Source organism: Phragmites australis, chromosome 20 (genome assembly GCF_958298935.1).
Source record: "Phragmites australis chromosome 20, lpPhrAust1.1, whole genome shotgun sequence".
Classification (NCBI taxonomy): domain Eukaryota; kingdom Viridiplantae; phylum Streptophyta; class Magnoliopsida; order Poales; family Poaceae; genus Phragmites; species Phragmites australis.
The window spans coordinates 1,806,211-1,920,565 of NC_084940.1; the positions used below are offsets into that span (position 1 = coordinate 1,806,211).

Below are 114,355 nucleotides of genomic sequence, written 5' to 3' on the forward strand. Positions count from 1 at the left end.
CTGTAGCTAATTGGCCATGTTCTCAAATTTTCCTTTGGAAGACTATTTTCTTCTGCAGCTTTTAATGCATTATTGTGTGAATTAGAGAATCTACATTAAGTTTTATCATAATTTAGCTTTGTCTGAAGTACTATATGATACTTCTATTCGCTCGGTTTGGAGTGCCCAACAGGAGATGGGTGGGGAGAAGAGGGCGGCTTGGTTAGGATGGCTTGGGCTATTTAATGAGTTTGTGCTTAATTTTACATAATTTGACCTAATTACAAGTATATATTTGCTTAACAAATACAAGTATATATATATGTGTTATACCAGCTAATTATGATTTTTTTTGCAAAAAATATTGGGTGCCATCCGGGTCCATCCCGTTTTCCAGTCACCGACGGCGCGAACAGACGCGGCGGTTGGTTGGGTGCTCCTTGGTATCCTGCCGGATATAACCGCTTCCCCTGTATGTTTAAACTGCGCGCCCTTTCGGTTTCAGTTTATCCCGCACCCAAGAATCTAATTCATCAGATTTCCACAAAGCGATTAGCAGAAGGCACAAGTTGATCGTCGCAGGTAATGTCATTTTATCGCGCGATGCAACTATTTCGTTTTATTTTCTTTCAGCAGTTCTGCACGGCAATTGCTTGCCCAAACAGATTAATGAAGTTTTTAGCACCTTCTTGAAGTAGTTGTTCGCACCAAACAACTTCATTTGATCATTTTCTTTCCCCCCTCGTCATCAACCTGTATTGTTCATAGGTATGTCCCATTGCTGATCAATCATTGCCTTGTTTACATACGCTATTCTTCAATATCTGATAAATCTCTGAACAGTCTATTTCAGATTTTTTGTGCTTCCAGTTACTGAAGATGGTGGTGTCGTTCATCACTAGACTTCTAACGTAAGCAGTCTTGCAAATCATTCCTTTCTTGAATTTCGTGTTAGACCCGAGAGCCCAATCCAATATGGCAGGCAATTTCCAAATTCTTGCGTCTCGATTGCAGACTGGCTCTAGGGTACGCCTACCCGGCTTACGACTGCTACAAGACGCTGGAACTGAACAAGCCGCAGATGGAACAGTTGCGTTTCTGGTGCAAGTATTGGTAAGCAACCGATCGAGCATGCAGATTAGTTTGCAAACTCACGTAGCACTCCATTTTAATCTTGTCAAGGATTTTTTAAACAGTTGTCGAACTATCGTTTGCGTAGGATTCTGCTCGCGTTCCTGACGGCTCTCGAGAGGGTCACGGACTGCACGGTCTCATGGCTGCCGATGTACGGCGAGGTGAAGCTCGCGCTCGTCGTCTACCTCTGGCACCCCAGGACAACGGCAAGCCACCTTGACCTGATCACATGCACAAGAAACGATGCCAGCGTTACAGCTGCAGTCTTTGGCACAAGTCTGAACTCCGGATCGTTTTTCAGGGAGCGAGACACGTCTACGACGGCTACCTGCGGCCGTTCCTGGCGACGCACGAGGCGGACATCGACCGCGGCCTGCTGGAGCTGAGGGCCAGGGCCACGGACGCGACGGCGTCGCACCTCCAGACGGCCGTGGCCCTCGGGCGGACGTGGTTCGTCGAGGTCGTCCGCCGAGCTTCGTCGCAGCTGCAGACCTCGAGAGGCCGGGCCGAGCAGGAACGCCGATCTTCCTCTCCAGATACCAGTCCAGAACGCTGAATTTGGCAAATCGTAGTTGGAGCACTGCTGCTGATTGGAGCTTTGCATTGACTGAGTACAAGTTCTTGGCTTCTTGCCCCGGTCTTCACGTCGGCACTTAGAGATCTATCGATCCTGAGTAAATGTAATTCGATCATCTCAGTTGACGTTTACTTGGATAAAACCTGACAAAAGGAACAGTTCTGACTCCAATGATTTATCCTTAAGAGCATGAAAACAATCTGATTGATTTGTAGCTAGCTGATCGACACTGATGCACCACGGGCCGTGCATTCTGGAGGATCAACTCCTTCGTCAACGAAAGCGATCCGAAACTGAATGAACAAAACTGTATTGACTGGTTGACAGATGGCAGAAGAAATATTGTTAGAATCCATAATTCCACGTAGATCAGCTAATTAGTATGCACGGGCCAGTGAAAATGAAAATGCTTTGCTAGGGTTAACTGTTTGCCTACCATCCTAATCGTCAATTCAATCAGTAAGATGTAGAACTATCTCTCTTTCAGAAAACAAATGTAGATTAATTTGTCTGGTCAAGAGTGTCCTCTCCTGTCACGTTGGAATTTTTATATTTTAACCCTTTTTAAAAACATGTTCTACAAATAGATCTCTATTAAAATAATTTCTAAAAATAGGTCCTTCTGTGCGGCACTATGATATTTAGTGTCATGGTTGAATATATATCACCATGATAATTGACGTATAAGTAGCTGCCACATATAATTTTTTATGTTGAAATTACAAAATTATAGGTGGCAGCTATCCCAACATCAATTACTACAGTATTACACTATTTAACAATGGCGTCAATAGCCACCACATCAGAAAAAATATCTATTTTTTAACATTGTTTATCTATAGGTCTATGACTAGAAAAAGTTTTTGAAAAAAATCCGAAATCTAAAAATTTCACATCCTGTCACATCTGCGCGAAGCATTAAGGACAATAACTAGCCATGAGGGACAAGAACTAGTCATGAGACCGTGTCTTCTGCAACAATGCGGTCATACTAGGAGTAGCTTTTCTTTTGGTTTCTTTCAAAGAATTAAGGACGTATTTGGTTGTTGTTTAAAGATTATCATATTTTTTTATAAATATGATATGCTATAATTCTTATGACAAACAAATCGTCCATCATAATTATAGTAAAAGTTGGCAAAAATTGAGTCAATAACAGTCGCCAAATATTTAGCAGCAAACAACACACTAGTCATAATCAATCTACCCTACCCATCTAAGATGTGACAATATATGATAACAAGTCAAACAAATCCTAAGGGGTTATTTGAATTAGTTAGAGCTTATAGAAAACTGCTTTTAAAAGATTAAGCTGATCCAAACAACCTAATTTTTTGTTCAATTTATAATAATTCAACCACCTAACTTTCTATAATCTTATAAGTTAGTAAGAGCTAGCTTATTTCAGCTAGTGCATGTTAAAAAGATCTTTTTACCTTTCACCTTCACCCGTTTGCATGTCGACAATAAATATAAAAGTACTATAAACAATTAACAGTTAAAACTAACAATAAGACATATTATTATTCAGGGATCCAAATGTGTCCTCAACTTTTTATTAATCAGTTTTTTATAAGCTTAAGTGGGTCCAAACAGGCAGAAGTAGTTTGAGTTAAATCGAGTCAACGTCCTCAGCGTCACCTGTCGGCCGATTCGATCTGTTGATGCGTCTCTCCAAGGTCCAACGTATTCAGTGTGTTCAGATGTGTTCGCACGATAGTACATATGAAAACTCACACGTCTACGCTTGCAGCGTACTACCAGTACAGTACGTAGCAGTGGCATCGGTTGATCTCGGGCAGATCACGGTGTACAGGACATAAATTAAATTTATGGTTTCTAATGATTATATATAACAGTTTATGTGAATATTTAATGTAATAAGTAGAATAATTATATTCTAATGTATCAGTTTAGAATATCCAATTATTTTTATTCTAAAGTCTGTCACTGCTCCTACATCCTTCCAACTTATCTCTTACCCTTGATCTGAACGGCACGGCTGCAGGAACAACCGGAGCACCGCAACGGAGGCCAGGACGCGAATCGCCGATCGTATTGAGAACGGCGACGAGGCCGAATCAGCCGGGACCGTACGTCAACATCGTCACACTGATGACATCGTGTAAAATTCGATCAATGTAACCATTTCGCAATGCCTGCCGTGCTTTCTATTGTAGTAGAATTAGAAAAACAGAGATAGAAAGTAGGGTAGAGAGAATGATTGTTTCTATTTATCGATGAATAGTGTTTGTATTATATAGTATAAACGGTCATATTTGTGACGGTTGGATTAGTAACCGTTAATCAATTATTTCTTTAATTGATCACATGACTAACACCTAAAAGGTGTTTATTTGTAACACTCACCTTGATCAATTATTGTAGTTGTAAATTTTTTATTGAAAACTTCTTATTGAAAACTCCCCTAAACCATATGGAAAAAATATAAGGAGAAAATAATATAGTAATATGCTGATTTGCTGATATGCCATAAAATTTCTTTAAAAACTAATAGAAAAATATAAGGATAAAATGATATGTCATATTAATTATTGTCTTATTGTAAGCTCATACGAGACAAATAGATAGAAAAAACTTATTGGTGAGCTTAGAGAATAATAATTATGTCTACAGATCATATTAAAACTAAAAAAAAAATCACTTGAGAAAATAGGAGGAATAAGGTAGATATTGCTTCATTAAAAACTTATATGAGAAACTATATAGGAAAAAACTCATAAAGAAAAAGAGTAAATATAATATGAACAAGTTATTAATCAGGGATCAACTCCTCTTAATCTTGCAAAACTAGAGGTCATCGTATACCAATTCCATAAATATATTTTTGGAATACGGAAGTTGGTAAGGATTCAATGAATAAATCAGCAAAATTATCACATGATTTAGTTTGCAAGATTTATATCTCCTATGATTATATAATTCATGAGAATAGAATAATTTAGGTAATATATTTGGTTATATTGTTCTTTATGTAATATTTTTGTATTTAAACAATATATGTAGAATTATCTTTATAGATAATTATTGGTGATTCAATAGAACCAATACCGTATGATTGTTATATGTGGTTTATAATTTTGCGAAGCCACATGCATTCATGTAATATTTCATATACTGTAATTATTTCAGAATAATTTGTGGATATAGCCACTAGAATCTATTTTGAGGACTCCTATGAGAAAGCTATATTATCATGAAATCAATATGTGATTTATCATTATGGGGAACAGTTATATAGCCAGTATCTGAATATCCCACTATGGTTATATCTGGATTTATCTGATAGAATAAATTTAGATCTTTAGTGCCATAAAGATGTTTATCGATATCCTCTTTGACTCACACCTAATAGCGTTGTTGGAGCTACGCTATTTTGAGCTAGCAAGTTATTTAAAAATGTAATATTAGGTCTGTTGCGATTTACAAGATACACGAGCGCTTTGATAGCGCTGAGATATAGACCTTTAGATTCAATTTTTTTTTTATCATCAACCCAAGATATGAATGAATCTTGATTTATATTTAGCGATTGAATGACTATAAGGGTTTTGATGAATATGATTGCACGATATTATTTGGATATTGGTTCACTGATGGATAAATATTTCTAAATGAATATGTTCAGGTTGTAGACTTAAGCGAAATTTAGTTTTACCCAAATTATTCATACCAAATTCCGTCTTTAAGATTATTACATACTTTGTTGTGTGTGGTCTGGAGATGATACATAATCCAATTGAGATTTCATTATAAAGACACACATATGCAATCGTTGTCACTACATCCATCAACTGTATATATAGATAATTTTGAACTACCAATAAAATTAGATATCGAAACATGATTTCATTCATTACTGAAGATTAAGTCTAATTGAAATCAATGTCGGGCCTCTATGTGAACCCTTGTGCTGCAAGTCTTGCTTTATATCTCACCACCTTGCTGTTTTCATTCCGTTTGCAGATGAAAACCCACATGTATCCCACAAGGAAGATGTTACGAGGAGTAAGTATTACTGATATGAATACCTTTCTTTTGGAGAGCGAGCACAATTATGCTTGGATCACATCCTTCCATTGTGTCCAACCCGAGCGCTTACGGTACTCTGCCATGGTCTTAGGATCTGGATCATTGTGATGGTCAATATCGACAATTGTAGTGTTTCGGCCAAATCATTGTCCAGAATCAATATAATTGATGTAAATTTTATCTACACTTTTTGAGTCATCGTGATTTTCCATGACGATAGAGTCAGGATGTTCCGATATCATAACATCAATATATGTGTGCATGGTTGAGCTGGGATGTGGATGTTGATCATCCGCTGGATGTATAGTATCCATAAGCTTTGGGTTTTATTTAACTTGACTTTGATTTACATTTACTATTTTAGATGAGAGATTCATCTGTTTTTGTGGTAGCTTACAAGAAGCTTTATCATTTTTTACCGTACTTCTCCCCCTCTTATTTTGATTTGGAAATTGAGTGGTTTTGTTTGATACCTTCACTCTTTTGGGCACATTTGTAGCAAGAATGTAGGATTTAGTGACACCTTTTTATCAGTAAACGCATTTGGTAGGTTATTTATAATATGTTACAAATTTATGATACTCTAAACTTAGAGTTCATATTCTTGAGTACCTGGATCTGAGGTAGAAATGTATATGACATTCCAATTGATTTCTTGATATTCTTTCTGATACTTGAAATCTCCCTCTAATACTGGAAAATGCTCGTCATCAAATATAAAGTTAGCATACCAGGCTGTTAATAGACCCTCTGTAAGAGGCTCGATGTATTTTATGATTGACAGAGAGTTATATACCACGTAGAGTCCTAATTTCCTGTGTGGACCCATTAATGTACGCTGCGATAGTGAGATCGGTACGCATACAACACAACCAAACTTTTGCAGATGAGAAATGCTAGGAGGGTTTTCATGTACTAATTATAGCAGAGAAGCTGTGTGATATGCAGTTGGTCGTAATTGAATTAAGTCAGCAACGTATAATACTGCATGACCCTAACATGAAGTTGATAAGTTGCAATTATGTAATAATGGCTGCATGACAAGCTTGACTCTTTTGATGAGAGATTCGGCCAAACCAATTTGAGTATGAACGTATGGTACTGAATGCTGGACTTGAATTCCTAGAGGCATATAATAATCAGCCGCATTGTCTATTCGAATTGAGTGTATCCTATATTCAGGATAATGTGCTCATAATTTAATAATCTGAGCAATTATTTTAGCAAATGCATGGTTTCATGTTGACAAAAGACACACATGTGACCATCTTGTAGATGCATCAATGAGAACCATAAAATACCTGAACAGTCCAAATAATGGTTGGGTTAGACCACATATATCGCCTTGAATGCGTTCAAGAAATTTGAGTGGTTCAGCTTAGATTTTAAGGTAAAATGGTCTAAAAATCAATTTCCCGGTGACATATGCAGTGCACACAAAATCTAAGAATTGTGGAAATTTGACAGTATTCATACCATGACCAATTGACTTGCTGATAATTTTTCGCATCTTTCTGACACTGAATGACCAAGGTGATCATGCCATATTTGAAATGTGTCATTATTCTAAAAAATTACCTTGTATGCAACATAGGGTACAGGTTTGATGTATGTATAGTACAATCATGAAGATAAGAGAGAATCTTCTCTAGTATTTGTTTAGCATATTCGTTATTTTTTGTAATGAGGATATATTCCTCTTTGTTTTCATTATGAGTTTCGATATTAAAACTATTTTAATGGATATCTCTATAACTTAGTAGGGTCTAAGTTGAATCAGGATACAATAGTATATCATTAATTATGATTTAAGTACACATAAGGAGTGTGATTATGGCGCGACCAGAGGCAACAATCATAGCATCACGTTCAACTATTGTCTTAATATTTCCTTTACTCTTTTTAAGAGTTTGAAAATATTTAGTTTCTCTAAGTATAGGGTTAGTGGTACAACTATCCAATAAGCATATTTGCTCTTTCATCGGATTGTCCCTCGTAGACATCTTTATATAGATATGAAGAATTTAAAGTGAAATTCTTTATAGATCTATAGAATACACACAACTTTATTGAGTATCAATATGCTGATACATTACTGGAATATACAATATAGTGTAAGATGATAGCAACCTATTACAACACTATGTATGACTTAGATATAATAATATATAATTAATTAGGAGACTAATTGAGGTCTTCAAACAAGTCATTGGAAGAAAATTCTACGGTCATATTTCAATGCTCTTAAAGTTCTCTTGCTGCTGCAGAGTGATGTTGTTGTCTGTTTCTAGAGGAACGCTTTGGCAACAGCTAGCCTTCCTGGTGGTGTTAGGTTGAAGATTGAAATGCGCTTCATATCTTTCGCCTTGAATTAGTCGACTTCGTCCAACGGAGTTGAGATAGAGATCAATCAAATATCTAGGGGTGCGATATTTCTTAGTTGTGTGGTTATAGCAACCACATTTATAACAAATTTCAAATTTATCTTTGTTGTTTTTAGAAATACCCTTCCCCTTCTTGTGTCCATAGAATTTATTATTCTTGTTGCGCTTCTTGTTGACTTTGAAGTTCTTTGGACGGAATTTGTTGTTGTCGAACTTCTTGGTATTCTGATTATTAGAATTAACTTTATGTAAAGTAGCAGTGACTGTTGGGCGCTGGTGATGATTCTTTAAAAGAAGTTCATCATACTTTTCATCCTAAAGTAAAGTGTAAATTAATTCAGAATAGTACTAGTAATTCCTAGCACGGTATTATTGTTGTAATACACTATGAGCATGAAGCATTATAGACAAAGTTTTTAAAATTTTCTCCTCATCTGTGGGAGCTTTGTCACAAAATAGCAATTTAGAGCAGATCTTGTAAACATCATGGTTGTATTTTCCAATAGACTTAAAGTCCTAGAGGTGATTGTTGGACCACTTGCATTGAGCTTCATGCATGATGCCTGTCTTTTACTGTTTATAACGATCTTTGAGCGAGTTCCATAGATCATATGGATTCTCATCCATCAAGTATTTAGATTTTAAATCTGGATGAAGATGATGTCTTATGAAGTATAAAGCCTCATACTTGATTTGATCTAGAAGTGGTGGATCTCCTTCTTGAGAAGGATTAATTATTGTTATTAGTCCGCGGGATGATAGACTTATCGTCATATCCATTGTCCAAGTTAGATAGTTTCAGTCACCTAACTCAAGTCTATCGAACTTGACGTTGAACATTTTGTCTTACAAAAATGACCAATGATTGAATGAATTTACACTTTGGGTAAATTGAAGAATCATGGTAATGTTGTAAATAATAAAAATTTGTGAAGTCAAGTTGAGACTTGAATTACATAGTGTAGACCTTAGATTGTGTAACTAACACGTTGGAGATAGTCACGAAATGTGGTGTAGATCTCATAGTAATATAAGGTATAATATGACAAGTGGACGGCGCAGAAGGAAAGTGGATGGGAAGGCGCAGAGGCAAGTGGACGGAGACGACGCGGAGAGGCAAGCAGATGAGGACGGTGCAGAAGGGCACCGTTCCATCCCGTCGCATTAAATGCAGCAAGATAAGGCTCTACGGGCTAAGCAAAGACGACGCGCAGCAACACGATATACAAATGTTGTCAGAGAAGTTGCATGCCTGGTACTCCGTAATGATGATTTGAGTTAAATATTAGAATAAGCAGAGACCATCTGTGTAGACTCCGCATGTAAGTTCGCCCTCTCCCTACTATATAAGGAGATGAGGACCCCGTTGTAACCAAGATAGATCAATTCTGGTAAACTTCTAGAACACCGTTGTAACCAAGTGAGATTTAATATAACACAAAACACAGGACGTAGGATTGTTATCCTCCGGGAGACCTGAACCTGTATAACCACTGGTGTCCCGAATCCTTCATCTACACACAGACACACTCAGTCTCTGAAACGTCGTTCACGCACCCACCGTCCTACATACCCTGGAATCACTGTCAGGGATTTACCCTCGATAGGGCCCATGACCATGGGTGAAGACCTGGGTGGCGATTGTCCGCCTCTGTCGATGTGCAACGGAAGTAATGGTACGATGCTATAGTAGAGGAAGAAGGGGTCAACGATGTCGGTGTCGCTGTTGCTATTGGAGTGTTGATGTCGGGGAGAGTTGATGGAGGAGAGTTGGGGAAGGTCATCATTGGGACGTATTCCTCTGGCTCTAGGTCCTTCTCCGATGAGTTGCGTCCAAAGCCTTCTGAAAGAGGCATTTGTGCCTATGTTGATTCCTACCTTGTATTCCATAGATTGATGATGACATTTTGCTCACCTTGATTGGATATTGAGGTCAATTGGCCTCTGTTCTTCCTTGTGGCTTCTACCTAGTGAAGAACGAAGCGTATTGATAACGTATTGCATTACAATTAGAGAGATAGAGATAAAAAAATAGATTAGAGAGAATAATTGCTTGTATTAATTGATGAATAGCGTTTATATTATATAGTATATAAACAATCATATTTATGACTGTTAGATTAGTAACTACTAATTAGTTACTTCTTTAATTGATCACATAAAGGTTAACTAATCCGTCCACAAAAACGATTTGCACCTGAATTAACAGCACTGTTTTGACTGATAGATACCAATAGAAACAATGCGACCATCCATTATTCCGCATAGATTAGCCGCCACTCGATGAAAACGAAATGTGTCTAGTAGGGTAGGTTTTTGCCTCGTCTATTCAACCAAGATGTAAATTTCTCTGTTAACTAGGATTCGGGATGATTATCTTGTCACATATAAGAGAAGCACAGCATTACGACGCACACCGATGAAGATTAAACTTCACCAATCTCGCCTTGTCGAGATCAAAAGGCATCGGAAGAAATAGTTTGAGAGGAACATGCCTGGCATGTATGGTTTGAGCGTAACTTTGTCATAGCATAGATTTGTAGGTAGTTATTTTTTTAACTACAATAACTGTAGCAAATTATATTTTATTAATTCTCTGATTCATATGTTATACACTTAATTTATTTTAACTAATTTTGTAACACCTGTAGCTAAGAATTTATTCGTCACACTTTTTTAACAAATCATATTTAGCCAAGATTAGTCACGACGCCATTAGTCATAAACCAAACATGCCTGCAGTTACTACTCATTCCGGTCAAAATTATATGACATTTTTTATTTTTTTTCTTCGACGTACATCTTTAATCACTATTTTCTATTAAGATATAGTTATAATATCTAATGAAAATATTTTTAAGATAAATCTACACGTATGATTTTTATATTTTAAAATTAAATATTTTAAAAATTATTGATGGTTAAAATTTTAAAATGTAATCGGATCTTGATGACAAAGTAAGTATTTATGATGTGGTGAGTAGTTTGTAAAGGGACAAAATCCAAAATTAGACAATATACGCGACCGTATTTACCGAAATAGACAACATGTTAGCGTATTTACAATTTTAGCATCCGTATTCGGCACACCATGTGTCGAATATGGCACTGTAGCTCATATTCGGCACACGGTGTGCCGAAAATGACACTGTAGCATAATTTTCGGCACACCGTGTGCCGAAAATGGACTGTAGCACAGTATTTCGGCACACGGTGTGCCGAAAATGGACTGTAGCACCGTATTTCGGCACACCGTGTGTCGAAATACGGTGCTACAGTCCATTTTCGACACACCACACTCCGAAAATGAACAGTACCGCGCGTGAACAGTAACATCAGTGCGTTTGAATTTCGCTTTTCCTCTTTTCCAAAACGGTGGTCTTCTGTTACTCCAAAAATGTTAAAACTTTTTTTACATATTTCATAATCCATGTGCAACCCATTTTAGTTGGATTCACCGAAAAATCCTTTGTATATTTAAAACTAAAATTCTTCAAAAAACACTACTTTTATAACTTGTAATAATTTTTAGTGTCTCAAATAAATTCCCAAAAATTTAGAAAAATTCACTAATATTCTTATTATGTGATGGACTAATTTCTAAAATTATTTTTAGCCCTATTTTATATGATGAAAAAGTGAGTTCTTTTGTAATGCTTCATTTATATGTATTTTTATCATTTCATGTAAATGAAGCATTACAAAGTAACTCATTTTTTCATCATATAAACTAGAGCTGAAAATAATTTTAGAAATTAGTTCATCACATAATAAGAATATTAGTGAATTTTTCTAGATTTTTGGGAGTTTATTTGAGACACTAAAAATTATTACAATTTATAAAAGTAGTCTTTTTTGAATAATTTTAGTTTTAAATATACAAAGGATTTTTCGGTGAATCCAACTAAAATGGGTTGCACATGGATTATGAAATATGTAAAAAAAGTTTTAACATTTTTGGAGTAACAGAAGACCACCGTTTTGGAAAAGAGGAAAAGCGAAATTCAAACGCACTGCTGTTACTGTTCACGCGCGGTACTGTTCATTTTCGGAGTGTGGTGTGCCGAAAATGACTGTAGCACCGTATTTCGGCACACGGTCATTTTCGGCACACCGTGTGCCGAAATACTGTGCTACAGTCCATTTTCGGCACACGGTGTGCCGAAAATTATGCTACAGTGTCATTTTCGGCACACCGTGTGCCGAATATGAGCTACAGTGCCATATTCGACACACGGTGTGCCGAATACGGATGCTAAAATTATAAATATGCTAACATGTTGTCTATTTCGGTAAATACGGTCACGTATATTGTCTAATTTTGGATTTTTGCCGTTTGTAAAGTGAGCGTCCTTCGCGAGACCTGTCGCAGACTCGCAGCACGTCGATCGTCCTTCCCATAGGCCCCTCTCCCATAGCCCATAGGCCCCTCTCCGTTCATATTCAACGCATTCAGACGGGAAAAAAATAAAAAATAGACAACATACGCTGAAAATAGATAATGTATCGGCGTATTTGTAAATCTAGCACCTGTATTCGGTACTTTAAAATTTGAAAACTCAAACTCCGAAAATACGTTGGACCCACTGATTTCGACAACTAAAATATCGAATACAGCACTGTTTACCGTATTCTGCAACTCAAGCCGCTCTGTCGTGCACGCGCCAGAGAAGCTAGCAAGCTACAGTAGAAGGAAGAAAGTAGTTAAAAATTTATGTTTTTTATTTAACTCACGATTTTATTTGAGAGTATAAAAATAGTCTAAAAATTCTAAACGTTTTCATGAGCAAAATAGAGGTCACTAGCAATCCGTTTTAATTGGTTTGATCTAAAAAGTATGAGCCAATATTTAATTAAAATTCTCTAAATAAGCTAAATTTTATAAATTCTAGCAATTTTTAATGCCTCAAATAAAATCTCAAAAATCTAGAAAAAATCACTAATATTCTTCTAATGTGATGTACTAATTTATAAAAATATTTCCAACCCTGTGTTATTTGGTGAAAAAATGAGTTCCTTTATAATAATCTATTTATATGAATTCTTATCATTTCATATGATATTCTCTTTTTAATTCAATTTGAATAAAAATAAACACATACATTCTCTTTTAATTCATTTCATGTGATATTCTCTTTTGTGGAGGATGACCGCCCTTGTTGTCATGGCTGGAGTGGTGTGAAGATACACGGCTGAGGAGATGAAAAGCATGACAAGGCAAGAGTATGTTACGCACTTGCGAAGTTGTTTCGATCTACCGAGGAATGACAAGGTTTGGTTGGGCATATTTTGCTTCCTTGGTGCAGACAACAAAGGTGCGTGAAAAAACAATCTCAATATGTTCATGTTGACTGCATCACATGAGAAGAATATTAGCATATCTCATCGTCAAATATGCTGGGTGAGCTTGAAATGATAAAAGAGAATATCACATGAAATGAATTAAAAGAGAATGTATGTGTTTATTTTTATTCAAATTAAATTAAAAAGAGAATATCACATGAAATGATAAGAATGCATATAAATGAGGATGTCAAACAGAGAGGATATTAGCACATCTCATTGTCAAATGTGCTGGGTGAGCTTGAAATAATAAAATATTAGTATATGAAATGAAATGAATTAAAAAGAGAATGTTACATGAAATGAATTAAAAGAGAATGTATGTGTTTATTTTTATTCAAATTGAATTAAAAAGAGAATATGACATGAAATGATAAAAATGCATATAAATAGATCATTATAAAAGAACTTATTTTTTCACCAAATAACATAGGATTGGAAATATTTTTATAAATTAGTACATCACATTAGACGAATATTAGTGATTTTTTCTAGATTTTTGAGAATTTATTTGAGGCATTAAAAATTGCTAGAATTTATAAAAGTTGACTTATTTAGAGAATTTTAATTAAATATTAGCTCATGCTTTTTGGATCAAACCAATTAAAACGGATTGCTAGTGAACTCTATTTTGCTCATGAAAATGGTTAGAATTTTTAGACTATTTTTATACTTCCAAATAAAATCGTGAGTTAAATAAAAAACATGAATTTTAGGACACTTTCAAACTTCTACTGTAGCTTGCTAGCTTATCTGTAGTGCGTACGGCAGAGCCGTTTTCTGCAAGTGAGGTGCCGAATACGGCTTTTGGCACCTTAGTTATTGAATACATAGTATTTTTGGTATTTGAGGGGTTGAATATGTTAAACAGTGTCGTATTCGGCACTTTAGGTGTCGAAATCAGTAGGCCTGACGTATTTTCGGAGTTTGAGTTACCGAAATTGAGATTTCGGATTTTAAGGTACCGAATACAAGTGCTATATTTACAAATACGCTGATATATTGTCTATTTTCATAAATACGCTGATATATGTTGTCTATTTTTGTATTTTCCCCCATTCAGACGTGTTCAAACGGTAGTACGTAGATCCCAACAGCCTTACGTGTGCTATACTGCTATGCCATCACCCTTGCATTCTGTTCCGACTTGCTTACATGACATCACCCTTGATCTGCACAGCACGGCTGCAGCAACCGGAGCACCGGGACGGGACGACGACGAAGTGGAGGAGGAAGACGACGACTCGACTCGCAAGTCGAGGTGAGAACGGCGGCGAGGCCAATTCAGCTGCAGGGACGCCAGGCGTCGCCGTGCTGGTGACATCGTGTGAACCTGTAAGGTTTGTTCAGACCATGGCTCGTTTCGTTTCGTGTAAAGGGGTTCGTCGATCTGATCAGTGGTGAGAAACTGCGGGATCTACGCGCCGAAACTCGTCGGTACGCGCGTACGGCAACAGTCCAGGCTTGCCATGCGGTTCGCGTGGCCGATAATCATCTCTTTTTCGACGGAATGATTTTCTGTTTTGAAACATGACCGCAATTATTGAGCGAGGCATGGGATTATTGCGAGATAATGAGGTCATACTTACGTAAGCTACCGATGTGCGGCCGGTAATGTCATGCGAGCGACGTATAGCGCGACTAAGGTCTGATTTTGACAATACTTTGCTCTCGAACTCTAAACCAGATTTTGAGTTTATAGTTTAAGTCTTTATTTTTTAAAATTAAAATAGAAATAAAATTACTGATCTAAATATTCTCAGTGTAGCTATAACTCTAATTATATAAATTTTTAGAGCTAGAAATATCTAACTAAAAATCCTACCGTTAGGACTCTATCAAATAGACCTAAACAGCTATTGGTGTTGTCCTCTGTTGAAATTCATCACCTTGCTATGAATATGTTGAAATTCTCCTATTCTAAATAGCATGCTGCGTCGAGAATAGTTTTCTACCCACAACTGTCACGGACGAGTCCATAACAATTCTGCATCCAGGATTTCTACGTTCGCACCGACCTGGTCACTTAGCTCGACCTGGTCAAATAATATGAGGTTTTGTTTGACAAAAAATAAAGCGCAGAGCTCAGAAAGGAATGGAGAGAGTCGCCAAACTACACGTCGGTAGGCCTAAGGCCAGTCGTGTCGCGGTCAAGAAATGAGTTTTGAAATGAATTCTCATTTCCGGAGAATTCTTTTGACATATTTTATCAGGGATCTCATGGACCCTAAAAATCATGTGAAAGTCAAAGATATGTCATCAGCTCATGTCAGCCATGGATTCAGATCCTCTATTATGAAGTTAAATAAATAGTAATATATACGGTAAAATTACTATAGCGATTTTACTGTTTACTTAAATATTATAGTATCAAATCAAATCTATCTATTTAAAATGGAACAGGTTATAATATTTTAGAGTCAACATGTAACTTTAATTTCTCTGAAGTTACAGGATCCTTGCCACCGTAGCCAAACAAAAAAACCCTTCAGCCTTTTATCCTTTTCTGTTTTTTTAAGCGTGCAACCGTCCTGGAAGCCAAGTCTCCTTTTTTTATCATTCTCCACATGATGTCTGATCAGTCGTCACTATCCACTTGCAAAACCGATTCTAGGATGGATTATTTTATTGCTTTCGCTTAGCAAACCTCTTCCAAAATCCAAACACTCAAGCGTAAGAGACACCGATGAGCAGTGAACTCACCGACTCTTCCCCCTCCCCCCTTTCAAATATGGAGCATTGTTTTTTTATCCTAGAGCATGGAACTCTAGAACTCCTGAACGAGTAAGGCATCTGAATGCTGAATGTGAACTATGGATTAGGCTGCTGATCGTGTAGTGGTGCATGTATATGCAGGTCTACGAAAGTAAGTTAAGGAGAGTTATATTTATTGAAAAAAAGAGTGTTTGATTAGTTATATCTGTCTGGATAGTTTTATCTGAGTTTGTGTTTGTTTGACCGAATCTAAAATTATATGAGCATATGCAAGAGTTAAGATTATAATTAGTTATTCGTATGAAGATAATTTTTTGATAATGATAAGTGAGTCCGTTTGCATGAACCTTCATCCGTCAAAAACAGGTTGCAAAGTTCACTCCTGAGTCAAGATAAGACTATTTACATTCATTGTGTCAAACTGCAACAATGAATATAAATAATCAAACAAATATTTTTTAAAAAATTATACGTATCCTCGAACCAGATTAAGACAAATTTAGACAATCAAACACACCCAACTAATTTGCATTGATTCCATTAGCTAAACTGAGAGAAAACTCAGTGCAAACCACATCGAAGGGCCCGTTTAGGACGGAGGAATCAGGAATGTATCCAGTTCGTACGACTATATAACTGTTTTCTGGACATTTGGACGAAATTCATCCGAAAACTCTGGCGTCAGCGTCACGAACCGGCTGGCCCCCTATCGCAGGTGCAGCACTGCAGCCTTTGAGATAGCACAAGCAAAACCGGTTAGCGGGACGAGATGTTTCCCCGTGCCACAGCCAGCCAGCTTCGGCCCCGCAGAGATTCAAATCGTCGCGTCCGACCCACCCCAGAGCCGTCCCCATCCCCACCCCAGAGCCGTCCCCGTCCCCTCCACCACAGGCCACACCGCGTGCTCTGCCTCTGCCCCACTCCGCAACCGGACGAGACCAATCGCCAGAAAAACCCACCCCCCGCTCCCGCACTCCGGCACGGTCGCGCTGCACAAAAGGGGGCCGAGGACGCGCGTTCTCCTGCACGGCACCACTGCCAGCTCCAGCTCGCACGTACACGCCGCGCCCCGTTGCCTTGCCGAGCTTACTGATCTCTTTCCACGCTGTCAACTCCCCTGCCCTGCTCTCCCTTCCGCCGTTCACACTGCCTGCACCACGCCTCAGCCTCCTTCCTCCGATCCCCTGTGGCGGCACGGCTAGGCGTGCGGTGCGCTCTTCTGCTGGAGCGCTTGCAGCGGCCGCGCGAGAGGCTGCTTGTGCCGGCGACTTGAGCACAGCGAGGAGGAGCTTGCTGTTACAGTTTGTGCTGGGTGCGAGGAAATGAGCTGCTTGGGCTTGTTCAAGAGGAGGTCGAGGAGCGGGGGGTCGTCCCGGAAGCGGGGTGCGCCGGCGTCGGGCTCCGCGACCACGACGGCGTCGGTGTCGGCGGTGAGCACGAGCCGGTCGGACGACTCGGGCGCGGTGCGGCCGGTGAGCAAGTCGGCGGGGTCGGCCGGCTCGTCGTCGCAGTCGCAGCGGAGCATCTCGTCGCTGTACGAGGAGCGGGGCCACGGCCAGCTGCGGGTGTTCGACTACGAAGAGCTCCAGGGCGCCACGGGCGACTTCGCCCGCGCGCAGAAGCTCGGGGAGGGCGGGTTCGGCAGCGTCTACAAGGGCTTCGTGCGCCCGCTCGACGGCAAGGGAGGCCGCGTCTCCGTCGCCGTCAAGAGGCTCAACCAGCACGGCCTGCAGGTCCGTACGTGCTCTGCTTTGCTTGCTTAATTAATCTCTCCTCTTGTTGCCATCTCTCCGAGAGCGTGCACATGCCATCTGTGACTGAATTCTCCATCCCATTCTGTTCTATTCCCGTGATATTCTGCGTTGATAGAGAACAAAATTTAGGAACTGATCTTACTTTTTTGTGTAGAGAAAAAAAAATACTTTGACAAATCTGGATGCTGAATATAAACCATGGATGTCATTTTAGATGCCTGAGAGGAGAAATATGATGTCCAGAAAACGATGTTAACCAACCTTTTAGTCTTGTTCAAAATTGCACTATTGAATTTGCCCAATCAAAGGGGACCAACGGATAGAATGGTGCTCTTTTGTGGGCAACCTATACGGTTGTTGCTAATCTTAGTTGGCTTTACAGGGAGACCACATATTGGTACACCAACCTGCAGAAGAAAAGTCAGCTAGAAGCCGACAGCTCTAATTGTTTACAGTGCCTATTTATCCATTGTTAACCTATGCAAATGACGAGTTTTTGATTTTATGAAGTTTGACTCATCAATAGTTTAAGGGTGCAGAGCTATTGGTTTGGGGAAAAAACAATACATTTGTTTTGGTTCTTTCTTTGTCTGGATATTGGGATTTTTTTCAATAATACAAAGTGGATATTGGGATAAATGTAGCATAGTGAGGAAAGGCAGCATCTGTTCCCTTCAAATTAAGTGCTAATGCCTTTCCAGGTGATAAAGATTTATATCGTTTTCAAAGAAAGCTGATTCCACCTGCCATAGTTGCAATTGATGCTGCTGTCTGAATTGGAATCAATCAAAAAGTGCCATAGGCAGAAGCTTCATTTACGTTTAGTGATTTCTGCTAAGAATGCAGGACTATTCGTGCCCTATTGTTTAAGTTTATCTTCCTGAACTAATTGACCACATGTATCAGAATGTATGTTAACTATAGTTTTCTGATCAGATTTTTTTCTGATACACCATTCCATTAGAATTGCTCAGTATCCTGCAGTCTACTTTATGTTCTAAGTCAGCTAGAAAATGTTTGTACCCTACCGTTTCCTTAATCACCATGAATTGAGTACTTGATTACCGATATCTCTGTACATCAGTCTGAAGTCTTTAATATTGTGCATTTTCTTTGAATTTTGTTTTAACAGGGACATAAGCAGTGGCTGGCAGAAGTACTGTTTCTTGGTGTTCTAGAGCACCCAAATCTTGTAAAGCTACTTGGATATTGTGCTGTTGACACTGAAAAAGGGGCACAAAGATTGCTGGTCTACGAGTATATGCCCAACAAGAGCTTGGAAGATCACTTGTTCCGCCGAGCTAATCCTCCGCTATCGTGGAATAGAAGGCTTCAGATTATCCTGGGTGCCGCCGAAGGATTGGCTTACCTGCATGAAGGGGTAGAAGTTCAGGTATCCTTCAAACCTGCACCATTGCTTACGTGCTTTCAAGTTCCTTCTAAATAATAGTCTATCTTCCATGGTTTTTCAAACGGAAAAGCGTCCTAGCTAGCAAAAGTCATCCTGCCTACTTGCCTCAGATTCCAGGCAGCCAACTTCCTTCACATTTTCTTGAAACACAGTTCAATGTAAAAGGCTCCTACGTGCAGCCAACGTATCCAACTTCTCTTCTAGGTGTGTTGTTGAACCAAACAGTGTAGCGTAGTCAAGCATCAAATACTTAGGAAAGAGAGTTCTATTGCTGCTGAGTGGTGAGGCATATGATCCGTCATGCAAGGCCGAAATCATCACATTTTGTTAGGCTTTCAGTAGTGTTAAGACTTAAGAGTGTCCTGTTTCGTAACGTGCACTACAGTCCTTCTGTTATTGTTTAGTGACATGTCTTCGATTTCGAAAGGAAAATCCTTATATGAACATCTAAATGTTGCTAGGTAATCTACCGGGACTTCAAAACGTCGAACATTCTACTGGACAAGGACTTCAGAGCAAAGTTATCAGACTTCGGGCTAGCCAGGGAGGGACCAACTGGAGCAAACACTCACGTCTCAACTGCGGTATGTCTCCCTCAATCTTACCTAGAGCTTCGTCGTTTTTTGCAACTGCATTGTCTCATCCATCGATTGCATCAGGCGCTGCGGCAAAATACTTTTTTTTTAGATGCTGAAAGCAACATACTAGCAGTACTAGGTTAGTTGGCAGGCGGCCATTATCTGTTGCTGACCCTAGTACGTAGGCAACGCAATGCACCTACTCGATCGATATGTACCTCAGTACCTGACGAGCTCATGCTTCCATTGTCAATGGCATCCTTGCTTTCTTTCGATATGTTCCATGCACGGCATTGGTGTTTGACTCTGAAAACAAATGCACTAGAGGAGGTCGTTAGCATGACGCAGAACGTGAAGATAGCATCATGAAGCTGCCAATATGGCGCATGCGTTGTGCCCCTAAAAGTTACATTGAGGTTGTTTGGTTTTGATGGCTCTAGCGCGTGATGTGGTGGTGTCACAGGTCGTCGGGACGCACGGGTACGCGGCGCCGGAGTACATGGAGACGGGGCACCTGTCGGCGAAAAGCGACGTGTGGAGCTTCGGCGTGGTGCTGTACGAGATCCTGACGGGGAGGCGGTCGCTGGACCGGAACCGGCCCGTGGCGGAGCAGAAGCTGCTGGAGTGGGTGGTCCAGTTCCCGCCGGACAGCCGCAACTTCCGGGCGATCATGGACCCCAAGCTCCGTGGCGAGTACTCGGCGAAGGCCGCCAGGGAGATCGCCAAGCTGGCCGACACCTGCTTGCTCAGGAACGCCAAGGAGCGGCCCACCATGAGCGAGGTCGTCGAGGTGCTCAGGCGGGCCATGCAGGCGCAGGCTGAGCCGGCAGGCGGCGACAGCAGGAGCGGTAAGGGGAAGAGGGCCGACGCGGCCGCGACTTCCAGGAGGTGATTGCTACATTGTCGTCGCCGGGCAATGCCTGAGTCAATTGGTCAGGGGGTAGTGGGGGGGGGGGTTACTTGTATCTTTTTCGCACATCAACTTAGACGACTTGTGTGTATAGATATGAGTTGGCGGATTATTATTATTTTTCGAAAGTGAGCTCTTAGAAATGTTATCTTGCACTGAAGTTGTTTCTTTCTGTTGCAACACACTTCCACCCACACCTTAATCTAGCGAGTTAGCTTTTTAGGTCTAATGCATCTGATTTAAGTCCAACAGCCAGATCTCTTGTGTAAGATGATGATGATGATACAAGTTGGGAGGATCGATCAGGTAAGAAACATGTAACAAAAGGATACTAGTATTGATGATTGTATCGGCAACTCAGACTACCCAACAGTTCGCCATGGCCTCCTTGGACCTGTATAGTCGAGACCTGTGCTTCATCATCCGGAGCGTCTCGCCGAACCTGCTGGGCTCCAGCCGTCCAGCGTCAAACCGGTGAGGCACGGCGAACTTCTTGGTTTGCCTCAAGATTTCGCCCTCCGTGTTCGGTACTTTGTAGTCCGTCCAGAAGAACTTGGCGACGCAGAATTTACCGGAACCCAGGCGCACCAGCTGCGACTTCATGGGTATCCAGTCTCCCGGCGCGTGGAGATCCTCCCAGACGTTTTGCATCCCCGGCTCGACCAGCGGGGACGAGGCGGCGAGATCCGACGAGCAGAGCAGGTTGCCATGCGACGAGAAGCCCAGCCACAGGCCGTACTCCGGGAAGTAATCGGCGCGGCAACGGAACGGCAGCTCCCAGTCGGCCGCCTTGATCCACAAGCCGCTCGCCGTGTCGAAGGAGTAGATATCCAGATGCTAGAACTGGCGACCTCCGCGTATGCGCCGATCTTGGTTCGGTGGTAGCCACGAGCAAGCACGTAAGGCGGCGGCGGGAGGGTGTGCCAGTGCCAGCCCTCCGTGCCGAACGCCTCCGTCTCCGTGGGGTGGTCGTGGGTGAGGGCCTCGAAGCCGCTGCTTTGACTCGTTGAGGCGGGCTGCGCCGCGGAAGGGAAGGGCGCACTCGTCGTCGTCGAGGTCGTACAGGAAGACGTGGCCCGTACAGTGCACGCCGGCGAAGAGGCTCTTCTTCTCCCCGCGGCCGAACAGCGTGGAGAAGTCCCGGCCCCACCCTGAGCTTGCAGGGGTGATGATGAAGTGGTAGGGCCAGGCGGATCCAGCACAAATTTTTAGGGGAGCGGAGGGAAGAAATTTTGATCGGTTCCTCAAAGATCTTATATCTTAATATTATACATGCCCTTTGTATTCTCTTTTTTACATATAAGTTGTTATATTGGAGGAAAGATAATATAGATTAGAGTCTCGTAAAGATGTTTATGTAAAGTGTCAATTTTCTTGTGGCTAAAACTCAAATGCACAAATTTGATCCGAAAGGTTTGTTAAATTCACAATTTTAATGACAGAACAAAGATTTGGCTCCAATCATTCAAGCCCAAATTGGCAACTCAGAATAAGATCCTGAATTAGGACTTCAGGATCATCTTACGCCATCATGAGTTCATGACACTACTCCTTTACAAATCCGTTTTTGTCGGGCATAATAGACATATCTGCTTAGTCACTACATAAGGAACTATGTTTCACCGATACTTGGCGGTAGCCGATGTACCTGTATCCGATATGGCGAGATACGCTAATACGGTGTGATACACGTATCGGAAAGTATAAAAAATTACGATATAAAAACAAAAAATAATAATTCATGATATGTTTGTTGATACTTACCGATACCTTATTCAGATACTTTAGGCCTAGCTCAACACCAATGTTGGAGATCCCGCGGCACCACTTGACATTGAGACAAGCTGGCTGCCGTGCTGTGCGCCTGTTGGTGACATGGGAACCAGGGGTCCCTGAGTCCCGATGTCAGAACAGCAGAGTGTCACGTGGCGCCCGGGAGAGGGTACTCGGGGCCATGAACAGTGGTCCCCGAGCACCCGAGTTTCCCGAGGACCCGAGCAGACACAATTCCGGGAGAGGGCGCTCGGGGCCGTGAACAGTGGTCTCCGAGCACTCGTAGTTCCCTGAGGATCAAGGAAGAGCATATCCGGGAGAGAGTACGCGGGGCTGTGAACAGTAGTCCTCGAGCACTCACAGTTCCCCGAGGACCTGAGAAGTCCTTCGTCGGTGATCCCCACAGGGGCTCAGAGGTGAGGTGTCAATTGGTGAGAGTCCTGATGCTGCATTTAAGAGGGCGCGTGGCCTATCATTTCCAACCACTCCCCCACGCCTGCTGTCAGTCCCTGCCACGGTCTGACAAGGAGGCGTGGGGACATTTAATGCGGCGGGTTCCATCGCATGTCATCCGGCGCGCCTTGGGATATCGTCGCAAGGCTCGAGGCATATCGCCTGCCGCTCTGCTGTGTCATGTTCGCTCTGACCGGGCGGGCACGCGGGGTGCTCGGTGGCTGCACGGTGGGCCCTCCCCGCGGCACCCGCTGAAAAACGGGATGATGACGACAGGACCAGACGGGGGCGCGTTTTCAACCCCCCGTCACATCAGATTGCAGCCCATGATGGTTACTTTCCATTTATGACGCCTCGGAGGTCACGCCATCCTTTCTGGGCACGCTACCGTCCCCGACGGGGTATAAAAGAGGGGCGGACTCCCCGAAGAGAGGGGACAGAGATAGACAAAACAAGAACTCTGGAACTCGGAGAAGATCAAGACACACAGAAGACAAGCCAATAAAGAACAAGAAGCACGAAGCTCTAGACTTAGACAAACATCCTTGTAACACGAAAGATCCTCAGAGAGGCATTCCCTGAGCATTTATAGCATACACACAGGAGTAGGGTGTTACGCTCCGTGCGGCCCGAACCTGTCTAAAATCCTGAGAGCATTTATTTTCTCCTGCATCCGATCATCCAACCCACCTGCATCTCATTTACTCCTATTTATTTCACGTACGAGGTAGATTCAGAATCATCCCCCGATCGAATCTCAAATGGGTCTTTCCGGATCCCCGTTTGTGGAGTTCATCATTCGACAGCGCCCCCTTGCCGAAGGTACTGCTACTCACGGCTCAGACGAGAGCGGTTGGCCGGAGATGCTACTGTCGCCCACTGAACAGAGGAGAGGAACCGACGGGGCCCTGCTAGATGTCATCGTCGCCTCCATGCCACGTCCCCTGTTGGCTGGTGTCTTCCTGCGCTCCTGTTGGCCGTGCCCCGTTGCCGCGCCAAGTCCCCTGCTGGCCACAGTCTTCCTATGGCCGCCCACGCTGAAGTCCTGTGAGCCGACTGCCCCTGGCTCCCTGCTGCTGCACCTGCCACCGCCCAGGTTAGAGACCCAAGCTGCACGTCGGCCCTGCTGCCGCCTCTGTCGTGCGTCGCTGACGAATAGGTCATCATGCTGCATGCCCTGTTGCCATGAAGACCAGTTAAAGGCCACGATGGCCGCCGCCCTTATGCCGGCTAGCCGAAGCCCCTTGTTGCTGCATCGAGCCGTGTTGCACTCCATCGAGTTTCTGGTGCGGCCGCCGCAAAGCTTGTGGCCGACGGCCGTGACCCGCTGACGCCTTCCTGCTAGCCGCCAAGGCCCTGCTATGCCGAAGCCCGGCTGCTAGTCATCCATGGTGTAAGGTGTGGACACCTGCATTTTTATATCAATCTCATTCTTTAGCATATTCAATTATTTATATTTTAGTAAAAATTAAATATATATTTATATATACTTACCGGTGCATCCTTATTTTTAGAAGATCAATGTATCACCGTACCCGTATCCATATCGACGTACTCGGTGAAACTTAGATAAGGAACCCTGATCTTCCTCAAACTCGAAACCTATCCGGCCTGACAGGCTGACAGCTTTAGTTGAATGATCTGATCGACTAATCCGAAGCTAGCTTTCTACTAAAATTGTTATTACTGGCCAACTAATGATCAGACTACCTATCTTGATGCTTTGAATCTGTATTCAGAGTTTTTTTCCAACTACTGAGACTACTAGTTTCAAGTACAAAGCTCTCCTATGAATATACTACTCAGCAACTTCTCTTACTTCCACCTGAATCCGAGCATTGAAGATTTGAAGCAAGCAAGCTCGGGAAGAAAAATACCTGAATGGCTGAATGCATGAATCCGAAGTGCAGACTGTAGAGTGTCGACTGCCTGCGGGCTGCGGCTGCGACCTGCGCGGTTGTGCAAGCTCCCTGCGCCAGCCGCCGGTTGCCGAGCATCGCGCTGACGTGCTCCCCACCCGGCCACTCGCACCACCGCGCCGGCCGCCTCCCGCTTGCTGGCTCTCTCGTCGAGTAATGAACAGAGGAGAGAAAAATTTTAGTCCTTCAATGATTTTTCTTTATTTTTCTCGTCATAAAGAGATTCTTAAAATTATTCTCTTTAGAATAAAATTATCTCTTTTTCTTTTACAAATCCCTCCAAAGAAAAGTTATTAGAGATAATAGAAAATAAAAAAAATAAGAATACGAAGGAAAATTAAGAAGAAAACAAAATAAAGAAAATATTGTTGGGCCATCTTATGGCCCATTCCAACACGGCCACACCCTTACGAACCCTAGCCCACTCCGCGTCTCCGCTAGAGTTCCGGACCACCCTTATGAACCCTAGGTGACGGTGGCTCATGTACGGCGCGGCCGCGTGGCGATGCCCCCCCCCCCCTCTCCTGCTCGGCTACTACTCCTCGGCCCCTCGAGTGCGCCCTGTTCAGCCACCCCCAACACCCTCGCTGTAAATCTCACAGGCGACATGCCATCGACCGAGCCTTCTCTATTTGGAGTATTAGTAAAGAAACAAATCAAGGCTTGCATAACATGGCGCCACAATGAGGGGAAGAACAAACTTAATCTTTTGCTTTCATTCTGGTTGCCTAGAGCCTTGATCCAAATGTTGTCTCATTGTTGGCTTGCAGAGTGCTAATAGGACTAGAAGTACTAGGCATCTTCACATGAATTTTCTCCTTTTGGTCTTGCTGGATGTGCTGAGATATTTGTTAATAATTGATTAATAACCTGGTTGTTGATCGGTGTTGTCTGAAAGTCTTAAAAAAAGTCTGAAATACTGTAAGTTCGGGTTTCGAGTCCTCGTCAAGTCTTGAATCTCCACCGGAATCGGATCTCAGGTCTCCACCAGGACCAGAGCTAGGTGGTTTTACATCTGATTTGATTTTTGGGTCTGGGTTGGATCTTAAGTTTCGGGTTTCGTATCAGGTGCGTTTTTCTCCACCCAGTCTCGATATGACCTATTGTCACCTCTAGTCTTCTTCCACTATTCTCAAGGGTAGGGCACCCGTCGGTCGTGCCCAGCTCTTCACCACTAACCAATAAAATCAAGGGGTAGGGGCTTGAGCACCCTCCGCCCCCCCCCCCCCCCCCTGAAGATCCGCCCCTGGTAGGGGATGAGGCATCTGACTTTCTCTATTATTGTCATTCTAGCAGAAGCACTCGTCCTCTTGAAAAACAAGAGACTCGACATGGTGATGCGACATTCTACAGTAGAAAATTGCTCATCGACACACAGGTACACGTACTCCCGCCATGTTCTCATCCTCGATCAATGGCAATCCAAAAACCCGCTGCTATTCCTTGGTGATTCTCGGTGCCGCATCGGAGAGAAAGTGTCGCACTGCAAGGCAAATTTCAGATTAAGTGGCAGCTTCGGCTAAACAGCTGTATGTTTTGTTGGAGAATAAAGCTAGATGAGATATAAGTACCTATATTTTATTAGATGAAGCGATTTAATTTCTTATTTGCAATGGTACAATTCTTGAGTGCAATGGTATAAATCGATCATAAATTAGATAAACGGTTTAAGAGATAATATCATTTAAAATTTGCTAATAAAAAAGTACATTTACTCTCTATAATAGGCCATATCAGTAGAAATAAAATTCATCTAGAACATGTATAGCTATGTTTGGCACTTTTTCACGGATAAGCTCATCCAATATCTAACAAAAATATTTTATCTAAATAACCGTCCCATATAGTTTACCTTCCAACTAAACATTTTTAAAAAATGGATGATCATCTATACCAACCAAACACATCCAAACTTGCGCTTTGAGTTTTGGGCCTTTAAAGTCCGTACGTACATGGCAAGTCATGGGCCTGTAAGCCCGTCGATCTCAGAGAGCCCGCAGAGCCTACCGCGCTTGGAATTGGGCTGTTGCGACAACAGGGAAGAGAAAAGGGAAATAATTTTTGATAAATTTGCTCTTTATTATTTTCTCTAAAAATTAATTTTTATTATTTATTAAAATTACAAAAAATATACAGCTACATCAAAGTTGTACGAAACAATACGCCTATAAGCCTTTGAAAGGCTAGGCTGCTACAAGTAATCTCTACGGTGCCAAAATTGGGTGTGGGATCCACTTATAGCCCATCCATTGGGCAGTGGCCGGTGGTGGCTTACTCGTGCAAAACTTTATAATGGTCATATATATATGTAAAAAAATACGCGAAAAAAGGTTGAGAAAGACGGCATTGAGCGCGAGGTTGTGGAGGCGGCGAGATGATCTTACCGGAGGTGGTCGGTACAGGGAGCTGTGGGGTTCGCCGGCGTCTTCCTCGCCCTTTGGCCGCACATGTCTTCCCTCATTCTAACTTAGGATACCAGGTCCATTCCATCCATCATCGCTTCCCGTGAATCTATAATCATACCAATATTGTTAGAAAATAGCGCGAATCATCCAGTCTCGCTCAAACTTTTTGAAAGACAAGGAGGGGCATGCACCTGAGTCTCACTCAAACTTGTGTGCAACTTAGAGCTCACTGTAAGTATTAGAAACTGAATTCAGCTAGTTTTGCTGAATGGATTCACCAGAGAATACTTTCCCTGTATAAAAGGGTATCTGCTTGAGGACAATTTGGTCAGATGTTCTGCCTTGAGGAGGAAATGCTTAACTACCATGAAAGACGAGTGTTACTTGAGACCATTGGTCTGGGAAGAGAGACTGATATGCTGTCGTAGTACACAGAAAGAGTGTTCTTTTGAGCAAATGAATATTTTTCCGCACATAAACTTAGATGGCTTCCGGAAAGTAAGCGCCTAAAACAGGTATTTTGCATTAAAGTTGCTCGGTGATGTTGCAACACACTTGCACCCACACCTTATTATTCGAAGCCAATCACACACTAGTTAGCTCCTCTTCTTCTTTCCGTCCTCGTCGTAGTAATTATTATTATTATTACTATTTCTATTTACAAGTTCCTGGGCCGCTGAAGTAATAAATAAATTGAGTTATAACTAAGGGCATGTACAATACAACAACGTTTATATAGATGCTTAAAGAGAAAGAATGACAAAGACTTTGCATAAGAGTCAACCTACAATAAAAACAACAAAATCTCCTTACTAATCTTTAATTACCATGCTGAAATTGTTAATTTTCACTCTGAAATTGCTCCAAACGTCGGCCGCTTCTGTGAGCAACGACACCGCGGCAAGCGTCTATCCGAACATCCACGTTGACATAAAAAAACGACAACCACCCACAAACGTCTAGCTAAATATTCTCGTTGTACATGGCCTAAGAGCATAGAAATACTATCAGCATATGCCTACAATAGTCTTAACCTGAAAGAAAAGAGCATACAATAAGTAGTAGTATTTGCTTAGAGGATCAATCGCTTGACTTGATTGATTGAATTCAAAATACCCAATCTTGTCCCATCCCTTCGAACTTGTAACGTCGAGACCTGTGCTTGATCATCCGGAGCCCCTTGCAGAACCCGGTGGGCTCTAGCGTCAAGCCGTCAACCCGGTGAGCACGGCGAGCGTCTCGTTTTGCGGGACGTCATTTCGAAGAATTTGCCGACGCAGAACCTGCCGAACCCTAGGTGCACCAGGTGCGACGTCAACGGGTCCCAGCCCCCTGATGCGTGAAGATCCTCCCACTTGTTCTGCGTCGTTGGCTCTACCAGCGCGGAGGAGGCGGCAAGGTCCGACGAGCAGAGCAGGTTGCAATGCGACGAGGTTCGACGGTGATATTTTGATATAAAATTCTATTCTTCTTTAATAAACGGTAGAGCTCCTGCCATTTTCTTTATTCTTCTTTTCCTTTCCTGCGGCCTTCCGATCTCCCTGAGGTCCCTCTTCCTCCGATCTGCTTTGAAATCACGACACGGGAGTTCGATGTGAATCGGAAACGAGGACTCTCCTTCGATTGCCACCTCCCGATCCGTTCCTCAAATCACGGCCGTTTGGAGATCCAAACAGATTCGGTGGGCTCGATCCCTATCATTCCTCAAATCACGGCAGGGACTGGCAACTGGGGCTGCCAAACTGCCAGACAAATCATGTTGTGTTAGGGAGGAAAATCTGATGTATATTTTTACTCTAACAATTAAATTTAGAGATTTTATCTTAAAAACTCTATCCAACGGATGCCATATATAATTCCAAATATTTAGGTGTCCCCAAAATCACTCTCCATACTAGCTAAATATTAAGAATCAGCCAAACTCCCTATCCTACCCAGGTCCACCTACCTCCTCTCACCTGTCGCCTCGAGCCGTCGTGTCCATGGCGAGCCGGCGTCGGCATGGTTCATCGTTGAGAAGAACAACGTCAAGGTGTTGTCTCCGAGCTCGCTACGTGGCCACACGCTAACCGTATCATGTTGTACCTGACGTGAAGCTGGCCATTGGTTGCAAGCCGTTCGGCGCCACGAGGTTTAAGGCCCTGTCGGGGCGCCTCGTGGTCTTCCTCGTCAACCGCGGGGGCTGCTACTTCGCCCGCAAGAAGTGGCACACACAGCTGGCCAGCATGGCAGCCGTGCTCATGGTCGACAACGCTGACGAGCCGCTGCTGACGATGGATAGCCCCGAGGAGGAGACCCTGATATGGCATTCCTCGCCAACATCATGGTCCCCTCGGTGCTCGTCTCCAAGCAATTCGGTGATGCACTCCACCGCACCGTGACCTCCAACGCCACTGAGTCGATGCCGCACACGAACGAGCGGGTGGAGTACAAGTTCTGGAGAAGCTCTGCCTCTAAAGGGAGAGAGAAAAGGGAAGGGAGGAAGGAGAGAGATGAAAGATGGGGTCCACACGTCAGCTACATATGAAAGGGAAGAGGGAGGGGTCTGTTGAAATATAGGGATTGGGTACATGAGTGTGAGGAATCGTCTAAACAGTATTCTAATGAATCATTAAGTCGATCATTTTCTTAATCATGACTTCAACGATTAATTAGCATATCGCTCCGGTAGTCCTAACACGTGTTTTGTGCCCAAGATCGAAACACATGTCTTTTCAATATGGAACATCATAACAAAGCTTAACAAAGAGCGAGTAATTAACATTATATTACAAGTTCTCATTGGAACCCTCGGGACGATTTCCGAGATTTTGATGGGTCCTCATCCTATTATAGCGATAAGGTAAAAGAGAGGCAAAAGGGTCAAATTCCGACATGGATCAATGCTATTTTTGCTATGTCGGATTCAAATAAGTGATGCACACTAAGGCACCATATATAAAAGAAAATACATGTTTAAAGGTATGGTGCGAAATGAATAATGCAACATGAAAGTAAGCTCGATCCTTATCTTCATGTTCCTTTCCTGAATGTATCTCTCCCAAACAATCATCACAAACACATATATCACTTTTCGTACAAAGAGAATAAGTATTCGCTCGAATGGTGCTTATGCAACTCGCCACACAAGCGACGTTTCATACGTAGTTATCCACGTATTCACTTTTCGTACCTTCTCTTGACGGAACACCTCATATAAACGTCACATGAGTAGACAACCATATCTACCATCGTATAGTGAATGTGCATATGTTATTGCTAACGTATTCACTTTCCGTACCATCATTGTACGGAACACACTGGGATCCTACCTCGCACTGGTTGAGCCCCTGATATTTGCTGCTATCAGGATGCATCAATACAACATAATCAACAAACGCATCGCAATGATAAAATCACACAATGCATAAACAAATAATTCAAGTGCATCACTCAAGCATACGTTACACTTAGGGGCATAATATAACAAGTTTATACATATTAATCATGAGGAGACATAAAGAAAACTTTAGTGAGTTATTTAGTGGGTTTGACACACTTACTAAATAACAGTCTAACTATTTTTAGGCTACTTCTGTCGGCGTATCAGGAACCGGAGGTCCCTGAGTCCCGAGGCCGGGCCAGCCGTCCGCCACGTGTCATCATCCCGCGAGGTCCCTCCTGCGAGGTGAGAAAAGTCTAAGTTCCGGGAGAAGGTGCTCGAGGCTACAGTCCCCGGTCCCCGAGCACCCCAGTTCCCCGATGATCCGCAGAGTCTAAGTACCGGGAAGAAAGTGCTCGGGGAGATACCTGATCACCCCCGAGCACCCTAGTCCCCCGACGACCAGAAGAGCTAAGTGCTCGGGAGAGAGTGCTCGGGGCTGCACGTGGTATCCCCCGAGCTCTCTGTTCCCCGAAGGACCTGTGCAAAAGTACTCGGGAGGGAGTGCTCGAGGCTGCACGTGGCAGCCCCCGAGCACTCGGTTCTCCGAAGGTTTGTGCAAGAGTGCTCGGGAGAGAGTGCTCTGAGAGGTGAACAGTACCCCCGAGCACTCGGCGCCCCGACGACCCAGAAAGGCCCCCGAGGGGCCCGCCGATGAGGTGTCAATCAGTCAGAGGCCTGAGGCCGCATTTAAGGAGCGTGCGCGGCCTGACATTCCCAACTGCTCCCGCTGCAGTGTCAGTTCCTGTCACGTTTTGGCAGAGAGGCGTGGGGCTATTAATTGCACGGGTCCCGTCCCGTGTCATCCGGTGTGTCTCGGGATAACATCGCCAAGATCAAGGCATTCCGCCTACCGCCCTGTCGTGGCAGAAGAACAAGACAGGGCGGGCACGCCGGGTAGCTCTGTGGCTGCCCGGTGGGCCCTCTCAACGGCGCCCGTTGCCAGGGCGTTTATGGTGATAAGTGACCGGGCGTGCGCCGCGTTTTCCACCTCCCCGGTCACTTCGCCCAGAGAAAATGATGACGCCTTTCCCAGTCATGGCGTCTTGGAACTTGTGCCCCCTCCTTCCCATTCGGGGCACGTCGCAGCCGGCGAATGCATAAAAGAGTCGGCACCCAGAAGAGAAGGGGAGAGAAGGAGCCACCCGCCAACCAACGAAGAATAGACCAAAAGAGAGTCCGACCAAGAATCAAACCGTAGTCCTTGCCCAAAAACAAGGAGTCTCAAACTCTTAGTTAGACACAATATTCTTGTAACCAGCAACATCCTTGAGGGACTTCCTCAGGACAGTTATTACATCCACACAGGAGTAGGGTATTACGCCTCTGCGCGGCCCGAACCTATCTAAATTTCTGGTGCATTTACTTTTCTTTGCACTGGATCATCATCCTCCAACCACCGGCCGTTGCATTTACTTTCACTCCCATTTATTTCTCCGACGAACTTATTCAGGATCATCCCCCCGATCGAATCTCTAAAAAAGGTCTTTCGGGATCCCTGCGACAGGAGTAAATCCTCCGATAACTTCATTAAACCAGGTTCTGATATCACGCTGTGAGGAACCATCCAAACAATATTCTAATTAATCATTAAGTGGATCATTTTCTTAATCACGACTTCAACGATTAATCAGAATACCGCTCTGGTAGTCTCGACACGTGTTTTGTGCTAAAGATCTAAACACATGTATTTTTAACATGGAACATCCTAACAAAACTTAAGAAAGAACGAGTAATTAACATTATATTACAAGTTCTTAAGTATGCACCAAGTTAATACAATGTACAACAAAAGAGAGCTAGGAGGAGACTAAAACCAACTCAACTCCTAACAAAAAAAGAAGCTACACAGCGGAAACAAAAGCTAAAGATAACAAAAGATAGGTGAAACCATATACCCTTAGGCTTCACCCCAAACGCCCTACCTCCAAGAGTAGGATGCACTACTCATTCTCGTCACTCACATTGGCGGACATGAAGTAGCCAAAAACTACTCATCCTCACCTGCAAAATCTATAGAGCAGCTAAGTATGAAAATACTCGACATACTTAATCTATAATGGATACTTATAAATAGCCCGACTCCAAAGATAAAACATTGAGATGTTAGCAAAAATATGACCACAGGGCACGGACCCTAAGAATTTGGAAGATATCTCGAGAAAACGGTTAAGTAAATTCATATGCGAAAGCAAATTTGACATAAATATGTGTGAGTAACTATACTTGACCAAAATAACAAACTAGCCCATAAACATCAACTAAACATAATATAAAAGGAACCATAGCAGTAACATCTATAACGAACCATCTCAACATCTCAATCTTATCAAACCACATTCGTAACTCTACGACTGCTATAAATTGACAAAAGCATGATCATAACCGAGAGCGCAATATTTCAAAATATTTTTACACCCTGCAGGGGTACTCATTTACCTACACGACTTGAGGATCATACGGCTTGCATGACCACACAGTTCATACAAGGGGTACTCATGTCAACCTTTTCCAATAAGATCCGACCATTTGATCATACGTCGATAGGTGCTGGGACATCCAGAACTACTTTCAGAGCAAACTGGATACCCCAACCGACCTCATGCCCGACACCATCGACCTACACGCAAAAAAGCTATAACTACAAAGGTAATTAACTTATCGTTTCCATATACAACATATAGTAAGCACGGAAAGTGCTAAAGCCAATTGCACGATCAATGCTTAAACGATGCAAGCGGTCTACAATGTATGTGTCCTTCTCCCGACCTACCCAGGAGAACTCCACATCCGGGCAGGATAAACACCCCTAACACTGTCCACATCTCGCCTCATCCACCCCACTCATTCAACTGAGACTGTCAACCCATCATTATGATCATTGTACAAGTAGTTAAAGCCTATGCTTGCGCACGATGCAATATTTCACTGCTCGACTTCTATCGAGGACCTAAGCACTTGCTAAGCATCACAAATAATATTTTAAGTTAAACAACATCATGTTAAACCTAGGCTACAAGGATACAAAACAATAATTATTCAAAATAGAAGAATTAGTGCAACAACATAGGTCCTACCTATCATAACTCGACATCGACTTGAACTCATGCATAACATACATAAAGCATAATTTATCACATATGACGCATATGATCCAAATTAATAGGAGAAGTATGCTTAGATGCTTGCATTGCTGCTCAGGTGTTTGCCTTATACTACCCGCGTAACACTCGTAAAACTTGTGTAGATTGGCGACGTCTTCAACCACGGTCGCGACACGCTTCGGTTCTTCGTTCACTAAAGAAGAACGTATGCAATTATGAACATGAATGAAGTGCATAATATATGCTACAATATGCATAACAATAAGCTAAATGTGTAAGACATATGGAGGAATAACGAAACCTGTGATCTAAACAACGCCAGAAAAGTAACAGGAGGTCGGAGACTCTGGGTTGAACTCGGTGTATCCGGGTTCCAGAACCTCCAGGTGATGGCTCTCGGTTAGCCATTTTTAAAATGACTCAGAACCTTCGGGTGAGTCTGGATACTCTGGATTGAGTCGGACACTCCGGACGAGACTCCAAGTGGGGCTCTTGTCTATTTACCCAGACCCTTCGGGTCGAGTCCGGATACTCCGGATTGGACCGGACACTCCGGGTTGATTCAGACTATATAGGTTCTGACTGAGTTGAGTTCTAAAGTATTTTCCCCAGTCGATTCAACTCGTATGCTAAATTCCACCAAAATATGGATATGCGCTATACAAAGGGTTCTAGACTTGAATTGTACCATAAATCATCATAGTTCCTGAGGATAATTCAATGGGGTTTCTCTAGATTTACCTGGAGTATCTGGATCAATCCGGATTGTACAGGTTGTCCAGAGAGACTGCTTTAAGGGGAAAATCTTGGCTGATTTGATTTGTGAGCTTCTCGAAATCAAAGAAAAATATATTTGAGAGAGTTTACAGAGTCTAGAACTCACTCACCAACCTAGCAGCACGATTCTTAACTCAAAACGGCGCACGGCGCTACCCCGTGGACCTGGCGGCAGGAGTTTCGGCCACCTGCTGGGGGTTGGATGGTGCACCAGCGACGGCGGCGGTGGCCCTGCTGGGCCCAGCGCCATGGTCCCCCTGAGAGGGGAATGCCATGCGTGCAGATCGCTGCTGCTGTTGGGAAGCAGCAGCGATTGGGGCCTCCTGGGCGAGGGGCTCCATTTCCTCACTGGAGCTGGAGCTGGAGCGCCGGAGACGATGGCCACCAGCCATTTTTTCTGCAAGAGAAAACAAACAAACAAATTCAGGGATGCTTTCCCCCTACCTGGCGCGCCAGCTGTCGGAGAGTTAACTCCTGTCGCAGGGATCCTGGGGGACCCCTTTCTAGAGATTCGGCCGGGGGGATGATCCTGAATAAGTTTGCTGGAGAAATAAATGGATGTAAATGCGATGACTGGTGGGGTGAAATGATCTAATGCAGAAAAGAGTAAATACACTAGGAGTTTAGACAGGTTCAGGCCGCACGGAGGCGTAACACCCTACTCCTGTGTGGATGCTATCAATGCCCTGAGAATGTCTCCCAGGAATGTGCTAGTTACAAGAATGTCTGTCTATCCTAGAGCCTGGGGCTCCTTGCTCTTCGGCTTCTATGCTCGTACGAAGGTGTTTTTCGATCTGTGTGTATATGTTGGCTTTGGGTGCCCTTGGACTTCTCGATCTTCTCTACCTCCTTAACTTCTTCAACCGTGTAGAGCTTGCCGAGCTTTCAAGACTTGTCGAGCTTTTTCCGCTTGTCTTTGTCCGTGCTGCCGGCCGCTTTAAATACCCGCCGGCAGTAGCGTGCCCCGAAAGGGAGGGCACGAGGTCCAAGGCACCATAAATGGAAAGAGAGTCATCATAGCCTCTGTGTGAAGTGACAGGGGTTGAAAACGCGCCCCGCGCCCGGTCATCAGTCGTCATGATGGCGCTGGCAACGGACGCCGTGGAGAGGGCCCACCGGGCAGCCGCAGAGCGACCCGGCGTGCCCGCCCCATCTTGTTCTCCTGCCACGGCAGCGCAGCAGACGGAACGCCTCGGACCTTGTGACGTTATCCCGAGGCGCGTCGGATGGCACGGGATGGGACCCGTGCATTTAATGTCCCCACGCCCTTCTGCCAGAATATGGCAGGAACTGACACTGAGCGTGGCGGGAGCAGTTGAGGTGACAGGCCACACACTCTCTTAAATGCGGCCTCGGGCCTTTCACTGGCTGACACCTCATCGATGGACCCCTGTGGGGGGCACTGACGGAGGGGCTTCCTGGGTCGTCGGGGAACCGAGTGCTCGGGGGTCACTGTTCACCTCCCCGAGCACTCTCTCCCGGTTTTGACTGTACGGATCCTCGGGGAACCGAGTGCTCAGGGGCCGCTGCTCGCAGCCCCGAGCACTCTCTCCCGGAACTTCCTTCGTTGAATCCTCGGGGCACTTGGGTGCCCGGGGGGCTACGGCTCGCAGCCCCGGGCACACCTCTCCCGGCACTCGGTTCTCCTGATCGTCGGGGGACTTGGGTGCTCGGGGGTCACTGTTCCCCTCCCCGAGCACTTTCTTCCTGGTCACTTAGTCTTCGCAGATCATCGGGGAACCCAGGTACTCGGGGACCACTGACTGTAGCCCCGAGCGCCCTCTCCTGGGACTCAGTCTTCTTTACCTCGCGGAGATGGCCCCGCGGGATAGCGCCACGTGACGGATTGCTAGTCTGACCTCGAAATTCGGAGACCCTGATTCCTGATTCACCGACACCCACGAACATACGCCATTGCCCCGTAGATAAACGAGTATAACTGTAGTACAGATATATCCGTAGGTGACCTTTCACCTACAGTGGTGGATATAGGTGTAAACGCGCACTACCAATATTCACCGAATTCGATTACCATCCTTAAGCAGATGCATACATCTACCATGCTTTAAAAAGACGTGTTTTGCTGCCGTCATCAAATAATCGTGGCTCTAGCATCGCTTTACATGACCTCTTGTTGAACTTCGCTTTCGTACTTGTCAAGTGGCGGAAACCGTTACATCACTGATAAGGCCACGCACTGCACTACTGTTCCCAAATGTGGATAATCAGCCACTAGATGCATCATTTCTCATATCCATCACCATTTTTGTTTATTTGTTTGTTTGTTGGTTGTGGTTGTTGTGGCCATGCATTCAGACTCGATCAAATTGTTGCGTTTTTCCCTCCTGAAACCGGGTGGAATTTCCCACCGCGAAGATGGCAACATTCGCGAACTGAAGTCTTGATTCTGCTACCTGTCATCATTTGGATTCGAATGGCTGCATCCCAAACTTACCTTGCAACGTGAAGTCTTCGTCCTGGATAAGCAGGAATGATTGGGCTGCTACTGGATGCTACGTTCTCCATCAGCTAGCCGTGGACTTGCTCAAGTCTTCGCGCGGCCATGGAGCTCGCGCAGTATATTTTAGAACGGCCGGTCAGGTAAAGTCTCCGGCGATGTGCATCCCAAGCTGCTACTGATGTGTAGCCATCGAGAGATCATGCATTTTTAATGCAACACAGGTCTGAACAAATGCCAAATCTTTCTCGCCGGTTGCTTAACTGGGCGTGCAATCTGGTGCAGGCTGACACACCCTAGTTGCGAGCTTTTGTCCTCTGCTAAGTAGCCAGCTTGTTCCACGTATGGTTATACCCTTTTGCATGTGTGAATGCTGAATACGTGGGGACTAAGGGATCAACGACTCTGGTTGGGTTTAGCTTTAGTGTCAGTCAGCAAAAGTGTTTTGTACGTTAAAAGATTTGCTATTCTGGTATGGTTGCTGTTAAATTTAGTCCCATGTTGGAAATTAATGATAAAGGAGCACGATTTAAAAAATAGAGTGTCCTTGGGTTTTTTTTTATTGATCCAAGACATTGGTCGTCGCTTTAGTTAGATATATTGGTTTAATAAATCTAATAAGAGTTTGTTTGGTTCAGTTTTTACTAGCTTTTACTATTAAGAAGTAGAAAATCGAACTAAATACTTTGTTTATAGAAACGGCTTTTGAGAAGTAAATATATTATTATTAATAGAAGCCAGAAACTAATCTGAATAAGCTTTTGATCCCTTTTGGATAGGTTTTTTTTTTCTGAAAAAAGCTAGAAACTATCTAAAGAGTCGACTTTTGGCTCTGGTTTTTTTTTTTTTTTTTTTTACTTTTAGCTTGTTAAGGAAGTAGTTATGGCTAAAATGAATTAGAAGATAAGAAACAGACTGAGAAAAGCTTTTCTATTTTTTGTGTAGCGATAAGCTAAAAGTTTATTGTAAAAGGTAATAAACAAAATTTAACATCCACAACCGCTTTCTTAGCTAGACATAAGCTCTAAAATCACATCCTATCCAAACAAGATCTTTATAGCTTCTAAGAGATGATGTTCTAAGAAGTATTATTTATATTGTATATTTTATTTGTATCAAAAGTTAATTCAAAAGTAGCTTTCTATAAATAGTTTTTTAACAATAGTTTTTAAAACAACTTTTAGAAAAAGCTTAATCCAATCAAATAGACTCTAAGACTTAGGGTCTGTTTGTATTGGGTTTCTACTTCTGGCTTTTCTACTGCTAAAAGTCAAAAGTTAGAAGTTTAAACAAACGAGATAGCTGAAAAGTGATTTCTGGGAAGATATAAGGTTGCTTCTAAGAAAATAAACTAAAAGTTAAGAAATTAGCTGTGACTAATTTTTTAAGAAGTGGTGTGCTAAAAAGTTAAAAACTTATTATAAAAAATAACAGCTAAAATCTAAAACAGTTTTCAGAAAAACTAAAAATACAAATTTTTAAAAAAACCAAAAACAAAAGTTCAAATAAACATATCTTTAACCTAGGTAGACTGGCTCTTGGGTATAATGAGCTCCGCCAGTTGTAGATTGTCAGTATAAAAAGCGACGTCTTCAGCGGTTCTATTGGTCGTTACTAGAAATGTTTGCCTAGTTTTAAAATCCTGTGTTGCGAAAAGGCTCTTATATACTCCTACACAGGTCCTGTTTGAAACTGGGATTCTTTTTCAATTTCTGTGGAAATTAATATGTTTCCTAAGAAATTCCTGCAGCATTTCTTCGAAATCCTCGCTTTCCAATAGGGGCCATAAATAACTCTGCGAGGGTTAACGGGAAATTCTCGAGGTCTCAAACGAGGCAAGAATGCATCTAGCCGCTGGTACGATTACTACGATGAGTCCATGGCAGGATGGGTGAAATTTTTAGTGTAAACGACCAACTGCGTGCAACCGTGCAAATAGCAACCGGATGCCATCCGATCCACATTCAATGGCAGAAAGTGATTCTACCATACTAGCACGCTGATTTCTCAGGAACCCCCATACGTGAATTTAATTTGTAGTGAGATGGTGCTTCGTCTTGCTCACCCACAGCCGCACCAAAATTTCCCCCTTTCGCGCAGGTGTCGATCTCCCGAGGCGGCGCGACGGTGAGAGCAGCACGGCGGCAACGGCGTTGAATGCGCGATCCACTATCACCACGCTTTTCATGCTCCTGTCAAAGAATCCGGCGGTGGTAGCCGCCATGCACGCGGAGACCGGAGGCGAGACGCCGCTGCAAACCTATGAGCACTTCAGGGGTCTGTACTACACCTAAGAATGCTAGGTTGCTAGAGATGGCCGCGAGTAGCTTGCAGCTCTGTCGTTCGGAATGTTTAGTCCATCTCCAATCATAGTTTCTTCGATTGATTCTCTTTTCAATTGTTTTTATTATTTTTTATCTACAACAGTTTATTTTTGAACAGAATTACGAAAAGAGAGAAGAGAATCCCGTTCTGAAGTGGGTGATCTGAGAATAACAACGTGAAGTAAACTGTGAAGGAAAACCGTTGAAACGCTGAAAAAACAAAAATTCTTTCACGACAGAATTTTCGTCCCGAAAGTCTTACTACTTAAGCAGGCTCTTATCTGCAGTAAAGCTCGGCATCTAGCGTCAGTAAACAAGCTACAGTAAACTAGAGTAGTGCATGGTTAGCAAGCTTGGCAAACCACAACCCGATACAAACCCATCCCCCCCCCCCCTCCACGTCACCATCCCGGTGGAACAATCCACTTTGAACCAATCGAAAGTCCGTTAGGATCCAACTTGTCCGCTCGGGTTGGAATGGTAGATTTTGCAAAAAAAATTATATTTTATTATGATTTAATTTCAAAATAAATAATACATATAGGTATAAGTGTATTAAATCATCGAATCACTGGCGTGCTATATAAGTTTATGTCTTTAGTCTGGTTTAAACGTGTGATATGACAGAGGTATATAGATATAGAGGATGTAAGGGTCTGTTTGTTTCAGCTAGAGATTCTGAAAAGCAGCTTATAAAAGTTGGATTGTGAAAAGCTGGATTGTGAAAAGCTTTTAGACTGTAGATTCTAAAAAAATTTAATGGACAGTTTAGTAAAATAGAGTTTCACAATCTATCAAAAGCTGAGGAAAACCAGCTTCTCAGATTCTCACAATCCAACCAACAGATTTTAAAAAGCTATAATCAAAAGCTGCCTGTTTGTTTCAGCTTCGGATTATAAAAGCTGAAAGCCAGAATCCGAAGCTGAAACAAACAGAGCCTAAGTGTGCTGTGCGGATTGGTACTTAAAAATTCCAAAAGCGATGACGTGTCAGTCCCGCTCACCTCCTCTCCGCGGCGCCACCCCGTTATCTCCACCAGCGCGCCACGTCCACACGCGAACCCCGCCTGTCACCGACACCGGGGCCCTACCACCACCAGCCCCGCCTCACCTAAACTACTCCCACCCGGAGAGTTCCTTACCCGCCGGGAGGGCCCACAAGCAAGTGCGCGCCTCGGGGGCCCATTAAATATCTTCGTCGTCTCCAACCTATCGCCCTCTTCCAATTTCTATTCCGTATTTTATTCTGCTCTGCCGTACGCCGGTGCGCCTCCCCTCCCCCTCGACCTCGACGTGATTCGCGTGGCCGACATGGCGGACTCGCCGGTGGAGCTGCCGGGCCGGCTCGCCATACTGCCGTTCCGCAACAAGGTGCTCCTCCCCGGCGCCATCGTGCGGATCCGCTGCACCAACCCCAGCAGGTGAGCGAGCGCGCACAGCCCGCACCGGCACAAACTGTCCAGAGATTGTTAGACCCGCCGATCAGCCGCGTGGGTTTCGAGTTTGGCTTTAGGGTGTAATTCGGTGTGCTCTGGGCGTATTGGGCGCGGGGATTTCAGTTCAGTGGGTTTGTTTTCGTTAGGTTTTCGACCCGTTGGAATTGCTTACTAGGCGCGTGGTTTTGTGTTAGGTGTTGCCTCCGCTTGCTCTGAATTTGCGACGCGTTTTGCGCAATTTTGAGTTGTGCGTGAATTAAGTAGAATTTGGTTCATGTGCTGCCACTGTAGCGGTAATCCTTTTTTCTATGTGGTTATCTCGTTCCGGATTGGAAAATTTGAAATTTCTTGTTGCAATTTGATGCTCTCGTTGAATTCAAGGTGGGTTTTTGAGTGGGTCGATGCTTTTAAGGCTGACCGATTCTGCTTCCAATCACGAACCTTTCGTTTAGTGCTCGACTTTTCTAGGTGCGGTTAGGTCACTTGTGGTTTAACTTAGCTTGGAGGTAGCGGAAAGGGCGGCTTATCTGTTCTGTATTGACTCGATGGGAGGGGAAAATTGCGGCTTTGTTTTGGATTTTGACTTGGTTTGCGACTTCATGGGTGTGATTGTTTCGGTCTGCAGTGTGAAGCTTGTGGAGCAGGAGCTCTGGCAGAGGGAGGAGAAGGGTCTGATCGGGGTGCTTCCCGTGCGGGATTCAGAGGCTGCAGCTGTTGGTTCATTGCTGTCTCCTGGTGAGATAAAGATTGCAGCTTTGAATTTCGCTATATGAGCAAATTGGTGGGCATTTGGACATACATTTACTTGCTGAAGTTGTTACTTCTCTTGTAGGTGTGGGCAGTGATTCAGGTGAGGGAGGCAGCAAGGCTGGTGGTTCTGGGGGTGAGTCAGCAAAGCAGGACGCAAAGAACGGGAAGGAGCCCATTCACTGGCACAGCCGGTGCGTGGCATCACTATCTTTGCTTGTCTAATGCCTTTCCATTATACCTGTATTTTTATCCATGAACAAGGTGATAGAGATAAACACTTCAAATATCAAAGTAGGTGAAAGATGGTGCTTGACTACAAAAGGATGTTAAACTAGTGTTGTTTTGTGGTGTAACGTGGAGTTGACTGTTGGTAGATAACTATGTGGTGTCATGTGGAAAATAGATGGAAGCAAATGGTTGCATCTTTATTTATTTAGCTCTGCCGATACCACGTGTACACACGAATGCGACAATTCAGTAGTCCGCAGTGGACTTGGATAAAGGTAAGTGCGTTGTGATAGATTGATAGTAAGCAATTTTTGTTCACACAGCAATCTGTCCTAGCAACTTTCTCATAGTTTCTTTTGATAAAGCTTAGGAGGGTGCATTGTACATATGCACAATTGCTCACAGGTTAACATTGTGTTTGTTCGTATTCAACCTACTTCCTCCTACAAAAGATTAGCTGCACCATGAACTTTTATCATTTCCGGCTATAACTTAGAGCTATACTCGACCTATGACTACATAAATTGATGAAATATGATTGATAATAGATATTTACCTTATACATTTTTTATCCATTCTGCTATCGCAGGCTTAGTCTTTCCCTAACTTATGCATTATTTATTCAACTTTGCCTTCACTTTTGTTTTGCCTCCATGTGTAGGGGAGTTGCTGCTAGAGCATTACACCTTTCCAGAGGGGTGGAGAAGCCAAGTGGAAGGGTTACATACACTGTTGTTCTTGAAGGTCTATGTAGGTTCAGTGTCCAGGAACACAGTGCAAGAGGGTCATACCATGTTGCCCGTGTTTCACGCCTTGACATGACAAAGACTGGTAAAGCCTTTCTTTTCATATAAAGAATGTCTTCTAGTCTCGCTGTTTTTCTTTGACAATCATCATCATAACTCATAAGTTTGTGGCTGCTATCACTTAGCACAACCATATCATAAGTCAGTTTCTTCTCGTGCTATCCTTTTTTTTAGCTGCTAATGTATCTCAAAAATATTCTTTCCCTAAGAACTACGTGATTATTTGTCTGTTTTGTTTTGCCTTTTAAAATTCACTCCGTATAAAACTCTGACTTTTAAATTACTAATATTTCTGCAATTTGTAGAATTGGAGCAGGCAGAGCAAGACCCAGATCTCATTGCTCTTTCTAGGCAATTTAAAGCTACTGCCATGGAACTAATTTCTGTTCTAGAACAGGTAAATAATTTGATCAGAACTTTACATATTTTTTTTACTATAAGATTTCAATTTTCGGTTGGTCCTCTGATTATACTGGGCAATTGAAAATTCAATGAATAATTGAAGACATAAACGTTTGTACATCTGGCATCCATATGAGATGGTGAAAGATTAATTCATAAAGAAGTATTTCTCTAGTTCCTATCAATGCTACAAATTGTGTCTTTATGTGATCCATGGCACTTGCCTTCTATGCTAGTGAAATACTTGAAAATATCAGTGAGCTTTGACTTACAATGATGCTGTTTGTTTCTAACTGCAGAAGCAGAAAACAGTTGGTAGGACAAAGGTGCTTCTTGAGACGGTTCCTGTTTATAGGCTAGCTGATATTTTTGTTGCTAGCTTTGAAATAAGCTTTGAGGAGCAGCTTTCCATGCTGGATTCAGTTGACTTGAAAGTTAGACTTTCAAAGGCAACTGAACTTGTAGATAGACACCTGCAGGTGAAGATACCTTGTAATTTGTTGTTTTTGATTAATGTGTTAATGTTACTTTTTTAAAAAAGTTCATTTTCAATTGATTTTTTTCTTGTGATGGCAGTCCATTCTTGTAGCTGAGAAAATAACGCAAAAGGTTGAGGGGCAGCTGTCAAAGTCTCAAAAAGAATATCTACTGCGCCAGCAGGTTTGTTTGCTAATTTCCATGCTTGAAGTTCTATAATTTTTGGGCTTCCTATATGTTTCCGCACACTTGTACCTTCTGGACAATTTATAAATATATAAGATGGAAATATCCTTTTTTCTTGTGGAGGATGTTGAGTAACTTTGGTTTTCATGACCTTTTATTTGCAGCATATACTTCTATTTCTGATATGATGATGACCCTGCCAATTTGCAGATGAGGGCTATTAAAGAGGAACTTGGTGATAATGATGATGATGAAGATGATGTGGCTGCATTGGAGAGGAAGATGCAGAATGCAGGAATGCCGGCCAATATTTGGAAGCATGCTCAAAGGGAGTTGAGGTAACCTATCCTGCATTCCTGCCATATACTTCTCTGTTTGCGCATACATGTCGTACTGGAGCTTTGTAAATCTAGCTAGTCTTCCTTTACAGGCGCCTAAGAAAGATGCAACCTCAGCAACCTGGGTATAGTAGCTCTCGAGCCTACTTGGAACTTCTTGCAGACCTTCCTTGGCAAAAGGTCAGTGAAGAAAGGGAGCTTGACCTTAGAGCTGCAAAAGAGAGTCTTGACCAGGATCATTATGGGCTAACAAAAGTTAAGCAACGGATTATTGAGTATCTGGCCGTTCGTAAGGTTGGTAATTTGACTTGTGCATCTTATTCTTATGTGCAGATGTGCCTATCCTGGTTAATGTAGTTTATATCTTATGGAGACCTATTAATTTGCTCGCAGCTTAAACCTGATGCCAGAGGTCCAGTGCTGTGTTTTGTGGGACCACCTGGTGTTGGAAAAACATCTTTGGCTTCATCCATAGCAAAGGCCCTAAACAGGAAGTTCATAAGAATCTCTCTTGGTGGTGTAAAGGATGAAGCTGATATTAGGGGCCACCGAAGGACGTACATTGGAAGCATGCCAGGGCGACTCATTGATGGATTGAAGGTTCAATCCTGTTGTTTCCCCCATTTCTAGAGTAGTTTATTTTTTCTGGCAATACCAGTGTGCTGTAATTATGCTTATTAATACCTGTTCACTCTAAACTATCTGTTCTACTAACCTACACTTTTTGAGAGATGTTCTTCTAACTGAATTAGTATTGGATTAATAGTTGAATTGCCATTACAAAAAGTTCTTACTGTTAGGTCCAGCTTGCTTTCTATTAAATGGTGTTAGGTATCATGATTTGTAAAGTAGAAACTAGAAGCTCTAAGTATGACGCTGTATGTCTCAAGAAACTATTTGAGTAAAACATTTTCAAGACTATAGGTATGACCCTTAATGTCTCAAGAAACTATTTGAGTAAAACATTTTCTAGACTATGCCATGCTCACATCTATTGATAAAAAACGCAGAGAGTATCTGTCAGCAACCCAGTGATGCTTCTGGACGAAATTGACAAGACTGGTTCTGATGTACGTGGGGATCCAGCATCAGCACTGCTAGAAGTTCTTGACCCTGAGCAGAACAAAACATTCAATGATCAGTATCCTTTCATTTAATTCATTTATCTTCATAATAAGTGCAGCTATGATTTTTTTTGTTGGTTTCTGAATGAAGTAGGTGCAGGTGATCTTCTCTAAATGATGTTTCTTTCAATTAGGCACATGAGTTATTCAAGGTTATCACTTCGTTGCATAGTGTAACCAAACTATTTTTCTTCTTAATGCAATGACACGCGGTTCTCCTGTGCATTCGCAAAAAAAAAAACTTCGTCACATAGTGTGAGGGTTGCAGATTTAGTCAAATAGTTTCAGTTTGCAGTCTCCTATTATCAGTGAGAGACTAAGATGCTAAGTTCTGAGCTTGACTTTGATAGTATAAAATTCTTCGAGAAAAAGATTGTGATGCTTGATGTGTGATCTATACAGCAAGAATTCCTTAACAAGTGTTCACCAGCTATTTGAATGTTCCATTTGACCTGTCAAAGGTCATATTTGTTACAACTGCCAACAGGATGCAGCCTATCCCCCCTCCTCTGTTAGATAGGATGGAAGTCATTGAGCTACCAGGCTACACGCCTGAGGAGAAGCTAAAAATAGCCATGAAACATCTCATACCAAGGGTATTGGAGCAGCATGGCTTGAGTTCGGCATATCTTCAGATTCCTGAGGTAGATACAACTGCAGTTTCTGCTGCACCTTTCGTAGTCTGTACTCTCTAAACTGTGTAGATTTGATTAATGTTTGTTCACAAAAGTAACGAATGCCAAAATCATAATTATTCACTATGCTCCTTTTTGACAATGGAACGCTCCTACACCTTCCATTTATGTATATCACATCTGCTTCTGAGTGCTTAAGCTTAATAGAAATTCTTGATTATTCATCCCTGGTTACCTAATTCCTGTCATTTGTGCAGGCTATGGTCGAACTGATCATCGAGAGATACACACGAGAAGCTGGTGTACGTAATCTTGAGCAGAACCTAGCTGCATTGGCCCGTGCAGCTGCTGTCAAGGTTGCAGAGCAAGTTAACACTCTTAGACTAGGCAAGGAAATACAACCAATTACTACAACTCTACTGGATTCGAGGCTTGCTGATGGTGGTGAAGTTGAAATGGAAGTTATTCCTATGGGCCATGATATATCAAATACTTATGAAAATCCATCTCCTATGATTGTTGATGAGGCTACGCTAGAGAAAGTGCTCGGGGTATGTTATTATCTCTAAACATCAAAGTTTAGTCAAACTTCGTGGACAACTACAAAGTCCTTTCGTTCTTTTTGTTGTATCTGAATTGTACTTGATATTTGTGCTACAGCCTCCTAGATTTGGTGATAGAGAAGCTGCAGATCGTGTAGCAAGCCCAGGAGTTTCAGTTGGGCTTGTTTGGACTTCCTTTGGTGGGGAAGTTCAATTTGTGGAGGCTACAGCCATGGTGGGTAAGGGTGACTTGCACTTGACAGGACAGCTTGGTGATGTTATTAAGGAGTCAGCGCAAATATCTTTGACATGGGTACAGACCTTCTTGTCTTATCACTTATCTGCCTTGATGAAATCATACTGATCTGTGTTCAAATTCTGTTGGTGAACCTGACATTGTCATTTGAAGTTCTAAATTACCAGTGTAATTTTGACAGTACGGTCCTTTGTGAAATACTGTTTATATTTACATGATAGCCTTCATCATTTTGTGGTTAGTTTTGTGTATTGGAGCATCTCAAATCAAATAATTCCGTTGTTGTTTTGTAACTAAGAAAATGACCTTGATTTTTACAGGTGAGAGCAAGAGCTGCTGACCTCAATTTGTCACCTACTTCTGATATTAACTTACTGGAGAACCGTGATATTCACATACACTTTCCTGCTGGTGCTGTGCCAAAAGATGGCCCTTCTGCAGGAGTGACATTGGTAACATCATTGGTGTCACTTTTTAGTAACAGAAAAGTCAGAGCAGATACTGCTATGACTGGAGAGATGACTCTAAGGGGCCTTGTATTGCCAGTTGGTGGTGTTAAGGACAAGGTACATGACCATTACCCTACACTTTGTTTCTTGTTCACTTTGGAAATGTTGAAGGTTTGATCATTTTTGTGTGGTAACCTTTACCCTTCTGCTCTATTTAACTTCAATTTTTCTGTGGAACTCAGGTACTTGCGGCTTATCGTTATGGAATAAAGAGAGTAATTTTACCTGAAAGGAACATGAAGGACTTGGCTGAGGTTCCATCACCCATTCTCTCTGGCATGGAGGTATGTGGTTGCCTTGTTGTTTGCTTGATATTGCTCGGGGCTGCTATTCGCCTATTCGGTGTAGTTTGACCCTTGATAATATGCTCTGAGGCTTGGAGCTACTAGCACTATCTTGAATTAAAGTGCAATTTCTATCATTAACTCATGCGTATGATGTATGAAACTCATGAATAAGGTAGTTGTGGACTTATTCTGGGTGGAATCTGGCCTTTTCAAACCTTTGTTGCTGACTTATGTTTATTTTGCTGCTGGCAGATTCTGCTTGTGAAGCGCATCGAGGAAGTACTCGACCATGCTTTCGAAGGTGGATGTCCACTGAGATCACGCTCCAAGCTATAGCATTAACTCGCGTTTGATATGGGTATTTTCTTGGGAGAATCATCTTTCACAGCACAGATATCTACGGATGAGCAATGCTGTGACTCTGTGAGACAGTGAGAGCTTAGCTCTGTCGCCAGCGCAGGTCCTGGCACGCCCGTTTCGGTTAAGCTTCACATCTGGAATGTGTATACTGATCAGAATTCAGGGAGCAGTAGGGAGATCTGCTCGTACCTCTTCTGGGATTCCCTGCATATTTATACAGTTATACGAGCTATCGATCTGTATGCATAGTTCAGTATACAAGCTGCGAGGTCCACTTGTTTTCTCTGTTGTTAATTTTGGTGTACATGTAATCTACTCCGGGGGAAATATAGCTAATACGAGGTTGTGAAAAGTACTCCGTCAAAATATGTTTCGACGCAATTTTCCTTCTGCACATATACCAATGCATGGACAGTTAAAAATGAATGAATAGCGCCCCACTTTTGTTATTTCATGACAGTTTTGTCGTGGCCTCTTTAACAAGCAGGAATGGAAAAGCATAATAATAGGAAAACTCGTGAATCTAGGAGGAATGTAAGCGCAAGAGAGAAATTTCCCACACGACAAATTTGAAGTGAGAAGATCGTCGAAGATTAATTTTTGATAATGTGTCTATAAATAGATTGAGTAATTTTGAGTGTAGGGATTAATCACGAAACGGGATAATTGATGTATACAATTTTGGGTCTTCGATTGAAATAATACCTTATGTTATATGGGGTGTTGCTGTTGTATATTGATGATCTCGAGTACAGGTAATGGAGCTAAATCTATTACAGAGAGTATATCAGATTTGGTCCAACCTAAAGCTATGATCGCCGAGTATCTTCTTTGTTAGTATCTTGATACTTACCTCAAATTATCTCTTTCTGTGATTTCCTTGTGTGTTGTTCTCATGTCCTCTATTCTCGTCCTTGGCATTTTCGTCTTATATAGAGGTGAGATATCGATTTCTATCCAGCCGTGGTCGATAGTGAGTTGTCTTTCTTGATGTCTAAGTAGATAGATATGTACTTCTGTGATTCCGGGTGTATCAAATACCGTTGATTCGGTTCCGTGATATCTAAAGCTTTTTAATACGTGTTGTATACCTATTCGTATATAATATATTCCTTATGCGCATATAACCATAGTTAGATATTCAATAAAGATGACACAACCGAATTTTTACCTTATGTTTCAATCTCCAATTTTTCTACATAATGAATTATTCTATATGAATAATGTAGGATTCTTGTAAAGGCTCAGTTGTCCAAGGGCTTCACGGGAAACCAACAAATATTGAGACCGGTATTTTACTGTTTAAACTTTGACTAATGACATTGTTAAAAATATTTAATTACGTAAAATAGTAACAATCAAAAGTGATCCCTCCTTCTCAAATAGCTATAGGTTAAGAATGTGTGCTCTCAAACCTTTAAAATTTTAACCAATAAAAACAGTCATAAGAATCGTCAATACAATTGAGGAGCATCAAGATTTCATGAAAAATATTTTCAAATACATTTCTTATAATTTTTAATAATATATTGTTAGGATATATGTAAAAAATCAGTTACATATAAACTTGTTGGGATATTTGAATATGTGTACATATATGTGTAGAAAAGTAATGATCCAAGATGCATGTTGGAGTCCATGTCAATACTATTAAAAACGAAAAAAAAAACATATGGAGTACCTTAAGAACATTGTATACTTCTAATCATTTGCGTATGCATTTGTTGAAAAATAGCGGTCAAAAAACGCTGCCCGTTCCGTTCTGTCTGCTTGTTTCCTGACACCTGATTGGCCGAACTATCCCTTCCGCGGATCGCCCCTCAGAAACCCCATCCCAGCCGTCAGTATCCTTTCCGATCCGACCGTCCATTGCCATTACCCGCGGATCGACGGGCCCACCACCTCTCCCCGCCCGCGGATCGACGGGCCCACCATCCCCCGCCCGCGCCTTTTAAACGCCCACCCCGCCTCGCATTCTGGCATCGCACCACGCAACACCCAGCGCCCACAAGTCTCTCCAAGCTTTCTCGAAGCGCAGAAGCAGCAGCCATGGACGTCGCCGGCGCCGGAGCGGGTGGTAAGGTGAAGAAGGGGGCGGCCGGGCGCAAGGCGGGCGGGCCCAGGAAGAAGTCGGTGCCTCGGTCTGTGAAGGCCGGGCTCCAGTTCCCCGTCGGACGCATCGGGCGCTACCTCAAGAAGGGCCGCTACGCCCAGCGCGTCGGCTCCGGCGCCCCCGTCTACCTCGCCGCTGTCCTGGAGTACCTCGCTGCCGAGGTGCTGGAGCTGGCCGGGAACGCGGCGAGGGATAACAAGAAGACGCGGATCGTCCCGCGCCACGTGCTCCTGGCGATCCGCAACGACGAGGAGCTCGGGAAGCTGCTGGCCGGCGTTACCATCGCGCACGGCGGCGTCCTGCCCAACATCAACCCGGTGCTGCTGCCCAAGAAGCTGGCGGAGAAGGCGGCCAGCGGCGCCAAGGAGGCCAAGTCGCCCAAGAAGGGCGCCAAGTCCCCCAAGAAGGCCTAGATACACCATTAGCGCTGTGCTGTGTTTAGATCTGTGTAATGGATGTGTGCTGATCTAGTGTCGTCGTTGTAGCTTGTGATCTGTTCATTTTCATTGGAAGAATATTGGAGTTGCTTACAAAGTGTCCTCGATGGTTCGTTTCTTGTCCATATTTGTAATTTGGGTGCAGAAATTTGTTCTTGATGTTTCGATCTGGATCCGCCATTGAAACGGAAGAAGCTTCAAGTTCGAGGAATTGCTTTTCGGCTAAGTTCGATATTGCTCTCTGCTTGGATGCCGCATTGATGTGGACAATATGCTCAATTGCGCGGTTCTACAGTCAGTTCACCTTAAATTGACGAGGAAGAGTTTGGGCGTCAGAGGGGCGCGGCACAGCACCACGAGGAAGAGGTGACAGATGATCCGTATGTATTGGGATAGCTTATCAAGGTTATTAAAAATATGATTCTCATCTTCTATTTAAGTTCTATGTGGATGTATTGTTTTTTCTATAATATGTAAGAGAGTTGCATATCTTTGAATTAAGATAGGATAGTGAATCAAATACAAATACACGACGAGCTTAGGAAGGTCTCAAGAAAAGAGCAAAATTGTTTCTTAGGAGATTACAGAAAAGAAGCAACAACAAACAAGTCAGTGTACAAGTGCTGATCAGCTAGGAGAGCTGAAGACCTGCAACCGATCCATTAGAGCAGCGAGTTTTGTCGCTCGGGCATTGCACCATTGCCTAATGTCTTCCCGAATTAGCACCTCGAAGAGTTGATAGTGGTAAGATTATTCCTGAAGATGATCTCATTCCGTGACAGCCAAATTTGACGAAAGATTAGCAGGACGAGTGAGTCAATTCCTTTTCTTTTTTTTAAGCACCGGATCCCCTTTCGCCAAAATCTTCTTTGAAGACATCTTAATAAAGATGCAAACCCGGGGTTTGAACCTCAAACCAGTGAAAACGTGCCTTTACATTTTACCGGTGAGCCACATGCTCGTTTGCGTCAATTCCTTTTCTGTATTTGCTGGCCACTCTCCCTCAGATATGCATCCACCAATTGAGGATATTGGTTTCCATTGGTGGTGTCTGAACGCGGTGCAGCTGCCGCCAGACTTGCCGTACAAAGTTGCAGTGCGGTAGAAGGTGATGGGTAGTTTTCGGTAGCTATGAGATGTGGATGTATTATTGAGATAATAACTGTATTGAATACAATGTTTCTTTTAGATCCGTAGCAATGTATGGCCATCTCGGATTACGTATGAACAAAAAGAAAAACTGCTACAGTCAAAATATCTTTTCCCGCACAGTGCTCCAAAAAGTTCCACACGGATGAAGGGCAACAAGATGTGAGAAAATGATAAAATGATTTTTTTTCACTACCGTAATAAGTGAAATAGGCTCATGCGTTAATTCAATCTAATCAACCAGAATAGGTGTTTTCACGATGGAATACATCCCAATTGGAAAATGCTCTGTATCTATGTGACGTATCAAAGATGTATTCTTCATACTTTTGAAAAGTGGAACACTACATTCAAGTTTCACGAATCATGAGTATGTTACATAATTCCATGAATCATGGTTAGCAGCAAGATAAAGTCAAGAACAAGTGAACGACTGCCTAGCAGGATATTTATCGTTGCAGCTGCTAAGGCTATTAATCGGTTCAGATTGCCAAATAAATCCGCATAATCAGAAAGTGCACTGGAAATAACAGAGATGGTGTACCAGGTCCAACTAAGATATCTAAGTTGGTAGTTGCAGGATAATTTCATATATATTGGTTAAGTTAGTTGCTCACACATATGTCTAGGTTGCTTATCGTTTTAATTAACTTAACCGTATGTTTATATCTTGCTAATAACTCAATGTATAATCCTTGGAGTCGGGATATTATATATATCCATATTGTATAAGTCTTACGAGTACCTTCGTACTCAGGGTGCTGCACTTAAGTTGATGTAGATACCCCGGCTGCTGAGGAAAGAGCGATATTCGACTACTTTGTGCCTGCCGATAGGGTGATAGGCAGAAGTAGTGCATCATACTCCAAAGCTTGAGTTTTTGGAGTGGAACCTAAGGGCATATGACTCTACTATCTTTTGTTGTCTAGTTTATTCTTTTCGCTGCGCAGATCTTTGGATAGTTAGAAGTTGAAGGGTTTTTGTCTCCTCCTAACTCATTTTTGTTATAAATGGTTGGAATCAGTTGCATGTTTAATTTTTGTAATATAAATATTTATTACATGCTCTTTATTAAGCTATGCCGTGATGTACTATGTTGGAGGTATGTGTTCCAATCCTTAGGCACAAAACATGTGCCGGGGACTACCGAAACATGATTCTGGTTAATCGTCGAGGTTGAATTATAAATAATGATCCTCCAGATGATTAATTAGAATACTATTTGGACGGTTTCTCACATTGTAGTCATGATACTGCTCCATAATATACAGTTCACTTCGTGCATCTGATACACCGAATTTAGCATTCAGTGTATCCCACAGCTCCTTCGCGCTTTGTATGTGCATATACATATCACAAAGACGGTCACCAAGAACACTAAGAATGCATCCTACAACGAGTGTATTGGCATCTGTGAACGTCTTTTTCTGCTCAGTAGTAAGGGTTCCTTCCGGCTTGCCCTTAGCCACCCAGTAGACATTCATAGTCGTCAGCCACAGAGTGACCTTGACTTACCATCTCTTAAAGTGCACACCAGAAAACTTATCTGGCCTCAGTGCATCGACAAAACCAGTCATTGATAAACCTAAGTGCTCGCAATAAGGTTTTTGGATTGTTGGAATATAAGACACTTTTTATGTTTAATTTAACCCGTAAATAAATCATGAGCAGAAACTGATATGATCATATTATCAGAGTATAATCTAGACATATGTACGAAAGTACAACAAATGACTAGATCTACTATACTCGAAATTAAAAATCGCAGGAAATAAAATACGAGTAACATGATTTTTACGTACCCGTCCTGCGCTGTGGAGGTTACTGAAGATGCTGGTTGTACCGTGTTGATGGCACGATCGATCCTGTTGATGATGCGCCAAAATTGTTGACGATGACAGCGTGCAGCGCCCAAGCGACCAAGAAGACGAGCCGTGGTGAAGAACTTGAGCAATCACGTGGAGCGCTTCTCAAAAATCTTATTCGCCTTCTCCAAGTGTAAGTCTCAAGAACGAGGGTTTCGGAGACCTGCTCTCCCGGTTGCCGGTGCACGCCGACGCCGGGATGAAGTAGACTACAGCGGCAGCACAACAGAAAGAGAAAGAGACAAAAACCCAAACTCTTATATAGACTTACATAATGAGAGTGTTCACAATTTTAAAGCTACTCTCAAATAGTTGTCTATGTTTTCATGTACCAAAGAGGTGAGGGTCCTTACATATATATAGAGGGAAAACTCTCCACCTTCACCTCTATTAACAATATGTTACTAATAGAAGATGAACCTTAATATGGGACACCTCTCCATAATATAAGCCTTTGAGATTTATTAAGAATTCTTACATAAGCCGATCTCAATAATTCTAACATAACTTTGTGCAACCTTTGCCAGAACTGAGAGATCCCTTTGGTTCTTGATTTTCTCAGTAGTTTGGATTCTCTTGTTTCGATTATGGTTGAAATACTGGCACAGTAACAATACACGAGAGAGATGGGACTGCAATGGCGTTGCATTCTCATTTTCCTTTGACCATTGCACTATATTTAAGCCCTTGCAATGGTTGACCGTTGTACTGAATTACAATTACTCTGTAGTTCGTTATTTTCTAAACAGGGAAAAATATAAGTGCAAAACTTGTGTATACATGCCGTATATGATCTTCTTTCCCTCCATCTACACTTATGTATTTTGCAACTCTACGGTAAATTGTCCATCCAACAATACACACTGATGCACAGAGATCCCATACGGCGCACCATTTGCCGTCCGCATCATGAGTTAACTACCATCAGGATTCTTCCTGCGCCTCCCTGTCAATTGGCAATTCCTAGATTAGTAGTGGTGTTGAAAAAATAGGTTCCTGCCATCGGGAAATAAATCATATATCAAACATCATATTACTTATCCTAGTCATCCTTTTTTTTAATGAGAATCATTCATCAAAGTCACCCATAGTCTCATACTGTACTACAGTTACTAAGGTATGCTCGAATTAGCATCATGCTCAGGCGTAGTTGTCTTACCATTAGAGCCTCTGTTCCAGAGGACCTCAGAGTCAATTGTGCTGAGATGGGGATCATCAAGCCTCTTCCATGTCTTGATGGACTTCACTCCTCCCCACTCACCGCTATCTGTCTTCTCAAGTTGCACAGACACCACCCTCGCTCTTCTTGACCACCCGGCCTTCCCGTAGGCATGGTAACCAAATCCACCAGCATAGCACAGCTGAATACCACTGAGCGTCCCGCAAAAGTCATTAATGTGATCATGTCCTACAAAGGCAGCCCTCACATCTCCAGACTCCACCATGGTGGCAAAGAAACCAGAGTTGATTGATGGTGAGCTGATACCCTCCTGCTTCACTCCTGTGAAATTGGTTGCTGTAAAGCTGCTAAACTCCGGCAGTGGAATGTGGAAGAACACAAGGCCAGGTGCTGGCTCCTTCTGCTTTGGGTTTTCATCCATATACTTTCTCTGCGTTTACAAAGAACATTTCTTTGTGATGGATAGCATAAAAAATAATGATCTTTCTGTAAAAAGATAATGATCTTTCTGTATAGAAAGAAGTGTAAATGCATAAACTCTTGGCAGTTTATCTGGTCACATTTAATCTGAATCCATCTGACATTTAGAAACGAACACTTATGGAAACTATAACATCATCATGCATAAATATCATTTGTTTGAATAAGCAATCGTTTCTTGATTTAAGGCTTCAAAATAATTAAAGATACCCTTTTGCAGAGTTAATCTTTGCTCAAGAGATAAATTAGTATAAATTTACTAATTCCATTTATCCATCAATTTTAGGAACCTTCTAATATAATGTATGCCACCCGAACTTTGAATCCATCATTTCACTCAGTTGAGTGTTTCACTATGATATTGTTTCTATAATGATAATAGATGGCCCGAAAGTGAAAAGAATGATAAATTTCTGAGCAATAACCCTGATTTGTTTGAGTTTGTTGTACCAGACAGAAGAAAGAGCATAGATCAATGAACAAAGAAATAATTTTCTAAAAGAATATCGCCAACTTATTAACCTGTAGTCTTGAAGATGTTTGCTGGAACCAGACTTGCTGCGAAGCCTTGATCCAACCATAACCCTTGATTGAGCGCACAGTAGAATAGTCACCGCTGTCAAGAAAATACAGGTTGAGCACTGATTTTTCATCCAGTGATGTTCTTTCAACCCCAGAAACTTCCAAATTATAATTGCCGTAACCATCAATTTCAATTCCTCCCGGATTGAAGCTTGAGAGGCTGTTCTTCATGCCCACAAGGTGACGCATCACACCCTCACGCGACAGGGTACCCTCTTGGTCATGGTTTCCAATCACAGCAGCCCAAGGAAGTTTCATGTCAATGGCTGGGGCAATCGCCGCATCCATAGACTTGGCAGCATCAGTTGAATCCGAGCCATAGATGTTATCACCTGCTCAACAAAACTTTCATAAATTAATACTCTAAACATGGTCTAGTTGTAGGTCTAGAGAAACTGAAGTAGCAATAATCGGCGTGAAGTATATGAACTACGACCATAGCTGTTCTGCATAGTTCAGCAAACTATTTTTACTACAATGTAAAAGCTAGTACCTCGTTTGCAATTTTGTTTTCCCACCAGAAACAACATTGTCTGCACCCATGTTCGCAAAAGTTGCAGCCTTGGAAACATCAACCACAATTGCCCGTGAAACAACACGACAAAATATGACACCACCTAACGGCTGTACACGGTGGCCGTGGACAAACATTGCGAAGAGGGAGTAATGCTTCCAGCTCCAGTGTGCTCACCACCATCATGGACGCAGCCATCATCAGACCAGTTGCCGACCGTCGTCATACCGGGCCAACAATTGGGAACTCACTGATTAGTCATGGCATGCCACCTGGGACCCCCTTAGCCTTAGATTCGGAACTCCCGAACCCAATCCGAAGCAAACGAGCTCCACCTCCACTTGCCCTGCCAGCCAGGCGCCAGCCCCCACATGCCGGAAACCCGTGACATGCTTCTTGTATTTATTAAAGCGACTGACTCAAGCTACACTTCTTTGAAGATTTTATTCAGAACGGGATCTTGACCGCAATAACTTCAGTACGTTAAAGATATCATCACGAGCGCATACACTGATTGATTAGTTGTTCTACTGATTCTATCCAACCACAGTGGCAACCTCATCACCAAACATTTGACATATGGGTCCGGATGAAAAGTGAGATAAAGAGGTCGAATCGATTGGTTGGTTAATTGACTAACAAGGGATGGGGGGCGAGGAGAGAGGCGGCGACCGACCTGTGAAGACGACGAGGTCGGGGTCCTCGGCGCGGAACACCCGGTAGAGGAAGGCGGTAGTGTTGAGGTCGGAGCAGCCGGCCTCCTGGGACGGGAGCACGTTCTCGCAGCCCGTCCGGCGGCCGTCCGCGTAGTGCATGTCGGCCACCTGCACCACCTTGAACGTCCCGCTCTCGCGCCGGAACCGCAGCTTGTGGGGCCCCTTCTCGTTCCCCGCGGCGGCACCGGCCGCGGCGACGAGCAGGAGCAGCGGCAGCAGGCGGGCGCCGCGCCGCCGGAGGCCGAGGCCCATGTTGATGTTGGCGCGGCGAAGCGTGGAGTGGGATCGCGAGAAGGAATCGAATCTGGGGACGAGCTGGGGACGGTCGTTGAGGGGCTTTTCTTTATAGGAGGGGGGTTTGGACGGTTCGGATTTCCCGATGCGAGATTCGGTACGTTCCTGGCGGGCTCGACCGCAGCTTGCTGAATCCGTCGAGCGGCGCCGGCACGGAAGGGGTGGACGGAATTGAAAATTTCCCTTGAACTTTTGGACGTAAGTGCTATTAAAACCGTTCATTTATATTGAGTTTGGTGTTAAGCATGTTTATCTCTATATTCTAGATTGTAGAAGTTCATTTTAAGTGAATTATGAATTATATCATAATTTGCAGAATCTACTTTTAAAATTTAGCAGTTCGTTTGCAAAATTCATATTTTACAATTCAGATAAAAAAAGCCTTAAAAATATAGATAAAAAATTATAAAATAAATAAAAGAATTAATGAATAGAGTATATCAAATAGAAAAGATAACCTGTGATCACACCTCTTTAGAATTGCCTTTCCTGGGTGGACGTGTGATTCGTTCCTTTCGAAGGAGACGACGTGCGGACGGGCTTTAGCCCGGTTGGCACACGCTCCAGTTGTGAGCTATGCCGACGGGGGCTCGATCCCCCGTCCCCGCACACCCCTGTAGTGGCGTCCAGAGAACCCCGGGTAATGGGGGCCTTCATCTTAAAAAAAAAAAAAAAAAAAAACCGCTGCTCGCCGTGTACGCGACGCCGCCCGCCCACCCGCCCGCCCGCCAACGCGGACCTCGAACGTGTGTGTGTCAGCGGATCAGTAGGGCCTGCAATGAGGAATTCCCGTGGCATATTCGGCTATTCGCGTCCCGTGACCGCCAAACCGGCTGCGTCCTCGGGTCCACGGGGCGCCGGATCGGTCGCAGTGGGGAAAACTGGGCGTGTCTCATGTAAAACGCCAAAACCAGCTGCCGAAACAATGATGTTGGTACTGCCACTGCAGGTACTGGGCTGAAGTTTGGACTCAAGCAGTAATCCTTTTTTTAGTTGGGCCTTGTTGATAATGTAACGGCCCAACTCAATGGTTACGGCACTACGCATAATGCATTAGTATCTAGCTGTTGTGTGAGTGTGTCCGTATAATAATAATGTGACTTTGTGCACGTCTACTAGTACTGGTGTTAAAGAAAAAACATGCTGATGGAGCAGCTCACGATGCATTGCGTTCGCGGCGCTGCGTTTGCTGTATCCTGTAACGCGCGACGACGTGCCTTGACCCTCGTCTCGTGGATGATACATAACGCTGGATCATTTCAGAATCCAAACCAGCAAAATTGCGACGGGCATGGTAGCAGTGGACATCTTATTCAAAGGAGAAAAGGAGAGGTAAATCGGCCGTACAAGAGTGTTCGTTTGAAAAGCCAACGGCTATGTGTGTCAACGGCTACCCAGCCAGAGCCAGTCGATCAAACCATTGAGTAAGGCAGCCTCAACGTCGCCCCATCTCCCATAGCTATAAGTAAAGCCGAATACTGCTGCTATTCTTAGCAAAGCAAAATATATTTAGCAGATCCAACTCAGCACAGCCAAAGCGTGACATTCCATTCCTTCCCTTCGCCAAATGGCCACGAGAACAGAGTCGTGTCTGCTGGGCCACGTCCTTCTCGCCGTCTCGGCGCTCGTCGTGGCGGCGGCGGCGGCCGGTGACGACCCGGGCAAGATCGGCATCTGCCACGGCCGCGTCGGCAGCAACCTCCCGCCACCGGCGGCCGCGGCGGCGCTGCTGAGGCGGAACGGGGTCACCAAGGCGCGGCTCTTCCTCCCGGACCCGGCCGTGCTCCCGGCCTTCGCCGCGGCCGGCATCGACCTCATAGTGGGCGTGCCCAACGAGAACCTGACCTTCCTCTCCGCGTCGGGGCCCGAGGGCGCTGCCCAGTGGCTGCGGTCCGCCGTCCTCGCGCACGCCCCCGCCGAGCGCGTCCGCTACCTCGCCGTCGGCAACGAGGTGCTGTACAACAACCAGTTCTACGCGCCGCACCTCGTGCCCGCCATGCAGAACCTGCACGCCGCGCTCGTCGCGCTCGGCCTCGACGGCAAGGTGAAGGTCTCCTCCGCGCACGCCTCCTCGGTGCTCGCCGCGTCATACCCGCCCTCCGCCGGCGCGTTCGACGCAGCCTCCCTCCCGGTCCTCCGCCCCATGCTGCGGTTCCTGGCCGACACCGGCGCACCATTCATGGTGAACACCTACCCATTCATCAGCTACGTGAACGACCCCGCCAACGTGCAGCTCGGGTACGCGCTGTTCGGCGCGGGAGCAGCGCCGGTGCAGGACGGCGCGCTGGTGTACACGAACCTGTTCGACGCCACGGTGGACGCGCTGGTGGCCGCGCTGGAGAAGGAGGGGTTCGGGAACGTGCCGGTCGCGGTGACGGAGACCGGTTGGCCTACCGCGGGGCACCCGGCCGCGACACCGCAGAACGCCGCGGCGTACAACGCCAAGATGGTGGAGAGGGCGGCGCGCGGCGTCGGCACGCCAAGGCGGCCCGGCATGCCCGTGGAGACGTTCCTGTTCGACCTGTACGACGAGGACGGCAAGCCCGGGGCCGAGTTCGAGCGGCACTTTGGGATCTTCAAAGCGGACGGGAGCAAGGCGTACGATATCAACTTCGCGTAGAGTTGAATGCATTTAGTTGCCTGCTTCGGCTTGCTGCTCACCAACTGGTTGAGTTGTGATTATTGCTCCTGCCAGCTCTTAACCTCTACTCTGTTCTGATTATTCGAACTAGTGAGTAAAGCACAATGGACGAATGGTGACATAATATTCTCAGAATAGACAAGTGCATAATCTCGGTAGGCACCAAAGCACATCACATTTTATTGGATTGAGTTGAGAGCATGTTTCAGGGAGGAAATGCAATTTCAAACTCACTTATGAGTTCTGACTTTCGGGTCCTTGGAAACTAGCTGGCTTCTCAATCGTTCTGAATGACCTTAGGAATTGCTACCACAAACAACAGCTAAATCTTTTTTTACTGTTCAGCATTTAAGGAGTATCAACTGGTGTATTGAAAAGGATCATTCCGGGGTCGTCTAACAGGTTGCAAACGAACTAGTCGCTTCTGCAAGTAGCTGCAAGATGTTCAAACTAAAAACCGGTGAGATACATTGCCCGGCCAGAAGAACAGATACCACTTAGCTGATACCAAATTTTTGAATGCCGCATGTGATAAATGAAGTAGTGGGCATTAACAGTTATTTGCTGTGCAAGTGTATACCAAATCCTCTGCATCCACTCCCGTATTGCTAGGAAACTGGTTCGAATTTACAGATGCAGTCGTCTAACAGGTTGCAAACGAACTAGTCGCTTCTGCAAGTAGCTGCAAGATGTTCAAACTAAAAACCGGTGAGATACATTGCCCGGCCAGAAGAACAGATACCACTTAGCTGATACCAAATTTTTGAATGCCGCATGTGATAAATGAAGTAGTGGGCATTAACAGTTATTTGCTGTGCAAGTGTATACCAAATCCTCTGCATCCACTCCCGTATTGCTAGGAAACTGGTTCGAATTTACAGATGCAGTCGTATATATTTCCATTGAAAAGCTTTTCTGCCAACCTCTGATTCTTCACCATAGCAAGCTGCACACACAACTCGATTTTGTAAGCTTTTAAAGCACATGCATGATTAGGTGCAAAATACCACTGATCAAAGATTTAGCAAAATGCATGTTAGCTCTAAGAAAATTCCAGCTAAGCCGAAGCCACTGATGAAAAAACCCCACTGATCAAATCTTTTTTTTAATGTTTGTTCAATTCAATATTTGCAGTGGCATTAATATGTATGGCTAGATATAAACATAAACTCGTAATCGCTAATTCGCTGTACGACTACAATTACATTTGCCATCTAATGCCTATGATTGAAAATATAGTTGCATTTGTTATGAAATGTAATATGATTAATGAACACCACCTTAATCTGATCCCACCAACAAATGTGATGTAGGCCCTTCTCTTTTTCTCTTGAATAAGAATCTCTACGATTTCTCTTTTTACAGATTGATGAGAAAATTTCTAGCCCACAGAACGAACAAGGAACAAGGTTGTAATTGTGCAGCAACAAATGAGTTAGCTTTGCAGAAACGAAGTACCTTAAGAGCATCACACTTAAAATGGGCATTGAGGTTCGTATGTAGTGCTCGCCCCATGCCCTCTAAAATTACCTGCATGACATTGAGAACCAAAAACAATATCAGAAATCACAGAACATTCCAAACGAATCCACCAGCATCAGAAATCACAGAGCATTCAGTTAACAGCCTTCTTACCAAATCTGCATCCTTCGCAGCAGCAGCAAGCTCTGAGCTAACCTGCCGGAAATCAATACATGGACTGCCACATCCATTCTCAACAACCATTAGTGGCACTGACACTGGTTCATCCTTGAAATCATCTTGGATGCCAGCCATTGCATCAACTATCAGTCCGCCAGCTTCTGCAGCTTTGCGAAGGATACCACAGTGCTGTCATACATAATGAGTTACATGAACTTAGAGATAACGATAGATGTATTAGTAGATAATACAGCTAACATGGCCAAAGAACACAAATTTGCATTCAATTTGTACCTTTGAGGCTTCAGCTATAATTTCTGGAAGTTCATTAGCGGTAACATCATTCAGAGCCGGCAATGAATTTGCAACCAGAACTACCTGTAAAATCAGTATTTCATTACCAGCTCATGTTAAGTATCTAAACATCAGTACAAGATTATGAAAATTGATTATCCAGTAAGTAATCATTAACTGGTATAAAATTAAAGGTCTGCTTCAGTTGCATGGTTATTTCACAAGGTTGGTCAGGCTGATAAAGTCATCTTTTTTATCAGTTCTAGGTTATGGTTATCACAAATAAGATGCTTGAAAAAATATCACAACAGTCACGAGGAAGGATGATTTCCAATTTGTCATGCAGTCTATACCTTCAACGAAGGAAAACATAAATGTGATTTATACAATAGCATGCAATATATCGTATGCTGCCTTGATCGAATCTCTTGAAAGAGTATCCTGTATTCCTGTCTGGTCTTTTTAATTTAAATTATAATGCGGAGCAAACCTAAAAAAGGCCACCTGTTTTAGCTTTTCAGCCTTTCAATTTATACCTCTGTTCCATGGCGTAAAAGTTCCCGTGCTAAAGGAAGCATTCCAAGGACCACATCAGCACCCGAGTTATCAACAAAAAGCAGTGCTCTTTTGTATGGTTGGTCCTTCTTATCAGTAAGCATTCTCTTTTTGAACACATCAAAGTCATCGATCTGCAAGACAAGTACATACATTAACTTATCATCTATTCTTGTGCTCGCAGAACTCATAAAAACAATTTGGACAACTCTCGCAAGACACAATGCTACTGTAACATTTAGAGTTCAGACTTGGAATACTTGCCCGCCAAGGACGTTGCATCTTCTTGCGACTCATGCGATAGATTTCTATTATAGTTCCCTTGTGATAAAGGTCCACACAAGCTCGGGATCCCCAATCAAATATGTTTGCAGCAAGGACACCTTCAATTAGTACAAGCAGCCTAGCTTCCTGGACATCAAGCATGATATGTGAACTCATATGAATTCTGATTTCTCGAGGGATACATTGAGGAAAGAAAGAGAAAAACAACAATGACCAAATACCCTTTACTGTGCCAGTGGCAGGTGAGGCCACACATTTGCAAGTAACACAATAAGCGGTATTTTGTTAAACATGAACTTATGGCTGTGGTATGAACCAAACTTCTCATATTCTCTATTTGCATGCTTCACCAATAGAAAAAAGGTATTGTTGCAAGTATGATAACCCACACAATCACATATAACCAAATGTTCAGATGAGTTCTGTTAAATGCAGACTTAAACAGGACAAAGACCTGCTGTCACGTACCTCGTTCATACTATCAAGTTCCATGAGAAGATCAGGTAAAACAGCCAGCGAAGCTTCATTTTCCCTTCATGCAGAAAATATCAAAATATTAGATAAATAGGTGCACATCCATGCGTGTGCGCACACATAGAGGGGGAGGCCAACCTTTGCTTGATGCTAATATACGCATCAACAAACTGAAATTCTCTCAGACATTCTTCTCTCAACTCCAATAGGTTGGCTAAACCAAACTTCCCATAAGCAGCAGGCTCCTCCATCAACCTAAATTTAGACACAAGTTAGGCAACAAAGAGATAGTGTGCAATGCAGGCTACAACTGTACAATATTGAAAGATTTAGATACTAGCATCATAGTCATGCCAGTACCAGTAGACAAGGAAACAAAAACCTATGAACTAATAATGCCATAGAATAGCAGTTTTCATTTGTACCTTGCTAGATGAGCAGAAAAAGCATGTGCAAATGCATCTCCCCGCCTTTTGGCATCATCAGTCCCACCTTCACTAGCAACTGCCTACAAATGATACTATGCACAAATTAGTTAAAAATATACTATTCAATTTTCCATTTACTCCCAACCGGACCAGAAATGGATATTTTGGAAAAATAAATTATTTTAAAATCATATGTTGTTACTAAAAAAATACAAAGCCATTTGTACATGTATTGTTTTAGCCCACCAAAGTGCTTCCAGATTTTTGTAAGGACATGGGATGGTTTGAATTTAGAAAATTTGCCATCTCAAGGCACATTTGCTGGTGAATGCTAGTGAATATACCTACAGGTACAAGTGGAACTATTGCCTGAATTACAGTCAAGGACCTAAGCTACTTAAGCCAAGGAAACAACTACTAGTTACTTAAGGAAACTTCTAGTTAATTAAAAAGAAAGGGAGACTCTTTTCTTTTTGGCAAACATTTGTGAGGGCGGAATTCCTGCTTAATGGAAACCAATAAAAGTCTTAGGTTTCAAATTCTGCAAACTAGTTACATGTAGTTGCAGCCTGACATAGTTGTAAGGACCCAACGATAAAATGGATTTTTTTTTTGAGAAATGAATTTAGATAATATAGGATCAACGATGACAGCAATTTCCGATCCACATGAGGTATGGTTCTAGCCTTCTAGGGGTACAGACTGCCCTATGTTGACTGTACTGGATAGGTCATTCCATAGGGTGATTCGAAAATTGAGGGAGATTGGTCTGATCAAGTTGGCGTGTACCGGAAACAGAGTTTCTGATGCTTTGACAATTGCAGCGAGCAAGAGAGAACACCAACATATAGATATTCAGAATCTTTTTTAACACCATGTCATGATGTGAAAGGAACTAGGAAGATGTCTTTGCAAGAAGTAGATCATACCTTGTCTACAAGGTCCGGCAAATGGTCTGACAAAATAGTGAACCAGTACCTAGCACGGTAATCTCAGATATCATCAAAGGACTCAACTCCTATTATATATCTATAAATAGGAGAAATAGAAGAATACTTGAACTCATCCTGGTCGAGGTCAATTGTGTTTGGTTCATACCTGCAATACAGATCATACATCACAATTTAGAAGGTTCGGAAATATGTTGACTTCCTGATTACTTTTGTCCTTGTAGCTACAAGGAAATGCTTAACGAAGTGGTTATTTTGATGTTGAAAAACCATCTACCCCTAACTTCTGGAGCTTTTCACGGAATGGAAGTAGAGCTCCAACTTCTATACTGACTTTAGATTTTCTAGGTTGACAAATTGGATTCAACTATCTAGGAAGAGTTCCCATTTGATAATATGAAATTTCATCAACTTTAGTACACATGATAGAGACAAGAGCTAAATAGTTGTCTTACGTCTTTGGATCTTCTAACAACGGAAACACATCCAATGTGGGTACAAGATGGAGAACACCAACATTTAGAGCTGCACTGGCATCTGACCGCAAAATGTTGCCCTTAGAAGTAGGCCTTTCAAAGCCTCCCATACCTGTTGTAGCAGGAACTCCCATAGGTACAGGAGCAGTAATCTGAGTACCCTTCTGGACAAATTTCTCCATCCATGATATCTGTAGCATTTTAAACTGAAAACATCTTAAAACAAAGTGAACAAGATTTAATAAACGAATGTTGCATAGGTTAAGAAGAACATGTCAACTCGTTCCAGCAGAGAATGGTGGCAAAAAAAATGCAACTCATTCCAACAGCCTTTTCAAAAAATTGTGGGTGATCCTTTTGGTGCTTGTGCATGCCTTTCTTTAGTTGGATTGGAGTGACATCCATCTCAAGTTTTTAAAGGTCTAATATTATCGAGCAACAAATTTGTCTCGATAGAGGATGCAATACTCAGCAAAATAACCAAAGCAACTACTGAATTACCAACATAACAGCAAAGTTAACCATGATCAAGAGAAGAGGACCTTGCCTTTTCATTAAGATCTCCGAGAGGGGGGCCGTGAATCTTTCCACCAACATATGGAGCACCCATTGGGAAGCGTTCGACCAAATGATGCACCCTCAAGTCATCAAGACCATGCTTCTCATAACTCATAAATGCACCAAGTGCTCCTAGAAAGCCCTCATGGCGCAGAAACATGGCTTTTGCCTCTCCTTTTGACCTTTACAAACACAATGCACATGCTGATTTCAAGAACATGAGGAGAAAAATATTTTCAAAATTAACATAAATAATGTGGCACAACATAAAAAATGAAAAATGCTTTTGGATCTTTTACCAGAAATGTACTGCAAAAGAAATTGTGTCCATGGTGTAGGCATGGCCACGAATGAAGAATCCACCAAAGAATATCCTCTTGAGTCCATAACGAAGTGCATTAAGATAAGAAATCTACAAAAAAGAAGAAACAGAATCCATAGCTTCAATGGAAGAAGAGAGAAAATTGAAAACGGATTGAGCAACGTGTATGTACTAGTATGAATTGTTACAGGTATATCCTTAGACTGAGTGCTAACTGATAAAAACTCAATTGCATTTTGGAGCTTTTAATCAAATGCACCTCTTCCAATAAAAAAATATTGAATCATAAATTCAAAATCCAGAACATGGAAGATGAACCAACGCTACCATTTGTCTGTTAGACTATAACAGCTAGCACGACAAAATATCGGAGTTTACTTTATGTGAATAAGCACCATAAAAAGTGATAGCAGACCTTCGCCCACAGAAGAACCTATTCGAATACACTATTTAGCACTGACATCTAGTATCATCTTTGGCAGTGCTAGCTACTTAGCTCTTGGTCTCATTATTTTCAAATCCTCTAACACCTATAGTTTATGAGAAAAGCCACTGGATACCATAAAAGTTGAAAATTTGGTCATTCCATTGTCTCTTTTTCAGAAAAAAGAATGTGATAATTCAATGTTGGGCACGTTTCCTGGATAAATCACTTAGGTAAGCTTTACTGTTTGGCTCACTTGTTCAAACTTTCAAAATCTTTTAATAAAAAATTTTCAAGTGCGCATATCTATACAAAAATTCTGATGAAGAGTACTAATCCATTTGTTTTGAACACTATCTCATTAGTTACTCACTATTTATTTCAACCATAGCACACATTGACAAGATTGTCATACCTGGCCAATGTTATACGAAATCATTCGTAATAGAGAGAGTGAAATATCCTCAGGTCTATAATCTGACAGCTCCTTGTTTTCTGAAATTGTCTTCCCAAAACTAGAGGCGATAGTTGATGCTGAAAGGCCAATCTGCCATAGAGAAGAAGCAGAAAAAAATAATTTGACAGGAGATGAGAAGTAGGCCCTTTAAAACCATTGGTCTAAACTCTAAAATGCTATACACACTGAAAGTTATCCAAATAACATGCCAGATTAGCAGCTTTAAGCAGTGCATACAGAAGTCGAATTCAACAATAATTTACAGGAAACATCAAAATGATAATAAAGACCATTTCCACATTCTATGCTAATAGTAACCTTGGAGTAGTCCAGACCGCCATATATGTCTCCTACAAGCATGTCAATGGTGCTGTTGTCTCCACGCTGGCTCAACTCTAGCAACTCATCAAAACTGCAACAAAATTATAATCTTAGGGGAAATCAAACTTGTATACAGAAATACGTGATATCCATGAGCAAAAAACAGCACCTCTTGCACTTCGTCATCAACCTCCCCAATCCCCAGTATGTACCACCACCAACATTTGTCCCACTTACTCGCTGAAACTTCCCATACCCATCAACCTTTGAAAAAGTACAATCGACAAGATCTAGTGAAACTCAGAAGACAATTTTTTTAAAAAGGAAAACTAACCTCAAAGTTACCTTGATTATGCTGACACCAGATCCAACATTAACAAGAAGGAAGGGAAACAAATCATTCTGATCAATCTGCACGTATTCCTTTTGGCCATCCATGTGTGTAAAAGCTTCATGACGTATAGCCTGCCACATGCGGAAACAAAGTGTTACCAACATGCCTGTAACATGTAATTTAGATTTATAGACGATGCCACTCTTTAATGATCTTAATGGCATTTAGTTCCTTAATACATCTCCAAAGATCCATTACAAAACATCACATACAAGATAGAACTGTACAGTATAGCCTAAATAGTGATAATGTAACTCTGAACTGGAACCTTAAGCAAAAAGTTTGCTCCAGCTACAAGACAGTCCATTTCATCTTCCTTTTCAAGGCTGACTCCCAATCTCTCCTTGAAGAGATCCGCATACTTGTATGCTCCACCACCTGTTGCCTTTCCACAAAGTATTATAATCAGTAAAAAAGTAATCTTAATGCCACAAATCAAAATAAGGACAACTAATTTGTGCGCACAAAACATCAAGTGTACAGTGTGACCCAGATAAGTAAGAATTATTCATGCAACAATAAACAAATAGCTGTCACAAAAATTCTAAAAAGTACAACTGCTTGGTTGTATTGCTACTTGGGGACTAATATTGGGACCAGAAGCAAATTCTCATCATTGTTTACTACAAGCCATTCTGTATCACTAAGCACTTGATGAACAAATACGAGTGTTCACCAAAACCCTACTAGCAGCCATCTCCATTAACAAGGTAAAATTAGGAAGAATGGATTGCAGGCCAAAATATTTGAGCCTTCTGATAATTAATACTAGCAAACTTTTCCAGGCATGTTTAACAAACTAGCCAAATCGCCTGCACAGTTAGATTTGAAAAATACGTTTGCATTAGCTATACAACTCTAATGTCCAACTGAATATATATAATTGTACATGCTATACAATTGTAACAGCTCTAGTTTCGACAACACTATAATTTGGCCCCACCAAAATAAGGGGTGCAGGTCTTTCTCAATTTCTTTCGATCAATGAGAAGTTGTCGATTTGTCCCCTTTTTTGTCTGCTTTTTTTATTTATTTAAGGGTTATTGAGGCGCCTTGAATCCCACCATTTGTTCATATTATAAAAATTTTCCAGACATATCAATGAGGCTCTCTCTTTAGTTGTTACCTTGATTACAATGTCATCAGGCTGAGCTCCTGAGCGCCACGAAGGTGAATCAACTCCTGCAGCAAAAAACAGCTACTCAATGCTAAGAAATGCAGATCAATCTTGATTCATGAGTGAATAAAAGCAATTGAAGATAAATAGAAAACCAGGTGATCGAAACAACTAAGACGATGATACAAGATTGCAATTTATTACAATCCAAAGTAGTGTTTGCATACCACCACGATGTAGTTGTTTGGAAGAAATGAAATCCAAACATTCATTTAGCTTCCCAGTCTCAAACTTGACAAAGTGGAGCCTCCCTCCAAGAATCGGGTAACTTCTCCTGCAACCATTAAACATTCCAAGCCTTCTCTTTGTGGATATCTTACGTTTATCCTCAGTGGAGAGCTCAGCATGCCGTGAGAAGTATACCAGCTTTATAAGAGAACCTGGAGGAAAACATATGGTTCAATGTATAAGATGTCAGTAGATTTGACAATGAAGAGAATATTGCAGGTCCAGTTTCAGAATGATGACCAGAAACAAAACATCTGAACAAAAAATGGCAAACCAAGATAACTTAATTCATCAAGCGGCAACCCACATTCACAGTCCCACCTACGACAGCTTACTGTTAACAGATAGCAGGCTTTCACCATGATCAATTCGCAGGAACACTCATAAGATGGTTCACATTTCACAACGTACTCAGCACTTAGTGACACAGTCATCCCGTGATGCAGTAGCAACCTAGAAAGGCTCAGTGTGGAACTAGCAAGCGTCAGTGTTGGCTTCTCAACATTCATCCACTAGTTGGGTTTCCTCTTCCATGTACTAACTGTCTCGCATCTCAATCTACTTCACTGCTACCACACTACAAACACTCTTTGGGCGACAAGACGCACGCAAGTACGTACCGCCGATGTCGAGGGCGAGGTGTGATATGTCGTCGGACTGGTTGGGCAGCAGTATGGTGGGGTTGCGGTCCTCCAGCGTCCCGTGGATCGCCGCGCCGCTGAGGTCCAGCTGCGGCCGCGAGCTCGACCGGGGCAGCATCGTGGTCGCGGCTGCCTGCGCCGCGGAGGAAGACGCCCCCTCCCCCTCTTCCTCCGCCTCGTGCTTCACGCCTGCTCCTCCTCCCTCCCCCAGCTCCTCCTGGTGCTGGATCGGGTCGCTGCTATTATTGGCCGCCATTTAGATTTGACCAGACCAGGGCAGTGGAGGGAGTGAAGCCGCCACCAACTATCCACCAACCAACCTCCCGCGGCGCGCTCGGCGCTGCCGGCTGCCGCCTTGGGGAGATCAAAGCACCAGAAACGAGGGACGGAAACGGAATCCTCCCCGCCCCCGCGGAACGGCGAATCGGCGATGGGGGCTGTGGGCGTGGGTCCTTGGCCTCCTCGCTCGCGCACCGGGTGGAGAGGGAGGCGGATGGGTGGATTTGTTGCTTGTGGCTTTGTGAGTTTGGTAAATTTCTGACTGGGCCCGCAGATGCTGCGGAAATCTGTCTGATGTTTGGACTTTGGATTCCACAGGCCCACACTGCAGTCTCTCGTGTGGTACCCATCTGAATGTTACTCTGAAACAATCAAACTGATAATGAATCTGGTTGCGAATTGAGAACAATACATTGTGGTGCTTTTAGTCACGTTTGTTAGAGTTTTGGAGTTGAAGCTACGGATACATCAAGGGTGTATGTGTAAGTCATTTTATTTATATTGTAGTTTAAAAATAAAAACTTAAAATAATTTTATCTTAGTCTACATGTGTAAGATCTGATGCATAACTGTTAGATGGAATTCTGCTAAACCAGGTCTTAAGTAGCTAGCAACTTCTTTTCGTTTGCAATTTGTTTTTTTAATAAAATGATTTCTTATTAGAAGAGACGAAGCTACTTTGTGTCACCCGAGTGCATCGGTATTAGAAAAACTTTTATGTATCACCACTCAGTGATTAGATCTTTTGGGTTTCTTATTAGCCTGCTTATTAGGCCTCTATTATGATGGGTTAGACAAACCGGAGGAAAAACAGATTCTTGTATAGCAGAGCATACAACCAAGCAGTCCTCCATAGCTCAAACTTTAGACCAAGTTGTGAGTAAGAACTTTAGACCTAGTTGTTCGAAACTAAAAATCTGGTTACCTCCCTTTAAATTTACGAAACGAAGTATTTTGCGTGCAGAGATGAGTTGCACAGCTGGCTATTGATAATCAAATCGTCCCTAATTATGGTCACAAAAATTCTTTTGCTAATCGAAGATAAAAGGTTTGCTATTCTTCGTGAAAGGCCAAAGCTCCAACTTTTCTTTGAAATATGCTATCTTTCATGCATGATCTATTGTTCAATGATTTTCGAATTGCATTGTCGATTTGGATGCTGCATCCATATGGCGTTATTTACTAGGATGTCTCGTCAATCAAAAAACATGGTTGCTTATAGAAGGAATATTTTGCAGGGTTTCATCAGTTCAAGGATACCAAAATGCCCCGTTCTGAATTCCGGGGTTGAATTTCATACCTGAGCAAATTTTGATGTGTAAATTAGACAATGTAACGGTTTTTTAAGTGAAAAGTAAAGCTAAAACTCAACAAGGTAAACAGTTTTTGCTTTAATTGTTTTATGCCAAACACACCATGTAGACCGTTGATTTTTGTTGATCAGACGGTCAAAAAATGCTGCAGGCCTGCAGCCTATCCTAGGGGCTACCGCTATCGGCCGCGAGCCCACGACGACGAGTACCCGCGCCCGCACTGGGCACAACCTCGGCGCCGCCGATCTCGCCGCACGCCGTCCGCTCATCCGCGCCGCTTCCGCGACCAGTATTGTTCCCCGGCTCACCGTTTCAACCAGCCCTTTCGCCTCACCGCGGTGTTGCCGCCCGTGCTCACCTCTCCGCCGGATCCAACGCACCACCGCGCCGCCTAACTAGCCTCGCCACGCGCATCGTTCGTGCCTGCGCGGCGCCGAGCCGAGCAAGCGACGACGGCGAGGGAAGAACCGAGCGGCGCTGTTTCCCTCCTCCTGATTCCCGCCGCGCTCCAAGCTCAGTGTCAACTGCGGCGAAACAGGCGAGGATTCCAGGACACAACGCGCCAGTGGCAGGTACCAGCGGAACCCTTTCCCCCACTTGCGCTGCTGCCTTCTCCTTTGCAATCCTCAAGCTGAAAGGATGGTGCACTTCGTTTGGCGATTCCCATTGGAAACAGAAGGGGACCAAGCCCCAAACCAATGCAGTTTGCACAGCATTGTCCCCAATCCGCGGCTGCGAGGTCTTCTTCGTGGCCACCTCGCCTGGCCCTCCTGACCCAGATATGGCATCTCTCAGTTCTGCTCCTCAACGCTAATCATCCGCCCCTGTGGCTCTCTCATCTTATATCAGCGTCTTGCGCGTCATCTACTCCAACCTTCCTCGGACAAGTTATGAGTTTCTTAGTTTTCATGAAACCCTCGTGTAGATATACACGATATATTGTCCGACATACTGTGTCCGCATACTGAATTTCGCACAGTTGATAACATGAGGAAATGTTACGAGTTTCTTAGTATGTCCAGTCGTACAAGATCAACTGAATAGATTCTGTTATCAACTGAATCCTCGGACGTAAATCTTTAATTTGTGGTAAGTTCTGAATTTCTTACCTCAACTTCAAGGATCAACTGAATAGGGAAGTGTTATGCTGTAATCCTCGGACAAGATTGATGCCTGTAACATTTAGTTCTACGTCTAATATATTTCCAGCAGTTCTCCCGCTGCAGTTTTAGAAGAAGAAAAAATGTATGTCATATCTTGTTTGTACTAGGGGGAGGATACAGTTCAAGCTTGCTTGCCAGCCATACTGATAATTCCTCCATATAGAACTTAGCTTGCTTAGTGTTGAGACTGAGAGCAATAGTGTGATCCTTCCGCCATTCTCTGTGACCTATGTTGTGCCACTAATGTCAACTTCCAGAACAAAGCCAATGAAGGCGTGAAAGGAACACAGCACCACGAGTTTTGCTTTTGGTGTTGTTGTTATTAGTATAGATTCGTCATGAACAATTTTGCTGAGCCAACTAGATTGAATCATTGAACTGTTCTGTCTGTCAAATATATTGAATAATCAACATTTTCTATCAGTCTAGTCAACTATTGTGATTAAGTTTGCGGGGGATGTCTTACTAAGGAAGATGCAAATAAGCTAAGGGAGTCAAGACTAAATACTTTTTATTTTTGCTGTGTAGTCAAATATGCTCTCATCATCAAATCCACATTGGGCTACACGGTTTCTACCTGGAAGGTTGGTAATCCAGGCAGTTCTTTGAATTTAGCTGATCAAATTTGATGCTGGAAATACTGAACAGTTATTTTCGTCCAAAATTTCTAATCTGGCGGTGTTTTCAGAAAGCAGTCATCTCCACAACATGGGCTGGAACCATTAGGTCTGATGTTAACTTGAAACTTTAGAAAAAATTGCTGCATAGTTGTAAGACATCTCACTGTAATCTTGTTGCACTTGTCAGTAAGTGCAGAAACAATAGATAGTACTTGGTGTTATGAGATGTTTTCGATATCGTTGTCTGGCTCAACCACTTACAAATCAAGTCCCTGGAACTTGCTAGCAGGTAGCTAATATGACTTGAAGCTCAGGTAATATCGTGCAGCATTGGTTACATGATGACACATGCTATGCAGTACAGTTCTTCTTGTCAAGTGACCAATGAAATAAGATAACATTATTGGTTGCTTATTGTCTTTATTATGTGCAATCAACATATATGTGGGGTTGCAGGGAATCAAACAGTGAACACACATTTCTTGTCTTTGTCTTTGATCTTGTATTACAAGTCTTGAAAGATAGGATGGAATTGACTTACCACCTAGAAGACTCTCGTTGTTATAGTGCCATCAGTACAGAAACATTTAAGTTTCCTTTTTCATTATCTTTTCCCTGGTAAAATTAGAATCACTTTGTGAATTTGATAGTGCATCACATGTATGGTTATAATTCAACGTATAATGCCTATCTCACTTCCTTAAGTTTGGTGGTTCTTTCCTCTTTTCTTTTCTGTTAAGCTGGTCTTGTTATTTTCTTGTCCAAGCTTGTGTATGTTATATAAAATCACACCTTTTTTCTCTCACAAAGTGGGAACTTCAGATGCAAAAGTGTTCACAATCTTAAATGCAAAAGGGGAAATTTTCATGCACTGTCTGTTCAGATTGCATAGTCATTAATTTTTTTGCTAATTTCCATTATGATTCAGCTATGTTATTAGATGTTTAAATTGATTGAAAGGATTCTAGATCTGCACTAGTTGTTTGCTCATGCTGTCACTTAAAGATCACAAGTCTAGCCACTTTCTAAGATTAGAGATTAGTGGAAATATCATGTTTAAGAACCTCTCTATTTGGCGTGGATGTTTTTTTAAGCTCATTGTTTCTTTGTTTTTATGTTTGACACCTCTATGTTTTCACTATCCTGAAGCTGAAACCTTCATTATTCCAGGTTGGCATTCTGTAACTACAGACATTTTTCGGAATGAAATAGTGTGATTGAACGATACCATCCATGCAGATTACAGGACCAAGGCCCATGACATATGGTGGCAAAAGAAGACTACTTCTCATGTTCTGCTGGGACGATGAGTTCTGCCAACCAAAACATCTCCTAAAATGGCAGTCTATGCAAATAATAGCCTCCAAGCCTTTCATGAATGAAATGCAAGTCTTTCAAGATTCAGTCTGACTCTCCTCTCATTTTGTACAGATTGGCAATGACCATCAAACTTATCATTGATGTGTTCTAAAAGTCCATAAATTATAAATGGTGTCATGTTTTGTAGAAATTCCTCTGGTAGATAGATATGAGCTCAAATTAGCAACATAAACTTGGTTAGGCTTTGGCTCCTAATTTATCTATTGGCAGATCTGTCTGCACTCCAAAAGCATCTGTATCGCATTAGATAGTAAGAGTGTTCGTAAAGATGAGCAGATGCCGCAATACACTGGTATAATACTCATTCAATCAATTATTTCTTCATCTTAGTGTACTCTGATTTATATTCTTAAATTTTGGTGCAAAACTATTTAGCTGTTTCCATGAATTTTGATTTGGTCTGTTATTCTTTTCAGCAGTGGATAGGCACATATAAGAGAAGGTTGCTGGCTGCTGCCATTCCATAAGCAGTATCACATTTTGCTTGGAGCTTACACGAGATTACCAAGGTCTGTAACTCTCCGTGACCGTGATACACTTTTAGGCTTTAGCTGCAGATTGGTCCAAAACTTGAATCACATCAATTGACACGTTTCGTGGCTAGGATGTCTTGAGAGTGCCTTGTGCCAGCTACTGCTTCTTTCTGGACCTATCATCTTTTTTATGTAGACAGATGAACAGAAGCCTGGCCCTTGGTTGACTCTCCGATTATAGGATGTCAATTACTAACAACAGGTCCGAGCAAGGTAATCAACAGTGTGGCTGGTATATGATCCTGTTCCTTCATGGTTCATCGCACCTTCCAACTTGCATTGCCATCGTATATATGTAGAAGCTAGTACAAGATAGGCATAAAGTCGAATTGTCGACCTACCACTATTTTAGCCACATCACAGGAGTCTCGGCCCTAGTAGACAAGACATGGACTCTGAAAGTCCAGTCTAGGAGTGAGTTCTAGCCTCTTCTCTGTTTCCATGTCCGTGTTGGGGATTTGCCTGTGTTCTACATCGATTCAAGGAGTTCCACTCTTCATTGAGCATGAACACAATTATAAGCTGGATTATTTTTACGCATAAGCAATCATGTAGAAGTAGCTTGTGGCCTTGTTAATTAGTTTCACAGTTTCAGACAAGTTCTGGACTTCCTGGTGCTGTGAGTCATCTTGTTCATCTTTCGATGGAACAGCGTAGCTGACAATGAAAACTAAGAATAGTTTCCTACAGCTCCCATATCTGATCATCTAAGTTCTAACCACTGTTCTGCCGAATCTTACGTCGTTTCTGGACATTGACGCAGGAACAAGGGGGTGTCCAAGCTTGGTTGGCTGGCTGACTAGCCAGTTACAGGAGATCAATTAGTAACTACAGATCGGAGGAAGGCGACGGACGGTATGGCTGACATGAGACCCTGTCTAGTCTGACTCATGTTTCTTCGCCTCTTCCTTCGTCACCGTCGAAGGCGCACAAAGACACGCCCAGTGGATGAAGATAACACTCGGCGGAGCTCGTGCCGACGTCGGGCCAAAGATCCACGGCTGGTCGGCACCGGAAGGTGAGCCCCCCCCCCCCTCCCCCCCGGCGCGGGCCATGCACTGACGGAGTCGCTGCCGTGCTCTAGTTCCTCCCTACGGTTGAAGAGGATGAGGAGAATGCATGGCGTCTGGGGCCACAGGTGTGCACGTGCACCGGCTCGCAATCGCACGCGGGGGCGCCGCACCCCCCCCCCCCACCCCCCACACGGCGGGGGCTCGCGCTGTGTGCCCCGCGCGAGGTGGTGTTGCGGAGAATTTTTTTATTTTTTTAGCCCTTTTTAAACTAATATCTTATTAATAGCATGAGGGCTATTAATAAGATATTAGTTTAAAAAGGCTAAAATAAAAAAAAATCTGTTGCGGACGGCTGACGGAATGGTTGATGTAATCCTTGCGTAAGGATGCAACTGAGGAGGACATGACATGCCGGCCTGCCCCCCGTGGGAAACGGGAGTGAAAGGCGCAAAGCCTTCACCTTCAGCAGTGGCGGTCTGAGCATTTTAACTATATATGGATATATATATATATATATATATATATAGCTAAAAACATTTATTCGAAAACCAAGCTACTTTGCATATTTGGAACATCCAGAGCTAATTAGGTTTTAAGATGATGAAGTGCCCTAGTGAGTATAAATGGTATGTTGAGTATGAATACAACATGTTATTCTAAAATTTTAATAACTACTGACGTCGTACCCTAACATGGGCCCACCACTGAGCATCAGGCACACCAAACTGTAGCTTTTAATCGTGGATGGTGGGGCGCGCATGGTGATGCTACGCCCCCGCAGTATCTTGTGTCACAACTTTAGTTGCCCTGCAAAACAGGGCAAAAAAGTTGAAGGGCCAGTTTGTAAGGTGTGAAGTTAACTTCATATAGGAATCGTTCGATTCCCATAGGATATACTCGAGGGAAAATTCCTGCGTTCCATACAAATGATAAGAGTTCCTGCCGCGAATTGGATTACCGTTTTCTTGTGAATTTGCTTGGTTCGAAGCATGCCCTATAAATGGTACGCCTAGGGATTGTCCATATACACACAAGGGTTTACAAGTGGCAAAACAATTCATGACGTGTTTGGGAAATTTTAGTAGTGTCTTTCAACGCTTGATCTGAATGCTAAATTATTATCCAGCGCCAAAGTTTGTTAGTTCTCTAGTGCAAGGGCAGGTAGGAACTAGTAAGAGCAAGTACTAGCCCTGGGGTCGTGTGGGCACGGCCTGCTCCCCCTCTCCTTGTGCGTCATCGTCAGGGGGCGGCGGACCAGGCGCGGCTCAATGAGAGCTCCGTTTAAATTCTAGTTTTCCAGTGAATTTAGATATATTTTCATAAAGTTATAAATAACTAGTCACGGTTATGTCTTCGCTTAATCTTTTAGCTGGTCCACTCCTGGCTATCGCCATCGCCACATAAAAAAAGAAAAAAAAAGCTTTAAGGAACTATATAAACGCCCGAGCGCGCGCACGCACTACCTCCCGCTGCGGTTGCGACGCACTTGTCACGGTCCTTTTCTTTGATGCTTGGATAATTAGCCCGTCTACCTGCTGCCCCGGCCAAGCCGCGACCGCGAGCGAGGTTGGTAGCCGGCCTCGTCGTCGCTAGCCCGTACGTAAGCGCGCCGGGGCCTTTATAAGAGGAGCTCGCCGTAAGCTTGTAGGCTGCTGCGCGCCCGCGGCGGTGGGTTGGCGCAGGTAGCGTCGTCTCACGGGTAGCCGCCGGCCGGCGCGGCCACTATAACTTGGGTCACGGAGATATGGGGCGGCAGCCGTGCTGCGACAAGCTAGGGGTGAAGAGGGGGCCGTGGACGGCGGAGGAGGACAGGAAGCTCATCAACTTCATCCTGACCAACGGCCATTGCTGCTGGCGCGCCGTGCCCAAGCTCGCCGGGCTGCTTCGGTGCGGCAAGAGCTGCCGCCTTCGCTGGACAAACTACCTCCGCCCTGACCTCAAGCGCGGGCTCCTCACCGACGCCGAGGAGCAGGTCGTCATCGACCTCCACGCCAAGCTCGGCAACAGGTGATGCATCCTTCCATCAAGCCATCCATGCATGTTAACGTTGGCCGTACATGCACTCGTCTATATATATGCAGAATAATTAACTTCCGTCGTCCAAAATTATCAAGTAGACTGCATGATAATAAAGCTAGGTACAAGAAACACCTCAAACACGTACACTATCTGTCTAGGTAGTATTTCATTTCATATACTTATATGTAAGTAGTAGCTTAGCTTGTTGTATTTATTAATAGATCGGTCGCAAAGCACGCCATAAACTTGACAGCGATTTGATAACTCATGCATGTGAGCAATAAGCAATAAGTTGTGGATGACATGATCATATGTAAGGCATACGTAGGTAGGTAAAAGAAGCAACTTTTTCATCACTACAACTACTGCTGTCGTACGCAAGCAAGCTTAGATTTGGCCGTGTGTGTGCGTCGTTCGCGTCGCCGATCAACAAAGAAAACTAGATCGATCGACCAATGACCAACACAGTACGCATGTCACCTATCATTGCAAGAAAATAATTAAACTCTCATGGACTTACACGTACGTTCCCTGTCAACACGCAGAATTAATTAACGACAGACGAACTACTGTCCACTGATTGGTATAAGCACCATGCCAGGAATTTTTTTTTCCAAATGTATCCATCACCAAGCAGCCAAATCAGCTAGTAGAGCCCATATGCATGCACACGCGCACGCGGGTGATAGCGTTGTCAAAGCGTGAAACACCGGTCTGCATGCTTGATAGTCTGTAGAAGCGAGGTTTTGAAGATTACTTACTCCCTCCTGTTATAAATATTTGACGTTTTGATTAAGATCAGTCAAACTTTCAAAACTTTGACCGTCAATAGCTCCTAAAATATTTAGTTTAAAAATATAATTACACATATAGATTAATATTGAAAAATACTTTCATAATATTATATTTTTATTAGATATTATAACTATATTCTAATAGAACGTAATGGTCAAAGTTACACGTCAAAGATCATAAAAAATAAAAAACTTCATGTATTTTTAACCGGAGGAAGTACTATGTAGCGTACGTACGTGAAGGAGTAAAACACGGTTTTACTCCTAAATATAACCCCTTTCTTTTCTTTCCCCAAGCTTCTAGACAATATATACTATCAGATATTCAGATGACAATAATATTGTCAATGCTAGGACCATGCATTGAACTTTCGCTCTAGGAAACAGTAGAACAATATTTTGTGCCCGTTGGTTAGAAACTATAAGTGAATGATCATTCTCTTTTTTTTTGGGTTCTAATTAACGCGTCATGTTTTCATCTTTTTTTTTCTCAAAATTTAGTCTCGCTCTCTACATTTTGTTTATTTTTAAAGGAACAAAGTCTTTGCACATAGTTTATTTCCCCAAATTATGGTCATATATGCATTTGAATATCTCCTTATTTTTCCAAGCAACACAATAGCCACTATATATATAGAAAAAAGTCAATTCCCTGTTTCATTTAGGTACGCTCTTAACGAAAACAAATACAGTCAAGTTCATTATTTTCTAGCAATTCATAAATTGGTAGCTTAATCGCAGTACTTATGGACAATTATGGTTCTCTGAAAGGTCACATAACTATATCCTGAAAAATATAGAAACACTGTTGTAAGAAGCGTGACATACCGGTGACCTATTGCCATCGTACGAGGAAACAGGGGGCATCATCACATGTGCATTTGCTAGCTTCTTATGGAGGATTAGCCAAGTATGAACGTGTTTCTTTGTGGTCCTTGGTATGGTCATATATATTAGTCGATCAGTTTTTACTTTTTGGCAGAAGATAAGCAATGTCCTCAATCACTATCGTACCAACTGATGTAGATCTATCTTGAAAAGTTGTAGATGAATAAATAGATGGCTGGTGCATGCATGAGGTACATTAATGCACTGAAAGAACTTCATATTCAAAACCTAGACTATTGTCCCCAATGAAGTTGGTTCTAGCTAGGCTGAGATATATATAAGTGAGTAGAACCTTCTAACTATTAAAATAAAGTTTTGACATTAATTTGTATGGAAGAATTCTGAAAAATGTAGTTTTATAGATTCTCAAAAAAATTGAAACTTATGTGAAAACTCTCAATTTTGTGCAAACACAAAACCGTTCAGTGATTCATCCACAGAAATTTGGTAATATTCAAGCTGCTTATCGCTCTAGGCCTACAATGTCATAGCCACAGAAATTTGGTCAATTATTATACGTACCATTATAGATTTCTTGGATCACTTTCTTGATGTGTAACCTAGAGCACTGGCCACTTAACTTGTGAGGCTAAGAAACCTACACGTTGGATCCAGAAAATGGATAGCATGCATCACGTTTAGGTCCACTTGCCTCATTGGAAAAATGGAAGGGGCAAGGTCACTCTACCAACCACTTCGGTTATTTTTCACTCTTTAATGGCTACTCGCCTACTCCTCACATATATAGCTTAAAGAAACACATGAGACCGAAAGATCGATTGTGATCTTTCCTGTTGCACTTCAAATCAGCAAAGCACTTTTTGAAATTAAATCAGTAAAAGCATTTGTTGATGTAAATGATGACTATAGTTTTAACAGCAATGTAAGCAATATTAGGTAGAAATTTATGGGAAGGCAGGTCAATCTCACTTTTATGTCTCCCTCAGCTCCTATGGTTCATTATTGCCTGTGAAAATGATCGCTAATTCTGCTCTTCTTACAAAATATAAATAAGATCGAAAGTAAAAAAAAAAAAGACTATAGGGACTAGCCCCATAGTCTTAGGAAGACTAAAAGTGGGGGATCAAAACCAGGCTGGCTCCCTCCACTCTAATGAGCTTACCAGCCGGGTTATCCCCCACTTGCATAAGGTCGAAAGTATAGTCAGCTAAAACCTGTCACTAACTAGACATTCTTTTGAACCCACATAATTTCCTTTACATTTTAGCAACACACGGAAGTACTCGGTTAATTTTCATTCCTGGCATGCACTCATGCATGATGCACATATAATTCAAACATACACAACATCTAACATTTTTGGGGGGGCCGGGTCCATGCAGATGGTCGAAGATCGCTGCAAAGCTACCGGGAAGGACTGACAACGAGATCAAGAACCATTGGAACACGCACATCAAGAAGAAGCTGATCAAGATGGGCATCGACCCGATCACGCACGAGCCTCTCGATAGGAAGGCCAGCAGCCCGGCCACAACGTCTCAGTCCGTCGTCACGGCCGAGTCCAAGTCCGATGAGGCGACCAAGCAGCAGAGCCCGCAGAACAACAGCGTCCGGAACGCATCGCCCGACGGTTCCAGCCCGACGGAATCGAGCACGAACACCGCCAGCACCGGTGGTACCAGCAGCAGCAGCCATGACCAGGACCCGCTGGTGAAGTGGCTGTTGGAAGAGGACCCTCTCACTGGCGACGAACCGTGGCTCAGCTTCACTGACAACGTCGACGTCGACGAGTTCAGCAGCATCGCCGCCGGTCTGGCGTTGCCGTGGGACGGCGCGACCGTCGACTGGCTGCTCGACTACCAAGATTTTGGATTGGAGGGCTCGAGCATGGTCGATAGCCACATGGTCAACAGCTCAAACGGATCAAAGTTCTAGCTAGCTATACCAGCTGAAGATGTCAGCTTGTGTTGCTTTCAGTGTAGATAAGTAATAAGAAGCATGCATCGATGGAGGTTGCAAAAGGTAAATGACCAGATCGTAGGGTGATCAAGAGTCCTTGCTCTCTTGGATCGATCCAACCAAGGGCTGGGATGCATTTGAGAAAGAGGGGGTGTAGATTAGCCTTCGTTTTTCCCCCTTTGAGGTTAAGGGGTTGTATGACTAGAAAGATGTGTTTCTTCTCAAAGAGAGAGGATGTAGAACTCTTTGTTGTTCTATACATGTTTGCAATACAAAATCAGTGTGTGAGTAGCGGTGTATGTTTGGTTATACATAGGTGTATATATTAATTATATTGTTGATTAACTTGCACCTTGTGGCTAATGTATATATTAATTATATTGTTGATTAACTTGCACCTTGTGGCTAAGTCTTTATGGTTGGCGCTAGCTAAGTTGCAATTTGCTTCTTGTAGATACTGTTTTGGCGTGATACCTTCTCATCTTTTCTTTTTCGGTTATGAAATTGTTGTTGTAAGACACTTAGTGATGTTTGGTTTCATTAATTGAATCGGGGTTCGTCATCCCCACGTCTAAAAAACTTGCACCTTGTGGAGCATTCTGTGTGCAAATTGCATGCCCATGTGCTGTTTTACTTAATTGGCGATCAAAGGTTTTTTAAGATATTCCTATGTGCAAAGTTGGTGAGGCTCATGGTAGTTATATATAGCACTCACATATGTGTTAGTTATCTCTCTCTCTCTCTCTCTCTCTATATATATATATATATAGAGAGAGAGAGAGAGAGATGGTATATTAACGATCGATTGAGTTGGTAGGTGTTCGCAAATTCAACGGTGCAGTTGAGTTGGGAAATAAACTTGCTTATATACATACGGCACTAGTTAATGAAGACAGTGTTGTTTACTCAAAAGTTTTGACAATTTAAAAGACGGGAAAGAACAGAGCGAAAAAAGAATCGGTCCAGCGAGAAATGTAAAAAGTCTCGGAGATGCGATGGATACCAGGGATGTGAAATAACTGAAAAGATCGGAGAGGAGACGCATGACAGTGAGATGGATGGACCTCTCTGGAGTCTAGAGAGAAGCTAGATACAGTATTAGCTCCTAATCACCTTGATTTGCATGTTGTTCTTGAACTAATTATTTTTGCAGGGTGTGCTAGTAAGCCAGCAGAAAGGCCTACTGTGTTTATATATTACGAAAGTACACACTTCAGAAACTACTGCACAACGTACGACACGATGATGAATGCTGAGCGTACGAGAAAAAGAGAAGTACGTAGGATGAAGAACTTTCAACCTCCAACGTGCTCAAGCATTTGGGATTTTGGGTTGATGGAAACAGTGACGAAAAGCTATAGCAGCTGAGGCAGGTTTATTCTGTTTACCTGGTCCGATCCACTGTTTCCTTGTCAGCTGTGATGCTAAGCAACCACCCAATGAACATCCCCATCCGATTAAACTTGCTGTTCAAAGGATCCCATCCGATTAAATTTGCTGTTCAAAGGATCCCATCCGATTAATGCGTTAACCTTCTTTTTAAGGCACATATAAACGAATATATAATAGAATCCTGCCTACAAATGCTATCCTCGGCGCCAATACGTGCGTAGGCAGCAAATCGACGTGTTATCTGAAACTGAGTTAGCTGCCCAACTGAAGTTTTTGGCAAGCCTTTGTATGCAAGAAAAATGCATGGTGCATGTTAAGTGGTTAGCTGCATAGCTTTCTCGTATCTTGTTCTTCTTCCTATATATCATGGTTGCTGCAATATGTGTGTTAAGATGATACGTGGATGTCCATTCATAGCAAATAACAGAATTTCGTTTCTGCGACTCCTAGCTTGATCCAATGAAACATGATGAAATTTTTTGGAGATACAAGTATGCAACTGTCTCAGGCACAGATTCTTTTCAGGAGACAGTAGAAGCAATTACTAGCTACACTGATGAATGTAAGAAGGTTCTCGAGAAAGAAACGTCTTGGTCAGTGTCTTTCGTAAGTTTTTTTTGTCTTCAAGAACAAATCTTCCCTAGCATTTGTTAAACATGGCTGAATGAATGATATCAAAATTTACTGGCCGGTAGATATGGTCGTGTCACACTCAATTCATAAAATATATCTGTCCCATTTTGACGCTACCGGAGAACAAAGCAGTGTAGAAACTTGTGAGCTCTACCATATCATTGTGATAGTTACAACTTCAATAGTAAAAAAATTCAGCATATCTAGAAAAATTCTGAATTAAGCCTCACTTGGTAAAAAGGGAAAAGAGGAACGCAAATGCATACGCATGTACCGTGGTATTAGAATAATGAAGAGAACCCCTTCAAAAATAAAATTAAGAGAATGATTTTAAATAACAGATGATGAGAGGAATAAAAAGCACCTTGACCTAAACGCCCAATTGTACACGTCGAGTCAATTTTCTAACCAAATGCCACTTTCAACTTCTGAACATTCAGTGGTCATATGGCCTACTACGCTTTCGTGCATTTCCCTTCCATGACAAAGATATCAACGGCTGCATTATTCTTCTACCTCATCATAAAAGGACGAATAGCAACAGTCGCTCATGTATCAACTTCGCAAGCGACACTCTTGTTAACCTCTTCTATGTAACACTAATTAAAACACAACATGACAATGTGGAATCTTATGCTTCGTACCTACCTACTTACCTGTATCTTTTGCACAAAAAGCCAACATAGCTATGCGTACTAATACCAAAACGATATATTGAGATGCGTCCTAGTCTAGGGTCTATTTTGAATGTACGAATTTCACATGAAATAGCTCAATTTTCGTGGAATTCGGGAAATACTCTCGTGTTCCAAACAGGGCTCCTGTCTGAATTCTGAAGCATCACCTTCAGTTAAGAAAAAAGCACCAACCATGTCCTACCGAATAGCTGAAAAGCTCCAGAAGTTTCAGCATCTGGCAGCGCATTTGCCCGGATTCTGTTCTCCAATCTGCACAAACACACGTCCAAACGCGATGCGCTAGCGTAAGAACTCGCCAAGAACTTGGCTTGAAGCAGAGAGCAAGGATGCAGCAGCCAGCAACTGGTGACCCGTGAGCAATAGCTTGTAACATCCAAGTGATTGGACCAACGGGACACGGGCGAAAGGAACTGAATCATTAACAATTCCGAGGGGGCTTGTAGACGTACAGAACAAGATGGAGATGTACTAGTACTAGCTGCAAGTAGTGGCCATGACAAGCGCTTGATTTTGTGCAAGTGATCTTAGGGCCTATCATTAGAGGGAAGAAGAAGGGGTCAGTAGCTTGCCAAGATGAATTGGTCACCTGCAACTTGACATCTTTTGGAGGCCATGGACCGGCTGTGTCACTGTCAGGTTTGGTGAGCTCAGGACACGTCCCTGGTGAAAGCTTGTGAATAGATAAGGTGGGTTGGTTGGGTGATCTTAATCAGAGCTTTGTTTTATGGCCTCACTAAAGTATGCAAAATGAGGCAGGATACCAAGGGCTAATGACTGGTACAAGTACTGCTGATTTTTAGGGAAAGCACTGAAGATTTGTGCATCAAAGCAAAAGGGGGCAAAATAATGACAACATGTGTGATGGATGGCTGTCATAAGGTGATATCACTCTGGAGAAGAAGGGCACCGGTTGCTGTCCTGGGGCGCTAATGCTCAAGTTCTTTTTGAGGGGAGAAGGTGACCAAAGTGACAAGGCCATCTCATTACCTTCCAAAAGATGTAAGCACCGGTGATTGGTAGATTGCGTTGAATGGAACTAAACTAAAAATACAAAACTGATGTAATGCATACTCAGGATGATGAAACCATGCTCCAGTTCCCAGAAAGATGCCTCTATACAAAACATGTGGCAGAATTCGTGGCATCTTCGTTGATAGACACGCGTCGCTCTATGGTGTGCGCATGTGTCACCCTAACTGAAACGGCATGCCCTGAAATCTACACTGAAAAGATGCGTCACTTCATGAATGGTCGCGGCGTCAGTTACAGACATTTGTTCATCTAAACTCTCCCCTATGTAAGAGATGGAGAGGTCGCTATCATTTGTGCTCTAGTCTCTCTCGCTTTCACGCTCTCACCTCTCGTGCGCTTTCGTGCGAAGCCCAAGCCGTCTCTCCACTAACCTTCGCCGACACATCCCTTGCATCTCAATCTCGGTCCTCACCTTCACTCGATCTCCGAACCCAGTTGCAATTCCTCTCATCTTCGACTTCAATGGCTCGTCCAACTAGAGGCAAGGCTAGTTAGAACTTCCCTTTGACTAACATCCTTGGGCCGAGTTGCATGATGTCAAAGTTGCTTGAAAACCTTGTGAGCCGGAAGCTTGTCGTGAAGCTACAGTATGTTGCACTCCCGAAGAAGGGTGCTACCATACCAGAGCTATAGCTTGAGATTTTATCGTTGTCGAGTATTCCTCTACCAAATATTGCATTATATTGGTATGGCAAGTCCACTATCTCGAAGTTGATGTCTTTCGTGCGAGCCTCGGTGCCTTCACCAAACATCACTGGAAGTGTTATCTTTCCTAGTGTGTGGATTGGTTCTCCTCCGAAGCCTAACAAAGGTGTTTTGCAGTTTGCAATTGGGTGCGCGAAGGGCCCATGCGATCGAAGGTTTTGGTGAAGATGAGGTCAACAGAGCTTCCTCCAATCAGGATTCAACGTACTTCGGACCCGTAGATGTTGGTTATGATTACAAATATATCAGTATGTGGATAATACAAGGCGTGCATGTCATTGGGGGAGAAGGCTATTGAAACGTGAGACCATCGAGATTGTGTATAAGGTGGGTTTGTAGCCACATGATTGACACGCCGTACATACTCTCTGTGTTGTCGCTTAGAACTAAACTCTTGGTTCGAGCCCCCAGTGATGATCAACTCGACATTATGAGCTCCGCTCACATGGTGCAGCTAGAGAGGACCTTTGGCAGCCTGTCTAACCAAGATGGTGATAAAGCTTCGATTTTGGGTAGTGGTAGTGGGTGGGGTATGTAGGACGGGTGTTCGTTGTTTGGGGTGGAGTGTTTGTTTGTGTTGAGGCCATGTTTGGTTGAAGGCATGTGGCAATGGTGGGTGTACGCTTGGATGTGGATTTTGCTGCTGCCATGGTTGGCGGTGATGGCCAGTGTGATGCATTATGCGATTGTAACATTCTGTATTTTAGCATATTAATTAATACCACAGTTCACTCCAAATTAAAAAAAATTATAATTAAACAAACTAAGAAAAATCAAGGAAATATACATTTAAATATATGTATATACTTATATACATATTCAGATGTACTATTTTGGCTAAGTATTTCAAAGTGCACTAAAATTATTTCAAAATTAATCTCTGCATTGAATTGGTTTATATGCATCGGTTCTTGAATTTTATGGTTCTTTGATTGGAGATTTGAAATTGAATGTCCCTCAAATTTAAATCTATTCCTAGATTCCCTTCAGCTTAAATCAAATTGAATTCAAATCCTCTCCCAAATATCAAGATCCAAATCCAAATCACAATTTAAATATTCCAAATTGAATTCATTCCAGGTCCAAAGTCAAATCCAAATTCAAATGCCTCAATTTGAATTTAAACTTAATTCCTTACTCTTTTTCCTTTTTCTTTTTCCCCGGGCCAAATCCCCCTCCCCTCTCTTTGTTCCGGCCCACGTGCAGTCAGCCTGATTTTCCTTTTCTTCCCCCGCTCCCTGTCGACACTCCTGGGTCATGGCGCCCCGCTCGACCCAGCTCGCACCCGTGCCGTGCATGCTCACAAGCCCGCTCGCTCACACTCATGCTCGTCACGCCATCCACGTGCTACACATCCATCACTTGCCTGCCCGAGCCATCTCCCTCCTCCAGCGCAACACCAGCGTTGTCTCGCGCCATCGTGACGGCTTGCACATTCAATGCGACGACAACTTGCCTCTCTCACACGTGCTCTCTCTCTCTCTCTCTCTCTCTCTCTCTCTCTCTCTCTCCCCCGCAGCCCGAGCATCTAACACCCACAACTTTCTCGCCGCCGCATGTGCGGCCCGGCGCAGAGCCATCGCCACCGCTGGAAAGATCGTCGCCACCTTTCTGTTCATCGAGGATAGAGCGACGCACCGCACCGCCTTACTACTGTTCTGCCTCCCTCTATAAAAAGAGCAGTCCGGCCTCCCTCTCTCTGTTTCCTCACCTCGTCTCCACCTTTCTGTTCATCGAGGATAGCGCGACGCACCGCACCGCTTTACTGTTGCTCTGCCTCCCTCTATACATAGAGGAGCCAGGCCTCCCTCTCTCTGTTTCCTCACCTCACAGCCGCCATAGCACCGCCACCGCACCATTGCTAGCCATTATGGCTCCGTCGTCGTCGTTCCGTCCCCTGAGAGCTGCCGAGAAGCACCAGGAGGTCGCCACCGTCCTTGTGCCACCCTCCATTGACCAGAAGCCCGATGGGAGCACACCCACACCGGAAGTTAAGCCGCTCCACCACCATCGCTCCGTTGCTTCACCAGTCGTCGTCCTGCCCATCACCATTTTTGAGCTCATTGAGCATCTCCGCCCCCTCGTGTACCCCCTAGATAGCATGTCACCATCCTAGTACTCTCTCTTCATCGTCCTAGTACTCTCTCTTCGCGCGACCACGTGCAACCACTTGTTTTTCTTCCGCCGCATGTTGAAATCTCAAAGCCGGCGTGCACCTGCCCTCTGTGTGTGGTCCGACCATCGTGCCGTATAGCTCAGGAGCGCTAGGCTCCATTTCTTTGCAGGTTGACCGCGCATAGTATATGGGATGTGCTGTCTATTTTCTCCGTTGCTGTTGTCTTCTTCGGCTGCTGTCTAGCACTGCTTTGGTCACAGCCTGTCGATGATTAACCCACGGCCGAGTTCCCCGTAGCACGTAGGTGACCGATGTTAGCTTCTCATCATGGAACTCCAGTTGAAATCTGACTCCGGCGTGGCTCCACCTCAATTCCTCACCACCGACTCAATCCCCTTCGTCGCTCCGCTGCGTCACGCACCCGCGCGCGCGTGGCTGGGCCACCGGGCGGGCCTGTAGCCTAGCTGGGCAGGTCGCGCTTGGTCCGCACGTTGTTGGCCTGCCGGGCCAGCCCAGCCGGCCGGGGTCATGCCCCAGTGGGCCGGCTCAGCTCCCTTAGCCAATGAACACAATCTGCCTGACCCGAGCGGGCTGACCACTATGTGGCCTGGCCCAATCCGAGCCCATTTAGCCCAACCTAACACTATGCAGCGGGCCCTACCGAGTTACTGTTCGGTGGGCTTAGGTTACTGTTCAGTGGGTCTCACCTGTGGTCCCATCCATGAATAGTGCCATTTCATATTTTCTTAATTTGATTTTATGTTAAATATTTCAAGAGTCATAACTTCTCCGTTCTGGCTCTGATTTTGACGATTCTTTCATCTAAATTCAAGATCTACCTATCTATCTCATTGTGGTATCCACTAGGACTTTTTTGGCTTTCTATTTGGTGTTATTTATTCTTCTCTAATATAATTCATTATTGATCGTAGTCGCGTTTGCAGAACCAGCAGAATTTTGTGAGTGTTGCGTGGGAAGCGTCAAGAGTGAGGAAGATCCAGATTTCGATCAAGGTTTAGAAGAGAATATTGGAGAAGACAAGTCATATCTCCTTGATCATATTGAACCTATGTTTTCAAATAATTCACATGATCAAACTAAAACTGGATTTATTATCATGTGCTATGTATTGCGCTTTTCCAAACTACTTACAATAGTTAAATGATATTAAACACATGCCATGCCTTGAATATCATCATCTAGAGTATATATTACCCTAGGATTATCTTTCGTTATCTATATTAACGTTGGACGACGCCTTGTTACCTAGCATGCTTAGAATTAAATACGTCTCCCAGGAGACGTCGCCTTGAAATGCATCTCTTCGGAATGATGTTCACCGTTTATCAAAATTAACTCATGTGCCATGAATCCTTGATGGTTGTGAATTCTATTACGGTTGTGAAATCCTTGATATCGTATGAGAAATGGAGGGTGCTGTGTAAAATAGGTGAAAACTATTTTGGCGGGAGCAGGTAGAGTAGTACTCTAGTCGAGGATGCTCTTGAAGGCTTGAGTTACCTTTGTGGTATTTATTGCTAGAAGATACATGTCCTGGCCGCTTAAGAACCGAATCATTTCGCCGCCATGCTTAAACTATCTCAGTGCAATCATGTGTCCTGTGTGGGAAGGACTTGACTTTTCTATCACCAGACTGAGTTGGACATTATATTAGGAGGCTGAGAGCAACGAGCAGTCAAGTGACTATCTAGCTCTCTGTTTGAATATGCATAGACCGACAAGTGCTTAAAATGGAACATGACATTCATTACAAGACCTTTAGTACTTGGGGGTAAATCTCGTAGAAAAGCCCGGCAGGAAAAGTGATTGAAGTGTTTCGGTATGATTCGCTCCTCCGCTTGCAACGATTGGAGGCTAAATATATCGTGTTGGTACAGTGTACAACCTCTGTAGAGTTTAAACCTATTCGAATAGCAGTGTTGTGAGGAATCATCAAGATAATATTCTAATTAATCATTAAGCCGATCATTTGTGTAATCACGACTACAACGATTAATCAAAATATCACCCCGGTAGTCCCAACACGTATTTTGTGCCCAAGATCGGAACACATGCATTTCCAATGTATACATTACAACAAAGCTTAAGAAAGAGCGGGTAATTAACATCATATTACAAGTTCTTAAGCATTCAACCATTTACACATTTTACAACAAAAGGAATAAACTACACAGCGAAAGAATTAAAACTTAACAACAATAAAAAGACCGGTGGAACCATATACCCTTAGGCTCCACCCAAACCTAGTTACACGAGTAGACGACACTACTCTTGCCCGCCACCGGCACCGGCAAACATAAAGTAGCCAGAAGCTAACCTTTCCTCGCCTGCAAACTTGAAAGAGCGGCGTGAGTACAAAGGTATTCGCAAGACTTAAACCATATAGGACACGTATAAATAGACCGACTCCAAGGGTTATGCATTGAGTTATTAGCAAGAAAAAAATCATAAGGTTAAGTAAATATTCATATGCATAAGCAACCTAACATCTATGTGTGAGCACCTATACTTAACCAAAACACATATCAAATCTATCATGTAAACACCAACCTGCATATAAATATAAAAGGATTCATCTCATGTAACCAAGGATCATCACCAACCATACCCAACATATCCTCCATACCAAACATTCCACATTCATAACTCTGCGTCCGATGCAGATGGACAAAAGCTTGCTCATAACCGAGAGCGCGACAATTCGAATTAATTTTACACACTGCAGGGGAGTACTCCTGAACCCACACGATATGAGATCATCACCCACACAACCCGTCAGTTGCGAGTGATAATTCATGTACCCACCTCAAACATTTGGTCCCATGCCCAACGCATGTGGAGGCCACCTAGACCCCATGCGTACGACGTCTTACTGATGGATCTCAGATGCCTCTACAAGCCCTTACTCACACCCCGGGCGCATGAGTCAAATGGGCGCGATGACTTACGGTACTTGGCTTACCCGTCCCATATTCGAGTATGTGGTGAGCACAGAAAAATGCTAAAGTCAACGGCACCGACGAACGGTGCTTAATCGATTCAAGCGGACCTATAGAATCCGAGTCTCCCTTCTCGAGCCATCCCTATTGCTCGCTCGAATCTCGGCTCATCCTCACTAACTTACACCATCCTCCATCATCATTATATTTGTGATATAAGGTAAGCACTAAGCTCACGAACAATGATCGAACCATCGCTCGACTTCTACCAAGGACCTAAGCCATACTAAGCATAACGCTTTCATTTTAAGTTAGATCATTATGTGATATGAACAACCCAGGTTACGAAGTATCAAGCGATAAACAATGTCAAGAGAGGGTAATGCAATAAATAGGATCTAACCCAAAACCCGACATAAGACTTATTGACATGCAAACATACATAAAGCATAACTTATCTATTGACACAATATATGATCCAAAGTAATGGGATGAAAATGCTTAGACACTTACCTTGGTGCTCAGCTTGATCACAAGCAAGGGAAACAACATCCGGATCGCCCTTGATCACGCCCGCGTCACCCTCCGGTCCTTCGTTCACTAAAGAAGAACGCGTGCAATGCGATGAGTATGAATAAGGTATTAAGACGTACGCTACAAGATGCACAATGAATGAGGATGCAAAACAACAAGTTAAGAATACAATGACACACGAACGAACAAAGATGTTTTGCAATCTGGGTAACATCGGAACTTTCGACTTAATGTCGGAACTTCCGACTGGAATCAAAACTTCCTACTTGGAAGTCGGAACTTCCGAACCTTTGAAATTATGGACACTCGGCTAGAAAAAATTTTAATCAGAAGTTCCGGTACTAAGGTCGGAACTTACGGTATTGGCCGGAACATCCAGCACTCTCAAAAAATGGGCTTTCGGGTTGCAATTCTATTCAATCGAAAGTTTCGGTCCCAAGGTTGGAACATCGATTAGGTCAAAAACTCCGGCTCAGACGAGGCTTTTGGGTTGGGTTAACTCGAGTTAAAACTGAAACTTTCGATATGAAAATCGGAACTTCCGATACCTTTCAGAATACAAAGTTTTGCGAATAACTTAGGTCATTTCGGCACTTCAAGAACGCAGCTGCAAAAACTCAAATTCTACCAAATCCATCTGGGCATTCTCACCATGGGAACCTAGGAAACTTACCCAAGGTCATTGTCAAGGTTTGTGATAGTCGATTGAGAGAGACTGTGCTGGAATTTTCAAAAAAGAGAGAGGTGACAAAAATAGTTTGCCAATCCTTCAATCCTTCATGCATGCATGAAATTCTTAGATGGATGGGAAACTAGAGAGGTGGGGAACACCATGGCAACACATGCATACCTTGATTTGCCTTCTTAAGGGAGGGATTTGGGTGGAGGAGGAGAGAGCTTGAGAGAGGGAGAAGGAGAGCAGCTTTGCTCTTGTTGTTTTTGGTGGGAGAGAGAGAGTGAGAATGAGGGAGTGAGGGGGAGCACGGGTGGGACGGGAAAAGGGCTACTGCAGCTGGGAGAGAGAAGTGAGGTGGTGGGGCCAGCTATCATCAGACTTGACTTTTCTATCATCGAACTGGATTGGACATCATACTAGGAGGCTGAGAGCAACGAGTAGTCAAGTGACTATCTAGCCCTTTGTATGAATGTGTAGAGATCGGCAAGTGCTTAAAAATATAACCTGGCATTCAGTACAAAACCTCTAGTACTTGGGGGTAAATCTCGTAAAAAAGCCCGGCAGAAAAGGTGATTGAAGTGTCTCGGTATGATTCGCTCATCCGCTTACAACGACTAAAGGCTGAGCATATCGTGTGGGTACAGTGTACAATCTCTGCAGTGTGTAAACCTATTTGAGTAGTCGTGTTCACGGTCATAGACATGCGAAGATATAACCTTTTTGACTAGACTCTGGGTGTATGTGTCTTGATGAGTGAGTGTGTTGACTAGATGTCTGTATGATAAGGTTGCTAGCTCAATCCGTCTAGAGCTGTGTGGCACTAGAGGTACACTGGATGTAATACTAGAGATTGCGGAGCAGGGTGTGGCCCCTCCTAAGACTGAAAAACCCTCAGATATAACATGTTACCTTATTTTCTATAATAAACTGTTTTGAAGTTAACAGTAGAGAACATAACTGAACTCTTGCATAAACTGTTTTATGCTAAAACTAAACTGTAAAGCTTTATCATTGAATTACCCCTTTATACATCTATCAAACACTTAAAGTAGTATAGGGCTTGCTGAGTACCTTCCGTTCTCACTCTCGCTGTCATTCAGATGAGGAAGTCGATACCAACTTCACCGGAGATGAAGGTGAGGATGAAGAGTAGTCTTAAAAGTCGCGTTCGCACCCTAGCTGCTTGTGGCTGGGTCGTGTTTTCTGTCGTGCTTTTGTTGACCGTTAGGTCAGGTTTGTAATATACCCTATGGGTTGTAGCCTTTTGTACTCTTAATCTTAATACATATGTATAAAGTTTGACTGTGATACTATGAATGTTATACTATGCGTATCAGCTACTTGATCCTGGGACTGATACATGAGGCATAGGAAATTCCGGGTTCGGGGTCTCATAGCGATCTTGTTCAAAATATTGGTGTAGATTTTCTTTATAGGCAATAATATGTGGACATGTTTTTGCAGTATGGCCGGCTCGTTCTCCATGTATCTCACAGTACATGGTATCCGGGTCTCTATGTGGCCCTCGCCCTCTACGACCGCCTTCTCGACCCCTGCTCAGGCAACCTCCTTCACGTCCCCCTTCGCGGCTTATATGATGTCCACGCTCTCCTTTGATGTTATGGATCTTCGGTATGCCCTTTCTGCCAAGTTTATCATTGTATTTGTCTCGTCCCCTTATGACAGTGATCTTTGTTATGAGGATCCTTCACTCCTTGGTTCTCAACTCTCTCTTCTCTTCTCTGAGATGCCACTTCTGGGTTTTTTAGCTTCGATTGAGCCCCTTCCTTCTTGCGGCGCTTATCATCCTCCGCCCTAGCATATTGTTCCATTTTACCCAAGAGATCATCCATGTCCTCAACTGGCTTTAGGTTTAGAAGTTCTCTAGAGGGCCACTCCGAAGACCCATCATTGCAGCGTCGATGATGGTAGCTTCGTTGATGCCGCGAGCTTGACACTTGATGTGTATAAACCGATGGACATAATCTCTTAGGCTTTCATCCAAACCTTGCCTCACAACACACAAGTCTTCGGAAGTGATAGGTTGTGTGTAGTTTCCCTGGAGGTTGGAAAACATAGCTTCGTAAAGCTATTCTCAGGAGAAGATTCGTCCCACGGGTAAGGTAGTATACCAAGATCACGTGATGTCATCAATGGCTACACAGAGCTCTTGGCCATGGTGATATCATCTCTGCCTGCGGACTTAACTGTCGCCTCGAAGCTCATGGTGAACTCATTTGGATCAGTTTCTCTAGTGTAGTAGTGCAATCTTGGCATCTTGAATCTCGAAGGCCAAGGAGTCGTCTGCAGCCCCTGCGACAAAGGGGAGCTAGGGTCGATGGCTCTGAGACAGTGGTGTCTTTGGTTGGGGTATGAGGAAGCCTAAGACCAAGCTCCGATGCCGCTCCTGGCTATCTTCTTCCCAAGACAGAGATCTGCCCTGAGATCCCCTTGAAGTGCCTAGGTTCAAAGCTCCAAGCTACCGGAACACGAGTAGTCCGCGCTTGAGCTCCACTTGCTTTAACACATCCTCCGCCCACTGCTTGTATTCATCTTCTTTAGACATCACTGCATGCACATGTGTCCAACGCGCTTCCACCGTCTCCTTTTCTTCCTTCAACCGTTCTGTTGATCTCCGCCACCCTCTTCTCCGCTTCTAGGGCCAAAGCATTCCCACGCTCTACTCTTACCTGCCTCCTTCGCCACCCTATCTTCCTCATCACGACGACGTCGCGCTTCCGCCGCCTCTCTCTCATCCTACACTACTTCCTCGCCAACCTCTGGTGCATTCTCCTAGCTCGGTCCACCCTGACCTCCACCCGATGCATCATCCGAAGCCAGCGCCGATGCCAAAAGCCTGCATCAGAGATTTGTGACCTTGTGGTGTTACAGGCGAAGGTGGGTCTGACTATCCAGCCTTCACAGGTTCTTCACATTCAGCCCCTAAGGACTTCGTGCTAGGAGCTTTTCGATTTACTGACATTCCTATGAGCCACTAGTTCGGTTCCCACGGATAGCAACAACTGTTGTGGTGGGATCTCGAGGATCACACACGGAGGTGGACCTTCCGAAGTTAGATGAGAATCAAATTGAGTGAGAATTGATATATTAATAGCTGATACCCGACCACCCCGAGGATCCTTACTGTTCTGCCCCTTGCAAGAGCATATTCGCTAGATACAAAGGTCCTTTTATATTGATCTCGGGACATAAATAATTTATTCTTATTTACACGTCAATATTCTTGACCCCACCGTGAAGCGGTACTATGTTTAGGTCCTTTGTCGTCGGAACCATGCGCAGAGGACCTTCGCATCATCTTCGCGTGACTCCTCTTCATGGGGCTTTTCGTCCCTAGTCGAGGGTCCACCTTTCAACTTCGCATCATCTTCGTTGGGGTCCTGTCTGCGCTTGTCTATGTTCGTTTTCGGCCAAAGTAGGTGGGGATGTGTCACTCCCCCAACAAATAGTTTTTACTAGGATAACAACTCAGATCGCTTTCGTCATATACGATTAAAGCCATATTTGTGAAGTAAATTTATGAAGAGAATTGTTGGTGTGTACACTTGTATCAAGGTGTTACCATAATGCATCTGAAGATCATGTTATACAATCAGTCAATGGGTGCCCTAAATTCTATATGTTACCTAAATTGCCTTGGACTTCTCCAAGGTCGGCTTAACTTCAAGCTCTTTCATCCATTCACACAGTAGGGAATTTACTTCATCTGGAACTTCATCGTGTGGAGCATGACCTGATATATTCACCATGAGAAGAGAAAGCCAACCACAAACCACAAAACTCCATGAAGGGCAAAAGGTAAAAAGGATTAAGATCTATTGAAAGGGATAAAGCATCGCAGCAGGCAAACAAGAACAATGGGCGTGCAGGGGCAGAGAGGGAGGGAGTTACCTGCATCTAACTCTCGAATATGGACCTTGCTGCAATGCTCTCGGAACATGGTAACAAACGCTTCGGATTTTGTAAGGGGGTCTTTCATCCCCTTGTTTCGAAAAGAAGCAAATAAAATAAATTAGCATCCCACATTTCAACAGTCAATTAGGTAATAGAGTGATAGATATGTCATTAGCGGATGATTTTTTATGAGAATGAGGAGCTTATCTTTATTGTGGATGATATTAGGCACATACCTGGATAACTAAGATTCTTCCTCCAAAAGAATCAAATAAAAAATTAAGAGGAATCGAAAGATTGAAGTTGAATATGCTCTCAATAACTGTTGCTGCCCCAGGATCATATGACTGATTTTTTGTCAAGGTCAATTTTTTTTGCAGACCATGCTGCAAACTGAAAGGTAAGTGCATGCCAAATATACGGTGCAATGTGAGGATACAGCTCTTATAATCTGGTCCACAAGTGACTTGTCTACCCGTTCAGTTCTCTAACAATAAAAAGATGGGTATTGCTTAGTAACAGAAGGTGCTAAAAAATATTTGAAAAAAAATACAGAAGTAACTTCAAAATATGCATACTGTAGGATAGTATTCCTTAAGAACGCCTTCTACCCTTGTCCTCAAGAAGAGCAAAAGAAGCTGTGCGGACAACCTGGAAAGCCATGATGTTCGTCTTTCCTGCACGTATTTGAATTTACTATAATTAAGTTAATTTGCACCAATAATATACTTCAGAGACTAAATCTCAATGTCAAATATTTTGTGTTTTTTACTACCGATCATTTAAAAGAATACAGGCACCAAATATATGTATCTAACAATTAAATATTAGCCTCGCCTAACGCCTATACTTCACTTAAGACTTACAAATGATTTTAAATTCGAATTTCTGCAAATTAGCAACTAACACAACACATTGCCTAAGTTTTGACTAATTTTTAAATAAAGCTTTTAACAGCTATCTAAGGTTGATATACTACATAAAGGCACATCAATACGGACCAAACAGTATTACCAACTTCACTTTGTAGTGCATGGTTTCTCAATCTTATTTTTAGTCAAGGGAAACATGATAATATATGAGATAACCGCATATATACATTCATTATTTCAGCAAATCAATATAATGAAATACCACTTCTTGTTTTCTCTAATAAAAACATGGTACCCAAGGCCAATTTACTCATGCAGCAGCATTTTATCTGTGGCCATCAAATATCATACAGCAGAAAAGATATAAATCACCAAACATAATTATAAATAATTCTACTGAATTACGGTTGCCTTACTTCACTTAATGGGATGAACGGGTAATTTGGAACAATTGAACCAGCTGAGTTTAAAAGAACCAGAGACTTTGCAACAGAAGGCCATAAGCCAGCAGTAATAGCACCAATATAACCTGAGAATATTAGAGCAAGTGACGAAGAGAATGATTTCATAAAAATTAATCTATATAAAGGATTTATGACCCATCATCATCGTATCAATGTTAGTTACTATGTTAAGTGTACCTCCAATAGAGTTGCCAACAAGATGAACAGGCTCCCTCACGACATCACTAATGAAGTCCCTCAGTAATTCTGACCAGAAAAGTTCTGAATAGTTGACATTTGGTTTCTCTGATTTTCCAAAGCCAACAAGGGTGATTGCCCAAACTCGGTGGCCCGCATCAGCAATATTGCCTATATTGTCACGAAAGTGCTCCAGGAAAGCTCCAAAGCCATGCACAAGAAGGACAGCAGGACCTTCATGGCCAAAAAAGGTATACTGCGGAGAATTCTTGAAATGAGGAATTTGCGGTAGCTGATATAAATAAAATTGTGTGTGTGGATAAATCTAGTTGCATAAGCACATAAAATTGAGTAGAAAATAGTATCCCATATTAGTTGCATAAGCACGGAACATTGTGCAAAGTGTAATTCAGAGGGTCTTTCATAAAATATTAGTGGCTTCTAGTGGTTGATCTGACTCAGATCATCTGAGTCATATATATAAATTTCTAGATCTCGCTATCCTATTTTATAAACTATTCTCAATTGAAATTTCCCACCTACATAAATAGGACAATATATCCCATGTTTGTTTAGAGCGGATATATCCTCTAATTAGAATTTCGTAATGGGTTCTGACATGTTGGAAACAGAATACATCATCTTATGCACTACAATAAAACACTGTACTTGAGGATAAACCACACCTGTACATGATAACCCTTCCATCTCCAGATTCTTATAGGATAATTTTCCTCAATGCATACTTGGGATTTCAATGACAAAAGCCAGTACCACTTCAATGTAAACAAATAGATTGTTAGAGGCAAAATAAAATCATGTCTGGTTTTCCTAACAAGTCAGCTCAAAAGTGGAGGAAAAGGTATGGCATTGAAAACAAAAGGAAAGAAATAAAATAGAAGTACCTCCATGGAATAGATAGCATCTACTGCAGCTGTAACTGTAGGTGTTGAGTACCCAAATGGTGATAAAAAACCGGCGTTTCGATCTTTCTCGTATTGAATAGCTTCATGGTAAACTCTCCTCCTGGATATGACTCCAAGCTGAATTGCAGTACCAAACAAGCTGTAGAACGAGGCACCATCCCTGGTTTCAGCTAAGCGCACTTTATCATGCAACCTGGATACAGAAGTTAAATCAGATCTGCTATTAAAACTCACTAAGGATTTGTATAACATCAAAGAATAACATACAGAAAGACAGAAAGAGATGGTCTATTCCATAAGGTGCTAGGCAGCACTGCAGCGTTGTCAATAGAAGCACACCAATGATGTGAGTTATGTACTCTTTGTAGTTTTGGATTTGACTGAATAAGACCCCAACAAGAATAAAATTGAAGGACAACATAAGTGGGTAACACATACTCTTGCCAACTAGCTTTTCCTGTGCCTTCCAGGTATTTTAGGTAAGCAGCTAAAGCATCCAAAGTAATTTCAGTTCCACCTCTAACTTCAAGTGAGCTTTCTGATGCAAACATTGAATTCATAATCCTCCTCCCTGATGTACCAGAATCCATGGTGGTATCCTCAATGCTTCCTCCATTGCTGATCGTTGATGTAGAACTACTTTTGATCTTTCTTTGATCGAAAGTCTTTTTTAGAATAGATTTTGCAGACATGCTCTTGAGAGGAATCCAACTATCCTCTTGCATTCTACTGTCTTTCAGGAACCCTTTTAGTTCTTCCAATGTGGGTAGAGAACCTAAACAGGAAATTGTTTTAGTAGCTAAATGAACACACCAAAATGTTCAAAGATATGGATAACATTAACATATTCTCTGGAAAGAACAGAATTGAAATGCACCTGCATCTAAATCCACATTTAGAGCAGGCAAAGTTGGGGCAGAAAGAGGTGCGCTCATTGGTAATTTTGCCTTCAAAAATTGGTTGTGTGACGTCGGTACTTCTGTCAAACTCTGGTATAATGATTACTTCAGCATGCTGTACATATTTTAAGTAATTAAAGGATAATATGAGAGGTTGAAAGCACTTGAGACCACCAAACTACCTTATAGTCATACAACGGAGTACTCCAAGACACTATCTTGGGAGGGTTTCCCCATGAGAATGATCCATTGGACAAAGATGATTCAACATTGGCCAAAACACTGTGCACTCTGTATTCAACCTCCACTTCTGTAAAAATAAGACCTGCTTGTACCTGTTGCTCCACCAATGCATGCAACCAGGAGATCTGGATGTGTTAGATGGCAAGAGGTGAACGTGTACGTAAATTCTTAAGCACAATTCCCAACATAAACCTTGCATAGCGACCTCATTCACAAGCTTCAGAACAATATCTTCAGCATTTCCCAAGCCTATGAGCAGATCAGACTCTTGAGATTTCAAAGCCATCTTAAGATCTTTCAAAGCAAAAAGCAGAAGTTCCAGCTTTTTGTCTGAATAGCCTGCAAGGGATGAAAAAAAAAACTAATATGAATGCCAACTGTCAATGTGATTCACTTATTTCCTATAAACAGTACATAATTCTAGTATTGCAGAAGCAGGATTGCTGTATTAACTTGACATTATGTGACTTGGTAACAGTAAATTAGTAACAACCCCATATTCATTCTTCCAACGGTCCATACTGGTCTGACAAGCAACAAAGGATGAGCATCAGGGGTCCTATACAAGTTGAGCACAGTTACTTGCGTGCATACGGATTTTGGCGGGGATACACTATCCCATGAGCAGGCACATACAATGCAGCACAAGGCAGAACAGGTTTCAACATTTATTAGCCTTTGATGCAAAGCAGGCGATGTTTTATGCTGGTAAACTTCACAATTAGCGGCAGCTATCAGTGTTAACAAACAACCCAGACTCAATATCCAAGGTAATAACAGACACCGTGCCCTGTGTTCAACTTCAGTTTGCTCTGCATTTCAACGCGACAACCACATGAAGCATCAACGCCACAAACCATGCTCCAATGAGGCAAAAGCACAACGATCGAGAGGGTAAGTCGAAGACTAAGCACCAACGAACAATCGTCCGAGATCAAACCACCGCACGAACACTAAGGCATTCCATCGAACACACCAAGCGCATTATCCTCGTTCCTCTACTCGGCCGCGTGCGTAAGTCGAAGACGCAGCAAGCACCTTACAGTCAGCAACTTACCAGCGAGGATGCGGCGATCGAAGACGTAGAGCGGCACGACGGGGCGCCGCGGCTCCGCGGCGGCGGCGGCGAGGCCCGGGTGGTCGTCGACGCGAAGATCGTGCTTGAACCACACCACCGCGGCCGCGCCCCCGCTCCGCGCGCACGTCACGGGGGCGGCGGCATTGGAGGCGACGATCCGGCAACGGCTCCGGCTCCAGCGGCGGCGCGGGGCTGGGATGAGAGGCCCGAGGCGTAGCGCGAGGAGAGCCATGGGAGGAGCAGCGCGGCGGCGTCAGCAGCAGCAGTAGCCATAGGTGGGGCCGGGCGGGGATAAGAAGGGCGGGGCTAGGGCGCGCCCATGGTCAAGTTGTGGCGGAGGGCGGCTGCTCGGAGTCGCGTGCGATTTCTGTGGCGACAAGTGCTCTCGCGCGGTGGCCAGTGCCCAGTGGGCAGGACGCGGTTCCTCTGACGTACTGCACGCCCACTGACACGTGGGGTCCGGGCCCGCATGTCAGCGAGCGTGCAGTGGCGGACCAGTGAGCAGCAGTGGGGCTCTCCGCAGCAGAGCGCAGGGGAAAGGCGCAACAGAACAGCGGGTCGTCGTCGCGCGAAAATTTCACATGAAATTTGCAGAGAACGGCTTAATTCTTCGTATGATTCAGGGAGAATTCCAGTCCAAACAGAGGGTTTTAGACTAAGCGTATTTGGAGTTTATTGTATGATCGGAGAAACTCTCGTACGGTTGTAACTTTTTAATGTAACGATAAGAGTTAATAAGATTTTTTATTCTTCAAAAAAGAAAACAGGGCCAACGGAAAAGGATTTGCTATGTCACAACTTTGCACAAGTCATAATCCGCAGAGCTACAACTACGAGCATTCAGCGCTCATTGGTGCTGTAGCAATGTTTCGATGCTGTAGCACTCATTAACAGAAGATTGACTCCAGTAGTTTCGCTTACGGATAGTGCAATTATTTCGGAGATTGACATGAAGCTCGAGGACGAGATAAGTTACCGGTTATCCTTGATTGAGATCTTAGTAAAAAAAAAGTTATCCTTGGTTGAGACATGTCATAAGTTACATACATGTATGCATTCCGCGCTCCACAAACTACCAACGTTCTCTCTGCTAACATGGAATTATCCAGATCCATTGTGTCTTATCTACTCTTTGGGCGACCATAATAATGCCTCCAGTCAAAAGAAAGAAAGAAAAACAAGCATCCATACTATGCTTCAGCATAAGCACTCTGCAGTCATTGCAGAAGCAACTTGCCACAGCTTCCTCCTGGCTCAGCAGGACCCCCCCCCCCCCCCCGGTTCCCTCAACGCCTGAAACTGCATGGCAGCTGATAAATGGGGGTTTTACTTCTCAAAGGAACCGTGTACTAGGTTCATTCTGATGATAAGATGATTTTTCTTCTGCTAATCAGCAGCAGTTGGAGCTCTGCCCATAAGACGTCTTACTGCGTCAATGGGATATATCACTTAATCACTGTCGCTGCGGGATCTCCCTGCATGGCTGAACCTTCTCTCAGTTCTGAATTACTGATGCCAAAACTGTCTAGTTGCCATGAAGTCACCAAGGACTAATATCTGACACATTTAGATGTCTTGAACCCAGATGCGCCAAAAGCTTAAAGCTTTATCTGGGTGTAAGAAGATGGGATACAGATATATTAGGCAACATATGGGTGCTCCTGCTATTGCTGCTAAAGAGCCCAACTATTGTGGTACAAGGAAAAAGTAAATGATGAGTCTGGGCCAAAAACATCATCTTTGCAAACAACTGTTTGAACTGATCCAACCAAAAGCTTTGAATCACCACACAACTGACAGTGCCTAACAGAACAAGTTTGAGAGACCTTTTTTGAAATGTAGGCCTCTACAAAGTATAAGTGTATAACTAGGCTTTGTCTGTGATATTATGATTCATATTATGGTTTACTAGGAGATTGCATGCCTTATTTGATGCTAAATAAGTATCCCCAAACCAGCAAGACAAACCAGACAATGCTCTTACACCTCCACTTGAGGCATTTTAGCAGGAAAAATGGTCATGCGCTCCAGTGTTTGCCCTATCTCCTGTTGTTTTCTTGCAAATTTTGTTGCAAAACTGTTTGTTTATTATATCACAAGAAAAATAAAGCTCCAAGCTTTTGCTTGTTGCATCACTGTGACATGACAATCATTACCAGGTACTCGTCGAGATGGTGTTCGAACCATGATGCCTTCTTGTCACCATTTGCATGAAGACCATCTCAATGTAATCCTCATCATTGCAAATGCTACTGATCACTGAACTCCAGCTCCCAACATGTGGAACCAACCCAAGGCCAAGCATCCGAGTCATGATTTGTGCAGCCTCCTCTACTCTCCCAACTGCACAGCTCCCCTTGATCACTGAATGAAACACCGAGAAATGTGGCACAAACCCTTTACCAACCATCTCCCCCAGGTAAGCCTGTGCCTTGTCATATAATCCGCTTACACACAGCCCATTAACCAATGTTGCATATGTTGTCGCATTTGGAGTGCATCTGCTCTCCGCCATATCCCCGACAATCTTGCAGGCATCCAGTGGCCGCCCCTCGCGGCACATCCCGACAATGACCGTGTTGTAATGTACAATGTCAGGGGGGACCCCCCGGCCTTGCATGAGGCAGAGCAGGCGGTAGGCCTCTCGGAGCTGCTTCTTCCGGCAGAGGGCGTTCAGCACGGTGGTGTACGCCAGCGGGTCAGCAGGGATGCCCCTATGCAGCATTTCGTCGAGCAGTGTTGCCGCAGTGCGGACCTGGGCCTTGCGGCAGAGTGACTGGGTAAGGATGCGGTAGGTGTCGGCGTCAGGGGATACGTGGAGAGAACGGAGGCGATGGAAGAGGGAGAGTGACACGGCAAGGTGGCCGGAGCGGGCGGCGGCATCGATGAGGAGGTTGTGGGAGGCGAGTACGAGCGGCGCGGGGAGGGGGAGGCGGGAGGATACGAGGCGAAGGAGGTGGAGAGCGGACGGGAAGTGGGAAGCGGTGGAGGAGAGGGTGGCGAGGAGGCGGACGAGGAGCTGGGGTTGGAGCGGCAGGGGGCTGGGGCCGGAGACGAAGAGAGAGTTGAAGGTGGAGAGGAAGAGGTCGGGCGGCCGGCGTAGGCGGAGGACCGCGAGGAGGAGAGGCAGGAGAATGCGCGGGGACGGCGGGGACGGGAGGCGGCGGAGGAGGGCGAGAGCGTGAGGGAGGTGGTCGCGGCGGCGGACGAGGCGGAGGAGGAGCGAGTGGAGGGTGGCCGGATGCGGCGTGGTGGTCGGGGACGTGACGTTGACGAGCTCTAGGGCGAGGAGCGGGTCCGGCTGCGAGGTCACCAGCTTGTGCAGCCGCGCCGGCGAGATCGACGGCGGCGACGGGAGCATCAGCGTGGCGGCGCCGAGTGGGCTACAAGGGAAATGGAACGGGAGAGGTGCGGCGCTCGGAAATACGTGGTACGGTAGTAGTTCGTTAAACTTCGTTTTCGTTGACAGCCGGATGGGCCAAGCTGAAATTGGATCCGATAGTGGACCCTTAGCGGGCCTCTTTGGTTTTGGGCCCCTTGCCGCTGTGACGTTTGATGCAACGGTTTTACGAAGATGGGCTTTCATATCCTCAGGCCAGGATCGGTATATGCAAATTTCCTTTCTAGAGTACTCGCATTTTTTTAAGAAATTTCCCTCTGATTTATAGTAATAGTAATGTAAGCAAGTATATGAGTACATATCTTTTACATTGAAGATCCGAGTTGAACAACTTGTTACCATCGAATCCTTGAGGCGATGAACTGGCAAACTTCATGATCTTCCTTGCCAAAGACCTGAGATCTTGCAACGACAACATCATTGCCCATGATAACGGATGTAGGAAGTAGATTTCTAATGTTCATATATGGATATGACTTGAAGCAATGTCGTTCGATGAAAGAAAAGCAGGGGTTTATTTATAACCATCTCGATAAGGAATATCTTCCACATTGGTGTCGCTGACGCTCTTCGAGTGAGTTGGTTCGATTAAACCCATCAATGGTAAATAAAATCCAACAAAAAAAAACGTAGGAGAAATAAATTAGAACAACTTGTTCTAAGGAAAAAAAAACAGAAGAAACTAAAAAAAAATCTAAAGTTACTCTAGAGAAGGACAGACACCCAACCCACTCAGTATCTTTCAACTTGTCTTTTTGGGTTGTCTTTCAACTTGCAAACCTAATTTTCCATAGTTATGCACGCGTCCATCGCGAAACTATATATCTTTTTTTAGAACACAATCGCGAAACTATATGTGTGGAACAAACTATATTGCTTGTGCACTAGATATATATGTTTCTTTGATCAGACTGGTAAATGATTGGCAGAGAAAATAAAAGGATCCCAAGATCACATCGCATATCGGTTTCTTCCAAACTACTCTGTTAGACCATCTGATTCTGAATTCTCTCGTGGCAAATGTAAAAGCCGATTTTTAAATATACAGCGATGTTGCAAGAGATGATGTCCACTGATACGGTAATCATGTTAGTTAGCCACGTTTAATCCAGAAGCCAGCAGGAGGTAGGTCAGTCCTGTGCCGGATAGCTAGTGCACTGTCCACCTGGGAAGATATTTCTTCGTCGAATATCTACGGCCACTTGTCAACGGGAAGCACCAGAGAAGAAGATATTTTCATCCTCGTAAGCACCTGTAGAATATATAAATCCATCTCCTTGTCTCCACGTTTGTACTTATGCGGACAGATACAGATCCTCCACAGCACTGTAGAGTACAGTAATACTGACGTATAGATCTCACGTGTCAATGACGCTCTCCCATGCGGACGGATCGCGAGCTGGTGGCCGGCTGCCCGACGCAGCTCCACCTCTCGTTCTGCGGCCCGCTTTTCCGCTGATCTGCACTCGGAGAACAGCTTCTCGTCGGCCTCTGCATGTCCACCCTTGTTCGGTGCTCGCACGGCACAGCGCGGCAACCAACCATGCAGAGAAGTGAACGATGGCCTCAGCTTCGACCAAGATGTTGACGTCCGGTGCGAGCCCGGCCACCAGTCGTCGTAGTCGATCCATCCAGGAACGTATGCCTCTGCTGCCTAAAGCGCGGGTCAGGGAAAGATGTTGCATCAGTTCGGGGGAAATATCTGCAGCCCTGGTGGCGCTCGAGCGCCGTCCCGGAGCACCGCTGGTACTTGCGTGATTCGTCCCCTCATCTACGAGACTACTGCGAGATATTTTCCGCAGTCCTGAATTTCACATGTATGAAATTTGTGGATTTTTTAGTCGATCGTGTGAATACAGTAACATAGCGATGGGTTGGTGGCAGCACCTTTCCGGTGAGGATTCATCTGCTGCAAGATTTAGAGAGAGGTTGGCAGACGGCGGGCCAGCTCGGCAGAGGAGACAGGTGCAAGGTAAGGGTGGCGAGGCAGTAAGGAAGTCAATGGCCGTGGGCAACAGAGGGCCGTCGTATGGAGCAGTGACGGGTGGAAGAACACCTATCATGATCGTGTGTGCTCGTGGTCGAGCGGGCCGGAGCACACCACGCATACTTTTGCCAATGGTCCAGCCTCATCCACATAATTCTATGCAAACGCAAGGGGAAAACGTAATCGTCAGGCCGGAAGGGTTGAACAAACGCTTGGCGTCAGCGAGACTGGAAGCTGAAACTCGAGAGCCTGGCCCATCGACTACTTTCCACCGAGCAGTATGTAAGCTCGCAAAAGTTGGTGCTAGACTACTTGCTGCACAGGACGATGCCTTCTGAGTTCTGATTTCTGAACTGCAATCTAACGGCCCCAACAGCAAGCAAAAACGATGACACGCATCTGGTCATGGTCAGTACAGAAATAATCAAAACGACAAGTCCAATCTCACGCTTGGCGTCAGCGAGACTGGAAGCTGAAACTCGAGAGCCTGGCCCATCGACTACTTTCCACCAAGCAGTATGTAAGCTCGCAAAAGTTGGTGCTAGACTACTTGCTGCACAGGACGATGCCTTCTGAGTTCTGATTTCTGAACTGCAATCTCACGGCCCCACAGCAAGCAAAAACGATGACACGCATCTGGTCATGGTCAGTTCAGAAATAATCAAAACGACAGGTCCATACCGAACCACGTGAAGGCATTAGGCGCCCCTCCTTTCGGACAGCCATTCGCACGGCGACGTCTCGAAATCAACTGGTAGGTTTACTTCGCGGAGAACAAGATTCTCACGCATGATGCGACGACCCGTCGGCCTTAATCTGCTGCAACTTGGAGCCCGTGCGAAAGGCAGTCAGGTACCCTTACGACTGTGGGTCGTGGAGAAGATGTTAGTGCGCCGCGTCAGACACCATGATACCTTGGAGACCCAGAAACAGAGAGCGGCGACCAGAACCAGACGGTGCCAAGGTGCTTTCGGATCGGGACCCCACGGCCTTGTCTCCTCCAAGTCCGGATCACTGCGTCCCGATCTCTCGACCGCAACGCCCAGTGGCTGGCTGACTGGCTGTGGATCTCTCGATCGCACTCCTGCCATTTGTCTGTCTCCAATAGCCGCTGCGCAGGCGAGCTGTAGGAGCAAAATATCTTTGCTTTTTGAGAGGGACAAGAGGAAACAAATCTAGCTTTTTTCGTGTGCTTCACATCAGGATCGATCAAGCCATTATGGGCAGGTGGATTACAGCTACCGCATGAACGACTTTGCATGGAGCATTGGAGCTCGTCGTGTAGACTTCAGGGTGCTCGAGATCGAATTTCGTTTGTGGATACTAGTGCTCTAGATTCTAGAAGTATTGCTCGCCTTGCTTGTCCATAGGTATCGGTCCTTCTTTTTCCTTTATTTTCCCTGTTTCGATGCACTGGGAAGTGGGAACATAGTTGGTGTAGGCCATGGACGGGTAAATCTCCTCCATTCTTTTTTGCAAGCGTCTTTTTATGCTGCATGCTAGGTGTCGACGTTTTTTGAGATGTGTCATTTCACTCAACTAAGAGAACAGAGGCTGCGTTTTTCTTTGTTTAACAAGGCCTACTTCGGTGGATGATGTGCTGCATGCATCTCTTGTGCTAAGCACCATGCATCCTTTGAAAAAAACTAAACACGCGATAATGTCAGCAGTGGAGGCCCTAACGTGTACACATGTGAAACCACATGCAAGTTTAGTCTTTTTTTTTTATCATTGGGTCAACCAGAACCCAATCATTTAAACTATTGATACAGTTTCACCTACTTAAATTGAAAAAATAAATGAACTTGAATACCAAGAACTATCCACTGAGTACGACTGTAAATAAGCCGATCGCTCGAGCCGGATAGAAACTCGAGTTAGGTCGAGCAAGTCTGAGTTGCCGACCGAGCCTAAAGATATGCTTGAACTTGACTCCTCTAAAGCTCGACTCAACTTGAGCTTAACTTGAGTAGGCTTGTTAATAGTTAAAATTCTTAAATTCTCTTATCTATTTTTAATAAATATATAAATTGTCAAATTATTTAATAGAATAGGAGGCTCATGAGCTTCAAACCAAGCTCGAGCTCTCCTCGTTTAGACTCTTGCTTTGAGCCAGGCTCGAGCTCACCTCGAATCTTAGCCGAGCTGATCTCGAATCAACCTTTTAGCGAGTTGAATTTACGTAGATCGTGCGCCTCAAACTTTTTTTTTTAATAACCCTACCATTGAGTACCTACTTGCATTCCTAAACACAAGTGTGTGTGTGTATGGGGCAGTTATCTTTTATTGCCGGTATGGGCAATTAGATGAGTTTCATGTACAAGTGGGGTTTGATGAACTTACGCATTTTGACGAACTTACACATAAATAAGGATGAGACCTTATATATATAAACGTTAGAAGAGATATCCAAACGTTATTAGCGACACCCACCGTAAAACAGCACAAAATCCATGAGAAAAGCATCCCTTACTACGTTTGCGTCTTATATCTCAGGGTACATTTGTTTCAACTACAGATTGTGAAAAACAGCTTTTATAAGCTAAAGTAGAAACAAACAAGCAGTTTTTATAAGTTAGATTCTACAATTTGATTATTATATTGTCACAATCCCATAATCCACTCTTTATCGGTTTTCCTCGCCTTTTGATTTGCAAAAAGATCAAACTGCCCATCAAACTTGAAGTGGAATCACCCACCATTGCCCCTCTTTTACCTCGGTACTCATGCAACACCACCAAACGCCACCGTCGTCACTCTCTTCTCCACTGCCCTCTTCCACACCACCTGCGCCCTCGACACCCTCATCGCCACTCTCTGCTCCTCCTCCGTGACATTTCTTTGCGTCGCCCCTCTGTCCTCCTCCGCACTGCTCCCAACTTCCGCATCCTCACCTCTGCGCTCTGCCACGCCCGCCGGCCCTCAGCCGTCGCCAACCTCCTCCTCGACCTAGATTCGAGCGCTGCTGTTGTTTCCCCGCCGATTGATCTCGTGTGCAAGCCATCTTTCTTAACCCTAGCTACCGCGCGAGCTCGACCATCTTCCCACAATCAACCAGCCACTCCAGATGTAAGACCCCACTTACCGGGATCTCCTGTGCCGCCTGTATCAGTCCCTGGATCAAGTAGCTGATACGCACAGTATAACAGTCGTAGTATCACAGTCAAACTTCGTACATAGATATAAAAGATACAGAGTACAAAAGATTACAAACCACTGTAATTTTACAAACCTGGCCCAGCGGCCAGCAACAGTACACAGCAGAAGCAAAAGCCCAAGCCACAAGCAGCAAGGGTGCGGACGCGACTTGCGAAACTACTCTTCATCCCCGGCTTCACCTCCAACGAAGTCAGGATCGGTTTCTTCATCTGAATGACAGCAAGAATGAGTACACAAGGTACTCAGCAAGCCCTACACTACTTTCAAGATGTTGATAGATGCATATGGGGTAATTCAAGGATAAGGCTTCACAGCTTTAGTTTTAGCGTAAAGCAGTTTTATGCAGGTATACATTTTGCTACATCTACCATTAATCTTAAAACGGTTGAAATGGTTCAAAACAGTAGAAAGCTGTATCTGGGGCTTTTGGTCCTGGGAGGGGCTACACCTCATTCCACAGTCCCTTTTCACTCTTGGTGCACTTCTAGCATCACGCAGCTTCTGGCGAGTTAAGCCATGAGCTTCATCATACGGACATCTAGTCTACACACTCACTCATCAAGACACACGCACCCTGAGTCTAGTCAAGCGTGATCATGCCTTCGCATGTCCATGACTGCGGACACGGCTATTCGAATAGGTTTACACTCTGCAGAGGTTGTACAGCTTTACCCATGCGATGTGCTCAGCCTCCATCCGTTGCAAGGGGAGGAGCGAATCATACCGAGACCTTTCTAACACCTTCCCTGCCGGGCTTTTCCACGACGCACGTCAAGGACCAGAGCTGTATGTTCCGAAGGCCAGCATCCCTTTTTAAGCCTAAGCCGGTACCTGAAACCTCCAAACAGCCGACAGGATAGTCACTTGACTGCTCGTTGCTCTCAGCCTCCTGGTATTATGCCCAACCCAGTCTGGTGAAGGGAGAAGTCAAGTCCTGCCCATACAGGACGCATGGTCGCACGGGGTGGCTAAGCATGATGGCGCAAGACTCGATCCTTAAACGACCGAGGCAGGCATCTCTATTGGCACTGAATATCCCCATGATAACTCAAGCCCCCAAGAGCATCCTCCCCGGAGGACTACTCTACCTGCCCCTGCCAAAACAGTTTTCACCCATTTTTACACACCACCCACCATATCCAACACCACTTCAAGGGTTTCACAATCAACACGGAATTCACAACCATCAAGGATCATGGCATATGATTTAATAATTGGGAATGGTAAATCGTCATCTCTGAGGAGATTCAGTTTTAAAAAGCGACGTCTCCGAGAAGACGTATTCAATCCTAAGCATGCTAGTTATCAAGACGTCATCTATTGTTATTATAATTAACAACAGGTAATCCTAGGGTGATATGTGTTCTGGACGATATTTCAGGCATGGCAATTGTTGGATAGGATTAACTACTATCAGCAGTTTTTTTTTAAAATAAAACGCGATATATAGCACATGCGATATAAGTCACATTTTAGTTGGTCATATAGATTAATTGAAAACCATAGGTTCAGTATGGTCAAGGAAATAGGACTTGCCTTCTCCAGAGTTTTCCTCGAAGTCTTGGTTAAAATCCGGATCTTCTTCGCTCCTGACACTTCCTGCGCAGAACTCGCAGAAGTCTGGGTGCTCTGCAATTACGACTACGATCAATAACGTGCTAGACTAGCGATGAATCAAACAACACCAACGAAAAACCAAATAATCTCTAATAGGCATTAAAACATGATAGACGTGTGGAGCTCGATTTTAGATCAATTTCGGCGAAAGAATCGCCGAAATCGGAGTTGAAATGGATGAGCTCTGGCGTTCCGAATATTTGTCGGAAGGGAAATCCTAAAAATCAGATAATGCTACTATTCCGTGGACTCGGTTCGCAATTCTGTGGACCGAAGAAGCTGTGAAGGGAGGGTTCACCGTGGACCCTAGGCCATAGACTTGGTCTGTGGGCCGGTGGTGAGCCGCCCGGCTGGTCCACCGTGGACCAGGGGCTGTGGACCGGCCACCCAACCGGGGAAGGGGCCCACTGCCCAGGGGCAATCCGGCCAGGGGATAAAAACGAGGTGGCCAGTCCTCCCTCCTTATCCCATGCGTTGGTTCCCAGAGAGAGAGAGAGAGAGAGAGAGAGAGCCGGGGAGAACGAGGGAGAGGGAGAGCCGACGAGGGGGAGAAGAAGGCCGGGGGGGGAGAAGAAGACCGGCGCCTGAGGGGAGAGAGATGGCCGACGGCGGGGATCCACCGGTGGAGCTCGCCGGCGACGAGGCCTGGGTCTAGCGAGCTTGGCGAGACGGCGTGGAGCGGCGGTTGGCCGGCGGAAGAGAGAGAGTCGGCCGGCGGCGACCCTCGGTGGCGGCGGCCAGGGCAGCCACGGCGTCGGGCCAGCGCAAGGAGAAAGGGCGCCCGGAGTTCTCGGCGACGGCGGCCACAGCGGCACGCCATTGGGCGGCGGGCCTGCGGCTGGGCGGCACGTCCCGAGGCTCGGCGGCGGGGCGGCGCCCGGGAGCCCCGCGACGGGCAGCACGCCGAGAGCTCGGCGACGGACATCACGCCAGGAGGCAGAGGGTGATGGAAGAGGGGCTCACCGGTGAAGGACGGTGTCGGTGTATTTAGAACCAGGGGTCCCTAAGTCCCGAGGCCAGGCCGGCCATCCACCACATGTCACCACCCTGCAAGGTAGGTAGAAGCTAAGTCCCGGGAGAAGGTGCTCGGGGTCGCCGCTTCTGGTTCCCGAGCACCCTAGTTCCCCGATGATCCGCAGAGCCCAAATACCAAAAAGGAAGTGCTCGGGAGAGAGTGCTCGGAGCTGCACGTGGCAGCCCCCGAGGACTCGGTGCCCCGAAGGTCCCACCGAAGTGCTCGGGAGAGAGTGCTCGGGGCTGCACGTGGCAGCCCCCGAGGACTCGGTGCCCCGAAGGTCTCACCGAAGTGCTCGGGAGAGAGTGCTCGGGGCTGCACGTGGCAGCCCCCGAGGACTCGGTGCCCCGAAGGTCCCCACCGAAGTGCTCGGGAGAGAGTGCTCGGGGCTGCACGTGGCAGCCCCCGAGGACTCGGTGCCCCGAAGGTCCCCACCGAAGTGCTCGGGAGAGAGTGCTCGGGGCTGCACGTGGCAGCCCCCGAGGACTCGGTGCCCCGAAGGTCCCACCGAAGTGCTCGGGAGAGAGTGCTCGGGGCTGCACGTGGCAGCCCCCGAGGACTCGGTGCCCCGAAGGTTCACGCAAGATCATTCAACGACCCGAAGGGTCCCGTCGTCAGGGTGTCATCCAGTCAAAGGCCCAATGCCGCATTTAATAGGCACGCGCGGTCTGACATCCTGACATTCTCAGCTGCCCACGCCCCAGTGTCAAACCCTGCCATGCACTAGCAGGGGGCCGTGGGTCCATTAAATGCATGGGTCCCGTCCCGTTTCATCCAGGTGCCTCGGGATAACGTTGCCAGAATCGAAGCGCTCCGCCTGCCACCCTGCCCTGGCAGAAGAACAAGACAGGGTGGGCGCACTGGGCACCTCTGAGGCTGACCGGTGGGCCCCTTTTAGGGCGCCCCGAGGCTTCCGCAGCGGCTGGTGGTCGAATGCGCGCCGCATTTCTCCACCGCCCCTGTCACTTCGCCAAGATGAAATGATTACGCCTTTCTCCGTGGCACCTTGGCATTCGCGTCCCCTCTTTCCCATTCAGGATATGTTGAGGTCGGCGCGCCTATAAAAGGAAAGGATGGAGAACACTAAAAGAAAAGAGCAAGAGCCCCCGACCACCAGACAACCAACAATCTCCGACGAACCAGGCAAAAGATAGATCGACGGACATTCGAACCAGCTCAAGTTAAGTTAGAACATAAGAGCCTCAAGCTCTTTGTAAACAGTTCTCCCTTTAGAACCAGATACCCCCTTGAAGAATCTCCTTCAAGGATAAATATAGCACTCATACAGGAGTATGGTGTTACGCCTCCGTGCGGCCCGAACCTGTCTAACACCCGGCGTACCCCCTTTTTTTCTTGCATTAGGGTGATCGTCTCCCACTAGCCATCGCATTTATTTCCGTTCCTGCTTATTTCCCAAACAAGCTTTCCCAGGATCATCCCCCCGGCCGAATCTCTAAAAAGGGGTCTCTCGGGATCCCTGCGATAGGAGTTCACTCTCCGACAGACGGCGACGGCGGGTCGGTGGCCCCAGCTGCTGTTTGGTTGGTGTGGGTTCTGCGTGGCGTGGGGAGGGCTGTGATGCTGGTGTGTGTGGTGTTTGTGCTGGGGTCGTGCAGGGGGGGATGGAGAGCAGAGGGGGCACCGGCGAGGGTGCTGGGCCATTTGTAGGCGGAAGGACCCCGGCAGGCTGGCATGGCGAAACAGGGAGGGGCATGGGTGGCTGGGTTGGACGGTGCCGGCCATGAGAGAACGGGGAGAGAGGGAGTAGGTGGTGGCCGATGAGTTGATTGAGGTGATCGGGCACGGATGACTGATGCTCGGGATGGGCTGGTCGGTGACCATAGGGGAGAGAGAGAGGTGAGATTTGATGAGAGAGAGATCGGTGTGATCTGTGGAACTGATGTATTTTGAATTGTGAACTTTGATGTGTATTAATGCAATTGTATTTGAATTCAAATTGTATTTGAATTGAGAATTGGAATTGTATGATTCAAGCGAATTGGGTTGGATTGAATTGGAATAACTTCAATTGGAGAATTTGAATTTGCAATATGGCTTTGGATTAAGATCAACTTCAATTTAATTGAGGTTGACTTAATCTGGTCCTCTAGCTTTTGGTAATAGTTGGAATCCCTGAACTTGGATTTGAATTGGATCTGATTAGAATCTAAGAGTGAGTTTGGATTGAGAGACATTCAATTCAAACCCCCACCCAAAGAACCGTAAAACCATTGATGCATGCCAAGCAACCTAATACAGTGCTCATGTTTTAACTAGCATTGATAAACCTTGGAACATCTACTGAACTTAGCACCTTCAACATGTATGAGTGTGTATGTATGGGTATACATACACATCCCTGCACCTGTTCCCACATACTTAGTTGTCCTTAATTTTTTTTTTAATTTAGAGCTAATTCTGCAATTATAACTTAAGCTAAACACAGGGTGTTACACCAGAGCTCCTCCGCTGCCGTGGCCCCCTCGGTGATCTCCTCGGGAGACAGCCTAATGCTCAAGCCCTTTCTTCTAA

At 44.0% G+C, this 114,355-nt stretch overlaps 10 protein-coding genes across 22 annotated transcripts; 6 read left to right on the top strand and 4 right to left on the bottom strand.

Moving 5' to 3' along the window:
- Window positions 1–858: 858 nt before the first annotated feature.
- Window positions 859–1,669, top strand: LOC133902311 (putative HVA22-like protein g). The gene is made up of 4 exons (XM_062343910.1): window positions 859–890; window positions 994–1,092; window positions 1,199–1,319; window positions 1,415–1,669. The coding sequence occupies exons 1-4, from the start codon at window positions 859–861 to the stop codon at window positions 1,667–1,669; spliced, it is 507 nt and encodes a 168-aa protein (XP_062199894.1).
- Window positions 1,670–17,142: 15,473 nt separating this feature from the next.
- On the top strand, window positions 17,143–21,208 carry LOC133901726 (probable serine/threonine-protein kinase PBL19). The gene is made up of 4 exons (XM_062343184.1): window positions 17,143–17,918; window positions 19,072–19,332; window positions 19,812–19,934; window positions 20,392–21,208. Exons 1-4 carry the CDS (start codon window positions 17,508–17,510, stop codon window positions 20,818–20,820), a joined length of 1,224 nt encoding a protein of 407 aa, XP_062199168.1. The 5' UTR covers window positions 17,143–17,507; the 3' UTR covers window positions 20,821–21,208.
- Window positions 21,209–40,656: 19,448 nt separating this feature from the next.
- On the top strand, window positions 40,657–48,188 carry LOC133901302 (lon protease homolog 2, peroxisomal). The gene is made up of 17 exons (XM_062342612.1): window positions 40,657–40,892; window positions 41,533–41,642; window positions 41,740–41,848; window positions 42,547–42,716; window positions 42,997–43,088; window positions 43,393–43,572; window positions 43,670–43,753; window positions 43,967–44,094; window positions 44,187–44,388; window positions 44,488–44,694; window positions 45,105–45,235; window positions 45,649–45,862; window positions 46,111–46,404; window positions 46,514–46,708; window positions 46,972–47,217; window positions 47,343–47,444; window positions 47,700–48,188. Exons 1-17 carry the CDS (start codon window positions 40,783–40,785, stop codon window positions 47,781–47,783), a joined length of 2,658 nt encoding a protein of 885 aa, XP_062198596.1. The 5' UTR covers window positions 40,657–40,782; the 3' UTR covers window positions 47,784–48,188.
- A 1,579-nt stretch (window positions 48,189–49,767) lies between these two features.
- On the top strand, window positions 49,768–50,454 carry LOC133901582 (probable histone H2A.5). Its single transcript, XM_062342961.1, has one exon. The coding sequence runs from the start codon at window positions 49,857–49,859 to the stop codon at window positions 50,331–50,333; it is 477 nt and encodes a 158-aa protein (XP_062198945.1). The 5' UTR covers window positions 49,768–49,856; the 3' UTR covers window positions 50,334–50,454.
- A 3,546-nt stretch (window positions 50,455–54,000) lies between these two features.
- Window positions 54,001–57,246, bottom strand: LOC133901581 (probable inactive purple acid phosphatase 29). 3 transcript variants are annotated; one of them, XM_062342957.1, is made up of 4 exons: window positions 56,804–57,246; window positions 55,554–55,945; window positions 54,531–54,981; window positions 54,001–54,367 (listed from the first exon to the last, which is right to left on the bottom strand). In XM_062342957.1, the coding sequence occupies exons 1-4, from the start codon at window positions 57,093–57,095 to the stop codon at window positions 54,321–54,323; spliced, it is 1,182 nt and encodes a 393-aa protein (XP_062198941.1). In that variant the 5' UTR covers window positions 57,096–57,246; the 3' UTR covers window positions 54,001–54,320. The 3 variants fall into 3 exon arrangements, with proteins under 3 accessions (XP_062198941.1, XP_062198942.1, XP_062198943.1); XM_062342958.1 differs by having other exon boundaries at window positions 54,001–54,317; window positions 56,804–57,212; XM_062342959.1 differs by lacking the exon at window positions 56,804–57,246 and adding an exon at window positions 56,107–56,797.
- A 1,272-nt stretch (window positions 57,247–58,518) lies between these two features.
- LOC133901330 (glucan endo-1,3-beta-glucosidase-like) lies at window positions 58,519–59,936 on the top strand. Its single transcript, XM_062342658.1, has one exon. The coding sequence runs from the start codon at window positions 58,705–58,707 to the stop codon at window positions 59,755–59,757; it is 1,053 nt and encodes a 350-aa protein (XP_062198642.1). The 5' UTR covers window positions 58,519–58,704; the 3' UTR covers window positions 59,758–59,936.
- On the bottom strand, window positions 59,935–69,929 carry LOC133901329 (pantothenate kinase 2). 6 transcript variants are annotated; one of them, XR_009906705.1, is made up of 24 exons: window positions 69,383–69,929; window positions 68,702–68,914; window positions 68,484–68,539; window positions 67,626–67,742; window positions 67,309–67,428; window positions 67,133–67,227; window positions 66,961–67,054; window positions 66,601–66,732; window positions 65,739–65,851; window positions 65,429–65,621; window positions 64,861–65,072; window positions 64,512–64,553; window positions 64,385–64,433; window positions 63,453–63,535; window positions 63,166–63,282; window positions 63,022–63,085; window positions 62,533–62,679; window positions 62,250–62,402; window positions 61,714–61,797; window positions 61,414–61,608; window positions 61,237–61,308; window positions 60,607–60,724; window positions 60,359–60,460; window positions 59,935–60,212 (listed from the first exon to the last, which is right to left on the bottom strand). XR_009906705.1 is itself a non-coding variant. In XM_062342656.1 (23 exons), the coding sequence occupies exons 1-22, from the start codon at window positions 69,657–69,659 to the stop codon at window positions 60,635–60,637; spliced, it is 2,718 nt and encodes a 905-aa protein (XP_062198640.1). In that variant the 5' UTR covers window positions 69,660–69,929; the 3' UTR covers window positions 59,935–60,212; window positions 60,607–60,634. The 6 variants fall into 6 exon arrangements, 3 of the variants coding, with proteins under 3 accessions (XP_062198640.1, XP_062198641.1, XP_062198639.1); XR_009906704.1 differs by having other exon boundaries at window positions 59,935–60,228; XR_009906706.1 differs by having other exon boundaries at window positions 59,935–60,228; window positions 60,359–60,476.
- Window positions 69,930–76,229: 6,300 nt separating this feature from the next.
- Window positions 76,230–81,634, top strand: LOC133902484 (MYB-like transcription factor ODO1). Its single transcript, XM_062344082.1, has 2 exons — window positions 76,230–77,711; window positions 80,749–81,634. Exons 1-2 carry the CDS (start codon window positions 77,449–77,451, stop codon window positions 81,299–81,301), a joined length of 816 nt encoding a protein of 271 aa, XP_062200066.1. The 5' UTR covers window positions 76,230–77,448; the 3' UTR covers window positions 81,302–81,634.
- Window positions 81,635–89,989: 8,355 nt separating this feature from the next.
- Window positions 89,990–101,031, bottom strand: LOC133901398 (uncharacterized). 6 transcript variants are annotated; one of them, XR_009906728.1, is made up of 16 exons: window positions 100,625–101,031; window positions 99,773–99,906; window positions 99,507–99,659; window positions 99,303–99,414; window positions 98,864–99,200; window positions 98,405–98,618; window positions 98,186–98,275; window positions 97,500–97,755; window positions 97,275–97,387; window positions 96,565–96,663; window positions 96,426–96,473; window positions 96,223–96,333; window positions 95,984–96,074; window positions 95,719–95,825; window positions 91,375–91,461; window positions 89,990–90,249 (listed from the first exon to the last, which is right to left on the bottom strand). XR_009906728.1 is itself a non-coding variant. In XM_062342778.1 (15 exons), the coding sequence occupies exons 1-14, from the start codon at window positions 100,875–100,877 to the stop codon at window positions 95,719–95,721; spliced, it is 2,118 nt and encodes a 705-aa protein (XP_062198762.1). In that variant the 5' UTR covers window positions 100,878–101,031; the 3' UTR covers window positions 89,990–90,249. The 6 variants fall into 6 exon arrangements, 4 of the variants coding, with proteins under 4 accessions (XP_062198762.1, XP_062198761.1, XP_062198764.1 ...); XR_009906729.1 differs by having other exon boundaries at window positions 89,990–90,256; XM_062342778.1 differs by lacking the exon at window positions 91,375–91,461.
- Window positions 101,032–101,577: 546 nt separating this feature from the next.
- On the bottom strand, window positions 101,578–104,075 carry LOC133902471 (pentatricopeptide repeat-containing protein At4g01400, mitochondrial). Its single transcript, XM_062344071.1, has 2 exons — window positions 102,802–104,075; window positions 101,578–102,255 (listed from the first exon to the last, which is right to left on the bottom strand). Coding segments are annotated over exons 1-2 (1,206 nt in total). The 5' UTR covers window positions 104,007–104,075; the 3' UTR covers window positions 101,578–102,254.
- Between the last annotated feature and the right edge of the window lie 10,280 nt (window positions 104,076–114,355).

Bases quoted from the DNA above. Each gene is read 5' to 3' on its own strand.
- LOC133902471 (XM_062344071.1), bottom strand. From the start codon at position 104,006: ATGCTCCCGTCGCCGCCGTCGATCTCGCCGGCGCGGCTGCACAAGCTG.
- LOC133902311 (XM_062343910.1), top strand. From the start codon at position 859: ATGGTGGTGTCGTTCATCACTAGACTTCTAAC. The intron at 891-993 runs GTAAGCAGTCTT...TCTCGATTGCAG, and splicing joins TTCATCACTAGACTTCTAAC to ACTGGCTCTAGGGTACGCCT. The intron at 1,320-1,414 runs GCAAGCCACCTT...ATCGTTTTTCAG, and splicing joins TCTGGCACCCCAGGACAACG to GGAGCGAGACACGTCTACGA.
- LOC133901582 (XM_062342961.1), top strand. From the start codon at position 49,857: ATGGACGTCGCCGGCGCCGGAGCGGGTGGTAAGGTGAAGAAGGGGGCG.
- LOC133901329 (XM_062342656.1), bottom strand. From the start codon at position 69,659: ATGGCGGCCAATAATAGCAGCGACCCGATCCAGCACCAGGAGGAGCTG. The intron at 65,852-66,600 runs GTATGACAATCT...TCTTTTTTGTAG, and splicing joins TTTCGTATAACATTGGCCAG to ATTTCTTATCTTAATGCACT. The intron at 63,086-63,165 runs GTTGGCCTCCCC...TTCTGCATGAAG, and splicing joins TATATTAGCATCAAGCAAAG to GGAAAATGAAGCTTCGCTGG.
- LOC133901302 (XM_062342612.1), top strand. From the start codon at position 40,783: ATGGCGGACTCGCCGGTGGAGCTGCCGGGCCGGCTCGCCATACTGCCG. The intron at 40,893-41,532 runs GTGAGCGAGCGC...TTCGGTCTGCAG, and splicing joins CGCTGCACCAACCCCAGCAG to TGTGAAGCTTGTGGAGCAGG. The intron at 45,236-45,648 runs GTATCCTTTCAT...AGTGTTCACCAG, and splicing joins AACAAAACATTCAATGATCA to CTATTTGAATGTTCCATTTG.
- LOC133901581 (XM_062342957.1), bottom strand. From the start codon at position 57,095: ATGGGCCTCGGCCTCCGGCGGCGCGGCGCCCGCCTGCTGCCGCTGCTC. The intron at 55,946-56,803 runs GTCGGTCGCCGC...TTTGTTGAGCAG, and splicing joins CGACCTCGTCGTCTTCACAG to GTGATAACATCTATGGCTCG. The intron at 54,982-55,553 runs GTTAATAAGTTG...TTGTAAACGCAG, and splicing joins AAACATCTTCAAGACTACAG to AGAAAGTATATGGATGAAAA.
- LOC133902484 (XM_062344082.1), top strand. From the start codon at position 77,449: ATGGGGCGGCAGCCGTGCTGCGACAAGCTAGGGGTGAAGAGGGGGCCG. The intron at 77,712-80,748 runs GTGATGCATCCT...GGGTCCATGCAG, and splicing joins CACGCCAAGCTCGGCAACAG to ATGGTCGAAGATCGCTGCAA.
- LOC133901398 (XM_062342778.1), bottom strand. From the start codon at position 100,877: ATGGCTCTCCTCGCGCTACGCCTCGGGCCTCTCATCCCAGCCCCGCGC. The intron at 96,474-96,564 runs GTATGCATATTT...TTTTATTGTTAG, and splicing joins TTAAGGAATACTATCCTACA to AGAACTGAACGGGTAGACAA. The intron at 96,334-96,425 runs GTATCCTCACAT...ACAAAAAATCAG, and splicing joins TGGACCAGATTATAAGAGCT to TCATATGATCCTGGGGCAGC.
- LOC133901726 (XM_062343184.1), top strand. From the start codon at position 17,508: ATGAGCTGCTTGGGCTTGTTCAAGAGGAGGTCGAGGAGCGGGGGGTCG. The intron at 19,333-19,811 runs GTATCCTTCAAA...AAATGTTGCTAG, and splicing joins ATGAAGGGGTAGAAGTTCAG to GTAATCTACCGGGACTTCAA. The intron at 19,935-20,391 runs GTATGTCTCCCT...GTGGTGTCACAG, and splicing joins ACACTCACGTCTCAACTGCG to GTCGTCGGGACGCACGGGTA.
- LOC133901330 (XM_062342658.1), top strand. From the start codon at position 58,705: ATGGCCACGAGAACAGAGTCGTGTCTGCTGGGCCACGTCCTTCTCGCC.